General features: G+C 44.7%; 1 protein-coding gene and 1 long non-coding RNA gene across 2 annotated transcripts; one reads left to right on the top strand and one right to left on the bottom strand.

The window, feature by feature from the left end:
* Positions 1–21,705: 21,705 nt before the first annotated feature.
* Positions 21,706–24,553, bottom strand: LOC140591863 (uncharacterized). The gene is made up of 3 exons (XR_011992160.1): positions 24,429–24,553; positions 23,324–24,011; positions 21,706–21,951 (listed from the first exon to the last, which is right to left on the bottom strand). It is a non-coding gene; the product is annotated as an uncharacterized lncRNA (long non-coding RNA).
* A 45,306-nt stretch (positions 24,554–69,859) lies between these two features.
* On the top strand, positions 69,860–121,852 carry cdh2 (cadherin 2, type 1, N-cadherin (neuronal)). Its single transcript, XM_023826758.2, has 16 exons — positions 69,860–70,127; positions 72,760–72,868; positions 101,309–101,529; positions 105,554–105,715; positions 106,501–106,656; positions 107,044–107,188; positions 107,439–107,611; positions 109,255–109,392; positions 110,087–110,272; positions 110,444–110,697; positions 110,907–111,049; positions 111,898–112,131; positions 112,444–112,677; positions 112,916–113,055; positions 114,342–114,506; positions 120,312–121,852. The coding sequence occupies exons 1-16, from the start codon at positions 70,080–70,082 to the stop codon at positions 120,516–120,518; spliced, it is 2,715 nt and encodes a 904-aa protein (XP_023682526.1). The 5' UTR covers positions 69,860–70,079; the 3' UTR covers positions 120,519–121,852.
* Positions 121,853–126,961: the final 5,109 nt, after the last annotated feature.

The following is a 126,961-nucleotide window of genomic DNA, read 5'->3' as shown; positions in this document are numbered from 1 at the left end:
TTTGGGGACAGTAACAACAAGCCAAACAAGCCTGCTGTGGAAGCTCACATTCTGTTGTGTCTGAGAGCCTCAGAAGATTTGTATCTTACAGAAAATAAATTGAAATGAATGCTTCTGATTCAGTCAGAATCTATCCGGTGTCACTGTATAATATGGCTGCGAATTATATTTGATTTATATGGTAGCTTGAAATAGGTATTTATAGAATACTTTGATGTGTACAAATGACACAGTTTGGGGTGTCTCAGCACATTTGAGAGCTTCTGGGCCATTCCTGGGAACTCACACCCGAGCCATGTCATGGTGACGTGATCACCAGTGGCTTGATGACCACCAGCTGGGAGTTTGCTGCAGATGAATGGATTAGAAGATTGGATGGAGCTGAGATGTCAGATCTCTGAGTACTGCTGTGGCCCATGTGCACGCCTGTGCACGCCTGTGTCCCGTGTCTCGTGACTCGAGACCAGGTGACCAGATGGCCCCTAGCAGGAGGCATGGGGAGAGTGCAAATAGCATGACGATATCTTTTAATTTATACATTGGTTGGATGACACGAGAAGCAGAGGTAGCTAGGTGAAATAGAGAATAACAAGAGAAGAGTAATTCTTTAGAATGTGAGTCTTGAGACAGTCAAAACCACACCACAGCAAACAGGAGTGGTCATGCAGTGACAGCTCTGACTGATTACCCTGAAAAAAGTCCAGAATAGATCTTCCACAGCATGAACAGTTAGGTTATGATTTTAGATTTAAGAGATGAACCACAAACAAAGTCAGGTCAACCGCAATATACAAATGCTCTTCTGGTCTGTCTTCCTAAATGTTCCTCATAGTATGAAGCGGGCAGTGCTGAGGACCACACTGAGCATTTAAGAGTCTGATAAGATGGTGTCATCTTAGCCAAGGAGAAAGCTCATTTTTGTTCTGGAAGAATGTGTTTTTTGACATCATAGATGTTGAATCCGTTGATGGATGGAGGCAGTCAAATTCGCAGGCGCTCGGATGAATAAACTGATCGATTCATTTCGTTCACTTCTGTGTCAACTTTGTGCAGCCGCATCATTGGTGCCTTGGAAGAGCTTCTCAGTCTTCATAAGCAGAGAGACGTTCGATTGTCATACGCTAGTTGATTGGATGGATAATTGGGAGCAGCGAAGCATCCTCCTCCTCCTCCTCCTCTCACCTTGAGTGACACTCAGGTGATGACTCCAAGTTCCTTTTTAATGTACTTCGACTGCATATAAAACTATTATTTTTTTGTGTTTGCTGGTCTCCTGGCGACTGCCCAGGGCCGGTTCCCGCCTGCGCCCATTGTTCCCAGGATAGGCTCCGGTCCCCCCCGCTACCCCAGTTGGGATTCAGCTGTTTCAGAAAATGGATGGATGGTCTGCTGGGACAAAAATACCCATTCGAAAATCCACAGAGTGTGTTAATCTTTATCGTTTATTGTTCAACTCTTCATCATTCCGGCTGCCTGGTGATTTGCTGAAACACGATTTTGTTTTTTGAAATGACAATAAAATGATTTGACATGACTAATCTTTACTTTTAGTTGCAGACATTCAGCTACTGCTCGACTACTTTGAGTTACCCTGAAGTGTTGATTTCCCTGATGCAGCACCCTGAGTAATGCAGCGTAAGAGCCCAGGATCAGCAGTCATCTCTGGGGACATTCTGAGAGGCTGCCTGGGTTGCCCGACCTCCTTAGCCAGTGACCTCAGCTGTGGCAGCATGTAGCCAAGGAGACAAGATACTTAGCAATGGCCACTTACCGCCCCCCCCCCATGACAGCAGACGTCAATCTGCTGCTCAAAAACTTTTGGAACCCGAATCGATAATCAATATCGAGGGGAGAGGAAGTAACTTTATAAATCAGTGTCCCCGTGTCCATCTCTCCGATATTTGAAATTCGGAACGGCATTCGAGGCACATTTAAATTTATTGCCGCTTCAAATCACAGTTGACCGCTTGACAAGGGCTATTGAAGATCCGCCGGTGTGTTCAGAACGCCGTCCGACGCACAATCTGTCATTGCCAAGCTGAGGAAGCATCTACCATACGTCAAGTGTTACTTAGCTGTACCTCTTACATTGATATATTTCATTATTAGAATATTTACTATCAACCGCATTGTATCATAAATTGAGAATGGCCGATGGCGTAAGGACAGAATATTAAGCAGATTCCTTTTTCCTAACCTTGGGATCTGTAATGCAAAAACAAAGAATAAAGCATATTAAGTTATGGAAGCAAATCGGTTGTTGATCTCCACGACAAAATGAAACAAATCGAAATTTGTTTTCGGCACCGATATGGAATCGTACATTCATCCCTCATGACATAGGCTGAGACGCTGAGAAAATGGCATGTTGGCGCCAAACCTCTTTCTGATTCAATAATCTAATGTGATGCACTGAACCAGTAATTCTTTGTGTCAGGGACCAGGAGAGTCGCCCCCCACTAACTTCCGTGTCACTCGACGTGTCCAAAGGTTACGTTGGTGACGGCTGATGGTTGAAGCTATTTCAGTCACTGTTTACCTTAATTGCACCATTTATGAAAACCCTATTTAAAAAGGGTCATTTGAATGACTGAGGTGTGAGCCTGTTAGCGTTTTAACAAGGTGCAGAAAACGCAACCGACTGTCGAGTTATTATTAATCATAACAATTAAGAGCTAGAAGTGAAATCAATCAAGCTAACACTGGACAGTGTCATTAAACAACTAAATCAATAACCTTATTTACTTTGGCATACGGTAAAGAAAGCAATTTTTCAAGGCCACAGTCAATCTTCATTAAAATATAATTGTGTTTTTAACATTTATTTTCAACCCAGTTTAAACAGGTTGTGTGGGTTAGGGTTCTGTGCCCATTTCTGGAAGGTTAAGGGTTCAAATCATGTGGCTGGTGCACCATCGGGTGCTTGAGCAAGGCCCTTAACCTTGACTGCTCCAGGGGTGCTGGATGATGGCTAACCCTACGATCTGAACCCAACCTTTACTCTAGATGTGTGTCTGCAGGGCTGGCTCTACCACTTCAGGGCTCCTAGGCAACTGTCTGTCTGACTAACTAGAGCTGGCCTTATGTTTCTGTGTCTCTCTCATGGAGAGCAAGAGGTGGTACCCAGATGTCCTGGCTAAAATTTCCCACTCTGTCCCTTCCAAATCTGACCTCCTAATCATCGCCTATATCTAATTTTTGAATGTTGTATGGTTTATTTGTTATATTGAATAGTCCCTTATTTCTCTTTTATTGCTCCTCTGTTCATCTGCTGCTGTAATGATGCAAATTTCCCAACTGAGGGATTAATAAAGGTTATCGCCTAATGTACAACTAATTTATTCTATTGCATTTTGTTTTGTGGCTCCTCAACAAACACACACACATGACTAGCACACAAAGACAAGAACTCTGTGGGGGAAAAGCAGATGAATGGGCAAGCAGATGTTCTTAGCTTCGACTGACGAATTTAAGCCTGCCTGATTTTTTTTCATTGTGTATCCAACAGGAAAATTCAGGAGAAAAGACACAAGAAAATTTTTCACTGGTAATATTAACGACTTAAACCTACTGGCAGAATAATAGGCCTATTACTTAGAACCTGAAAGGGAATGGGTCGTAGAAACTAAGTTTCTAGGCTACAAAACAAAGGAAAAATGCCATGGAAATAGTAAAAGGATCAAATTAATGTTTTGTGCCAGTGTTTAGTGAAGAGGACATAGGCAAAATGTCAGCGTTTATTGTGGATTTCTCATGTGCACCGCCGAATGTTAGCATAGAGTGCTAATGGGTTCAGTTAATCTGAAAACAAAACAAAGCCCAGGGCCCCAGTGTCATTTAAACCAGGTGCTTTGAAAGAGATGAGAATTATTCATGTGCTGCTTCTGTTTTATTTCAGAAATCATTACTGATGGAAAAAGGGTCTCGGGGGTCGGGAAACTGGCAACATCACGCTACCATCGAAAAGGCAGAATAGAACAAATTAGGACAATTTTATAAGTTACAGAACCTTTAAATCTGAGAAGCACCTATCACATTATAACATTTTAGAATATAGTCAACATGGACCTAAAAACTTTACTCCATCTTTGAAGCTACTTGTTGTATGATGCTGTGATTAATTGAGGATAACAGAGAACATTTAGAAATATTTTGGCAGTTAAAAGGAGGTGAGATCGCAGATTGACATGGATGCAAGAAAGAATCATTTGAATTTGTAAAATGAGTGAAGCACCACAATGTTTTGAATTAACACCATCACTATAAAATCGTCCATCCATTCAGCCAGCCAGTCAGTTTTATCCACTGAGCCAGATCAGGGTCCCGTAAAAAATCTTTATAAATGTCCTAGATTTGCAGTTGCTAAGAGTTGGAAAATGTTTTCATCTTAAAGTCAGGCCAGGGAGCCGAGAGGATACCAGAAGGATAACTTCAGAAAAACCTGAGAAATAAAGAAGAAAAAGAACAAGAAGCAGTGAATCACTTCAGTCAACAGAAGCCAAGAAGAGGGGGAAATTGAGGGGAACAGGCGAGGTCAGCTATGATGGCTTGCTTATTGTTAGCGCTGATTCAATAACACAGGGTCACGAGTGGAAGTCTGGGCATCAGGGCCTTGGAAGAGAGGGCTCCTCCTTACAGAGAACCCTGCAGCTTCTCTGGGGCGTGGTGCAGGTGTCACATCAAGTAAAGTTATTGTAAGAGAGTCTTACCATGTCTCAGATATCAAATATATAAATGAGTAGGACAGCTACCACTCGTTTATGACATCAAATATACATTTATCCATGAAATATAATATTTAAAACAGTCATTATCAGGTACTGAATCTGTTTTCCTGTCTCAATTCGCCTTGACTTTTGTAAGATACAGTTTTGCGATCTCTCCGATATCAAATATCCAAATGAATATGGCTGTCAATCATTTATAATATCAAATTTATATTTAGGAATAAAATGCTGAAAAATAATATATGAAACAGTCACTATCAGGTTGAGAATCTGTTGTCCTGTCTCAGATTTACTTGATTTTTATTCTGTTACTGTAACATACAGTCTTGCCGTTTCTCAGATATCAAATATCCAAAAGAATATGACGGCTGCCACTCATTCACGATATCGAATCTCCATTTAGCCATAAAATACTGAAAGATAATATCACAAATAGTCACTATCAGGCTGAGAATCTGTTGCCCTGTCTCAGATTGACTTGACTTTTATGTAAATTGCTCTTTAAAAAGTCACATGGTTGCGTGTGCAGTTAGGAAAATGTGTGTCTGAATTACTGAAATGAGTTTTTTTAAGACTTAGGGAAAGTGAATGATTGTGACTGTTTTTTGGGAAGAACCTCCACAGTCGTTAACCCAGAACGGCAGACCTCCCAGCCCAGTAATGTTTCGCATCACAGAGGTAATCCCGAGTTATCTCTGTGTATTTCATCAGCTTCAATAGGGAACATGGTTATTGTTTTAGCAAATGGATACATGCTCTGAATTAATTTTTTTCCATGTCAGCTCATAGGTATTTCATTGGGGTAACCTTCCCAGAATGATATCTCAAAACGTTTAAGCGAACATTTAACAGCTGCTTAAGTAATTAATGCTAACCAGGGAATGCCTTTATGAGCTGTGGGCACCGATGGTTTGAGTTCTGATAAACTGTTTGGGGACGCAGTGGCAAATTTGCAATTGACAGATTCTGAGCTCGGATCCAGTAACCCGACCGTGTCCCTGCTCTACTTACACAAATAGCACAGAAGATCAGGCCTCAAATCGAGCCATAAGTTAGAGGCGCTTTTTAAAAGATTTATGTGAGTCATAGAAATAATGATCCAGACCAGAAGCAGGACCTGCTGTTTATTCTGTGCCACATGTGAACCTGCACTAACCCGTATTTAACGTGACACATAACATTTACCAGATGCTTCTGTTCCAAGTGACGTACTGGTGAGGAAAGCTTGGGGTCAGAGTGCAGTCTGAGAAGTTGGAGTAGAAGGCCCAACGGTGATATGATCACTCTGCAGGCTGTGGGATTCGAACAAGCCATGCTCCGCGATGCCAGATTTTTGCTCAGTTGTGCATGTGGAGTGTAATAACACACAATACCCTTTCTCTCCTACACATGGATACCAGTGGCTTTGAGAAAATAAGATACCTCAAAAAAAAAGTGTGTTTGTGTGTATGTGGATTAGGTTAATATTACTTTGTGGGGACCAAATGTCCCCCACAATGTAATAAAAAGTTTTTTTTTTTGACGTTGTGCGGACCATTCGTCAGGTCCCCACAAAGATCTGTGAACACAATCAAAAAAGTAAACATTTTGTTTGGTTACTTATGGTTAAGGTTAGGGCTGGGTAGGGGTTAAGGTCGTCATGTTGGGACTGGAGTTTTCCCCATAGAAATGAATGAAAATGTCACGATAAGGCAGGACACCAGAGTCGGGACCCAGAATGCGGGAAACACCCGGTTTATTCGGACACCGATAGACAAGAAATCCAAAGGGCAGCACTGGAGACGTAGTTGGGGACGGAGCAGAAGGGTCGTAAGCCAAGGGGATCAGTCCTACACGATCACACCGGACACGGGCAGGGCAGGACAGGAGGCAGGAACAGGCAGGAGGCAGGATGACAGGAGGTCCGGGACAGGCAGGCGGGACAGGCGAGGAGGACAGGACGGGCAGGCGGGACAGGCGAGGAGGACAGGACGGGCAGGATACGCGGGGCAGGAGAGAGAAACAAAAGACGATCAAACGCTCAGCAAGGCACATCTAAACAATGGCAACAATACTGTGCTAGTGGTTGAGTCAAAAAAATACCTGGGTGTGTTGTGTGGTCACTGGAAATAATGGGGTGATTTTAGCAGAAGTTTTGAAATGGCTAAGCTAACACACTTTGACAGGCATAATAGCATAGCTTTACACCAATATAAAGATCATTTAAACATCATTTTGTGGCTGCCTAAGACTTTTACACAGTACTGTATATATGGACAGTATATATAGACACACACACATACACACACACATATATATATATGACTTTTACTACCCTCCATTTACTGTCTGGAAATGATCTTATAACACGAACCACAAGGACATAAGCAGAGTAACCTGTCTGAGAATGTCTTCACCAAGCACCTACAAGATGACAGCGCTCCACTTCATCCTCGAAGACGATGTTCCACTTCCATGGAGAAGAGCTTTAGTATAGTTTCAGAGTTCCCCTAGACCGTGGTATGAAAAGTAATGTGATTTAAAATACAGTCTGCCCTTCTCCATCAGATTCAAACTTGAAATTCCTGCATAATCGCACAGATTTACATAGTATTTATATGATCATGTTATTGTATGCTGAAGTCCAAAGAATTCCGATTTTACTTCTAATGCAGTACAGGAACTATGTAGTTGTTCTACACACACACGGAACCGCCCCAATAAATAAACATGTTAAAGTCCCTATATGGGGCCTCCTGGTGGGATTCTTAAGTTATTTATTTATCACTTGCTTTACAGTGATGCACACTTCTAGAACTCTTCATAAGAATCCAAAGGAGAATGCGGACTTCTTGGATAAAAGCTCTGTGGCCTTGGCAGTTGCTCGTCCAGTGGCAGCTGGCAGGACACCATCCCTGGCCTTGTTAAAGGCTCACCTCTGGCGTGCCATCAAAGGCCACTGGAAATCAAGGCCCCCTCACAGTTCAGGCCCACCATGTCCTCCTCTCCCAACTGCTGCTGGCTCCCTGAGGCCTATGGGAATGAAGCGTGTTCTTCAGCTCCATCTAAAGCCTTTCATTACATTCATATCATTTCCATTGTGTCCCTTTTCACATTTTGTTGGGCTCTTTCTTTCTGTTATCTAAAGTTCATCACTTCAAATTTCATTCTTTCCTTTGAATACTACAAACAACACATATTAATAATTAATTCTGACATTATTGTTAACTTATAATATTACACACAAAAATGTACTATGAGTGCTGTCGTTATTATTAAATGTCCACATTTAGCGCTTGAGTCATTGTATTCTTGGAACCGTGTAAATGATTGTATGTGACTTTTAACAAAAGATATATGACTGAAACATAGACACCAATAGCAGGACATAACTGAACAACAGCATCATCTGATAGAGCTGTCTGGATCAGGTTTTCAATGTTTGTGATTTGAGGAGCATTATCAAATCTTTGAGGAAATGAACGCAGGATGTGAAGACTAAGACTAGGACCGGATTGGGTGGACTTACCAAACAAAGCCAAATGTCCTCTGTGTTGTGAGGCTTCCCTCCGTGTTTCCTCCTCATACACTCATAAACACAAACATGCGCATGTGACCAAGCAAATGGAAAAATGCTTAGGATGCATCCGAAATCACATACTTACACAGTACGTACTGAATTTTGATAGAAGCCTACTACTCCACCGTTAATGTAGTGCATACTGTACAGTATGTATGCAAGAGAACAGGATGCATTTGAACACACCGCAGTTGCCACCTAGCATATTACCTGACCAAGGCTTGGCCCCTGTGAGAGTTAACAGCTGCTAAAAACTATTAACAAAAAACCATCATTTCCGACTACCAGTAAATGTCTACGTGTTTTCTACTTGAATTTCTATAGAGACTGCACTTCCCCTGCTACCTTGACAAAAAATTCTGAACATCTGACGTTCTTTGTCTCTGGGTGCAGCTCCAGGGGAATTGTGGGACAGTGTAGCATTCATTGTTTGCGCACTTGGGAATTTCTGAGAATGTAGTATATCATCCGGGTACTGTTTTCCTGCTGTCTCATCTGTACTGAGGATTCAGACATCGCCTACTATATTTCTCTTACCAAATAGCAAACAAATATGCTATTTTGGATGCACCCTTAGTCTCCAGTTTCGATCTCAGTATGTGTTTTCCAATGGTGCTTTCTGGGTAATACAGTATTTGCGACATTTTTCCAGTTATAAGTTAACGCTCAAAGTCTGCCAACAGCCTTTAGCAGAAGTGCTAGATGTAAGTCCATTGTAGGCCTTCACTTCGAATTACTCTGAAGAACATGTCTTTCTTGAGAAAGTGCTCATTTAAAGGTGCTTTTAACATTTGTCTTAAGATTTACGTAACTGCGTTCAATTGAGGCATTCTGGGTACATCGCCCCGGTAACAATGCAGGGGAAGAATGAGAACCGGAGATATAGCCATACATCTTAGTTGATGGATAACCCAGTGCAAATCGATGCCATTAAATGTAATCTTCACTTTACAATGCTTGTGTCTTTGATGGTGGAAATGCACATCGACGTTTATTGAAATGTGTAGCATGTGAGGCCATTTTCATTGAATCTTTCAGGAATAATGAATATAAATATAAATATAAATTAAAACCTGCTGATATTTTAGTTTTTTTTGTTTTGTTTTGTTTTCGTACAGAATCAGAAGCATGTAGCACAGTCCATGGCCCCAAAGCATCATGGTACACAAACATAAACTCTCAGCAAAACAACACCTCTCAGATTGCACCACAAGAGGACCTGGAGTATGGTTTTCCAAGTATTAAAAATTAAAGCATGTTAAATGGGATTATGAGCAGAACAAACAGAGAACAATCCCTCTAGGAGAGCAATCGGAAAAAGAATCAGAATTAGTTTTATTATCACCAGTACTTATGTGCATATGAGGAATTTGTCATGGAATGTCACAAGAATTTAAAAAATACAAATAAGAACATGAAACGTGTCACGATCCGGAATCACGCTGGACACTGAACTCAATGTGCATGAGACCAGGAGTTTTTTCACATGCCAGGAGCAGACAAAACCAATACGTTGGGCAAAGTGCAAGGTCATGGACGGTCCTTTAGTTTTGGCAGCCGGGAGAGTCAGTCTTACGTAGACTCACCAGATGGGAGCGGGAGACACAGGAGGCAAAGCAGGGCAGGAAAGGCAGGCAGGGCAGGTGGAACGGGCGAGGCAGGCAGGAAAAGAGGGCAGAAAAGAAAAGAGAAACACTCAGTACGGCTCATAAGAATGGCAACAATACTTTGCGAGGTTCAAGCAGTCACGTTCGCCTTTTTTCGCAGGGCAGACAGGTGTGGATTAGTTTCAGCTTGTGTGCTCCGCCCAGGTGAGCATGACAAAATGGGCATATGATAATGAGGCTGGATACTATACACAACAATATCACCCAGAACAGGGGGTTATAAATTGATTTATTACTAAGATGCTCTAAGGTGCACACATCCTGCATTTGATTATCTCTCTCCGAGTCGGAATTCGGATAAAAATGTCATGAAAAACTTCCTGTCGGAAACTCACTCTAAATCTGCCAAAATATAAAGCAACAACACACAACAACGTGTTCGTGGAGGCAGCCATGTTTGTTCCGAGATGTGTAGCTTGAACGGGAGATTGGTCAGACGTGACATCACGAACCTTGTAATTTACAAATTCGGAGGGATAATCGAACGCACCATAAGGTGCTCAACTCTTGCGTATTGCATCCAGTAAGAGTGAAGGTCAAATCCAGAATGAGAATCTGGCCTGAGATTCTGGTCTGTCAAGGGCCTAGTTTCACATGGAGGTCTGTGGCATACAGCCACTTTTGTCACTTCAGATGAACCCTGTCTCTCCTGCACTTTGTACTCCATAAATGGTAGATAGATGGAAAAATAAAAAAGAAGACAGCAAGGAGAAGCTACACGGGAAGTGAACTGGAATGGCTCAGGGCGACTGGCTTCTGCTTTTTTAAACATCACAGTGGGACCTTATGGTCAAATGAGCACAAGCAATGGATTTGGCAACAGAAAAGGGTCAAAAATATGGAGGGGAGGCTGGGCTGTACGTGGCAGAAATCGCCCATCCATTTTCCACAACCGTTATCTAATGCAGGGTTACAGTGCGCCTGAAGCCCGCCTGAAATGAGGCAGGGAATGCCCTGGATGTGATGCCAGGCCATCACAGGGCATGAAGTCACTGATACACACACACACATACACACACAAGAGGAAATTTAAAGGCCATGCGTCTTTGCACTGAGCAAGAAAACCAGAGTATGCAGGAAAAAACCCAATGGAACTTGGGAGACCATGCAAAATTCAGGAAGCAGCAATCAAATCCACGTCCCAGGAGGTGAGAGAGCACAGGGCCACCCCAACAAACGATCACAGCAGCGTAGCAGAAATGATATGGAGCTTTAAGTGCACACAACGTTACCTGAGAGATTAGCATGTACAATATCTCTTACCCCAGTGAAATGACTAAAATTTCCCCAGTTGGACCATTGCTGACAGTGTAACAGTTATTCCTTGCTGTCATAAATAAGGTTATTCTTAATACGATACACAGCAGCTGAGTCATCATCAATAAACACAGATCTATCCAACTGTAATGCCATATTAAATCATATTAACATAATCACAAGTTCTTTTTTCTTGCTAATGTTCACACAACATCGAAAGACCACTTGCCAAACACGTGGCTGCTGCTGGCACCTAGTATCGAAGGTCATTGAAATGAGCTTTTTCCTCCGTTTTCAGCCACAGTTAGCGTCAGCAAAATTGCATTTCGATGTGCTACACTCTCACAATTTTGAGAAACAGCACTTTAATTACGATGTTCAATGGTGTTTGTAATTACAGATGATGTTCACCGATGTTCATAATCGTAGATAATGTTCAGTGATGTTTATTTCACTAAATGGAAAGCAATAGGGAAAAGATGGGGTCTGCCAGCAGAGAGCAGAAGATCTTTACTACTCAGAAAAGGTACACAAAATGAAGATAGGGAAAAGAAAATCAGAGTTTGAAGAATCTCCCCAAACATTAAGATGGAAATCTCATTAAGCCAGCATATGATCCCCCCATCCTCTCCTCAGTGACCAGACCTCTAACACCCGCCGCCCTCAGAAAAACCACCAGCTGACCCTATTTAAGCTGTAATGAGGTGATTATTCATAACAGGGTCAGCTAGGGTGGGGGGGGCGGTGGTCAATTGCCATGGAGACACAACTGATAGGTTTAACCCAGTGCTGTGCTATGGCTCTGTGGTGCACCAACTCATGAAGTACAGATTAGATTTTATGGGCCATATCCTTTTAAACTTTGCCTCTTCGCCATCTCCTGCCCTCTTCCTAAGCTCTTTTCTTCATCATGTGTCATTGTAACATGAATGGACCTGTATCCCTTCTCTCTGACTTCTAACGCCTGTTTCAAAGGTAGCCACAGGCTTTCCCTCTAATCTCCCAGCTGCAGGGATTTTTCCCGAGTTCCACGTGACGTTCTTTGTTTTGTGGAAGTGCCACGGGAATCGTTTGGCTGGCAGCAACGCACCGAAACTGCCTGCATAGCACGCGTCGGCGAAGACGCTCCTATTTATTTTGCCCGACTATAGCAAACGTTCTTATTTTCCGGCAGAGCTGATCAAAGGCTTACCTTCTGCCCGGGAGGAAATGTTGGCTTTGGAGAAACGGCTGATGATTCAGCCCTCTGCTTCACCAAGATGGTCTTTTTGAGCGTGCTTTGCTTTTTTTTTTTTTTTAAGAATTTTCCATCCATTTCTAGGTTAAAGAAAAAGAACGCAAGAATCTTTTATGGAAAAATTAACCTTTTGGTAGAATGTACATTTTTTAACTTTTGTGCATTTAGGACCTATGTTGCCAATGAGTTTGTGGCCTTGAACTCTGCACTACATATCTGCATTGTCATGGTAAAATCAGGGGGTGGTTGATTGGTGAGTCTAAATTGGCTCTGTAGTTGTGTGAGTGTGTGCGCCCTGCAGTGTGTTGGCGACTGCCCTGGGTTGGTTCCCGCCTGCGCCCATTGTTCCCAGGATAGGCTCTGGTTCCCCCCGCGACCCCAGTTGGGATTGAGCGGTTTCAGAAAATGGATGGATGGATGGAAGTCAGGGGGTTAGGCCTCTGTGTCTGTGATCAGAAGATGACCGATTTGGATCTCATGCCAGGCAGAGTAGCCACATCTCTGTTGGACCCTTAACTGCCCCCAAAAAATGCTTCAGAGGCACTGGATGGTTGGTTGACCCTGTGCTCAGACCCCAAGCTTCACTCTTACCTCTGTATGTGTGTGTGTGTGTGTGTGTGTGTGTGTGTGCGTGTGTGTGTGTGCACATCTTCACAAGGAGAGCAAGAAGATATGTAAAACACATTTAATGTGCATGTTCTGTACTGCAAATGGCAAATTAAGTTTCATTTTAAGTTAAGTAGCGAAAGGTGAAGATGAATTGTATAGTTATGGTGGCATGACCTTATCCTTTATAAGGAACTAGTTACATAACCATATATCGTACTTTATTGAAAACAAATTACGTATATATTTTCTCCTAAGGGGTTTATACTGTAGTTTATTTGGTACCTGTTCTGTCTTTTATATTTCAGATTTTATTTAATTCTCTTCAGCTTCTGTTTGTGATAATACTTCTCCTTGCTGCTATATAGTGTTCATTGTGTCTAATGATATCTATCTGTCTGTGCCGTTGTAGCATAAGCAATACACAATATCAATAAAGTTTTTTCTGATTCTGATCTTGCACTGTTAGTCATCCAATAGAAACCAACCAAACCAAGTAGGCAATGGGAAGTGGGCTGGAGTCCCATTTAATCTGTCACCAACGAGGAGGGCAGGGAATTTCTCTGCCTGCTTCAGCACTGGCAAAAAAAAAAGGCGATTTACCTACATTTTACAGTAAATGAGCTCTGACCTTTTGTTTGTAAATGAGTTACCAAGGCCTACGTCCTGATTGTCTTATTTTGCCGAAGGCTCACAATCACGTGACCACATGACACCCATGTCCCATTTAACGGAAATGACTATTTAAATTGGATTTGCAAACGTGCATCCGTGCTTCCTTTGGCTTCTGGGCAGTTATCATGTCTCAGCTACTCTTTTGCATGTGAAGTCTTTTAACATTGTTATTTAACTTACTGTACATTTCATTTGCCTCCATACAGTATTCTGTTGTTCATGGTATTTACTTGTAGCATAGGAAATAAACTTAACGGGGAGAACCATTTGAATGAAATGAAACAGAGGAGTTTTATGTACGTAAATATGTACATGCATATTTTTGCCTGCATTGGCTGTGAGACCCTTTCATGTTTTTATGCATAAAGCGAAGCTGCAGGTAAAATACAAGGAGAAGCATCAGCAGAATGACGTCCTTTCATCGTAAATAACAGTTTTCACATGTACAAGGACAGTTTCCATGATAAGAAGCGTAAATGATCAAGTAGTGCGATTTCAGTTATTCTGGGAGCGTCCGGGTATCGACACCTAACCATTACCTTCATTCCAGGTCAATGAATGTCTTTCTGTGTCTTTAATTCCATTTTAAAGCATATTATATATCTGCATATCAGGCCGCTTGACGAATCTGTTTGTGTTTTCCTCTGCCGAGGGGCTCTTGCCATTCCCCGGCTGAGCCTTAGTCTCCCATGCGGTTTGATTTATTTTCTTTGTGAGGGTATTTCCATGATCATTTGCTCTAAGACGCTCAGCGCCGTTCGTACTCTAATTCACTAACGTGCCGCGCAGAATAATGGCTTTTTAACAACAATGCATGGTCTCTCACGCGTAGATAGGGACTGTGCGCTAATAAATAGCGTATGACTAACGAGGCCTGGATATAAATCACTGAAAAGCTCCCGTTTCCTCGTGTCCAAACCACTAGCTCGGCTAGCAGATGTGAGCGTGGTGGGCATTGTGCCGCTCCACTCCCTCTTTTGCCGAAGGCTGCTGAGATTTTCTCCGCCAATATCGTTTGCCCGTCATTATTCATCAAGTACCACCCGTCAAGCTCTTTTTTTCCCAGGGTTGACGAGGGTCTTGTGTTGCTGTAGGAGCTCCTGAGTTGAGCTCTTCCATTTTAGCAATCGTTATAGAGTATGCCGCTCGCAATGGCATCGTCCTGTTTTGGAAGTAATGGCCACCCTGTTAGTATAGAGTTGCATCTTCTGCTAGACCTTCTTTGATTGCATGTTTCCTCTCTTGTGGCCACCAGTTGGCTTTTTGCCTCTTGACTTTCATGATGCTACCTCAGGTCACCCCCATATCCCCTCAACGCCTCCCATGTCCAGAAGCTGCCAATGCCTTAAAAACAGCTCACATACCTACATTCCCCCACGGCTTTGATTATCTAATAGGACTGTTTACTGTTATTCATTGCGCTGCTAGTGTTACTGTTGACCAAGTTAACCTTTATAGCTGTTTGTGCTCATGTATTTTTAATTTAATGAGTTTACCATGAATATACTTTGTTAGGTCAAAAAAGGTTACTCAGATCTCCTCTCCAGACACATGTATGCAAATGTTCTAGCCCAGAGCAAGAGACCCCTCTTGTTATTGTTGTGAATCGACATGATGTTATGGCTCTTCTCTGCTCTCTCGCACAAACACTCGGCCCACCATGGTTTGACACTACATGGCCCCTACTAGTTGCTGCAGTAAGAATATTCTAATATTGTTAATGCCTGGCAGAAGAGACTCTCAGAAGGTTGCGCTGGGGTTCCCGAAGCTTATAGTTTTCATACAGCTTCAATAAATTTTCCTGTATAAAATGTTCCCCATTGAAATTGCAGTTCAACAAAATTAAGAAGGAGGACAGGTCTGGTCAATCAGTGCTGCTCCTAATTACTAATGGATGCTAGTGTGTTCAACATGCACTCAGTGACATGAATGGGGGTTCATTTTTTTTGTGCTTGAAAGGCCACCAGTTTAAATCTCATCCTTGGCAGAATTGTCGCATCTCTGTTGGGTTCTTGAGCAAGGCCCTTAACCCCCCTCAAAATGCTCCAGGGGTGTCGGATACATGGCTGACCCTGTGTTCAGACCCTAATCTTCACTCTCAACTGTGTATTTGTGTAAATGTGTAAAAAAGGAGAGTAAGATGGGATATGTAAAAACTCACACATTGCAATATACTGTACCTGTACTCAAACTGCGAATGGCAAATAAAGCATCATTTCATTTAATTTCATTTTTGAATGAAAACTAAAACAAATAAACAATAAAGAAGGCTCCCCAGGGGGCTGAATTAGCTGCCCCCTGCTATGTCACAACGTCACATATGGGTTAAATGCAGAGGACACATTTAGTTGTTGTGCACTGTGTGCTGTGGTGTGTCAACAATGGCCACTGATCACTAAATTCTAAATCTATGAGTGGAGAACTTTAGGATGATCAATGACTGAGCCCCACCATCTCTAACTGGTGGCTAAGGCAGGAAATCAGCCCATCTGCCAAACCTGCCCATCTAGTACTGGGTCACGTGTGTCTGGAGCCTATCCCAGGGGAAGCCCAAGGCAGGAGAATCCATGGACAGGATGTCAGTCAACAGGCTCACATTCAATGAGCAAGGTGGAGCTGCCAATTCACCTAACCACACGCTTTTCAGACTGCTGGAGGAGATATGCAATCCTACCTTAAATTAGCTAAATAGCTGCAAATATAATGGTTGTAAATGTAAATTTTAAACACCGTCTTGCAGTGCCACAGTGTCAGAGGCTTACATAATTACTTTTCGTAGAGGTGTCTTTGGTGTGAATACCATATTCACATTCTTAAATATTTATTATATTCCTCCGTTTCCATCATTCAAAAAAGATATTTAGTCATTTGTTACAACGGGTTTCTGTCTGGAAAACCTAATTTGTGGGTTTTTATGATACAATAGATCTGATTAGTCAATGGTCATTCACATGTCAATTCATCGCTGCCACTAGCACGGCTCGATTTGCCACTTGACAAGCGACCAAAGAAACTAAAGTTTTCTTGTGAATCTTCTTCTAAATCTTCCTTTGGTTCTGCCAAATGCAGTGAGCCTGAATTTTGCAAAGAAATGAAATATTTCTGCTCTCTCCGGCATTTGAAGCCTGACAATAAAAAATGACATTGTCAAAGGAAGATGGACGAGATAAAAGCGGCCTACATACTTTATTGAATTTATGCAAATGAGGTTTATCATTTTCAGACACCTGTTTACTAATGCTGTGATGTTTACTGTTGGAAATGTCAGCGGCAACCAGCGTTCCGATAAAGGTGTAATTTGTCAGAAAAATTATCTGATGGCAAATTGATGTCTCTTAAAGGGTAATGTGCTCACTCGCCTATATACCTTAGAAAAGTACAGAATGATCATTAAGACCTGTTAAGCACATGCTACTGTACACCCTATTATTATATTACCTGGATGCACATGAAATTTGCAGCTTCAACAAAAAACTTTTATGAGAACCAATGGTCCCATCTTCATCTCCTAAGTTGTCTTCACAGAGGTCACCAAACAGCTATCAAATGGCTTGATAATTATGTCCCTAGTAAAGTAAAGGGGTTGGTTCATTTGCTATATCAATTGTACATTTATTTGTTGGTGATTTTGGTAACTGAGCAATGCAGCACCTCAGACAGCTTTGGAAAGCTGGTTCACATGACACCGCTCACTAAAGTGACAAACATCACTATGGGTTCCTCACGAGGATTGTTGTAAATAATGTGCATGTTGTGTGCTTGTAGTGGGGGACAGCAGTAATACAGAAAAGCCTAAATTATACTCTCTGAGGGTGGGGGCTTGGGGGTTTATAAGGTGGGGGGGCATAATTCATACAGAGGGGGCAACCTTATCATTTTACTGCAAGTGTGCGCTGCTCCTCGCTGCTACGGCTCCACGTGTATCTAATGCATTTCCATTAAGCAAAGTCATAATTTGTCAAATTTTTTTTCCTCTCTCTTTTTTTTGGAAACCATTTTAAAGCACTTATCCAAATAAAAGCAGCATTTTTAAAAACTATTGTGGCTTCATTAGTGACACCAAAGTCTGAGTTTTAAACTTGTTGTTAGGAATCAAGGACTTTTTTTGTTCCTCAGAAATATAGGCTTCATTAATGGATGAAAGAAAGAGATTTAAAAGAAAATACCAAAATACTGTAGATTTCTAATGCTTCTAGACTAAAGTTGTCACTTCACCTGTATTTGTGCAAATCCAGTATGCAAAATATTGCATATAATTAGTTTTTATGGCTCATATTTCTTATTTGTAGCGACAGAGGGAGTTTAATTAATTCAACTAGCAATTTTCCCAGCATGCATTACTGGTATGCTTAAAATGTGTTGTGGTGGAATTTATTTGAGAGCTATTTGGCACAAAAACAGTGTCACTCATTTTTTTCACAGTCGTTCGAGAAGCTACTTTACTCCTATGAAGTTTACACTGATTTTTTGGTTTGTTTTTGGTACAGCTGTATGTTCCGGGACAAATTAAGAGCAAATGTTTTGCTTAAGGGCAACTCACGGGATTTGAGCAGGCCGCCATGAGGGTTACGCACCTGCCTCCCAGCCACCCGGCCGCCCCAGCTGCGGCTGGGCATTGAGCTTACTTTGTGTCTGACAGCCCACTTTGCCGCTTCATGTGGCAACATTGTCACACCTTGCATTTGTCAATAATCGTTACTGGAAGTGGGGGCAATTTTTGCAGGTGTCTTGCAGCCTCGCTGTCCCGGCTGACACAGGTGTGCGCCACAGACCGGCCGTTTGGGATTAAAGACGTGGTAAACAGATTAGGACTGAGGGAGAAGACGACTGAGAGTAACACCTTTCATTTCAAAATAGAAGTATGTACCCAAGGCCTGCCACTAAGTGAATTCGACCACCATAAGAGGAGGAGGGGAATTATGTTTGCAGTCTCCAGGGGGGGGGGTGTTCCCCTGGGATCTGTAAATCCAGTTGAAATCCATGTTGCACTGCAGGCAGTGTGCAATTGAAATCGGCTTGCTAAGTCGGCACCCCCTCACAAGATAGCGCCATAGGTGGCTGCCTATGTCACCTAATGGGTTGACTGGTCCTGCTGTAAACTAAAGTACTTTCAACACCCCCACAAGCCAGACATTTGTTATGGACGATGAGACTGCGGCACAGTCTAACAGAACCTCGCAGAAGAGCATGTCCCATGGAAAGGATGGGATATGCGGCCACCCCTCACCCAGAACACTGCCCCCTACAGGCCATTCGGTGGTGACGGCTCCCTGTCCCCGAGGCGATGCCCTGTTTTGCTCCAGTGAAGGCTGCCTCTTGGCCGCCAAGTCTTCCCCTTGGCCATGTCTGTTTCTGTGCCAGTGCCAGGTCCTACACATCGCAGAGGTCCTCCCCCAGAGTCCAGACATCTGTCAGAACACTAGCTTTTAACTCTCCCCATGCCAGACTGCTCCACCTTACAGCAGACAGAGGCTTCGTATAGGGGCCACTGATGTGGATAATCTTACATCAATGCTGTCAGTATCAGAATGAAGAGAACATGAAGAGTTAGGAATAAGAAAGATATACGTATCATAAAATATACATATGTATATAATAATAATAATAATAATGATAATGGTACTTTATTGATCCCCATGGGGAAATTCTCTTTTCCCTTAGCGCTGTCCATGACACACATGTAGGTGAGCCAGCCACAAAGCTGAGGGTTAAGGACCTTGCTCAAGGGCCCACAGGAATTTCCTCCCTGCTAGATATTCCATGGTCAACTGTAAATGGGAGTGTTTAGGAGAAACTCCACAAAGTGCCAGACCACGTACAGTAACAGGGCAGAGTCACTGAGGCGCATTGTATAGAGAATTTGCCAACACTCTGTTGACTCAATGATTGCAGACTTCCAAACTTCCTCTGGCATTAACCCAAACTGCGTGTCAGGAGCTTCATGGAATGGGCTTCCATGGCCGAGCAGCCGCATTCCAGTCTCACGTCACCAAGTCTATCTATCTATCTATCTATCTATCTATCTATCTATCTATCTATCTATCTATCTATCTATCTATCTATCTGCCCATCTGCCCACTGGCCTACCTGTCCATCCACATGCCCACCTGTCTATCTAAGCACAAAATGACCAGCCCATATTTTTATGGCCAGCTGCGGGTATACAGTACATGCCACATTCTTCCTCTGGCAGGTAAACCGAAGCTGCAGAAACCACCAATCGGAGTGCCCCCCATAAGCGGCGTCGGCTGAATGGCATATAATGGCTTTACGCATAATCCTTGGTCACATTGCTGCAGTATTATTTCAATGGGAGCAGTGTGCTGTTTTGGTGATACAATGTCCGTTTGTTTGTTAGCCTTTGCTGAGTAATGGGCCCTGCTAATCGCTTTATTCCACTTAACCTTGGCTTCATAGCTCGGTGAAACTCACAAGGACAAACAGAAAAATCAGCTGCTACAAACTCCCAGTGGGTTGAAACTTTTAATTAGGACAAACCCCTTTAAACATGCAATGCAAAAAACGCATAGGACACTAATTAGCAAGTGGCCATAAAATCATGCCAATTTTACCAAAAAAAACCCGAATTACCCCTGGGCTGACAGATGGTACAGGGTTGAGTAATTTCATTAAAAACCAGATTCTGTTCTGATGGCACCATTAAAGAAGCTATGGATTGATCTGGGCCACCCCGGATCCAGTGATTGGTGATAGGAGCTGAAATGTCTCCCTCCTGACTCAGTGGTCAGGATCTACAGTGTAAGGGGTCATCCTGGCCTGGCAGACCAAACAGCACAAAATGCAGGCAAAAGGTCACTTTTTTTATTCACAGCAGCTTATTTCACAGGCTGTGTGTGACCGGCGTCCATTTTAATAGGGTGAGTCAGCTGCTGGATTGAGGGTGATATTTCAGTTCTCCCGCCCTGGTCCCTGATCTAAATATAACCTTGTGTGTTCCATTTTTCTTTAAGTACTTTTTAATGTCTAGCGAGCTGAACGTATAGCAGCTTGCCATAAGCGGTTGGTCACAAACACTGGAGTTACTTTCCAAAATTGGCCGATCTTACTGATTAAGAGAACAGGCATGAATAATCTTTCAGGGCAGCAATGGGGGTGCACTGTACCCCCCCAGGCTGAAAGCTTCCAAATCGATTAGACAATCATGCATTTCATTTAATCTCTGCCTCCAGCGTTTTCCCGGTGCAATTAGATACCCTGTCATGTTTGAATGATTCTGAAATGGGAAAACACTTTGGACTGAGTGGGCTTCAAAATAAAAGTTTTAATGCATTTCATGTGCACAAAGATGTTGTCTTATTGTTAATGTTTATCAAATACTGATGCAGCTTCTACCTGCTTCTCCTGGTCAGGGCCCCTGGGTTACTTGGAGGCTGGGTACTACTCCGGGAGGGATGCCAGTCCATCACTAGACACATACATGAATACTCATGCTCTATGGACTATTTGGAGACACCAAGAGACATGTCGGTGGTGTGAGCCATCCGGTCACCCTATGTTTATTGAACAGTGAAATATAATATCATCCGTTTTCCATACCTGCTTGTTTTATGCAGGGCCATGGAGGTCCGGAGCCAATCCTGGGAGCTACGGATTTCCTAGTTTTAGCTTATTTTCCTCATTTCCACTTAAGTTTTGAGGTTTTCAATAATCATTGAAAAGTGCCACTTAATTCTCAGTCTAGCTTAACCAGTTATTTTAATTTGCCAAATGCCATAGAGCAGAATTAGCGAGATGTAGGTGCCAAAAAGACTTGCAAGATAATAGCAAAACAAAAGGCACCCATCTGCTATTCGAGTTCAAGCAGCATTTATCTGGTTATTCAGCATTGAATGCAAGGCTTTTTGGTAAGAAACTGGGGTAAATAGTGTCATTGTTTTGTTAGCTTCAGTCTAAGCAATCTCAGACAAATCCAGGAAATCCCACTGTTGACTCCATGTCCTGTTTTAGCTTGTGTCACCTTTCCTCTAGTAGGGCAACACAGGGCCTTGATTCCTCTTCTTTACCTCTTCTTTTGAATGTTCATTCCTCCCTCAGAGATAACACCCGAAACCTCCAGGGGACACGCTTCTTATCGTTTATTAATTTGGCCGACGTTCTTATCGAGGATAATCTAAGGAGGATCAGCATTCAGTAGCCTGGACCGGAGCCTGGCGTTTAAAAATATGCGTTGATTAATCGGCGGTGTGAGGTGTGAACAGAGGGCTGCCAGAAGCCAGAACACAGGACCAGTCAATCAAATGTGCATGTAGTCATTGTGTGTTTGCATGGTACAATAGCAGGTGAATTTGGAACAGATCGTACATTGCAAAACACAAAGGAATATAGTCTATAAACCCATACAGAATGTGACATGGATCATGTAGTCTGGTGAATCATGCATCTGATTTTGTACCCAAATGCTGAGGACCTATGTTACGGTGGGGCATGACGAAGGAGGGACGATACAAATAGCAGCTCTCAATAAATAGGGTTTATTAAACAGAACAGAACACAAAGGGAGAACCAGAAAACAAAGGGACCACAAGCGGTCAAAACAAGTAGGTGGGAACAAAGAACTAAACTATAACTAACCAAAAGTAAACTAACACAAAAAATACAACCAAGAAGGAACAGGCAATAAGATATGTGGGGACCAAGCAAATAGCAAAACACTAAAAACAGAGGAGCGAACACACAGTAATAACCATAATGACCGACTGAGGGCAAGGATGGGCACCTTTAAACACATGGATAACGAGGGCTAGCAAGGGGCAGGTGTGGGCTGTGACAAATAGACCAGGGGTAACGAGGAGCAGGTGGGGTCAATCAACAGATACGGAGAGGTCCAAATACCAAAGAAGACTAAAATAAGGAAAAGTGAGCATGCCACAAACAGGGAATAGGGAGCAAAAACAAGGGACTGTAACTGAAATACAGTAAAATCCATTTATAACGGACTTCAAAGGACCTGGTAAAACAGTCTGTTATATCCAGATGCGTGACTATTAATAATCCCGACTCTGTATCTGCGCTGGATATCACCGGCACGCCATGCACCTTGTAGGCGGAGCCTGCATGTCCGTTATAGCCAAACAAAACTAGAGCTAAAAGCGGCCCTGGGGACCAAACTGTTTGTCGGTTATAAGCGAAATTCCGTTATATGTGAGTCCGCTATATCCGCTGCTTTTTCTGCATGTTCTTAAAGGCACAGGGCCAGGACCAACGGACCTTGTCCGTTATAGACGATATTCTGTTATAAGCGAATCCACTATAATGGGATTTTACTGTACACAAAAACATGATAATCCAAGAAAAACACAAAATAAATGTTAAATAATAACTAAAAACCCACAACAAAAGGGGAGTGTGGACAACAACCAACCACTTAGCCTACTAGGCCATGTGGTGGGCAGGGGAACAAGTAAACACTAAAAGTGAAGAACACGAGATGGCCAGCGACACCTGCTGGCCAAAGAAGGAACAGATGAAGGGGAAGGAGAGGGACCAATTCTGACAGGCTTGAGCAATTGTTTCATTCTTAATTTGCTCACTGAAATGCCTCTGTATTCCAGACTATATAACTAAATATAAAAACCTGTAAAAGAATGGCTGAAGATACAGGCCTGCAGGATGCTGGACATCTGTGGCTCCTGTTGCCCCCTGGACAAGGTGCTTTGCCAGCTACAGAAGTGGGTGAAACCAAAAGATACTTTTTCAAAATTATGTGATTAATCAAATGGACATGCATTTTTCAGATTTTCGAATTTATTGACTGTTGAAGCCATGGTGACAGAAGTTGGACCTTGGGTTAAGGCACCATGGTGATTCACTTCAACTGTGCTTGGTTAACTAAGAAGCTGAAGTACAGTGCAAAATAAACCGATAAAAATCTACAATGTAAGTGGCTTATTGAAGCGTGATGTCAGCGTGATGTTTATAATAATAAACCAATACCTTCATGAGCTTCTCTTTCTTATATTGGTATTTCCCTTAATTACGCACTTTCAGGATTTAGTCTATAGGCACATGCACTCACAGATGTACACCATTCGGCTCATGATGAAGAACTATTTTTTGCTCTTGATAAAAAGTCTTTGATATGAACTGAACTAGTGCAAATAACATATGCTGTCCTAATATACCCTGAACTCATTACAGTAGAGCAACCAAAGGTGGGTCACGTTCTGCTCTGCTGGCTTCTCCGCCGGGCTGGACACTCTTTCATGATTCACTCACACCATCCTACTCGGAGACCAGCGAATGTGTCCTCCTGCGAAAACATCCTTGACATTTATCAGTCAAAAGGAAAAAAATAATCAAAATAGCATTTAAAGACATGATTTATATTATTGCATATTTGCTAACATAAATAAAAGTATAATGATTAAAATATCTTTATTTTCAGTGTACATGTACAATGGAACTCATATTATATTGATTTACTTCTGTCTGTATTAGTTTTAAAAAGGCTTAATTGGAATTCTCTGTTTTTAGTCATTAATTTAAGATTTCTTTGCTATGTGTTAATTCCCATTTAATGATGTTTGAAGTGAGAGAATTTTACACCAGTCATGCTCCACTGTGGAATTACAGCTATTGACCTCAGAGCGACTGATTTTATATAACTAATTTTTTAATATATATATCTAATTTCCGGAAACACGTTTCAGCGTAATAATCGTGTGTTTGCTTTGTCTTACCATGGCATGTGAAAGTTGTGCCTTGGTCTCCTGGTCTAAAGGTTTAAGTCCGGCACCATATCGGGGGGCTGGCATCACCATGGGGTGGGGGGGGGGGACACCTCCCTCCGGAACAACAGTCCAATCTGTCAGTTTGTCCCAATTCCACACTTTATTTTAGTTGCCCCGCTCTCCTAACAGAAGCCTTCATTCAGCATAACATAAACATGAAGGGCCTTTTAAAAGACCTGCTCAGACAGTCAAGTCTTTATTCCATCCAATAAGGTGAAGTGTCATAGCCACCTGACGTCCCCAATGCTGGCTTCCCGTGAATGCTGGATTGTGGGTAAAAAGTTTCCTTCCACAGTATGTGATTAAAGCACCCTGATGGAAAGCAGGTTGTGAGTTGTGAGTATCAACATTTAAACACAGCTCAGAGTTTTAAAGTTTGACTGAAATGAAATAGATACAAGCTGAGGAAAAAATGTTTGTATGTATCAATCCTTATATGCGTGTTTTTGTGTATATAACATTACACAAGAATTTGCTGAGATGTGGTTTAACTGTTTAAATATTGATCCTCTCACCTGGGCCGGTTTGCTGAGTGCGAACGTATTCAGTTTAATTAAATAATTAATTGGTCTTCCCCGATCTTCAGAGCTTAGGTCGGGGATTCCAAGAAACGTGAGAGCAGGAGAATTAGAACTTCATTAATTTCAGACTTAAGGGGTCAGAGCTATCTAAACTGCACGAGGGAAGCTAGCCCAGTTCCTGAACAGACTTCTAGGAAACAGGCCGAAGAGTAAAAACTCGCAAATCAGTACTAAGGCTTCTCCAAACAAACCTTAATGAGTCAAAAAGGGAATTCTACCTTTTGATACCATATGCCACTATATTTCAAATGGTGTTTTCTTCCAGCCCGATGTCGTTCTGCTGAAGCCATCGACCGCAAATGGCCAATCTGGAGTCTCTGGAGTCGCTTATCTGTGGAGCTTCAAGCAGCCGTTGTCTGAAGTTAATATTCTCTGCTCTTCCCCCAAAATCAGGCTTGTCAGTCTTCATCATTCTTTTGATCTGGACCGATGCACAGTGCCTCCAGCTTTTCAATCTTTCCATGGCATTTCATCCATGTGTATTACACATCACGACTCCCCCCTCCCACCTCACCTGCGTCTACGTCAACCCCCAAAAGTCCTTGATTCTGCCAGACTTTGTCCTACTGAAATTCAATGGGGGGGGAGGGGGGTGTATTTCAGGCTCGAAGATCAGGTATGGAACCGGCCTGGAACGAGGAAATGATCTGTGGTGTGCATAATGTAGAAGCCGTCAATCACAATTTAAATACCGCCTCACCAAGTAATTGTAGACTATTCTGGAAAAAAGTGTCAACGAATAATAAGTGAAATAGTAAGTAGTACTGTAAGTCTCTTTGGTGTTTCAAAAATATTTTTGATATACAGTATATAATTTCTCACAGCGTAAGGATTTTTATGTGCTAGGTAATGCTTTACAAAAACGAGGGGAAAAGACAGCAGACCCAATTATTAAAAGGCAGAGGGTGGAACGGTTCAGAAAGGCTGCCTATTGGTCCTCTCCGGGTGCCCCTCTCTGGGTAAGTAGATTTTTGTTCCAGCTGAGATTCTGATTACTGAGTTTTACAGCATTCAGCAGACCAAGCCGCAAGCAATGATAATTATTGCCCCAATTGATATTTACATAACTGACTGGAAAAATGGCACTTGGCTACTTAATGTGATCCTGTGCCGTTAGCGCGGCTGGTGACAGGCGGCACAAAGCGTATCACAGCAACCCAGTCCTGGGATGACCAGCAGGTTCCTCCTTCAGTCTGAAATTAGCTTAACTTCTGTGCCAAAACAGGGTATGAGTGAAGTGGATCCTTCACAAATTGTCTCAGGTTTTTTGCAAAACAGGCCCATGTTCCTTTCCTGAAATGCAGTGACCAGTGCGACGGGCTTCCGGCACCTTTCACTGCTTCTCCCTCATACACGTGACATTTGCTTACATCACTCTCGATCTGTGGTTTTCATTGAAGTGATGCTTTGGGAAAAAAATAAAAAATCAGGGAACCTGGCCGACTGTTTTTTCATGATTAGAATGGCATTTGAATAGCAGTAGCAGCTAACGTAATCTCCAGTCATTCCACAGACATGTAGCTTACGCTTGGATAGTCACTTTATTTAAAAATGTTTATGGGGTAGAATTCTCATATTAAAAGAAAAAAAATGATGGGTCTCAAAATGAGTTTTTTTCCCCTTTGATTAGAGCCTATCCATCTTATCATATAAATAATTCATACTTTGTTTTCGTATCACACATTAACATCTCGCAGAGAAACTAGTTCTCATAAAAGGCCCTCAATGCTACGGATTCATTGTTGTCAGAGAATGGTTTTTAATAATAATAAAAAAAACTCTCCACTGACAGCATATGGTTTCAGTCAAATAATCAATTCATCTTGGAAATTTCTCTCATTCCTTTAGCCACATTATCATCAGAAATATTCAGTATGGTCATATAACCAATAAAGTACTGTTTCACATACAGCTGGAAGTGCTGAAATGGAATATAAAATTCACAGTAGTGACTGGGGTATAATGACGGCTTGTGTTAGAGACGGCTAATGTCATGTTCCAATGACCCTTGATTAGCACAATGCTAGAAACTGTTCTCATGTTTGACAGATTCCAACGCTAGTTTTCTGGACTAAAAAATGTAGTTGAAACCAAGGTCCATCTGATGCATGTCAGTGTGCCACATGAACCATCTGTGATTGGACCAAAGAAAAAGAAGCTGGATCTTCTCTCATGGCTTTAGAGAGAAGCCTCCTGTCAGCTGGACAACTACGGCGCTGTAGGTGGATCTGAACAGGAAGCATTGGCTTCAAAGTTATGTCTTGTTGCTTGATAAAGACCGCAGCACAAAGAGGGAAAGGGAGGAGGTGTCAGACAGCGTGCTTACTGGAGATGCGTGCTAGTCCTCAGCCCTGGCATGCTGCAGTTTGTGTAGTACATTAAAGGGGAGGCAAGTGAAGAATGGGCTAACTGGCCGTTCCAGATTCCAGTTCAGTTGGAGGAACTTTAAAGAAATTCATTTAGAATATAAGCTTCTTAGCCAGCAAAAAAACATCCAAAACAAAGAGGGAAGCATAATAAAGTCAAATGTAAACCATTTCCTATAAGCTCAGACACAATGTGCCATGCAGAGGAACTGGTCACGATGATGGACCATCTGCAGCTTGCCTGGCATTTACTGTTACTGCAGACCAGCTGGGCTTACGGTCACCTATGTGTCTGGATTTGGCTGCCTGTGGATTGTTTCCTGCCATTGTGCCCGACTCTGGCCCTGCAAACATTAATAAATCAGGCAAACTGTGTTTTCATGAATCGTGTCTAAAGAAAGGAGTTCATTGCATTGGAGTGTATTGTAATCTGCTGCAGTGGCCCATCGGTCTCGACAGCAGGTGACTTAGCAGTTAATAACGTGCATCTATAAGCAATAAGCTTTCTAGTCCCAGGCCTGATCTAGCACCTGAGAGGTCTTGGATTGGTCCAATGTAAAATATTTTTTTTAATAAATGGCGAACAACCTGTGCATTAGTTCAAATAAAAGCACTGACTAATCTCTTAAATACACATACGTTTTCATAAATGAGCAAACACTTGTTCAATCAAGTGTTTTAACTCTTAAATCTCTTAAATCCACAGTGCGGCTGTTTGACAAGAAGCAAGAGCTTCCAATGGTTTGGACTTTGTTTTATTTTGTTCTTTTTAAAACTATTCCTGTTCTGTTCAAAGCGATTTTTTTTTTGGCTTTGAGGTCAAACAACATCAGGCTTGTGCCTTAATCGACACAAAACCAAAAATGAGTAAAAAAAAAACAAAAAAAAAACATCAAACACAACAGAGCAGAACCAGCCCGTGCGCCCGAAGGCCTTGCTGCAGGTCCAGGGAGACATCAAAGGGCTCCAAGCAGGGCCGGAGAGAAAACAGAGTGGCGCCAAAGCCCCTGTTACAGGAGTCTCGCCCACATGGCCGTCCCGCGTCACATGGGAGGAGTCGAAGCCCGCCTTGGGGGGACGCGGGCGGCACCGGCTGCCAGGGCCGGCCGGCAGATGAGCGTAGCGAGGCGTTGTCCGGCCCGCTCATGCCCTGTCGCTTTACATTATGGACTGGACGTTAAGGACTCCATGAGAGGCAGTAATGAAGCCCCAGAAGGGGTCAAAGGTCACATGCATGCTGGAATGAAGACTAAATCAGGAAACCACGCCATGTGTGACATTCATGTTATTTCCGATCCAGTCATTCACTAACTGCTGTGAACCACATTAACATACTGTCTAAATCGTCACTGTCTGATAAAAACCACGCATGTCCACTGTTTGACAACTGTTACTTTTTACTATAGATGGAATGCGCCCTGTCTCCTGTCTACTAATAGAATTTGACTGACCAATGAAAAAATGTATTTTGAAGTCGTTTATTTCACTACCATTTATGTTTGTACTAGTTAACATTTGTATGCATTTTGGTCATTTGAATGGATTACCTTATATTGCTGATTTTAACAACAATGTTAATAGCTAGACAGCTAATTAACTAACATTGTCCATTGTGAATATAAAGTGAGATTAGTCTTGTTGACACCAACATGTCACATTTCCCTCACTGACAACAATCCACAAAAGTCCATTTAAAACCAAGCACATACGGCTGTGTAGAGGTTTCTGTTTGCGGCACTGGGGGTGTCTCACTGCATCGTTCTAGGTTTTTTTTGTAAAGTAGTCTTTGGGGAAAAGTGATTTCTTCATGCTCATGAAATAATGGTTCTTTGCATATGTGTGTTTTTCATCAGACAGAGAAGATATGTAATATGTTGGTGTATGTAGTTTCCACAGCATAACCCAAACCTATCTTATAAAGCAGTGGATCTCAGCTGCGGGATCGAGAAGGCACTGTCATTGACTGCGTGGTTAAAAACATTATTTTGAAAATTATTTAAAATGTCAGGTGGGTCGCAAATGATATGCAGTGTCATCTTGGAAATAATTTTTTGTTCTACTACCCCTCCCTCCCATGGTTAAACAAACAAACAAAGAAACAAATAAATACAAAAAAACATAGGATTGTGACTTAATGACTGAGGGATAATGTGGGTCCTGAGGTTAAGCCACTTGTGATCCACTGCCATAAAATATATAAGTCCAATCCAGTCCCACAGGGTACTTACACCATTCTGTCGTTGATTATGCATGATAACCCCATGGGTTCCAATCTAACGGGCTGTTTAAGCCTAATCTTCCTCAAAACCAATTAACACAAGGCATCGAGAAGGTATCATGTATGTTATCAGCAGTGGAACCTGTTCTAGCAACACTGATGACAGGCGAGTCACCAGCAGAATCAAATAAGATTCTCTGTAGACCAAAATCATTATTTCTGACTCAGATTACAGACAAAAATGGAGGGGAAATTGTTTTGATTTGCTCCCCACAAAATGTTTCGTTGTGATTTCCTGTTCAGTCTCGGGGACTGAAAGCCGTAGAGGCAGTCAGTCACCCTGCCCGGTGTGGGAGGCCACTGGCTGAGGTTGTGTTAGGTAACACAGTCTAAGCTTGACTGGTTCCCTTTGGTCTGTCCATACGGCTTCATAGAGTGTGAATTATCCCTCCATAATTGGGGGGTACTGCCTTCATAACACTTCTGTGACCATTACGGTCCGCTAACGCGTCAATATGAATAGTCACCAGGATCAATGTTAAGAGTGCAAGATGCGCCAGGGGTGTTTACTAACATGTATGTAACACACGGTCATGGTCTGGACATGCGACACAATGAGAATCAATACAGAAGATCTCATTATCTTTATCCCTATCCAAAAGAACTTAGTTTTGATAACTCCCAGGAATTATCCTAGGAGAAGTATACTAGTAAAAGTAATAAGCCTATACATTTACAAACAGCCTGGTCTGGTCCAGCAGTCTGGTGTTATTCCTGCCCTCTCAGTCCCCCGCAGCTCCAACAGCCTTCAGAAATACATATTTACCTATTAGGCTAATATCTGCCTTGATGATACAGTAGATCTTAAAGTACAGCCTAATTTCTAACTCACCTCTTGGTCCTGCACTCTATCCTCATCCTGCCATCTTCCTGCTGCCTGCTCACTGTCCTGCACACTGTCCTCATCCTGCCATCTTCCTGCTGCCTGCACACTGTCCTCATCCTGCCATCTCCCTGCTGCCTGCTCACTGTCCTCATCCTGCCATCTTCCTGCTGCCTGCTCACTGTCCTCATCCTGCCATCTTCCTGCTGCCTGCTCACTATCCTGCACACTGTCCTCATCCTGCCATCTCCCTGCTGCCTGCTGACTGTCCTCATCCTGCCATCTCCCTGCTGCCTGCTCACTGTCCTCATCCTGCCATCTTCCTGCTGCCTGCTCACTGTCCTCATCCTGCCATCTTCCTGCTGCCTGCGTGCTGTCCTCATCCTCCCATCTTCCTGCTGCCTGCTCACTTTCCTCATCCTGCCATCTCCATGCTGCCTGCACACTGTCCTCATCCTGCCATCTTCCTGCTGCCTGCACACTGTCCTCATCCTGCCATCTCCCTGCTGCCTGCGTGCTGTCCTCATCCTGCCATCTTCCTGCTGCCTGCTCACTGTCCTCATCCTGCCATCTTCCTGCTGCCTGCTCACTGTCCTCATCCTCCCATCTTCCTGCTGCCTGCTCACTTTCCTCATCCTGCCATCTCCCTGCTGCCTGCACACTCTCCTCATCCTGCCATCTTCCTGCTGCCTGCTGACTGTCCTCATCCTGCCATCTTCCTGCTGCCTGCTCACTGTCCTCATCCTGCCATCTTCCTGCTGCCTGTCCTCATCCTGCCATCTTCCTGCTGCCTGCTCACTGTCCTCATCCTCCCATCTTCCTGCTGCCTGCTCACATTCCTCATCCTGCCATCTCCCTGCTGCCTGCACACTGTCCTCATCCTGCCATCTTCCTGCTGCCTGCTCACTGTCCTCATCCTGCCATCTTCCTGCTGCCTGCTCACTGTCCTCATCCTGCCGTCTTCCTGCTGCCTGCACACTGTCCTCATCCTGCCATCTCCCTGCTGCCTGCGCGCTGTCCTCATCCTGCCATCTCCCTGCTGCCTGCTCACTGTCCTCATCCTGCCATCTCCCTGCTTCCTGCACACTGTCCTCATCCTGCCATCTTCCTGCTGCCTGCTCACTGTCCTGCACACTGTCCTGATCCTGCCATCTACCTGCTGCCTGCTCACTGTCCTGGACACTGTCCTGATCCTGCCATCTCCCTGCTGCCTGCTCACTGTCCTCATCCTGCCATCTCCCTGCTGCCTGCTTACTGTCCTGCACACTGTCCTGGACACTGTCCTGATCCTGCCATCTCCCTGCTGCCTGCTCATTGTCCTCATCCTGCCATCTCCCTGCTGCCTGCACACTGTCCTGCACACTGTCCTCATCCTGCCATCTCCCTGATGCCTGCTCACTGTCCTGCACACTGTCCTCATCCTGCCATCTCCCTGCTGCCTGCTCACTGTCCTGCACACTGTCCTCATCCTGCCATCTCCCTGCTGCCTGCACGCTGTCCTGGACACTGTCCTCATCCTGCCATCTCCCTGCTGCCTGCACACTGTCCTCATCCTGCCATCTCCCTGCTGCCTGCACACTGTCCTCATCCTGCCATCTCCCTGCTGCCTGCTCACTGTCCTGCACACTGTCCTCATCCTGCCATCTCCCTGCTGCCTGCACACTGTCCTCATCCTGCCATCTCCCTGCTGCCTGCACACTGTCCTCATCCTGCCATCTCCCTGCTGCCTGCTCACTGTCCTGCACACTGTCCTCATCCTGCCATCTCCCTGCTGCCTGCACACTGTCCTCATCCTGCCATCTCCCTGCTGCCTGCACACTGTCCTCATCCTGCCATCTCCCTGCTGCATGCTCACTGTCCTCATCCTGCCATCTCCCTGCTGCCTGCTCACTGTCCTGCTCACTGTCCTCATCCTGCCATCTCCCTGCTGCCTGCTCACTGTCCTGCTCACTGTCCTCATCCTGCCATCTCCCTGCTGCCTGCTCACTGTCCTCATCCTGCCATCTCCCTGCTGCCTGCACACTGTCCTGATCCTGCCATCTCCCTGCTGCCTGCACACTGTCCTGATCCTGCCATCTCCCTGCTTCCTGCACACTGTCCTCATCCTGCCATCTTCCTGCTGCCTGCTCACTGTCCTGCACACTGTCCTGATCCTGCCATCTACCTGCTGCCTACTCACTGTCCTGGACACTGTCCTGATCCTGCCATCTCCCTGCTGCCTGCTCACTGTCCTCATCCTGCCATCTCCCTGCTGCCTGCTTACTGTCCTGCACACTGTCCTCATCCTGCCATCTCCCTGCTGCCTGCTCACTGTCCTGGACACTGTCCTGATCCTGCCATCTCCCTGCTGCCTGCTCACAGTCCTCATCCTGCCATCTCCCTGCTGCCTGCACACTGTCCTGCACACTGTCCTCATCCTGCCATCTCCCTGCTGTCTGCACACTGTCCTCATCCTGCCATCTTCCTGCTGTCTGCTCACTGTCCTGCACACTGTCCTCATCCTGCCATCTTCCTGCTGCCTGCACACTGTCCTCATCCTGCCATCTTCCTGCTGCCTGCACACTGTCCTCATCCTGCCATCTTCCTGCTGTCTGCTCACTGTCCTGCACACTGTCCTCATCCTGCCATCTTCCTGCTGCCTGCACACTGTCCTCATCCTGCCATCGTCCTGCTGTCTGCTCACTGTCCTGCACACTGTCCTCATCCTGCCATCTCCCTGCTGCCTGCTCACTGTCCTCATCCTGCCGTCTTCCTGCTGCCTGCTCACTGTCCTCATCCTGCCGTCTTTCTGCTGCCTGCTCACTGTCCTCATCCTGCCGTCTTCCTGCTGCCTGCACACTGTCCTCATCCTGCCGTCTCCCTGCTGCCTGCTCAATGTCCTGGACACTGTCCTGGTCCTGCCATCTCCCTGCTGCCTGCTCACTGTCCTGCACACTGTCCTCATCCTGCCATCTCCCTGCTGCCTGCACACTGTCCTCATCCTGCCATCTCCCTGCTGCCTGCACACTGTCCTGATCCTGCCATCTCCCTGCTGCCTGCTCACTGTCCTGGACACTGTCCTGGTCCTGCCATCTCCCTGCTGCCTGCTCACTGTCCTGCACACTGTCCTCATCCTGCCATCTCCCTGCTGCCTGCACACTGTCCTCATCCTGCCATCTCCCTGCTGCCTGCACACTGTCCTCATCCTGCCATCTCCCTGCTGCCTGCTCACTGTCCTGCACACTGTCCTCATCCTGCCATCTCCCTGCTGCCTGCACACTGTCCTCATCCTGCCATCTCCCTGCTGCCTGCACACTGTCCTCATCCTGCCATCTCCCTGCTGCCTGCTCACTGTCCTGCACACTGTCCTCATCCTGCCATCTCCCTGCTGCCTGCACACTGTCCTCATCCTGCCATCTCCCTGCTGCCTGCACACTGTCCTCATCCTGCCATCTCCCTGCTGCATGCTCACTGTCCTCATCCTGCCATCTCCCTGCTGCCTGCTCACTGTCCTGCTCACTGTCCTCATCCTGCCATCTCCCTGCTGCCTGCTCACTGTCCTCATCCTGCCATCTCCCTGCTGCCTGCTCACTGTCCTCATCCTGCCATCTCCCTGCTGCCTGCACACTGTCCTGATCCTGCCATCTCCCTGCTGCCTGCACACTGTCCTGATCCTGCCATCTCCCTGCTTCCTGCACACTGTCCTCATCCTGCCATCTTCCTGCTGCCTGCTCACTGTCCTGCACACTGTCCTGATCCTGCCATCTACCTGCTGCCTACTCACTGTCCTGGACACTGTCCTGATCCTGCCATCTCCCTGCTGCCTGCTCACTGTCCTCATCCTGCCATCTCCCTGCTGCCTGCTTACTGTCCTGCACACTGTCCTGATCTTGCCATCTCCCTGCTGCCTGCTCACTGTCCTGGACACTGTCCTGATCCTGCCATCTCCCTGCTGCCTGCTCACAGTCCTCATCCTGCCATCTCCCTGCTGCCTGCACACTGTCCTGCACACTGTCCTCATCCTGCCATCTCCCTGCTGTCTGCACACTGTCCTCATCCTGCCATCTTCCTGCTGTCTGCTCACTGTCCTGCACACTGTCCTTATCCTGCCATCTTCCTGCTGCCTGCACACTGTCCTCATCCTGCCATCTTCCTGCTGCCTGCACACTGTCCTCATCCTGCCATCTTCCTGCTGTCTGCTCACTGTCCTGCACACTGTCCTCATCCTGCCATCTTCCTGCTGCCTGCACACTGTCCTCATCCTGCCATCGTCCTGCTGTCTGCTCACTGTCCTGCACACTGTCCTCATCCTGCCATCTCCCTGCTGCCTGCTCACTGTCCTCATCCTGCCGTCTTCCTGCTGCCTGCTCACTGTCCTCATCCTGCCGTCTTCCTGCTGCCTGCACACTGTCCTCATCCTGCCGTCTCCCTGCTGCCTGCTCACTGTCCTGGACACTGTCCTGGTCCTGCCATCTCCCTGCTGCCTGCACACTGTCCTGCACACTGTCCTCATCCTGCCATCTCCCTGCTGCCTGCACGCTGTCCTGGACACTGTCCTGATCCTGCCATCTCCCTGCTGCCTGCTCACTGTCCTGATCCTGCCATCTCCCTGCTGCCTGCACACTGTCCTGCTCACTGTCCTCATCCTGCCATCTCCCTGCTGCCTGCTCACTGTCCTGCTCACTGTCCTCATCCTGCCATCTCCTTCTGCCTGCTCACTGTCCTCATCCTGCCATCTCCCTGCTGCCTGCTCACTGTCCTGCACACTGTCCTCATCCTGCCATCTCCCTGCTGCCTGCACACTGTCCTGATCCTGCCATCTCCCTGCTGCCTGCTCACTGTCCTGGACACTGTCCTGTTCCTGCCATCTCCCTGCTGCCTGCTCACTGTCCTGCACACTGTCCTCATCCTGCCATCTCCCTGCTGCCTGCACACTGTCCTCATCCTGCCATCTCCCTGCTGCCTGCTCACTGTCCTGCTCACTGTCCTCATCCTGCCATCTCCCTGCTGCCTGCTCACTGTCCTGCACACTGTCCTCATCCTGCCATCTCCCTGCTGCCTGCACACTGTCCTGCTCACTGTCCTCATCCTGCCATCTCCCTGCTGCCTGCACACTGTCCTGCTCACTGTCCTCATCCTGCCATCTCCCTGCTGCCTGCTCACTGTCCTCATCCTGCCATCTCCCTGCTGCCTGCTCACTGTCCTCATCCTGCCATCTCCCTGCTGCCTGCTCACTGTCCTGCACACTGTCCTCATCCTGCCATCTCCCTGCTGCCTGCACACTGTCCTGCTCACTGTCCTCATCCTGCCATCTCCCTGCTGCCTGCACACTGTCCTGCTCACTGTCCTCATCCTGCCATCTCCCTGCTGCCTGCTCACTGTCCTCATCCTGCCATCTCCCTGCTGCCTGCACACTGTCCTCATCCTCCCATCTTCCTGCTGCCTGCTCACTTTCCTCATCCTGCCATCTCCCTGCTGCCTGCACACTGTCCTCATCCTGCCATCTCCCTGCTGCCTGCTCACTGTCCTCATCCTGCCATCTCCCTGCTGCCTGCTCACTGTCCTCATCCTGCCGTCTTCCTGCTGCCTGCTCACTGTCCTGCACACTGTCCTCATCCTGCCATCTCCCTGCTGCCTGCACACTGTCCTCATCCTGCCATCTCCCTGCTGCCTGCACACTGTCCTCATCCTGCCATCTCCCTGCTGCCTGCTCACTGTCCTCATCCTGCCATCTTCCTGCTGCCTGCACACTGTCCTCATCCTGCCATCTTCCTGCTGCCTGCACACTGTCCTCATCCTGCCATCTCCCTGCTGCCTGCTCACTGTCCTCATCCTGCCGTCTTCCTGCTGCCTGCTCACTGTCCTGCACACTGTCCTCATCCTGCCATCTCCCTGCTGCCTGCTCACTGTCCTCATCCTGCCGTCTTCCTGCTGCCTGCTCACTGTCCTGCACACTGTCCTCATCCTGCCATCTCCCTGCTGCCTGCTCACTGTCCTCATCCTGCCGTCTTCCTGCTGCCTGCACACTGTCCTCATCCTGCCATCTCCCTGCTGCCTGCACACTGTCCTCATCCTGCCATCTCCCTGCTGCCTGCACACTGTCCTCATCCTGCCATCTCCCTGCTGCCTGCACACTGTCCTCATCCTGCCATCTCCCTGCTGCCTGCACACTGTCCTCATCCTGCCATCTCCCTGCTGCCTGCTCACTGTCCTGCTCACTGTCCTCATCCTGCCATCTCCCTGCTGCCTGCTCACTGTCCTCATCCTGCCGTCTTCCTGCTGCCTGCACACTGTCCTCATCCTGCCGTCTCCCTGCTGCCTGCTCACTGTCCTCATCCTGCCATCTCCCTGCTGCCTGCTCACTGTCCTGCACGCTGTCCTCATCCTGCCATCTCCCTGCTGCCTGCTCACTGTCCTCATCCTGCCATCTTCCTGCTGCCTGCTCACTGTCCTCATCCTGCCATCTTCCTGCTGCCTGCTCACTGTCCTCATCCTGCCATCTTCCTGCTGCCTGCTCACTGTCCTCATCCTGCCATCTCCCTGCTGTCTGCACACTGTCCTCATCCTGCCATCTCCCTGCTGCCTGCTCACTGTCCTGCTCACTGTCCTCATCCTGCCATCTTCCTGCTGCCTGCTCACTGTCCTGCACACTGTCCTCATCCTACCATCTCCCTGCTGCCTGCACACTGTCCTCATCCTGCCATCTTCCTGCTGCCTGCTCACTGTCCTCATCCTGCCATCTCCCTGCTGCCTGCTCACTGTCCTCATCCTGCCATCTCCCTGCTGCCTGCACACTGTCGTCATGCTGCCATCTCCCTGCTGCCTGCTCACTGTCCTCATCCTGCCATCTCCCTGCAGCCTGCTCACTGTCCTCATCCTGCCATCTTCCTGCTGCCTGCTCACTGTCCTCATCCTGCCATCTTCCTGCTGCCTGCTCACTGTCCTCATCCTGCCATCTTCCTGCTGCCTGCTCACTGTCCTCATCCTGCCATCTCCCTGCTGCCTGCACACTGTCCTCATCCTGCCATCTCCCTGCTGCCTGCTCACTGTCCTCATCCTGCCATCTCCCTGCTGCCTGCACACTGTCCTCATCCTGCCATCTCCCTGCTGCCTGCTCACTGTCCTCATCCTGCCATCTTCCTGCTGCCTGCACACTGTCCTCATCCTGCCATCTCCCTGCTGCCTGCTCACTGTCCTCATCCTGCCATCTCCCTGCTGCCTGCACACTGTCCTCATCCTGCCATCTCCCTGCTGCCTGCTCACTGTCCTCATCCTGCCATCTCCCTGCTGCCTGCACACTGTCGTCATGCTGCCATCTCCCTGCTCCTGTGCCTCTCCTGCCTACTGTTGACCAACACTTTCCTTCAAACACATTAACAGTTTGCAAAACTGCACCTATACTTTTAGTGTAATGTTCTGTAGCTCTTACCACTAATATTTCCTACTTAATCTTCTTTTCCTCATAGAGTGTCTGTGAATAAAATCTTATCTATATTTAACAAAACAGTACCTGGGCTATTAGATGAAGCTTCTAAAAATGTTTATAAATATGAAATTGTGGAATGCAGAATCAATACCACTAAAATTCAAATAATAGGGCTTATTACACTGCCCGGCCAAAAAAAAAAAGTTGCCATTTGAATTTTTCGTTGGACGGCCTTTAGCTTTGATTATGGTGCACATTTGTCATGGCATTGTTTCCACAAGCTTATGCAACATCTCACCCTTTATTTTCATCCAGATTTGCATTAATTTCTCACCAAGATCCTGTATTGACAAGTGAGTTGAACCACTCCATAAAGCCTCCTTCTTCACATCCCAGAGACCTTCAATGAGGTTAAGGTCACAACTCTGTGGTGACTAAGTCATACGTGAAAGTTATTCCTCATGCTCCCTGAACCACTCTTCGACAATTCAAACCCAATGAATCTTGGCATTCTTGTCCTGGAATATGCCCATGCCAACAGGGAGGAAAAAAATCCGTTGATGATGGATGGAGGTGTAACCTGGTCAATCAGTAGATTCAGGTACTCAGCTGACTTCACTTTATTGCTGCATAACGTTGCTGAGCTGTAATAATCATCCAATTATTGGCTCTTAAGTATTTGCTGATATAAATTCAAATCGCGACCTTTTTTTTGGCCAGGCAGTGTATTTGCTAGCTATTTTTTTTTTACATTGCCCCTATAGGTTTCACTTATAGTAATGTTTTTTCAGAGCATAATGTTAGACATTATGCATTTATGCATTAACAATAGCCTAATAACAAACCACACAGGCTAAGTGGCGAATTAATTTCAGAAAGGCACAATTTAAATGAGAATGAAAACGTAGGGAGTTCATCTCCTTGGAAAATGACCATGATCGATTTTCCCTCACCAAATAAGCCTGGTTTAAATAGAGAACTTAGCTTATCTTGCTAGTTAACGTAACTAACGTTGACTGTACCGGTGTTCTGTCGAGTTGAGCTACTTTGTCGAGGTAAGCTATGGTTAGGGCTATCGATTAGCACTACGGTAGCTCACCTCGACAAAGTAGCTCAACTCGACAGAACAACCGGCCTCAGAAGGACAATGGTAAGTAATTCAACTTATTAAGACGTCAGCTTGCATTAGTCGATGAAACACTTAAATAAATGAAGGTTGTAAAATAACACATTTTCAACAGGCTAGACTTCTGCTGCCTACTTACATTTACCAACGCACGACAAACAGTACCATGACAGACGAACACAATGAACAGGTCACTCAATGTGGATGAATGATGCAACCAACTGGCTGTTTCTAGCGCTGAGTTGGTTAAAATGGTACGGTCCACATTAGGGGTGTGTGAAATCATTTAACATAAAATTTTCCTACAAGGTGAGATTATCGATTTTTTTTTTTTACAACAAACGAAAAATGTTAAGAACCCCCCCCCCCCCCCCAAACTGCTATTTTTGTCTCGTTGGGGGCGTGTCGGTCTTGATCGGGGGGTACAGTACCCCCCATAATTCGAACCATGCAGCTTCATGCCCCCGGTAGAGTACACTGTCCGTTTCCTTTGAGGTGTGATACACTTCCTGTTCTTTCAGATGCACTATTCCCACACAGCATTAGCAATGGTATGTTGCACTTTTTAAAAATGATACTCGCAGCTACCTCCCTGATGGAGGGAGCTTGAATTACCATCACTTCAAAGATGATATGTGGCTATTTTTGCAGTCTGCTTATTATACCTGCTACGGAAAGTCTACCAGGGTGACTCTTATTGCGAGACTCAAACCCCAGCATCCCTCAGCAAAGTAAGTGACCCTTACCACATTCCCAGGACACCAAAGCCTTTCACGCACACCTTTTAGGACCACCACATTACTGTTATCCATACCAATTTAACAGTCCCCACCAGTGCAAAGCCTGGCGTATGGATCACATGCTACTTCTGTAAGGTGTTTTATCATTTATTTTAACAAACGTCTTATTGCTGTTTAGCTATACAAGCATTGAAATCCACGCATATCCATCCATATCTGATAACATCTCATTAGCAAGGCCAGAGTTATGCACAGGCTAACATGGGACCATGTTACAGCAGCATGGCTTCACTGATGAATTTGGCCCGAGGGGCCTATTTATTAGGGTTAGGCCTGTGGTGATTCAGAGCGTATCCTGTGAAGCACACACTGTAAGGTAGAGTACATGAGATACTATGGCACCACGTAGCATTGTGTGCCACCCAGTGAAGCTCTTTAATCACAGACTTTTGTTATCCCACTCGCATGTTTTTGTATATGGTGCAGGCTTGAACCGATGACTTTCCAATCTCAGGCACAGAGGCTTAGCCCATGGAGCCAAATACTGTTCCATCCATCCATCCATCCATTTTCTGACACCACCTATCCTATTCAGGGTCACGGGAGGTCCGGAGCCCATGCTGGAGGCTACGGGCACAAGGCAGAGAACAACCCAGGATGGGGCCCCAATCCATCGCAGGGCACACTCACACACCAGTCACTCACACATGCACACCTATGGGCAATTTGGTACAGGAGTACCTTGGAACACAAACTTAATTTGTTCCAGAAGGCTGGTCGAGTTGCAATTTGGTCAAGCTCCAAGTCATATTTCCCCATAAGATGTAATGTAAATGAATTTAATTCATTTCAGACCCAAATGACTGCCTATTTGAACCTTTCTACCTACCTAATGATAAAATGCATTTACAATCAATCTAAAACTAATACACACATGAAAAAACACAGATACACAAGCAATAAATTGGAAATAAATGACAATCCCATATTCCAAAGCGAGAGTAGACATGTGCACCACCTTCAGGTCTCGCTATAATTTCCTTTTCAAGTTCTACATTTACTCTCACCGCTTTCCTCTTTGGTTTGCTGCTATCACTGCTCATTTTCTTAGGGGCCATTATTACTGAAATGTACTGTAGATAAAGCACAAAAAAATCACACTGAACACAGGAACACAGCTGTTGCACGTCGAACTCGGTTGAGAGGCACCGCGAGGCTGAGAGCGATTCATAGGCATCAGCATCCCTGTAGGTCCGTTCACCTTTGTTTCAGCTCATCAGAGACCCGTCTGGATCCATACAAGTTATAGCAGGTCTATTTTGTTTCGTCATATTCAGAGTTTTCAGGCGAGTTGCGGCTAGACTTTTCTCAGTCGACTCATTTGAGGTCCAAATTGGTAGAGCTGAACATGTCTTGACCCATACAAGTTTTAGCAGGAATGGTTGAGTTCCAAGATTTCGGTCCAGGTACAAGTAAAAAAAAAAATCAACAGACCTGTTTGATGTCCAAGTTGGTCAAGTTAAAAGGCATTTGAGTTCCATAGTTCTACTATAATTCCAATTACCCCCAACATGTTTTTGGGATGTGGGGGGAAACCAAAGTACCTGGAGGAAACCCCATGATGACAGAGGCAGAACATGCAAGCTCCACACACGTGTAACCCAGGTGGAAACTCGAACTCAGGTCCTAGAGGTGTCAGTGTTAACCACTGCACCACCATCCCACCCCAACACTGTTCCCCATTTGTGTGTGTGTGTGTGTGCGTGTTTGTGTATGTGTGTGTGTCAGATTGTTTTTCAGCCCCGTATCTTACTGCTTCAACATATCAGAACATTTTGGACAATTCTATGCTTTCAACTTTGTGGGAACAGTTTGGGGAAGGTCCTTTGCAGAAAACAATGTCCATAAAGACATGGTTGGGTAAATTGGGCGTGGAAGAACGTTACTGGTCTGCATAGAGTCCTGACCTCAACCCCATGGAACACCTTTCGGATCAACCAGAATGGAGATTGTGAGCCAGGCTTTCACGTCCATCATTAGTGCTTGACATCACAAATGCTCTTCTGGATGAATCAGCAAAAATTCCCACAGACACAATCCAAACAATTATGCAAAGCCTTCCCAGAAGGGTAGCAGAGGGGGGACAACTCCATATTGAAGCCTATGGATTTAGAATGGGACGTCATTCCTGTAGATATAATGGCCAGGTGTTCCAATACCTTTGTCCATATAGTCTATATTATATATTGCATGTACATTGTATATTTCGTGCATATTCTATATTTACTGCATAAATTATAAGTACAGTATTGTTCTCACTGTTCTCTTATTTCTATTTATTGTTATTTATCATTATATGTTGTTTAACTTTGCAGGGAGGTACGCAAGCATTTCATTGTATTTGTGCAAATAACAACAAAGCTTTTTGAGTCCTTGAATCCTTTGAACTATGCTATCAGAATTCAGACACTCTGCAGGATAATGACTTCAGTCTAACCCTAACCCAGCATGATTTCTCCTCTCATAGAGAAAGGTTATTCCAAAATGTATATTATATACTTGGTTCTTAACTGATGAAAAGCGGATGATTGTGAATAGCTTGCACACAGGACTACCATTATGAATAATTCACTTTTATAAAGGTAAGTTGTGGCTTGTCTGATCTGAAATGACATTGACAATGTGTTCCAAATGTGTCCCAAAACCCCAATACTCTCAGCTATGAGGCCCCAGGATATTATTGCATAATAATTTCAACACAGAATACTAAAATAATCAGACCAAATGAAAAACACAAACTTTAGGCCGGTCGGCCAGTAGTTCAACTGAACATTAGTAATCAGTGGCAGTCCATTTCGCTTCGGTTTGCCGTGTAGAACATGACACTCATTCTGCTTCAGCATTTTCACTGGGATGACTGGCGTGTCCATTCTCACGTCTTCAGGACTCAAGACTGACATGAGCTGGCAGCTTAATTAAACAAGAGGCAATTTCACTGGACAGAGCTTGAAATTAATCTGACTGAAGATTTATTTATATGGAAGACCGCAAATGGGGTACATCCAGTGGAAATACAAACAGCTGCAGTGCCCTGCGATGGATCAGTTCCCCGTCCTGGGATATTCCCTACCTTGTGCCTGTTGCTTCTGGGATAGGCTCTGCACCCCTGTGACCCAGCATAGGACAAGTATGGAAAATGGATGGATGGATGGAAGAACAGCTCCCTGGTAACTATAGATCTCAACCCATACAGATTTGCATGTAAACAAATAAGCAATCTACTGCTGCTACTGTATGCCCAGACTTTGATGAGGCAAACATTGCAACTCTACAGGGATCAGATGAGTCACTAGTGTCCCAAATCACGATGTTTCTATCCGTGTCCTTAAACAATGAGCAGCCAGACTTCGAAGAAGCAGAACAGGAAACCATGTGTCCAGGAAAATGAGAAAACAGCCATCATTTGAGAGTTCAGCTTTGGTTGAACAGACTACCAGAGATTCATTTCAAGTTTGTCAGTGCTTTGGCATAATGGTTTGAATATACTGGGTTTTAATGTTATATTATCAAAAAGGGAACTTAGGAAAAAAAAAAAAACACTGTGCCAAAGCTAAAGTTGATATGTACCTATGTGCCACCATTTTGTGTTCTGTACTCATTATATAACTGGGGAATTATGGCGCAGATTGATTTCAGTCTTCCGCGTGAAATTTAATTAGAATGTGTTCCACTGATTTGCTCCTTTAATTTATTTTTCATTCCAAAAACAGCCCTAGAATTACGTTTAATCCCACCATATCAAGATAATTGCAATTCTGTGCCTAATTCGACGATTAACCCAGGAAAATGTGCGCAGTGCCTCATTATACATCAACTCTCCTGCTGCGTATGGTGTGAAAAAGTTCATAAAATATATATTTACCAACGGGTGCCCAGAAAAGCTTTTTTTTAAAAAACCAGGACACTGCGGCACACGGGAAAGGAAAAAAAAATAAAACGCCCAATTAAATGGGATGGTTCTGACGCACGTTCCCTTTGTTTGAGCTGATTGTCATAATCCAGGACCAGCTTCTTGGCAATCAAACCAAATTATGATCTTTATGTAAACACAGCGGGCTTAAGCTACGTTTCCAAGAAAATAAAATCGCTCGCAGCAACACACGGCAAGACCCCGTGTCCAAAACTGGCTTCTGGGGTGAAGATAAGGCACAGCTCACCGGGTGAACGTGACGATGTCATCTAAGTAGTTTAAAGTCAAACACCTCAAAGCACAGTTGTTATATAAAGCCATTGCAGATGTACAAACTTTAATATTAAACAAGCAATGAAATGCATACTTTTCAAATGGCAGTAAGATAATATGCAAGGAGGGAGATTCCTTTGTAATTAATGAGTTTAATTAGTGATGCACGGGGAGTTCAATCAGTAGCTACACATACCCAGCCCCCCAGTTAAACCTACTGGGGGTGTCACAGATGATTCAGGAGGGGAATGGTACCCATGATGCAGCCATTAAGGCTTCGAAAAGTAAACAAGACTGAAGAAACTGAGACCACCCTCACCTCCCTGCAGGCCAGTGTGCAATCCAGCCATGCATCAGTGTGAACGTCCAGGAAAGTCCCAATACTTAAAACAATACTAATCATTTTTAGTGAAAGAAATAAATATGTTCATGATGTGTTAGAAATGGAACATGGGAATGATGCCACCACAGGCCAAGGATAAACCCAACACAAACAGCCACACCTGTCACTGAGAAAACGTGACATGAATTTAGCCACATTTGATTTATGGCTTTTTAGCGTGCTAATGCACATACAGGTCCTAACTGGGAGGGCGTACGACTCCAAAATACGAGTGTTTGTTCAATAAGAACAAGCTGCACAACAGTGGCAGCCCCCCCCGTACGCTGACCAATCTCACAGAAAACTAATCAAGATCTTGAATGAGTAGATAAGCAAATAACAGAAAATTACGCAGATAAGTAGATAGATAAATAAAGTAAATAAGTAGATAAGCAGAGAACTAATAAGGATAGATAGGCAGGTAACCAAGTAAATACAGAAGCTGATAGCTAAATAAATGGATAGATAAAGTAAAGCTGGGCCAAGCAGCACATCACAGTCCCACAACTGGCTAAATAATGAACCAGAAATGTCCCACCAGAGCCCCTCCCACACCTGTACTTAACTTTAATTAAGGCTCCTTACTAATTGTTAGCCAGTCCAGGCAAGCTATCAACTACACAATTATACAATTACCCACCTGAAACTGATGGTATTGTTAATGATGTTCGGTTATTAAATTTGAACCGAATGATAGAATTGGATGTAAAATAAACTAAAACTAAAATGTCAACACATTTAAGCCCAGCAGCTGTCCCTCACAGAATTTATGAAGGCACTTAGGAAAAAGCCCAGTTTTTGGGGGTTAAATGCTGTGAAATGTTGAAAATAGAACATAAACAGACAATTAAATCCAGGGAGCATGAAACAGAGAAAAGGGTGGATGCTGTGATCTAGCTGTCAGTCACCAAATGTCACTTCCTGTGAACGATTTAATGTTGTTAGGAGTGGCTAATGTTATATATATGAGCATATTACTGCTATGTTGGTATCTGTTTATGATGTGTTGCTTCACTGTATAACCAGGATGTTATATAACCATAAATTATAACTATTATGCTTCTGGGATTTTATTGCCTCAGACACACACATACAGGTCCTTCTCAAAAAATTAGCATATTGTGATAAAGTTCATTATTTTCTGTAATGGACTGATAAACATTAGACTTTCATATATGTTAGATTCATTACACACAACAGAAGTAGTTCAAGCCTTTTATTGTTTTAATATTGATGATTTTGGCATACAGCTCATGAAAACCCAAAATTCCTATCTCAAAAAATTAGCATATTTCATCCGACCAATAAAAGGAAAGTGTTTTTAATACAAAAAAAGTCAACCTTCAAATAATTATGTTCAGTTATGCACTCAATACTTGGTCGGGAATGCTTTTGCAGAAATGACTGCTTTAATGCGGCGTGGCATGGAGGCAATCAGCCTGTGGCACTGCTGAGGTGTTATGGAGGCCCAGGATGCTTCGATAGCGGCCTTAAGCTCATCCAGAGTGTTGGGTCTTGCGTCTCTCAACTTTCTCTTCACAATATCCCACAGATTCTCTATGGGGTTCAGGTCAGGAGAGTTGGCAGGCCAATTGAGCACAGTAATACCATGGTCAGTAAACCATTTACCAGTGGTTTTGGCACTGTGAGCAGATGCCAGGTCGTGCTGAAAAATGAAATCTTCATCTCCATAAAGCTTTTCAGCAGATGGAAGCATGAAGTGCTCCAAAATCTCCTGATAGCTAGCTGCATTGACCCTGCCCTTGATAAAACACAGTGGACCAACACCAGCAGCTGACATGGCACCCCAGACCATCACTGACTGTGGGTACTTGACACTGGACTTCAGGCATTTTGGTATTTCCCTCTCCCCAGTCTTCCTCCAGACTCTGGCACCTTGATTTCCGAATGACATGCAAAATTTGCTTTCATCCGAAAAAAGTACTTTGGACCACTGAGCAACAGTCCAGTGCTGCTTCTGCCGCTGTTTCTGGTTCAAAAGTGGCTTGACCTGGGGAATGCGGCACCTGTAGCCCATTTCCTGCACACGCTGGCTCTGGATGTTTCTATTCCAGACTCAGTCCACTGCTTCCGCAGGTCCCCCAAGGTCTGGAATCGGTCCTTCTCCACAAGCTTCCTCAGGGTCCGGTCACCTCTTCTCGTTGTGCAGTGTTTTCTGCCACACTTTTCCCTTCCCACAGACTTCCCACTGAGGTGCCTTGATACAGCACTCTGGGAACAGCCTATTCGTTCAGAAATTTCTTTGTGTCTTACCCTCTTGCTTGACGGTGTCAATGATGGCCTTCTGGACAGCAGTCAGGTCAGCAGTCTTACCCATGATTGTGGTTTTGAGTAATGAACCAGGCTGGGAGTTTTTAAAAGCCTCAGGAATCTTTTGCAGGTGTTTAGAGTTAATTAGTTGATTCAGATGATTAGGTTAATAACTCGTTTAGAGAACCTTTTCATGATATGCTAATTTTTTGAGATAGGAATTTTGGGTTTTCATGAGCTGTATGCCAAAATCATCAATATTAAAACAATAAAAGGCTTGAACTACTTCAGTTGTGTGTAATGAATCTAACATATATGAAGGTCTAATGTTTATCAGTCCATTACAGAAAATAATGAACTTTATCACAATATGCTAATTTTTTGAGAAGGACCTGTACAGTGCCTCCTCCAGTCTGAATTAAATGATGCTTGAATCTCATCCGATGTTAGCGGATTTTTATGTCGGTACCAGGTCGTGTGAAAATGAGCTTGTCCCCTGAAATGCCTCCCTCTAATGGCATCTTTCTGTCAGCCTCTGCTGTTTCACACCATGGGCTTTGGCAGATTGCTTGCATGCTTCAGAGGTCCAGACTTAACTACATGATGAGCCCAACAATCGAATCCCACCTGGCTGATCAACCAAGACTACCGAGACCCCAAAGTACTAAAAAACAAAGCAAGCAATGCTATATATTTTCATAGCTTGATAAAAAAAATACAGACAAAAGAAATTCCTCACCTTCCCATGAATCATTTCTTCTCAGTTTTACTGAAAAATAACAACCACGATTCCTCTGTGTGGATGTCAGCGGGAAACAGATCCTTCTTCTGGGGGCTGTTGGATGGGGGATTGTGTTTCTTAATGCTTCTCTTTCCGCTGCACTCAGGCCCGTTTGCGAGACGCTCTGAGACAAAACAGGGCAGTTAACGTCAAACTTACAAGCTCCAATCCTCAGGAAAAACAACACTCATGACGGGTTGGGAGGCTTAGGAAACAACTGACTCATATTACTCTCCATAAATATGTGATATCTGTAGTAGCTAAATATAGAAGCCTTACCAAATATGCTACATACAGACAGCTAAAGTAAGTACAATTATACGCCAGTAAGTAAATCCAAGACAATTACCTGTAAGTAAATATACCCTTAATCTTTTCATTTATTTAGTATGCATTCTATAGTATGTATTACTAGTATATACTTGACCTATGTGTTTTTCTCTGTAATGTGTCTTGAATAATAGGGGAATGTAAATCTGACTTACGTAAAAGTCAACTTGCATACTTGCTTGACATATACTATTGCTTAACATAAGCCAGCATACAACAGGAATAATAGTGCATTTTTGCACCTGGACAGCCCCCCACAAAACCTTTCCCAAACAGCTCAGTTCCCACTAAGTGAACTGCTACAGCTGCAGTCTGGATCTGCGAAACGCTATCCCAGGATCTCTGTGACGTGTGGATCACAGAGGGGCCCTAAGGAGGGCCTTGTACCCAGGGTGTTCAAATTCCACATGGTGCGTTGTGTGTCCCATCAATGGCAGGTGGGCGGTGGGGGGCGACTTATTTTCATAGAGTGGAAATGAGATTTGCAGGAGAACAGGTGCCTAATTGTCCTACTGAGACTAGGCACAAAAGTATTCCCACACACGCACCTCCATCTCTCCTTCCAAGATATCAGTGTGAGCATGTTCCCCCCCCAGATGCAAAAAGAAAAGGGACACCCCCACAGCCTAAAGACAAAACAGGATGGAAAAAAAAAAAGAAAATTATTTTGCAGAAGCTTGTTGGGGGAGTTTGTGTCTCCTGAAGAATTTTGGGGTTGACTACATGCACGTGCAATATATACATTCAGGGGTAAATTAAGAATATTCCCCTATAACAACACAAGAACTTTAAAAGCGAAACAATAGATTATTCAGGTTGAAATTTCAAACTGCATCCGAGGTCAGAAACCACTTGTCAAGACTATTCAGGCCTGATATCTACCTCCTGTATCTTCCAGGAAAAAAGCAAAACCAGAGAACAAAGACAGTGAGTAACCTTAGAAAGCATGACTTAGGCGTGGCACTGAAGTTTCAGTAACATAGCAAAAGGTGCAGTTATGTTTTAAAAACCCGCAGAACCTCACTGTATAGAAATAGACACAAAGTGTCATGAGTTTACATGGTTATGAGGTATCATCTCCACAGCCAGCATTGGTCCATCTTCTCCTTAAGGCTGAGATACAGAGTAAATGTACTACTTCAACAATGACAAAGGGTCTATTTTACAATAGAAATGAGGGGGAGGGACAGAGGAAGTTATGGACAGTGACTTCCTGTTGGCTGGTTTCAGCTCCCTTTCTGAAACTGCTTTGGTGGCATTAAAAATAGTCTGTGCTCTGTCATTTGTACATTTAGCGCATTTGGACTCCATAAACCATTCGGCCTCGGATGCACACAGCTGCACTGCCAGGTTTCCGCCTCTTGGCGGAGTCGGCGGGTCACGCATCTCCGCCCAGCATTTGCCGGTCCGTGTGAGTGGGCCCCCGGCCCACTCCTGTGGCTGCAGCCCGCTCCGCCAGGACGGCCCACTTCAGGGACGGCATGCGAGCGGTGGTGACGTCAGTGACAACAGATGGAGTTCTTCTCGAGTCTCCCAGCATGCTGTGCGGCGGCTCCTGGAACACGCGTCACACGGCATGCCGGATCCCACCGCAGGCGGGCGCGTGTCGCGTGCCGCATCATCAGCGCGGCACATGGCGAGCCTCGGACGGAAGGAAGGAGCGCGGGGAGCATCTCCGCAGCAGAGTGAGGGGTGAGAGTGAGGGTCACGCATGTGGGTGGCCTTTGTCACGGTTCAGGGGACAAACATGTCTGCCAGTTCCAGAGACAGATCGTGACAAAGACCTGTGAAATTAAACTGCAAGGGACAGAACAGGCAGGTTTTTTACAGGGGTTGCAATCACATGGTGGTTATTTATGTTATATATGTAAATATTTACGACAAAACTGTACGGATCATTGTTAGGATCAAGATTAAGTTAATTAGAATTAAGAGTAAGATTAATGATTAACAGATTAATGCATCACATCCCAGCATGGGGGTGGGGCATCATAAGTCTTTCCATGCTGAAATGAGACCCCCCCCCCCATGCTGGGATGGCATTGCTCTCACACCCTCAGCACCCGGATCCCCAGGTATATGCACCGGGGAAGGACTGTTATCAAGGTCCTTATGAAAGCAGCCCGGCTTAGAGCAAAAAATGGCCTCTCATGTCAACAGCTCTTATATGTCTCTGTGAGCAGCGGCTGCGGTGTTACACGGAGCCTCTCTCAGCTCGGGGGGGCTGATCTGTTAAAATCCTGATGGTTTGGCCACACACCCCTGGTCAGGTTTCTGTGGGGTGTTGGAGGACTCAGAGGAGGTCCTCCCACCCCACCCCCCGACACACACAGACACACACACACCCACACACACATACACACACACATACACAGACAGACACACACAAACAGACACGCAGAGACAGACACACACACACACACATACACAGACAGACACACACACACACACACACACACACAGACACACACACACACACACATACACAGACAGACAGACACACACATACACTGACAGACAGACACAGACAGACACACACACACACACACAGACAGACAGACACACAGAGACAGACACACACACACAGACAGACACACACACACACATACACAGACAGACAGACACACACATACACTCACAGACAGACACAGACAGACAGACACACAGAGACAGACACACACACACACACAGACAGACACACACAGACAGACACACACATACACTGACAGACAGACACAGACAGACAGACAGACACACACACACACACACAGACAGACACACACAGAAAGACACACACATACACTGACAGACAGACACAGACAGACACACACACAGACAGACACACACATACACTGACAGACAGACACTGACAGACACACACAGACACACACACACACACAGACAGACACACACAGAAAGACACACACATACACTGACAGACAGACACTGACAGACACACACAGACAGACACACACACACCCACACATATATTCATATCTTCATTTCAATGTGCAGAACCCTAATCCCAACATGACACCCGTAACCCCTACCCAGCCCTAACCTTAACCATAAATAACCAAACAAAATACAAGACTTTTGGATTTTCAGTTTTTTGATTGCACACACACACACACACACACACACACACACACACACACACACACACAGAAGCTCCCTCTCACATTTGGGCCCCCTCCCCCCACCAAGCCACCGTCACACTCCCCTGTGCAGGAAATAGTGTGATGAAATGGTACAGAGAGACAGAGATTTGGTCTAATTCAATTTTTTCCACGACAGAACTGAAAATGGGCAAAAACATATATTTTCTCCAGATAGACGCATTTTCCAAGAACATTTTAAAATAAAATAAAAATATTTGGTGCTGCAAAAAAATACATGTTAATAACTATAATTCTCACAGTGGTGTTTGCAGCGATATGCGGAATAAGCTTCTGTGTCCGACCACATACTCCAAATGCACCTGGGAGTCACGCTCTGTGATGGTAAATGAACCACAAATGGCGTGGAGAGTCTTGCCAGAGACCAGCCACGTTCGGCCACATCGGGACGGCTGTACGTTGGCAGCACGAGGCAGCGCCTCACCATCAGATGCTCTCACCGTCATCCACGTGCCCCCGCTTAATCAGGCTGCTCGAAGCCCAGGCCCATGCCCCCCCCCCTTTCCGTCCGGCTCGGTGCACCATGAGGAAAACAAGATTAATGCACTCAGCAGGAACGGCGAGGACCTCCAGCCCTACCAGGGATTCCGGAGGCTCGGGAAATCAATTCCTCGGAAACTGTATCCGTCGATTCGCCTGACGCGTGCTGATGCGGGCCGTCGCCGGCTGCGGCACGTGCATGCTGCGGAGATGCTGCAGCAGCAGACAGCAGGAGCTGTTTCTTCTGGTGACAGACCTTCTGGAGAGCCTCCTGACCCGCAGCACCGACACAGAATTCCGATATGCCGTTCCCGGCGACAGAACCGGACAACTAATGGGATAAAGGTGGAAAATTGATTTAATCAGCAGCGGAGATGATAAACATGCAAAGAGGATCTCTTTGTGACAGCGAGCATTAATAATGAAATATTTGTTCCCAAGCATTGGAGAGAAAAGAGTGAAGCATGGTTTATCTGTGGTTTAATCACTCATTAAGAAACAGAAAACCCAATTGGATAAATGGATAATGAAATGCTTAAGTTATTTACTGCCGCTAAGTCCCTTAGCCAGTACTACTGGGCTGGTTATTACGTTATTTTACAAATTAAAATCCCTGTCTGTGTTGTTGCCTTATGGTTGCATTCTAATTTTATCACATTTCATTCTCAGTTGCCTCGAAAGCAATTTTTCATTGACTACACCGATGATTCAGCAGTGTCAGGATACATCGCTGCTGAAGTTTCAAAAGCCACGCTTCACAGTAAAACATTGTGTCATTGTGGCTTTTCTGTTGTGTGGTTTTTTTGTTTGTTTACAGTTTGGTATGTATAGAAAAGAAGCATTTCACAGTCATTTTTAGAATTTTAAATGCTGCCAATGTACCCAGAAATGATTTTAAAAAGAAATCACAGACATTGTTGCAGTTTGCAGGTTTTTGGGGAATGTAATTTTTTTTGTTGTTTTTTTCCCACATTGGTTCTTTCATATTGCAGCGTTCATATCTCAGTTCATATGACGGCAGACTTCCATTGCTATCTTCCATTGCTTGTCTAACCCTCTCCCGTAAAGTCTAAATAAAGCCCAGCGCTTTGCATCCCCACAAAGTTTCTTCCTTTGCCTTCATCACTCGCTGGCCGAAGCCGATTGGTTGGGTGACAAAAAGGGAAAATCTTCCAGCCTTAGCCTTGGGGAGCGCAGATGTGTTATAAATGACTTTTGCTTACGTTTCGGTCACGTTTATCGGACCTCCCACTAATCTGCCCGGAATATGAGGCGCCCGCACTTATTCCAAACGGCGAAGTGCCAAACAGGCTTTCCTGTGCCACGCTGATAACACAGCAGCAGCCGAAGGAATGCCGTTTAGGTGCCTTTGAATGGATAAGCGACATACACTTATATATGTAATACCTCATTGTGCGTTTCCATTTCATCTTACTGCTGCATAAACCACAGTGCGGAACTTTATAAGCAAAAGAGTTTCTCTCTGTGCAGGACGAAGGGTGGGGATGACTGATCACCTGATTAAAAAAATATCGAGGGGGGTTATTACCAACAATTGGGGTTATTTCTGAAGGGACAGTTACCCCCCATTTAGACTGATTAGCACCAACCAAGAGCACCCCTAAGGGAGGACAAAGGGTAGGGTAGGCCCAGACACTGGGGGGGAGGGCATGAGTGTGGGTCCAGCCATGAGTTTGCGTGGCTCTGGCTCTCGCGACTGTGTATAAACCACACGTGGCGTGTTTTTAAGGGATTATGAGGACAGAAAGGTGCCAGGGTGATTCTGGGATTTTTTTAAGTAGTGGTATAAGACAGGCCATAATTCAAACAGAGGAACCAAGCTTATCATTCACCAGTGATGTGTTTTGAAATGGTGAGTGATGAAGAGGGGGCCCTCCAGGGCCCAATCAGCTTTCAGCTGGGGCCAGTGTCCCTGTGGCTCTGCCCCTGGTCAGGGGCTGCTCTGGTGTAGCTGAGCTCCAGCTTGCTCCTCTGCTTTGGTGTGTTAGGAGCCTTCCTCCCAGCCATCAATAAGATTCACCCATCACAAAAACTCCCTGTACTGTTTCTCAACCCAGTACTTGAGAACCATCTGATAGTCCACATTTTTGCTCCCTCCCATCTCCCAATGCACATGTACCATGAATTCAGTGTTCTTCATTGGCTGAGAGCTGGGAGGGAGCAAAAACGTGGACTCTCTGGGGGACCCCGAGGACTGGGATGAGCAACACCGCTGTGGAACAATACCAGTGAAAAATTACTGGCCATATATTAGGATGTAAACAGAATCTGTGATAGGTATTGATTGACATTTTAACACACTTTCTATTTCAAAGCCTGGTTCACACAGCAGCTACGTCCATATTGCAGATAAACAAGCAATGTTGAAGAGGTAAGGATTTTATTTCCATTCTTTTGAGGTTTAAAAGGAAGGTAGCAATTATTGGTAGTAATGATCGGATTTATACTTGGCAAAGTTAAACATACTTATGTTGGTATTTGAAATATAGAAAATGGATGGATGGATGATGAAGTGAAGCATTATTTGCCATTTGCACAAGTATAGCAAGAGGTATGCCCGAATGTGTTTTTTTCACATATCCCTCGCTCTCCTTTTTTAAACAAACACAGATAAAATAGTCACATAGATAAATGTAAAGGCTGCAATGTAAAGACTGGTATATAGAGGTGAGAGTGAAGTAAAAGGGTGACATTTATGAAGAGCTGATGTTTGAATGATGAGGTCTGCTGGTGATATTAGGCAAGCCTGGTCCCCAGAGTGCAGCTGGCAAACTGTTTTTGTAAACTTCCAGCTTGGGAAACGAGGCTGTCGTAAGCGTGAATGTTTTGCCTTATCACACCCTGCTCTCGACTTTTCATCTCCTTGACATATGAAGACACACTCTGTTTTTCTTCGTTTGAAATCTGGACCAGATAGAACCTGTCAGTTTGCAATGTTTCCTCCTGATCATAGGATTGTCCACACAGAACCATAAATTACAGCACTAAAAAGAATCTGTTTATTATGCAGTTTAACAAGTTTTTATTTCAACACTTTTTAAATTATTTGAATAGAACTAACAGGAGGCCAACTTCAATTACATTTTGTATAAAATGACATCTTTATTAAGATCTCCTTCCCAGATTACATAATAGTGTTTTGACTGCACATGACAAATTAAAGAATTATTTTACGCAAAAATCAATTTTGTAAGATTCAAATCTAACTGCTTGGTGTTCCCCATTAATTGAAATGATTTCTTAACTGTTAGAAACCTGTTAGCGTTCATTTTTGATTTATTTATTTGACTGAATCTAAGCTTTAATGAACATGGCCGTTGGGAGCGGATTCCGGTAAAATCTTTATAAAGAAAAACACTTTCACTGCACATGTAGATATGATATATCTAGTGCTGGGTAAATGGAAACATCTTAAAATCTCTTCAGTAATGCTGTCTATCTTTGACTGTTAGATTTGAGCTTTTCATGCTAATGAATCTTAAGCTCCCATTTCCGTTTCTTCAGAATGCGAGGAGAAGCGCTTTGGTCCTGATAAGCATGAAATCGGTCTTTATTTTAAGACGCGGCGGAAAGTCATGGTGGAAAGTTAGTGAGAAATGCACTTTCCACACAGGGAGTCATAAGTGACAGAGGACTTAGAATAGCATCATCATCAGAGTGCAGATGTGCTTTGTTAGACTCGTCAGAAACGACCCCTAAAAGCTGATTACATACAAAAAAAAAGAAGAATTAGTTTTTGGAGACGGTGCTGGAAAGCATAGAGTAGCATTGCAGTGCTTGTGGAATGTTAACATGCTGTCACATATACCCACGACCACACAGATGCATACAAACACACGTACATCTCCTTCTTCAGACCCTGAGACCCTTTACCAAAGCTGCCCACCCTCTGCACATCTACAAGAGCCCCCTTTACCATTCCTGACTCCTATTAATCTCTTTCATCCGCACCCCTTACCACTTCTGTAACCCCCAAGAGTTTCTTTCTTTTAATCTTTGGAAAAATTAAACCCTAATTACAAGCTTTCATCTCATCTAAAGACAACAGATTTCTGTTTCTCTTTTTTTGAATCGTTCGGTCCACCAAACAACTCTTGACCTCCTCTCCTATTGACAGCCATCTCTCCCTCTCCATTCTCGCTGAACTAGTGTCCCAGATGCCACTTTGAATAATATGTACTTCCTGCTTCCAGGAGGTCTATCACAGACTGTCTAGATGACAACCAGACACGTTGAGTATTACGACCTGCAGAGTGATAACCTTGGCTGATTCACATCTTGCAACACCACTGAGAACACTAATCCTTACCTCGGTGTGCACTTACATTTGCATGTTTTCATTTAGTACCCATTTAGCAGATGTTTCTAGCCCCTCCTTGGCTCTATTAAAACCTCCTCACCTCTACCCTCAGCTGCAAGAAAACGGCCGTCTATCTCCATCCATGTGAATTTGTCCCCTCCATCCTCATGAACATTCATGTCGCCAACCTCTCTGATTCCCTGTTTGAAACAATGCCTCAGACATCGTTCTCCAGCCTCTCCGAGGATGCTTCTGTCCTCATACCATTTTATTGACATGCCTTTCTTGTTTTTTGTTTATGTTTTATTGTCATTATACTGTATGTAGCACTTTTAAGTTAAATTCAGGAAAATACTCTCATGAAAATCTGCTTTAGCTAAAATACAAGGTATTTTATGGGCCGAGCACAGTTCATATTTAATTACACGTAATATACTCTCCTCAGATGTCCTCATGCCCATAATTAGCCAAAGGTGCTAACAGCTAGACAACCCCCGGTACAGGTGCTCCCCCTCTTGCCCTGCCAACAAAACCCCCCTCTTGTGCAATCAGAACCCTTCATCTCTTCACGAGTCTCCCGGTTTACATTTCTCACACATGTTGTGTCATGAGTAAGGCGCCAATTCTCTCATTTCCACCAGAAAACAGATGTCAGTTTGCTACATCACATCACCAGTGATAAAACAGGCTTGAATTTACCCTTTCTGTAATCACAGGAAGGAAAGCTGTTTACTTCTGGACATAATATTTATGTTTATTCAGAAATACAAGTCTTTTTTCCTTTTGTAATGAGTCTGCATTGCTAGAAAGTGCTTTGTATCTTCATTAAACTAGCAGAATATCCCTCCCACTGCAGCTTTAACTGAATACCTCTTGTATGTTTCAGTCTCCCCACAGAAGAGTTTATGCTCCATACTGAAAACAGGGACATTTATCTCGCCAAATTCCAATGCTTTACTAGTCAGTCAGGAGTGACGTGTGTGTTTTGGGTGAAATGATCCACAAGCGTAGAGCTCAGCCTCTGTCATGCAAGCAGAACTTCTCTCAGACATTCTTTAAGTGTGCTTTTGATAACAGTGTTTTCAGAGTTCACTGGATCTCCTCCCAGTTGTATCTCATGGTCCAAATGCAAGCAATTTAGGCTAATTGGCATCCATAAATAGTACCCCCATGTGTCACTGTGTGGGCATGACCTGTGATGGCCTGGCATCCCGTCCAGTGTGTCCCCTGTCTTGTCCCATGTCCTTACTGGGATAGGCGCCTAGCTCAGTGTGACCCGACGTTGGATAACCGCTTATGGAAAATGTCTTGGATAGATTATAACTACATCAAGTTCATAATGACGAGTGATCCATCACGCAAACTGCTCCAGGAACCGATGTGCTTATCCGTATGCATCTCAGAGCCTAAAAATAGAAGCTACTCCCCTGGATCCTGCAGCTCTTCATTCTGCTTAAACGTGGCATGAGGATGGCAGTGTAGCAAGGTGGGGGGTTATTGAATATAAATTTAATTCCACCTGGCTGTGCGAAGGAACCATAAAAAGTGACCTTACTTTCTGCCATGTGTGTCATTTGGTGGGAGACACAGCATTAAGCAACATTGTAGATCAAAAATTAAGCAATAATTCTTCCACTCAAGAGGAAGGCTCGACCGTCACTGTGCTCTCCTGCTGACACCTATGCTCACCCGTAGCTGTCTAATGGAAGCTGACACCGGTTCAAAGCCGTTTATTGTCAGCACTGGTGTTAAAAACCCAAGGTTATGGCACTTCCAAGCAGCTTTCTGTCACTGTGGATTTTCCCGCTTTCTTCTGCTGCCATGGAAGATCACTATTGACTATTGATATGTTCTCGTATCAAGTCAAGGCATCTGATGCTCTGATCACACCTCCATAATGTGGTACAGACGGTTCATCGACTTACGATGTGGGGGTAGTATATGGCTCAGCGAGTAAAGATGCTGCGATTGGAAAGTCGGCACTTCAAAGCCCAGAGTTGGCAGAGTGATGTCATCTTTGGGCCCCTGAGAAAGGCCCTTAACTGTCCCTTTAACTAAAAAAGATCTGCCAAATAAAGAAATATAATGTGAATATAAATATAATATAAACAAATATAATGTGAATATCGAAAAGCTAGTCATATTCTATACAAAAAAATTATCAAAATCGATAAACAAAGGACTAACCTCCTTTCGATTACATTGCATTGACTCTTCATAATCTTATGAAATGCCTGTGTTAAATAATATGATGGCAGGCTGATTGAAAGGTGTGAGGTCTAGAGTAAAAATAACAATATGAAAAAGGTTTAATCGGATTAACTGACATTTGAAAGTCTGCTTTGTGACATAGACTTCACACTTAAAAAACGCCGTGTGTATACGACTTGTGAAGCTATATTCGGCTGTCTATTTTATGCATGTTTTGAGTTGGATGCCACGGAAAACTCTGGATTCAGCTATTATTTTATAAACAGAAAATGTATGTAGCCATACTGCTAACAACAGCAGTCCAGCATCCTCATTTATATAACCGAATGCGTAGTAAAATATAGAAACATAGCTACACAAAGGTAATTTAAATACACAGCTTCAGATTGTACGCCCTGCTGATCTTGTGCACGTCTTGACATATTTTTGTCGCCTTTTTCCAGGCAGGATCCCAGGGCTATCCTGGGAGGCTCAGCAGGTCAGGCAGGGAACACACAGGATGGGATGTCAGTCTATCTCAGGTTGCGGATGGAGCCAGTCGTCCACTAATGGCGAATTCAAGCCACTAATTCCCCCGAACTGCGTGCATTTTGGCTCCATGACAAAACTCACAGCTAAGCACGGTGGGCAGGGGAGGAACGAACTCCGCCCACACAGGGCTGGATTGGATTGGTAACGCTGGGGGTGCAAGCTAACACCACTACCCACCAGGCCGCCCAAACCAACCCCGACCGCCGTGAATTGACACCTGAGACAGGTGATTATGTATAAATTCCCTAATTTGTTGCAGTCGCAGTGTGAGGAGCTTGGCTCTCAGAGTCTTGGGACAGAGGCCCCGACGGCGTTTGAGGTGCTGAAGGACAAGGCCAGACGTCAGGTGTGATGCCTCCTCGGCATCATTAAGAAGCCAATGACAAGCTGAACAGCTCTGCTCTGCGGCTTCTGCTCTGTCACTGCGTCCTGCTGATGTAGCACCTGTGATTGAGTGCCGGGGGCCCAGAAGGGCCCCTGGGACAGCTGCGTCCCCACGTCACCCCCAGAGGAGCTGTTGTAAGATATGTCATTTACGTCTGTTAAAGTGTCACTAAATTTCACAACATAAAAGTCATAACTTCCAGTGTCTGTGCTGCCTGTTTGAGCAAAGCGGTCACGTGATTCCTTTCTAGCATCTCTTCCATGTGGTAGACTGAGCATCCAATAAGAAACAGGCAATGCCTTAGCTCCGCCCCCTGCTTAATACTCGGATGTGTTGACATCCATACCCCCCCAGTGGGCAGCAATGTGCAGTAAAGGCCTGGCTGCGAAAGGGTGTGTGTTGACTGGGAGGGGGGAATGGTTTGCGCCGAATGGACTGATCGTGTCTTTAATCGGCCAGTCTGCCGTCTCCTGTTTTCCGAAATCCAGTCCTCGGGGGGAGGGGAGGGAAGCTGAGGGCGGCAAGAGTCTCAGACTGACCTATGCAGTGGCTTGGCCAGTGTTCTGCGGGGGAGGGCAGGGCTGTCCGTTATCCCCAGGCCTGCCCTTCCGCTGGGTAAGCGGCTCCCTGCTCATGCCAGAGCAGATAAATCAAGTGAAAGAAAGCCAAAGAAAAGAGAAGTGTTGTGGGGGGGTGAGGAGAACAGGCAGGAAGAAAGTTCCAGACCCAGGGAAGATGACTGACATGTACTGGGAGGGGAGGGCTGTCAAAGGGCAGCTTGTTGAACGAGAAGCAGAGCAGCTGTGGGTCTGTCGGGGGTGGGGTGGGGGGGGGAGGGGGGTAATGTGATGCGCAGGCAGTCTCTTAATGCATGTAGTTCATGGAAATGCCATTTGGTCATCGGGAACCATGGGGTTAACTTTCCCAAAATGTAATGGTCTAATGGGTGGTGTTGGGGGGGGGGGGGTTTGCACTCTGGGTTTCACATAAACCGCAGGAACAGTTGATTTCCTAAAGCATTTATAGGTTCCTAGAACAAGCCTAGACTCTGCATTCTTCTGAAGATCTTGGCCGCCTTTCTGATCACTTTATGCTGTTATACATCCAGGATCTGTGTTATGTATGCATCCCACCCGTAGCACTTCGGCTTTAATACCTTTTCACTGGGTAACCTCTCCAGTACTTCTTTAAAACTGAATATTACTTTGTACTGTCTTAATTTACATGTGAAGGACTCGAAAAGAGCATAATTACAAATCTACCATGTTCTCTATTCTTGTATTCTTGTCCTGTGCATTGTGCTGGATTCATTTTTTTATTGTGTTAAAAAAATAAATACAAATTATACTATATCATCTGTGAAAAAAATCCCTATGAAAGTATTGTGCTTTAAGTGTGTTTGTTTAAACAGGACAATAATGAAATGTGATTTTTTTTTTTTTTGCAACATTGTAACTTTTTATGCTGCTTATGATAAAAATTTCAGGGTGGTACGTGTCATCTATACCTATATATAAGGGGTATTTAACAATAGAAGACAAGGAGCACTATTCTGAAATTAAGACATTTTAATCCACAGTGAAAATTCAGTACTTCAAAATAAGTGCAATTATGCTATAAAGGCACCCAGAAATCCTAGTCAGAGAGTCAATCTGTCACTCAGTGCTGTTCTGAATTCTCTTCATTTATGAGTTACTTTTCATGTTTGTTGAGCAAGAGGAATCAGAAAATTACGTGTGAATAATCTGTATCCAGCAGTCTGTGGATTCATAGGTTAAATTCATACCAGAGGAGCGCTTCTCCTGCAGAACTGAGGTTTCTGGAAGACAGGTTCGGAAAAGGACGTGAGCCATCGACTTGCTTTTAAACCTCAAGCGGTCCGACAACAATGGGCCACTGACATAAAAATCACCATGTACTCCGGTACGTAAATAATTGCACCAAATTGCTACACGTCCTGTTTACTATTCACACAATCATGTTGAAAACATGGATTTGCATCAAATTAGACACCCTTAAAGCACATCTGATCGCCTGTTTGCGTGAAATACTCAAAATATTTGACAATAGTGAAATGACAACAGTGAAAAGCAGGAGGAAATCAACCAAGGTTATCTTAACTCTTAGGTTTCAGGGCCTACAAGACGCACTGCTGTTGTGGATTTGAGTCAAGTACCTGAATAACCTAACGTTAAGCTATAGCTATCTAAATTAACTACACTTTATCTTTCTGGATAAAGGTGTCACCCATGCATGTACATTATTCAAAAGATATTATAATTCTTGCCAAAAAAGTCATTATCCATGGGATTTTGGAGTAACAACGTGTCTTGTTAATTAGCAGCTCTCATCAAACCTGCCCTATGATTTTTCCATCACAATTTGCTGCTGTTTATGAACATAATTTGTCGCACAGTTATTATGTACAGGCACTTGTATATGCATGTACAGAACAATTTGAGTCACCCGGCAAACACCGCCAGGGGCTAACGAAGACAATGCTGTCAAATAACAATTTTTACACAAGGCTGGCATTCACAATTAAGCAATCTGAATACGCAATTACAAAGCTATAAAGTACCCTAAGTAATTATTTACAAATGCAGACTGTAATCCATATTTGGGGCAGAATGGCAGCTGGCCACGTTTTAGCTGACAGACTCTGAAACTAATGGGGAAGATTTTGCATCTCGGAGATGCTTTTAGGCTAACTCCAGCTAATAGAGCCCCTGTGATGTTGTCCTGAATACTGTTGGCTTTACTGCCACAAAAACCTACAACTCCTTACTGAAGTGTTTTATTCCCTAAAATGCTCATCATTGCATGTCCCCTCCAGTTAAAATCACATTTTTAGCTTTTCTGAAGCCCAAATGTATTTGGCTGAGGATATGACTCTGAAAATGTATTAAAATGTTATTTCAACTCTGTCAAAGATAATATTCGCCCCCATATTTTAAGCCGGCGCTTTTAAGCAGGTGACAATACGCTCCCTCGTCCTGGCAGAAGCTGTCAGAGGACTGGGGGGCTGATCGTTGAATGACGGAGTGTCCCGGACGGCAGCGACGCAGTCGCCGCATGCAGCTGCGCCACCTTCAGACCCGTGCTGGCGATTTAGCTTCTCCTTGAGTTTTATCGCGCTAAAATATTCAAAAAGAGGAGTAGTCTCTAGGAGGCATAGTCCGTGAGGTGGGTATGAGGTGAGGTGCCATGCTTTTGCTGTGCATGGATCTTTTTAACTGTCTTTCTGGGTGACAGAATTACACAGCTAAGCAATTCAGGCCTTGGCGCCAAAAAACATTACAAATCAAGACATTTTAGTCAGAAAATGACTATTGAGAAATCAATATATTATCCATATTTGACTACCAAAATAATGAAGCGCTAACCTGGGGCGACTCACTCACAAAGTCAATTCCACTCCATCTCACAAGTCAACTAAATAAATAGCTAGCGAGTAAAATCTGAAGATCATAGCTAGCTGGCTGGATAGCAGAACATGCTGCTTCAGCATCGTCAAAATAACGAAAGTATTTATTTAATATTTAGTGTAGCATCCCTAAACTAAATATTAATCTCAGAGGCCACGAGCAAATGTGAGGTTTGAGTGGCCGTAAACACAGCCACTGGCATAATTAACCCCGTAAGAACGCAACAGAAGGAGGTGCGGCCATGTTATTAATGTTTATTCCTGCATGTCAGCACCTTCAAGGACCCAGTGGGTACCACTGCAGGGCTAAGGTGTCCTTGCTTCCGCTGTGTTTACACCATGGAGCTGCGGAAAACGTGGAAGGTCACCGAGGGCCAGTAACACGGGCCCCACATCCAGCCTCTGCAATAACAGCTCCACAGGGATGCCTGGATTACCCTGGGTGGGAGGAAATTGCTTCTCTGGTCACCTAGACGAGCGCTCGGTCACATTACCCCACCCTGTGAGGCTCCAGTCTCTTTTTATAACCAGGAAATAAAAGCGCCTTTTATCATGGAAACAAAACAAGCCTCTAATTCACAGTTAAATCTTCCTCACCATTAAAAGCTCTCCTGTGAAAGCTGATAGACATAAATCCTCATCGATTAAGGAGACGGCTCCAGCATACCTGGTTAGGTCTCCCAGCGACGCTGCGTCAGCATTCTGGCTTGGCTTGAGGTTTCCTCTTTACGGGAGTTTGCCCAGGACACACTGATGCTAGGAGCAATACTGAAACTTTGTGAGCACTGATTCCTTTAGCTGCACACTGGCACTGTTGTGCACATCTTTATTAAGCAGAAAATGAGCATGAAATAGGCATTCAGCAAACTATACACATAAAAAAGAAACATTAATCAAACATTAATTTCTTTTTACCTGCTTCTTCTCATTTACAATTTCATGACTAACAGCAAGGCTGGTTTGGTCCAAGCCAGCAGACTCTGTTCGTAATTACACCGGCTATGCTATCAGTCTCAAGCGGTATTCTGAACTGTGATGGTCACCAGCTTTGGGTTCAGGTGCCTTACAGGATTCAGAGCTGCACTAACAATATCTAAGAGACATGAGAGCGAATGTGGCCTTCAGTAAAGACAGCTGACCCACAGCTGAAGGGAAGCAACCATTGTGCAGCTCACTGCACTTCAGGCTAATTTTTATCAACATGTCATACAAACAGTTATGTAACCGGATCTAACTTCATTAAATCAGTTCCAAATTTGCCTCACTTTGTTTGAGGGTCCAGATGAACCAGCTCAACTGAGGAGGACATATCTGTTCAGTTTGCTGGCTTGTTTGTAGGAGCAAAAATTCACATGTAGTGAGCGCTGTAAGCAGCCTGTAGCCGTCTGAGAGACGCTGCACCTAACTCGCTGTTGTGTGACAATCCAGTCGGGCCTAATTAAGTGAGATGCTTGTCGCGATGAACACCGGCATGCACAAGCTGTCCACAAGACCGCTGCTGAACATGCAGCCCTGCTGGGAAACTTTGAGGATGTGATGCAGCCGTGCCAAATTCATCGTGAGAAGTCCCATGTGGAACAGACGAGGGTTTCAACTCTCTACTATGCTAACCTGATGACCCGAGTCTCTAACAGTAGCCAGACCCACTCATTCCATACGTGCAGGACGTCCAGTACAAATAAACCACACTATAACTGTATCTGTTTGCATAATCCCACCCACCACGGATTCTGAATTCTTTGACTCCCCCCCCCCCCCCCACACTACACACAGCCATCTTTAAAAAACATAATCAAAGCATCCATAGTAAGTAACAGAAATAAAAATACCCCCCCATTAGGCATATTTTATTTCAGGAATAAGGATGGAATTTGCAAGTTCTTAAAACCGCTGTAACACTGAAGCGATTTTTAATGTAGGGGTAATGTCTAATATAAGCAGAAATATGTATCTGCATTCAATGACTCATAAAATGAATGGAGTATTACAGGTTCATTAGAAACATGTAAAATAATAATAGAATAATGAAGACATCTCGTACAAAGGAAGTTAAATGTCTGCAGAACAGCACAATGTTTGCAATATTTTAGTTTTAACAGAAAGGCCTTAGTTAAGTGCTTGCTTTCATTAAAGCTTATTTTGGGAGAAGAAACCATCAGACTGTATTAAATGTATCACTGGACAAAGTGTTGAGAATTAATGCCAGGTGTGTCTGCTTCAGTATTATTTCCTGCTATAACTATTATAATACTGAACACTGCGATAGAATATGAGTTTATAATCTTTCAGCAGAACATGTCACTTACATTGCCAATGTTTATTTAAATCAAATGGAGCTTGTTTTTTTGCTAATACAGGTGGTACACCGGATTTTCTTTTATTTATTCAGTTGTCACTTTTGCCCAAAACGACAAAGTGAAACAGATGATACCATCACAAATGGTTCAGTGGCGTGGGGGTTTAAATCATTTCCGAGGTCCTGACATTTGTTGCTAATTTAGACTCCAATCCAAGGGGTCTCTTGGGATGGAAAAATAATGACCTGTGAAAATTTGCATTCCTGTAAAGAATTTCAGTTGTCATTGATATGAACATGGTCATTAAACAGTATAAAGTTTTTGCCTAATTTCCTTCAAGGGACTTATTTAACTCCAGGGAAGCGATTTGTCCAAGCTGTCATCTTGACATTGAGGTGTTTTGGAGGATCGAGGGACAGACTATGTAAGACAGACGACCCACCCGGGGTGTGAGGTAGCTACCAAACTGTAGGTCACCTAAGAAAACAGCCCCCACCCCATCACAGCTTTTCCCAAAACCATTGTGCAGCTTTTCCCTCATTGCAGTCACATATTACCATTTTCACCCACATAAGTTACTCTTGCATTAAATGAACTGAAAGAATGAACATCTGACCACAAGCACATTAAATAAATGCTGAAATGGCTCCGTCATCTAATTACCCATTTCGAGCAAAGAAGATGCACAAGTGTCGCTTGCTAAAATTTTACAGTGATGCAGGGCAGTGAGTAAGCGAGGGTCTATGGTCGCAATGCAGCAGAAATAACTTTTCTAACTTTTCTAAACCAAAACGTTCTATCACTGATGGCCATTATCAAAGGTAAATGTAGAAATTCAATGTAGAAAGATAGGGTCTGCAGTAGTTGCACTGCAGCAACAATATAGGTGGTGTGGACAAACTGGGGGAATCATGCCGCAACGCTTTTGTGTCGCAGCCGTGAGGCACACACCACACCTCCAGTGTGTCCCGGGCCCTACTCTTCCAGTTAAAAGGCCCTACATGAGTAATACTTTGAACTCTGTCAGTCCACTCAGTGGCAGCTAAGAAAGTCAGCCAGTCTAAAGTCTAGAGGCTTTTAGTTTGAAATGCAAAGAAGACAGACGCCCTTCTGCCTCAGCGTGATCCCCGCGAGACCTTCTGCTTTCCAATTGTAATTTCCCTCTGATACGGAGCGCTCTGGTTACAATAATGCATGGGAGTTTGAAAGCTATATTCTGGCGACGTCCTGATTGAATGAGACAAACGAAAGTCAACAAACAGGCAAATGAAAACAAGTGCATAGCTGGTCACAAAGGAGAATCAATCATAAAAAGTCTCCAGAAGAAATAAAAACAGGCAATGGATGTATGTTTAGGAGTAAGAAAAAATTGCCAAAAAACAGTTTTGTCAGCAATGAGTCACTGGAATGAGCTCAATCATCAAAGTGTTTTAGCACTGAATCACGTGTCCCACTGAACCACATCTCTGCCTAAAGCCTGGATTATGGCTCAATGTTTTAAATCCAGTTCATTTATTTTAAAGCTATAGCAGTGTGCAATTATGGGCTAAAGAGAACATAACAATGCTAATATAATAAATTAATAAAACTGAACAACAAAATCAACATTTAACATAATTCCAGCACAATGTCCACTTTTATATCAGAATAGATACACGGAAGCTACTGCCTCACTATTTACCCACGATAAACCAGCACTTAATTGGCCTCTTTCTATACAGCTCACGCACAACCCACATACCTCCTCTATAAGGAAGACTTTCATGATTTAAAATTCTAAAGCTGTAATTATACAAACGGCCTGAAACAGCATCATTTTAGCGTAACCACTGTAAGTATAAAAATGCAAGAATGGGATGAATATAGCATGTCATACTCATTAGCTAAAAAATTATAATTGGTGGCTTTCTCTGTATGGTAGTTATGACCATATTGGCCAGTGTTTTATTACTCCCTGTAAATCCGCCAGGACAACCGCGAATCAGATTCTGGGAGGAGGGGCTCCCGTTCTTAGCATAGCCAAACTCTTCTACTCAGTTTGTTTCTTTAGCCTATTTAAAATCTAGCTTTTTAAACACTGGCAGTTACAAGATTCATACTTTCAGTATGTGTTTGCATTTTACAATTTCAGTTCTATTTTGGTTTTACTTAATTGCATTTTCATTATTTTGACTGACAAATTAATATTTGTTAGCTGGCATTCAGTTCTTAAAATTGTCTTTATGCGATAGTGACTCAAAAGCAATGTATGGAAAGCAGTGAGGAAATAAAGCTTATTTTTATGTGATTATTGCTCATTGTCCCTAAAATACGAAGAAAACACAGCATGTTATGACATTACGATTAGTTACTGTAAGTGCCATGAGATAAGGCCATTAATTCATAACACAGACAACCCTGATGTTTCACATGACAACGTTAATTATTTTGAACATCACACTAAATAATAAGGTTTTCAGGACCTGATGATCGCATCCTTAACAAAGTAAATCATTCAGTGTTGTTCTTCAGGACCCAAAGCTGATCCACATTTTTGCTCCCTTCAAGCTCCCGGTCAGACAGTCCACATTTTTGCTCCCTCCAAGCTCCCAGGCTTCCAAAAGACCGTATTGGGAAAAATAGTTTAAAGGTTCAAAATCAAGCCCAAAGTCCTATACACTCCTTACTGAACCAGGAAGGTTTTAATCCCTTTCCACATAACACTTGCCCCCCTCAACAGCAGGCCTAACTTGAGGAATTACTAAATCAGTATGGCCTTGAAATGTTTCAAAATTATCTGAAAAAGTTTGTTATCCCCTATCCAAGTTTAAGTTTACAATGACGGCAGAAGAATTCTTGCAGCAAATTGTGCACCTATATATACACATAAAAATGTGAACTTGCTTTCGATAATAAAACATTATGCTAAGCAGCTGTATAAATGTAATGTAATAGCTCAGGCTGATCTGCAAATATGCAAATTAAGGAGAACTGAGCGTGTGAAAATGAATACAGTGAGATGGCAGTGCGGCCTCCTTGTGAAAGGAGGATCTCTGGGTAGCGCATTTACACCCGTTAAAATAAAGATATTGGGAAAATGTAAAGGAGCCACATATGGCGCCTTTTACACCTACGGCTGTGACGTTCTTCAGATATTTTGTTTTTAACAGAATTCGCCGTTTTCTAATTTATGGCGCTTTTCCACTGCCACTAAGAACTGGGTGGAACTTGAGCCATACCGCGAATTAGCGGCTTTCCGTCGCAAAGTGAGCCAGCCGTAGCTGAGTCGTAAGCACGCTGCCAGGGCCCTATTAGCAGGACCGAAAGCATGACCAAACCGAGCTGGTTGCGTCACCACCATCCGATTCATTGAAATTGTAGAGATACAGGTGTTTTGTGCATGGAATGACTGAAGGAAAAGTGGTATATTCTATATGTATCATTCATTACTAATAGCATCGCACATCGCGGTGTATTGGCAATACCTCGGATCTTGGAAAAGTATTATAAAACAGGTGAAATTAATGGATTCGTAATGCAAATTTACGCAAGCAAATGCTAATTCCTCTAGCGTGCGATGTTAACATAACACTGCGATTGTCACAGATGTGCTTGCGGAAATTAACATATAGTAAATAATCATGTACAATGTATGAACAATAAATAAGTGTCTCTTCGGGTTTACGTCACTGTCGCTCTGCAAACCCGGCAACGCCTTTACCTTTCTGCAATGGAAAACTGAAACGAACTGGAACCGCATGGCAACTAGGGTCCTGTGTGCCAGTGAAATAGCACGATTACTTTAACTTCTTTACATTTAGCTGCATAATGCGTAGGCTATGTTCATACTAGGCCGATTCACTTTTATTTTTTGATATGTGATGGAATATGCTCACCTTGTTATTCACTCCTGGCGCCAGCCTGCAAGAAACATTTCTGATACTCTGAAGAAAAAACACGACGGCCCACTTCAAACACTGGGAATGTACAACAAAAGCATTATTTTAAACACTGTGGCCTCTAAAGTGGATGGAACGTGAAATTAAATTAATTTATAAATTCACAGCAGTAGGCCTATTTATAATAACTATTAGACGTACATTGTGCGGCACAATTATAGGGCTACAGTTGGTCCTTAATTGCCACTGTGTCTGCCATAGAGATACACAGCTGAAAACCAGGTATACCGATCTGTCAGAGCTAGTCCGATAGCTGGGAGCCTGCGAATAGTCTCACAGCTTATGTTCTCCGTATATGTGATGGCTTGGCAAGTCGGCCTTGCTATACCCAGAAAGACGCGGCGCCGGCTGCACATCAAGCATTGGACAGGCAGTCGAGTGTAGCATCCCGGTTACGTGCAGGCTTCAACAGTAAGAACAGATGGATACAGCCTGCCACCCTGCCCTCCATCCACTCTCTCAAACAGCCACAGACAACAGTTACATTACCTATTCTATCACTCTCCTCATCCCGGATCACGCTAGCAGACATTCCTGCAGGATGTTCAAATGACTCCAAATTGGTTTCTTACACCGTTAAACTTGTCTGCAACAAACTCCGGTACATTGGTATGGGTGAGACACAGTAGCCGTACTGTAGCGGCAGAAATGCTAGCGAACGATCCGGACTGCTCCAGATGTCCGAGAAAGCTTTTGAAATCGCTTGATAAAAGTCTACTTCTTCCAGCTAGATCTCTGTTAAGATTCCCCAGGGTAATTCATTCTGCATCTGGCAAGAGTTTGGGGCGTTTTGATGGAAAACGCAATTTATTCTTTTCCAATAGTGTAAATTCTGTGTCTGGTGAATTAATGATAGTGATATAATCATTTTTCGCATTATTATACGGTGGTCAAGCAGATAATTTTAGTTTAACTTGATATTTCAGAAAACGTAAAAAGCGGAGCGGACAGAGTTTACCTAACATTTCAAAACACGCGTTGTTTTCTACCGTCTTCTTTATTCACTTTAAAACTAGTCTACTTGCAACTGATTAACCAAACAATACCTCCATATAATAGACCCTAAAACAGCAGAGCTAATACGTGCTTTGAAATGCAGAAGTCTCTATACCCCTCTTTTAAATGAACCGTGGGATTGCGTGGGGCTGGATAGGTTATAATAAAGGAAGGAGAAATTCTTTTTTGTTGTTAAGGAGGAGGGGTTACTAATGTAAGCCAGGGGAGATTTAAGAGGGGGGGGGGAATCCATCAATCTGAATGATGTGAAAATGGGCGATGCGACCAGCAGGGAGAGACAGTGAGGTGTCTGGGAGGGTTTTTTGTACTGGTGAGCCTGGGAAGGGATTTGCAGCCTCAGTACCATACAGCGATCTCAGTACGGTGCGGACAGCGTTGGGTGGAGGCTGCTTCATGGTGCTCCCAGTCCTACCTTTGTTCCAGGGATCTCTGTAACGAGAAGGGAAGGAGCATTTTGTCCCCGACTGCAGAAAGTGGATACTAAAACCATGTACCTTACAGGAAGCACCCTGCTGATGCTCCTGGCAGCTTTGCAGGTAATGTTTGTTTAACGGCGATTTTGTACAATGTTGGGGAGTTATGCTGGCTTCTTTGGCGAGTCTCCGACGATGCGATACAGTGAAGATTCAGCGTTTCTCCGTCTTTAGCATTCCCGATAGAGTTTTCTTCTGAATATATATATATAATATTAGTGGGATGAGTTTATTGTAATATAGCGAATAATAGGTTTGGGACATCGTGCGTTGCTTTCATGCCAGACACAAAAACGCAGAAACCGGCTGTTTGTGCCGGTTGCAAACACGATTCCGTTGTTGGTTGATTTTAGCGTTTCAAATGCACCAAATGTTTTCCTTATTGCTAAATGTTACTCGGAAAATTAAAAATGCATTTTTCTTCTGGAGCACATGGCAAATTCCGGCATGTAGGACAGTATTAGAGGTCCGTAGCCTCATCTGCTATGCCGTTTAGAGTTACTGTCCATGGTAGCGACATACTATATTCTTTTTTTTTTCCAAATGTCCCATGTTCGCGGGATAGGAAGCGAGTGCTTACTTTTTAATTAGAGCTTTTTCAGTGGCCTGCAATTCTAAATTTATGTTTATTTCTTCCTTGGGGAGGGGGTCTTGATTGTGAAGCTTGTCACACGACTCTTTTGGGAAGAATTACTAACATAAACGAGCCTCCCATTCGCCCAGCCTTTTGTGAGGTCCGGCGGATCCACTTACAGTCACAGATGTGTAAAGGGCGCTTGTTTGCGACCTGCGGGCACGCAGGATGGGCTAATGGGGAATATACACGTAGCGACGGATTTAAAAGGCTGCAATCAACATCGGCTAATGAAAGCGCTTTCATGGCCGGAGAGCAGCCTCTGTGTCGCCTGCGAACCACTTTCCCGTAAGACACTCGGTAGTTTTCAGAAGATAGAAAATTACAGAAAAAAAATATAGTTTTTTCGCCCTACACAGGGCGAATAAATGAGTAAATTTCATTTGATCTTAGACAAGGGTATATCATTAAACTGAAAAGTAATTGAATTCATTTATATAATTTCCTATTACGACAAATCGTGATTAATAACCTTTTGTCTGATCATTTTTGCTACGATTTTACAATATTTCCATCCTGTAATGACTTGGGTTTGCAAAAAAGTAATGTTAGACGACATTTATATGGAGTAAGTGGTATGCACAGAAGAGCCTGCATTGTCCCTTGTGTGCAGTATGTGGCTGTGCAATCCGTTTAGTAATAAACACGATTTAACCCAGTTTAAATTCGAGTGATTGAAAATGGCAAGTGGCACGAATACCCACAAAGCAGCATCGCCCTGGAGCTCGGACCACATTGTCTAAGGGTCCCAGGTCGAAGTGGGGTCGGCGGTGTCAGTAGCTGCTGTATGGAGCCCGTGTCTATGGCTGCTGCGCTAAAAAGTTCGGTTCGCCCGGGTCAAACGTGTCTGTGATTTCACCCTCAAACCCCTCCCTGCAACCCCCGCATGTCAATTACCATAATAGATGGGAGTTTTTTTCTGGTACTGATATTCTTCACTTCTCTCCAACCCTTATCATTCCATGCTCCTTTATCCCACGTATTTCACAATAACGTTGGTTTGACAATTCCATTCATTTTTGATACATTCTAGTTTAAATGAGTGATTTATAGATATTTTATACCACTGGTTAATTGGAAATCATGAATATTTGATATCACTGACCAAGTCAGTTGTCTCTTTTATTTAACTTACATAATACAAAAAAAAGCTTAATATGAATGGTTTTCAATATCACTTGCTATAAAAGAGCATGACGGCCAAAAGACTCCTTGCCCATAACTGGGTGTGGCTTACCTCGCTTAAAAAGGGACACAAAGACCCATGACAATGTCAGTGTTGAAGACAACCAATAAATTGTTTATGGAGGAAATGTTTCTTGTTAAGTCCAGCAATTTCAGATTGGGTTTTAAAGGGGTGGGGTATGTGTAGGTCTATTGTGTGCCGTGCGAGGGCCGGAGTACAACGGCTCTTTTGAATAGCGTGGATTCGGGGGCGAGGGAGCAAGGGCTGCCTGCTATGGATAATGGTGCCCTGGGCTGCGGCAGAGTGGTTCCTAGAATGTGAGGAGCACACTCAGATTTATCAAGACTAACAAAACAATAAAAATAGCGACAAAAGAACGACAAAAAAAAAAATAAATCCAGAGGTCAGCCAACAGCGAGATGTGTTTGACTCTGAGGAGAAGCTCTTGTGAAAGAGAGCCAGAGAGCAGTGGGTTTAAAATTTCCGACGAGACGCGGTAATTATGCCGGATTTACACAGTGAACGATTGCTGCTGTTGCTTGCTTGTTCATTCTCTTTCCGTGTCAGTCTTTAAAACGATGGCCTACGGAGAAATGCCCAGTGATCAGGAGCCCCAAGCCCGCGTTACAGTCTGTTCCCAATGAACAAATGGGGTTTGTTCTTGCATAGCCAGTCTCCCTAGCAAATGCTTAACCCTTTGGCCTCATTACGCTAATTGCGGCTCACTTAAAAACAACAGATGCTGCTGTGTGACCAACGGCGAGTTCGGAAGTGACCTGGAGACGGCGAGGGTGGCCATTAAGAGCATCATAGTCAAATAATAATAATAATAATAATCAAAGGAATAACAAAAGCCATGTGTGACTTCTTCACAGATCTCTGCAGAGGGTGAAGACCCCTCGCCCTGCAAAGCTGGGTTTACGAAGGACGTGTACCATGCCGTGGTCGCAGAGAGGGTGTCTGAAGGCCAGCCAATTATAAGCGGTAAATCTCTTCCTGTTTCCTGTTTTTTTTTGTTTGTTGGTCACTTGCCACACCCTGCTGTTCTGCAGTATGCATGGGACAGTCCAGCGAGCGCATGCCTTCACACGTGTGTCTGTCTTTGCGTCGGACTGTTATAAGTGAAGGATTCTCAGGTCGTGGTGTTTTAAATTCCAGATGAGCCCGTGGCAGGTCAGCTGGATCGGTCCGGACAGCATGCACCTTTGTTTCATTTTTGGGCCGGTCTGTGTCACAGGAAGCTGAGACGATCATTATAACACAGTGAGCAGGCTAATATTTGGTGTCGTTGTGCTTCTGTGGAAATATCATGGAATAACTGACTTTGGGGACAGAGTTTGTCATCTTCATTGCTGGCAAGTGTTTCAGTCACGCTAAAGCGACCCGTATAGAAGGTATTTCTTCATGTAAAAGGACTGCCTTCAACTTAGCATGATAAGATGTCCATGCCATGGTGGTTTATTTTGTTTTGTTTGTTTCCCAGAATGCACCCTTCATTTACTGCAGCCCTTTATTTAGTTTGTCTGAAACATGTGTGAGTGCTGAATACAGCGCAGAAGATCCTGCCAGCTCACCGGTAGTGGGGGGGGGGGGGGGGGGGATTTCCGATTAGATCTAACTGGAGCTTTAGTCTTAAATTATGTCTTTCGCAAGCAAAGAACAGGGGTGCGGAACCAGACACGGGTCAAGCACTGGCTCTGCTATCCCACTTGTGAAGGGGAGCCGGAAAAAACAAAGGGGATATCAACACATCATGCTCCCTGCACTTAACACGGCTTTGGGCTGCGGTGCGGCTTATTCTCACGCACCAATAATTAATGAAGCGAAGAAGAAAGACTCCAGCGTTGCCCTAGGTGCCGGGGGCATTAATTGGCTGGATGTAATTATGCAGAATAATAAGAGCGTCACGCGGCACAACATGTTATCTTGGGCTTCGCGAGCCACAGGAGTTGATAAAAAGGAACCGCAGACGGCCAGGCGTTTATGCGGCGGAAAGGTGAGACTAGGGGCCCCAGCGGCGTGGATGCATTTGGGGCTGGGAGGTGAGATTACCGTATTCCACGTGGCTGCAGCTCCCTGCGGATTCACAGGCAACTGGCAAAAACACCCACCCCCAAACACGCACACCCGTCACTCCTCCACCGAGGCAACAGCTTGGTGATAAAAGTGTTCTTCGTGATGAGCCCACTTAGCCGAAGCCGAAATAACGCTACTGGCAACCTGGAGGAATTGAAGGGGGCCGGGCCGAGGCCTTCATCCTCGGAGACAAAAGGAGAGCTCAGCCTCTGGCTTTCACACCAGGCTCCTATATTTTACAGCTTGACTGGGGCTCTTAGTCACAGATGGTGGTACGGGAGCTTGGCGTGGGGGTTGGTCGCCTGACTAGCCACTCAGTTGGCCGGTTACCTGCATGCGTCAGCGTTTGATCTTCTGTTATCTCTTTTCTTTTGACTGCTGGGTGAGCTATCACCACTGGCGGGCCTGGGGCTTCCTTTGTTTTTTCGGTTTTGTTACTTTCCTCCGCAGCTCTCTGTTGGGGCAACATTCTTTGTCCTTTCTGAAGGACCCTATTAGATGGGGCTTTCTGCCACACTCAGTGTGGGGAAGGACTAACAAAACTTTATCTGCTAATGAATGCTGCCTTTGTCTTAGAAGACACTCCTTTCACTACATGACTGGTGGACCTTCCTCCTCAGTGGTAAATTTTTTTTTTTATGTTGTCCTCCAACGGGTTTTGAAAAGCGAACAGATTTCATCGGGCCGGGTCATTGTCATTCCGTGTTTGTTCAGACAGGAGATGGGAAAAAAGCGTCGCATTCGCATCGGCCGGAAAGAAAAATCATTTCGAACCATATGGTTGAGAGAAGCTTTCCACCCCCCACCTGTAGTGCCTCAGTTTCAAAAATTTCTTAGTCGTGTTCTCTACACAGAGTGTGGGAACTCAACACGGGTCTGGAAAAATGAAAAAGAAAAAAAAAGAAAGAAAAACTATTTCTTCTGTATAAGACAGTGCATTTACCCCTTAGCTCATGTCACAGTAATAAGAAGTGGTGATCTTATTTTTGTACATTTCAGCAGAATGGTATTTGTATTCCCGACTGATGTAAGATGAATTTAGCAGCTGGAATTACCGCAGTGCTTCTTCTATATGTTTCCAAAATTGGGATTCTCTTTGAGACGTACAGCCGGCTGAATCAGAGCTCAGGTAGTAGAGGCAATTACATGCACAACTGGTTTGTGTGGACAGTTTTAGGCTTTATAGTAATACTCAAATTAGCTACTTGTGTGAACCCAGAACCAATTAACAAACAAAGAAACAACATGTCATCCTCTAAACAAAACTGACCTTCCTGACAGGTTTTTGCCTATGAAACACTTATTGGGAGATCTAGCTAATTATCCTGAATGCAACCAGATTGTTTGTGTTTTTCTTCCTGCAGTACTTCTTGTTGAAGTTCAGCCTTTCGGCAAACTGTGAGCTCGTTATTTATTGATACTTCTGGCAAAAAGAGGAGTTTATTTTAGCCTGGAGGATGAGATCTGGATGCCTGCTTGTTCAGTCAATGCCTTTTCTTGACTTTTTCAAAAAGTGATTGTGCTCGTTGTACATAAATAGAAACCCCCCCCCCCTTTCAGAGAACTCATCTTAGATCACTTTTGCTGCCTAACACACACTTATATACAAAGTGATTGCTGTCAGATTATTTACACACTTGTAGGTTTTTTTTTTTTTTGTCAAGTGCTTGAGTTTTAGGGTACAACAGCAAGAACCAAGGTCATTAGCCATTGTGCCTCTTGCTGGTTGTTCCCACACTATTGTGCAGATACACTGACCTGTTTGCCCTTCTTTGGTGCGAGCACTGCCAAAGGGTAACACGTGACACCCTTAACGGGATCTGGGAGACAATGTCCTGCTGAACAGGTTGGCCGGGAGAGGGGTAACCAGATCTGCATCCTCTCTTTGAGGAGGAAAATACGCCGGGGCTATGAAACTCTGGCAGATTTCTTCTCAGAAACTCAGTTTAACTCCCCAGTGCTGCCCCACGACAGCTGTGAGATTAAGAAGCAATTACAGGATATTCTGTTTGCATGCATCGCTGCTCACACTGCAGAGAAGTGCCAGGTTTCTGCCTGCGTGTCGACGTCCTGACGTCGGGCAAGAACAGAGTTCCTGCACCCCTCACATGCTGGGGTTTAAGTGCCCGTATACAGAGCTTTGGAGTTTCACAGCCTGCCAGGCATCCACCTGTAGCTATAAATGTGAGGACGCTCTTCCTCGCTAGTAGCTTAATGACCGTGTCCAGAGGCCAGGCCGAGCCAGAGCTCGTGCTACCCCATCCCTGGCTGTCTGTCTCCATTAAACAATTCTCTCCCCTCTACCACATTCCTCACTTCAGAGTGCGCTCATTAAGCATTCACGGTTGGTTAGAAAAAAGGCTGATCCTCTATTTCAAGGGTGGCCAGTCTTATCCAGAAAGGGCCGTTGTGTATGCAGGTTTTTGCTGCAACTCCCTAATTAGATTATTAATTAAAAGACTGATTGGCTGAAGAGTCCTCACACCTGGGTTTAAACAGCTGACCTAATGGTTGTCCCAAAAACCTCCACAGACACTGGCCCTTTGCGGATAAAATTGTCCGCCCCAGCTCTACTTTAGCCACAATAACTGAGGCATTTGATTAGCATTTATGTTTAGCCAGATTACAGTTCAGACTGAGCCAACCCGGGCCGAAATTCACCCGCACAGGGTGCTGTGTGCCTGGCTAGATGTGGAGCGGCTGTGGCACCAGGAATGCACACACGCATACACACACACACACGCACACACACACACATAGCTGCAGCTGAAATGCAGCTCTCTCACTGATGAACTGAAACTTCTTTCCTATGCTTGTATGACAAAATGAACTATAAGCACATCTGTGTGAAAAGGATGTACAGTAGTTTTGAGTAGCACCTCTCCAACCAACCACTACAATATTTTTTCATGTCCCAATGTTATTTGTATGTTGGTCAATGCAGCTTGACTGCCTGTTCTGAGAAATGCCAGCACTAACGATGATCCAGCTGCCACAACGGAGAACATGAAAAGGCGATTAGATTGACTGTGGCCCTTGATAAGAGCTGAAAACAATCAAAGGCTCTAATTTCTGCTACACACTGAAATGAAATCCCTTTAAACTTCCACTGGGTTAGTAATTCTTCAGAAGTTAACTCGTCTTTAATATAAAATTGATATTTTTGTTGTGCAGATTTCATGCCTGTGACTTATCTATAAAAAAGGGGGACATGGGTTCTTAATTATTTAATTGAAGCAGCAGGAACGATTTGAATAATTAATGGCTTGGTAGAAATAAGGTCCATAATTAAAAATTGGCTGAACCAGCCCTCATTTTAAGGATTGAGTCAAGAATCAAAAAATACTTTGTCAAGTTCTACCATGTCTAATGAGACTGATGAGTAACAATTCTGCATTTAATGACAGTTTGTGTCCACAGTAGTTAGAAATTCAACATATGGCATATTTTTGCTGAATCAGCATACTGGTATTTACTGACCCATTTTTTCTCATTTTTAGATGATCAATAAATTCTGGGTCTTTCTTTGGTCTGATCAATACACAATACAGTGTAATGGAGTCTGTGCCCCAGTTCCCAGATAAGCGGCCTGATAGTGGCTGACGGATTCAGTTGCTTTTATTGTTATGAATCCTGGGATATTTTGCTGTGGGGGCCCAGAAGAGGGGCCTGGAGAATCCCAAGTTTGATCTGCTGTGAACTGGGCAGCACAAGGGAGATGCTCCAAGTCATACAGTTGGTCCCTTTAAATGTTAAAATTCCCAGTGGTGGGGGTAGTTTGCATGTGTGGTAGCTGACAGAGTGGGAGTCAATAATGAGACGTCAGCCTCCTACAGAGTGTCTTGGTCAGGAGATGATTTCCAGAACGTGTGTTACACTGGAGAAATAATGACACCTCAGCAAGGTGCGGTCATGTGAACATCGAGATGGACATGTGTGTTACAAGGGCACAGGCATGAGCACAGGGTCTCTACAGTTTACAAAGAAAGATGTTCACTCTAACCCCTAAATCTGACACCTCAAGCAGTATTAAACTCAGTAGCTTTTGGACAGGTAGGCTCAGCTGTGGACTGTGCCTATCTGCGTGTCTGTGTTTGTGTATGTATACATGTTGATGTTTTGGCGCTGTTGCGCTTTTTTTGTTTCATAAGGTCGTGGTTAACCATGAAGCCTTACCACAGAGTACAATACATGTTTGTTTGAGTATGTTGTCCCATGTTTCTGTAGTAAAGACACATACATATACCCATGTAGTAAAATTACGGGTTTGATTCCTCCTCCTGTTTGCTACTGATCAGACAAGCAGCCAGACACGAAAATGAGTTTTGAATCACCATCAAAATTTGCTTACCCCCAGTTTGTGAAATCTACCGAGGGGGACATCCCCACCTGCTCCCCCAGGGTTGGTGAGTTGGCAGAATCACCCAGGGCGGGGACCCCACCGGAATTTATTTCTGGCTACGGGCCTGACCCATACCATAGTCTCAGGTTTTCACAGCTGTAGTGCCCCCTGTGTAAGCACTGTGTTCGAACCTAAACTGGCATCCGGGTACAGAGATGAACTTGTATCCAGTTTTATAAGGATAAATGAAGTTACTATCTGTGCGCTTCACTCTGGATGCAGCCAAATAAACCGGGTAATATTAATAATCCTCCATTAGAGACGCTGGCCTTTGAGGAGGACGGCGGGGACGTGTGCAGCCGCTCCATTCCTCCTGAGACCGGCATCATCATTTGCCAGCAGTTTCCATGGTTCCTTGTCTCATTTCCGCGTCTGCAGGCCCATCCTCGGCATATAATTAGCCCATTACGTGGAGAAGATGGCTGCAGTGCCCGCAGGCCAAACCGGGCGACTGGCAGCGGAGCCGGGAGCCAGTGCCAGGGGGGCGATACCGCTCCCCGAATCACGGCAACGGCTCATCCAGACCCCCCTTTATTTTGATCCTTGTTGCCTTCAAGATTTTTATTGACATTTACTGGAATCAGGCAGAGCCGCCCAGCAGGCCGCTAGAAGGCCACCGTTCGCCCTGTGTACAGTAGGAGGTGGCTGTTCCTGTCATCTTTCATGTCAATCTGTTTGGCAGCTTAAAATACACTGGGGCCCGCGAGTCTACAGGAGCGGGGCGTCGGAAACAGAGCGTGAGCTTCACTTTCGTGTTTTTATGCAAGGAAGAAAAGGAGATTCTGGGAAGAAGGACAGATAAGAGTGCTGTCACAGCCAGTAGCGTCAGCGCCTTAGTGTCCGGGAGCGTGACGCCGGGGTTCCCCACATGCATCCGCGTCGGCCATTGACAGGCCATCTGACCCTGGACATCGCCAAGATGACACGTGCGTCCAGCACCATGGCATGGACTGTTTGTTTTAGTGGGGGGGGGGGGGGGGGGCATTTGTGGGATTCCACCCTGATAGTAAAGTGCCGGTGTGGGGGCGGCTTGGTTGACATGGAAAATAACACCATTCCCCTTCTGCTCTCGTCCTCCACAAAGGGCACCGTATCCCTGCCACCGCTGGGAGCCGATCCACATTCAAGCCCGTTATTGCTCCCCCCAACCCCCCTCCCATACCCTTCGCAATATTGTTTTCAGGTTGTGTGCCCCCCACCCCCCATTTCTGTCTGCTTCTTCACTTCAGCTAAAATCGTTTTGTGCTGGAATTCTGCGTTTTATTTTGGAAGTAAAAAGCCAGCGGGAATCCTCAGCGGAGGAGCGCTGGGATGGGGCTGGGATGGGGCTCGTCGGAGCGCTCCGGCCCTCGGCTTAGCTCCGAGTCATCTCGCGGTGCTCAAGATAAAATCTGAGCGCGCCCACTTAAATCTGACAGCTCTTTATAGCAAGTATTATGAAGTGTTAGAGCTATAGCAACAAATTGCGCTGCATTACGGACTTTCTTGCGGGCGGCTGCGCCGGTGTAATGAGATAGGTCTGCTGGAGCCCAAAGAAAATGAGAAAGCCAAAACGGGTAATGATAAGTCGTGTGGAGGTAGGGGACGAAACCCACCCCCCTCGCTATATTCCTTGGTGGAGTAAATGTGGGATTAACCCGTCAGCGCACCTCAAGAGAGTGTGGGCCAGCCGATGTAATTGAAGCGAGGAGGTTAGGCTGAGGGGGCGTCCTGTCAAAAACAGCAACTCCTCAAGAACGTGGCCCGCTGTGTGCTCCTCACGGTGTTATTACATCACCCAGGCACCCCCCACCTGCAGACGAGCTGTCGCCGCCGGTTCTATAACCCCCCCTCAGTCTCTCAGCACAAGCACCCTTGAGTGCGGCCAGATGAACGGGACTTCCCCGCAGCCGCCTGGTCCACCTGCGGACATTTTAATATCACTGCCGGCCAGGGAGAGCCGCATGACTGCGGCCCAAACTCCCATGCTTGACCCAGCGTGACACGCCCCCTTTGATGGGAAAATGAGTTTGTAGACAATGTCAGAATATTCAAAGGCAGGTAAATGGCCTCTTTATAATGCCGAAATTCATGTCCTTCAGTTTGCAGGAAGCGTAATTCATAATTAAGCTGTAATTAACGAAAGGCATAGGAAGGTTCCTATTAACCGGGTTCCTCATATTTCACTCTACATAATGTAGGCTGCGTCTCTTAAAAAGACAAATTATTTGTTCATGGCCAGTGTGGAAGGGATGTTTTATTCAGTTGGGGATTAGTTCCTTTTAGGTCCATAATCATTTTTAGCAGAGAACTAAGACACTAAGGCCAACGGTAAATAATTAATTCATATTGCCTTTCATTTGTGGCAAGAGCAATGTCATGAACACGGAAATTGCTGTGGGGTGGGGGTTGTTTTTGGGTTCTCACTCTGGAAGGCTGTGACATTAGTTTGGGCTTGTGGTCGACCACAGACCGAAGGCGAGCGAAGTTCACGGCAGGCGCTAGCGGATTTTTCAGGGCAGGAATCCGACTCCGGCTTACTTTGCTGTGATGGACTGAACAGACCTTTTTACTCAGCCTGGCTCTAATTATGATCAGAATTAAAAACAGGGGGGGAGAGAGAGAGAGAAAGAGAGAGAGCCAGTCAATATCAACAGCTATTCAGAGAATGTCAGTAGGGGGTGAAAACTGCTGAGGAATCTGTTTGGTCTGACCTCAAGCGTTGCTGCCTAGTTACAAGTTTCAGACATGAATGGCTTTTTCGCCGGGTAGGAAGCACCTTTATATTTGTGCCGAGACTTATCTCGCTTAAAAAATAGTTTCCAGTTTCTTTTTTCTTTCGTATAAGTTCTTAAACTTATATTTCACTTTTCAGACAGAAGCACTCTGCACAGGAACCCAGAAACCTCTATAACAACAGTTGATTCTGTCCACACTATTTTAAAAGCAAGATGCCTCTTTTAGCTTTGTGCTAAAAAAGGGGTTATTAACCTGATGAATGGGACAAAACAAGGACCAAAGCTGTACCAGAGCTCGATTTGTTTTATGAAGCGCTTTAGTGGAAAAAAACGTCCATTCAGTCGTGAATATCGCTGACACGGAAAATGCAGGAACCCCCGTCTCTGGAGCAGACGGTAGCCTTTGGTTAGTTATCCAGCACAGGACGCTCACCATGATGCGAAAGTCCGTAAGAATTCCACCCGTATGTCGCACGCCCCTGCGGAATGGTGGCCCAACCCCTGACGCCAACCCGCTGCGCCTCGACGCCGGCGCGCTGAATTTCACAGCCACTAGCTGGGCGAAGCTAGGGTGCATTCACGGGTTATTTTGGGCTCCTTTCTGAATTCGCACTACGGGGATCATGATAATAAACAGACCCTCTCAGCCCATGGGGGTGAAGAGGGGGGTGTGGATGGACGTAATAACGCCAGATAAGATAGGTCCAGCTACATCATGTGACCTCTGTCTGCTTCATTTGCTTGGTTTTTCATAGTGAATAGCTACGTGATTATTGCCTTCAACATACACTGTCCTGAGATTTGATAGCTGCAAGTGTAGGTGCGAAAAATGCAACGCAGACAGTTTGTGAGACCTAATGTGGATTTTGGCAGCCGACATATTTGCAGTGGATATGGGAACAGGGCGGTAGAAACAGTTGGCCGGAGAATATAAAACGACATGCAGTTTATTTACCACTACGAATTCTTCTCGCTCAGCCTTAGCTAAGGTTATTTGTTTTCTACGATTTGCATATCACTTCCATCTGGGGCAAACGATTCTGGGAATATGGGACAAAGTAGGAACGCCCTGCATCCAGCCTTGGATCCGTCCCACTAATGTGCAAATTAATGGCCAACTAACACTTTTTTATGGAACTCTCCACACTCGGAGGTGTCGATTCGCGATGTGGGGCCTGGGCTCACAAAATCCCACGAACGCCTCTGCCGGTTTGGGATGAAAACTGCTCCATAACTGTTCTTTATCTTCCTCTTTTTCCTCTTCCTCCCTTCCAAAATGGCTGCTGAGAAAAAGGTCGGGGAATTTCGGTAATCCCCAGCAGCTGGCTTTCCAGTCTGTTGCAAACCAAATTGAAGGACGGCGTGGCCATGTGATCCGTCACAGCCCAGCACGTTCGCCATTGAGCGTCAGAGAGATTCATGCCAACGGAAGAAACATCCCACTTGGGACCCTCCTGGGAGAGGCCGTAATCCTGCCATGACCACTGGTGGCATTTATGAGGTAGCCAGCAATGTTGTGATGTTCTCCGCCATGAAGGAGGCAGTGGGAGGGCACTCAGACACCATTTGTCTCTTTTTTCATCGCAAACGCATATGCTCGCTGACTGGGTTAAGCTTCTCCGTGTCACCTAAGACACATGCTGTTTTTCTTTTTTAATATCATTCCTGGGTTTCTTCTCTAGAATGCCCGTCTCCGTGGTGGGTTTTTTCTCATGGAACCGGAGCCCAAAACCTGTCCCATGACAGCTGTGTGACAGAACCGTAGGCGAAGCTGCGCCGGAATGATGCTGACATGTGCTCGGCCTGCTCTGGAACGTTCGCTCTGTTACCGAGCACAACTGCTGGGCCCAGCTCCTTGGCCCCTGCCAGAACCCTTTTCTGTAAGCTGTTCTTCAGGGTGGGGAGAAAGAATGAGCAGTAATAACAACGAAAAAAAAAAAGAAAGGAAACGTGGAATGTTCTGTTCACATTTCACGCAAAACTAATGAGGGCATGTGTTAGGAATTAGCTTTAGCATAACCTTAAAGCAGCGTAATGTTCTGCAGATGTGTTCAGCTACTGTTGCTTTGATCGTTTCTCATGTAAAAGGGAGCACTGTAAAAACAGAGCGGGACCTTGTGCGAGCGCACGCTTATCTCCAGGCCTTGTCTACCCTACTGTGAAAGCCGCCCTGACCGTGAGCCACTGACCCACTGCTTCGAGATCCCCGCACTCCCTAATGCATGGCCTTGGCTGTATCCCATCACCATGAGGGCCATCTGACATCCGTCATCACAAACAAAAATCAATGTTTAGAAGCCCCTGTGTTAACTGATTTTCATTTTGTGCAGATGAATATGCATATCAAAGGCGTGTGTGTGTGTGTGTGTGCATAGTATATTTGAATGAACCCTCTCCTTTGTGTTTCTACATCTTCTTGCTGTGAGGTGTTATTCTTCTTTTCGGGCGGAGATTCTGGAAGCGCTGACCATCACAGACTGTTCCAAACAGTCAGCCAGTTAAAAATGTTTGACAGGGAAGTGAAAGCTGTTGTTAGATCTGCAGGTGTCTTCTGACGTAGTTGGAAGCACCAGCCGCCTCTCGGTAAACTTTGAAGTTGCCTTTGTGTGTTTTTTCACGTCATTGTGCAGGTTTGTTATTGTAAAGGGTCCCCCCCCCCGACCCTGCCCCCCCCTCACCCCTCAATCTCCCGGTACTGCAATTCAGCGCTCTCAGGTCCTAAAACACTTCAAGACATGGTGTGCTCTGCTGTGTTTATACACATTCCTCTTTTCAGGGGGTGAAGGGTTTTTACCCAAGACGACTCAGAACCATTTCATGGTCTCTCACTTTGCACTTTGAGGGTTTGTTTTTGCTGAGCCTCCTCTCAACACCCACACGTCAAGTAGCGAAAACATTTTGCCCACCTTTCAGTTTGAGCCAGGGATAATCGATTGGTCACTCTCCAATGGCAGAAACATTGTCTCAAAGATGCAGCTTTTCTTTTTCCGGTTTCGGCTTGGACGCTGAAGGCTTAGGTTCATGTCCGGCCTCCAAAGTTATTATCAGAATGCCTCCGTCACAAAGGGAGCCGTTTGAACAATGAGGTGGAGTGTGCTTTTTATGGTAACAACCTCTGTTATAGAAACATTTCTGCAGCATTCTTTCTGCTTTCCTGGCCCCGTGAGTTTTGGAATCTGGGGATTCTGCTGGCTTCCACATTGGCTTCCCCCCAGCGTCTCTGATGGATTCGACACAGCTGACATCATGGTGTCACGGTAGGGGGAAGGGGCTCACCTAAGCACCGACCAATGGGGAGCATGTGTGTGTGTTGTCGGGTTGCCAAGAGCGACCAAAATTGGTCTCTGCCACCCCTTTCATTTTCTCCCAATGGGCACATCGCTCCATTCGGCCGCATCAGAGTTAAAGGTCACTGTTGATTTTTTAATAATTTAATTGTTACATTGTTTACAAGCGATAAAAATTTTATTGCCTTTTTGCCCTTTGCAGACAAAACTTCCTTGCTTTAGGCTGGGTAGTTGATGATTAACAAGATTAATTTGCTTTGAGAAAAAAAATGCTTCACTTTAAAGTTGGGTTTTGAAGCTGTGTAGCTGCACATTTATAATTTTCCGTATAACGCGTCAGGCGCTGCCAAACGAGCTCCATGGCCCTGAGCGATTAAAGAACAACAAAAAAAACAGTGAAGTTATTGCCGATGATGCGCACAGGCGTCTGTGCCCAGCACAGGAAAGCGGCACCGGTTGCAAACAGGCGCCAAACCGGAGACTCTGGGGGTTTTGTCTGTCTGAATGCCGTGGGGGGGGGCGGAGCTAATAAAACGTGGGTGGGACCTGGCCGCCACTGATGACCAGTAATAAACGTCTTCAATGTTCCTAACAGACCCACACTTAGAGTCAGGGGGCTGGACGCTTAATCAGATGAGAACTCTGGAAGGCTCATCACGAGACCCGCAGGTCGTTGACGACCCAACGCCTCTTTTCAGCTTCCAGTCTCGGCTATATTTGTGGGAGATGGAAAATAAATGCGGGGTTTTGTTTCTTAGGTAGTCTTTTCATCCAATTGAATGTTAAAGGGAAAATATTTAAAGAAAGCATTATGCACCATTTGCGGAAACATTATTTTACATGGAACGGTCGTCCAATTGTGGTGTTACTCTCTGCTTGGAAGGAAAATCGATGCTTCCCCAAAGATTTGGCAAATTTCAGTTTTGGACTGTTGCGGTTATTCCTTTTGCCAGACGCTCTATATGGAGCCCCAATTCCAACCGACCTACTGTCCTCCTGATTCCATTATCCTTGCGTGTCTGTCACTGAGCTTCAGGACTGTGACCCAACTGTGTCCTGCTGTCCTGGGGCTGCCGCAGGTGTCATATCCTGTTCCTCCCAGTGCACCCACCTTGTAACATGTCAGCATGGGCTATGCTATTAATCAGTAAGCCCTAGTGCACAGGGGGGCTTTGTGAGGCAGAGGATTAGGCGAGAGCATGCACACATGCACACACACAAGCAGCGCAACAACTGCGAAGATTTAGCAAAACAGCAGCAGACTTCCTAAACACTGCATGTGTTGTGGGCATAAAAGCATATTCTGAATTAACAAAAGCCAGAGGTCTTTGGGTGTCTGCTCATATGCCTGCTTAGATGGCAGCTCAAATGCCTGCTCAGAAAGCTCCTGTCAGGGTCATTTCTGCTTTGCGGTCCCTTTTATTTGGGTCAGGCACAGTGCTAAGGCAGATCTTATTATAACCAGGGCTGTAGCAGAGGAAGGCTGGTTGAGTTTCAATGCCTTTCCCAGGCTATGCAGGATTATTCAAAATTATTTTTAAATTTGGAGTCATTTGCAGAAGAGAAAAAAACTATTATTTTATTTAAATATCTCCAACCCCCCCCCCCCCCCCCCAAGAAGCTTCTTGTGATAAGCCTTTATCATGCGCTCTTGGGTAGTATTCACCCACAGGACTCTGGGTAATTTCTCCTTTCACTGGCCAAGGAGAGGCCCTCTTTGTGTTCGTAACGGCATCTCCGCCTCCGTCGGGTTGGATTTCTGCACTGGGGCCGAGGATACCTTTCAGGTACAGTGGGAACAGTGTGGCCACGGTGTAGTGGGGGGGGGGGGGGGTGATGGGGGCCGAGTGCAGGCCCTGGGGACCCCCCAGCGTGGCTGTCGGCGGTGCCCAGGGAGCCCTATTCTCTGGCAAGGCTCAAAGGGATTGCATGATGTGCACGACCTTTGGCCCCCACTGTGGCGGTATGCAAATGAGCACTCTGGGGGGTGGGCCTCATTTTCTTTAAGCCTGCTCTTTTTTTTTTTTTTTCTCAGCGCTGTAACTTAAGCGAGGAAACCCATGTGCTTGTTGTCCCTTTTCTTGTGTAAAGGTAACCGGAGATGCCAGCCTTAGTACTCCAAAGGCTGTCATTGTCTGATGGGAGGCGGGCACTTGGAAGGCCAATCAGATGTAATCGGCAGAGCGGGGAGCGGCATGGCGGTTTGCGGGCGCTGCCTTTTCCCAGAACATGTATCACTGTGTCCAGTGCTGCTGTCTACTTTTCATTTGGGAAACCTGATATCTCTGCAGGGCTTGTAGGGAGGGCAGGTTAACTCCCTGCGTTAAGGACCGCGTGGCTCTTTAAAGTGCTTTTTGTGTGGCTACCTCTCAGGAAAGGGGGTGGGGGTGGGGTGGGGTGGGGGGGGTGACACCGTCCAGGCTTTTGTATATCAACCTAAAGCTTTTGTGAGAGAAGCTCCACACTGGAAGAAAATATGTCCTTTATTCAGCCTCCCATTCTCACCCACCCCCTCATGTCTGCTCCGCCCCCTCATGGTGTTCCTGCATAGTACCCAGGATGCATTGCTTCATCATTCCTTTCATTGTTGCAGTGTTGTGATCCCACATCAAACCTGGCTTCAAAATGTGACCAAATACATAGAATTTATATATTTATTCATTAGTTGTAAAATTCTGCTTCATTAAAAATGCACTGCTAATGGCATTTTCCGCTTACACCCTGGGTAGGGCAATGATTTTCCTCAGATCCACTTGGCCGATGTTGCGACGTCCAGCCTGATGTGTTTGCAGAGCCGATCTCTGTCCATGCGTTTCACTATTTGCTGAAAAGGGCAGTAGGCACTGCCGTTTCCAGGGCGACTCGCTAAAAGCCAGCTCCTAGATCGTCGCCAGAAACCACATTTGTGAGCAGAGCTGGAGGAAGGAGTGAGCCATCTCCTAACTTGCTACTCGGCTGGAGTAATGGAATAAACGCCATTCCGATGCGTGGTTCCCCTGTTGATTTTGTCTTAGTGCCCAGACAGAAATTACTTTTCAAACTCCCATGTTTTCAGACACAAAACCACCCAGCAAAGTTGAATGAAATTTTGCATCAGGTAGTGAACTGAGCAAAATTCAAGAGAAAACTGGAAAGCTGTCTGTATGACACAGTGACCAAACCTGACTGACTATGGCAGTACTCACCCGGGTTAGGGGACACTGCCTGCACTCAAATTCCCGCTTAATTCCTCATTTACAGCCCGTCTAAATGTTAACCTAACGGTGTGGAGCCCTCTGGAAGAAAGAGAATTAGTGCAAAATGAGAAAGGGGCAGAATTGCATTAATTTGAGATTTGAGATTAGAGGTTTAATATCCAGCGAGTGTAATGCACCACTGCGGATAAAATGTGGCTCTCTGTCATTTGGAGCCGAATCACACTGGGTCGTTAAAAAATTGATCAACTAACGTAAACTGAGCCGGCAGACCTAAGCTAATAAGACCCCTGCTGCCCCCCCTCCCCCACCATGAAAGGGGTCACTCTGCCCTCGCGTGCGTGAAAGAGCAACATCGACTCCTGGCACCAAATTACTCCCCATGTTTGCCTTCAGGCATGGGTTTGGGGGGAAGGGAGGTGGGGGGGGCTGAGGAATTAGGACACCAGCTGACGTCCATCTAATCCCCTTGTATATTTTCGCTCAGTCACCAGTACGTGGGCTGTTCTTGCTCCCCACCCCCACCCCCTCCCCCCTCCCACCCTCAGTGTCTGCTGGGAGAGAGAAACGGAGGAGCAGGTGGCTACTCTGTGTGTACCTGTGGCCAGTCAACCGATCGCTCATCAGGCCTCATCTTCAAAAGGCCCTTTGAATAGGTCCTCTGGTCTCAATGTCATCAAGTTGTCTTTTTCAGTGCCTGCTCAAAATTATAAACTTGAACACTTGAAAAGCTCCCCGATGATTACATAGATAGATAGATAGACTGGCGGGGGGGGGGCATTCATTTCCTTGTATATATTTTTTTCATTCGCAGGGAATTTTAAATATTTAGGTGGCAGATGAGGGTGCCTTGACCCCTGAATCCACATTGCTGTTGCTTGTCAGACCAAAAGCGTTGCAGCTGTCCCAATCGATCAGTCTTATCCTCACCTTGTGAAACGGCCACTTGCTACACCGCACAACAGCGGTGGAAAACATTCCAAAATATCATTTTTAGCATGAAGATTAGCCATATAGGTTTTCCATATATTTAGCATTAAGAATACCCATATCAGTTTTTCATATATTTCACTGCCCATGGCTGCTTTTATAAAGGGGGGGGGGGGTGATGCTGTGTTAATTTTTTTACCTTTTAAAGCAGCTCTACTTCACCCTTTCTCATGTTTCATCTCACTTCAGGGAGCTGATTCCTATATTTTCCCGTCCACGCAGATTATTGTATAGGGAGACAGTCCATAGGCGGCTCTCTTCATTCTTTCACGTTGCCCCTGATGGTAAATCAGCATCCTGGGAATAAACGGCGCCGCTGTTGTCCTTTATATTCGCTCAGAGCTGGAAACCGTCCAGTCTGTTCTTCTCTTTGGTGTGTCAGGTTGCTCCAGTTCCTACGTCTAATGGCCAGATCGGGCCGGCGGCCTAGCTGCGATTCACAGCCTGCCCGGCTCCAGGCCCGGCCCGCAAGCAGACAGGGAACAGCGCCACACAAGCAGGATTGATTTCCTTCCCAGAAGTCTGCGCTTCCAGAGCAGGGCGTTCCCCAGTACAGCCGGGACCCGATCGGCTTGTTTGGAAGTGGCTCTGGGTGGGCCCGTCATCGCCCGCGCCATGCGCGTCTGCTTGGCTGATCTCGGGCCCCGGTTCTGGAGCCATCGGCTTGGAAAAGAACCCTCCCCATTCCCACAACAGCGAACTGGCCAGCATGTCATTTAACACAGTCATGTGACCCTTGATGTATACAGGTAGACACATGAGGCAAACGTTTCGCGTTACCTACATTCTCCACACTGCCACCTGTAGGTTGCCTGCCATGTCATTACACGCTACATCCTTTGTGGCCCAAAATGTGATTTCCTGCCAGACTTAAATTACTCCATGCAATCTGATAGCATATGAAAGGATTTGTGTTTTTTATTTTTTTTTACTAATTATGTTTCAAGCTGGTACTTGATTTGTATTGATTTAAAGGGGTGGCGATTCCTGAGCAGGGCAGTAATCAGCTGGCAGTTTAAGGCCTCTTAGGAATGATTGCTTTAATGATTACTTTTGTTCGGAGTCCTTGTGTCAGCGACTCAGATGGTTAATCAGACCTCAGAAGATCCTTTTTTTGCCCCTGTTTTGTTTTGCTCACTGTCATCTGGCTGTGGGTGGGGGGGATCGTATTCCATATCCTTTTGTGTACAGTGGGATGAAGGTCGGTGATGTCAGCACCACCACCTCCCCCCGCCTCGCCCATCCATGCTTCAGACCGAGGGACCGACAGCATCCATCCTCAGTGCGCCTGACAGTTTATGGGCTGCCGTCGAATGACATGAAGGATTTTGCCGCGTGGGTGGACGCAGGGGCACATTTATCCCGCCATCTTGGCGCAGGCCCACTATGAGAGTAGTGCCAGTTTGCTGGTTAAATGTAATATAACTTTGCTTGTGTGCTGAAAACAACCAATTAAAATACAGTCCCAGCTTTGCACCCCCCCTGTTGCCGTTCTGTTCAGAGTCAGTCAGGTGCATCTCCTCTTTATCCTTCAGTCCTCATGCACACACCCCCCCCCCCCCCCCACTTTTTTAATCAAATCCTTTTCTTTCTGCCTTTTATGTGAAACCGAGGCCCATTTCCTGAACCGCACACCCACCCAATCTGCATTAGGTTCATGCGCCGTGGTGATGTAGTAAAACACGTTCGCATGTACGCTGTGAAATATGTTCCGTCTGTTTTGTTTCTCCGGGGTAGTATTAACTGTGTCACCCCCCCGATATCTTTGCCTAAGAAACATTGCTATAAATCTGGTGCAGGGTGCCCTGGTGCTCTGTGGGTATTCAAAACTGCTGTGGTCAAAAGGTTAAAACATGTCTGGTGGCTTGAAAAGACAAAAAAAAAAAAGACATGCATGCAGACAGCTGGGGCTCCTCGACTGCACCGCGCTCATGTTTGTAAAGGGATATGACCGTCACGATCAATCACGTATGAGGGAACACTGACCAAATTCATAAGTGCTGTAAAAACAGAGAACATTCAGCGTAACCCGACCGCAGAGCCTCCTTTTATGAAACGCATTTCATAAACATTTTCTATAATTATTAGCAGTCGCTTTTAATTTAGTGTATGTTAACATGACAGTTTCATTACTCTTTTGAAGAGTATTTCCTTGTTAACTGTCCAGATAACTTTATAAAGTTTATAAAGTTAATCAAGGCTTATTTGACTGCATTTTTTTGTGGTACAACTAAATTATTCTCACACCGCCAGAGACTTTTGTTAACTGACCTTGTGTGTGTGTTTTGATTTCACCCACTGAGTTTTCATTTTGCTTATAGATTCTCCATTCTCACTTGATTGTGTGATTCAGCCACTTGTTATTGTGAAACTGAATGTCAACACAATATTAGTGTGGCTTAAGTGGCCAGTCTGTGCGGGGGACACTGACTAAGCCTGATGTTATGTAGTATAGCTGGACGCATTATGACCAAGGAACAATTCAACTGGAAAATCCAGATTTTTCCCAATAAAAGAAGATGCAGACGGAGGCTCGTTTTGTTGTTAACGTCGCATCTAGTCGCAGTGGACATAAAGAGGTAGGACCAAAATGGTGCAATTTGTGTTAGCCAAAAGCGACAGCGTGAATTTTACATCGATGGATGAAACGTCAGCTGTGTGCTGGGATAATTATTTCCAGGGGGTGAAATGAGCTATGAACCACGACAGAATGAACCGCGGATAGGTAGCTTATGTGCTATAATGGGACAGCCTGACAGTTTGCCGGGATTTTAATAGCACCTGTTGTACAGTGTGTTATGCTTAATCTAAATTAAAATCTGACAAATGGAGGGCAGTTCTCAGTGGGGGAAGCCTTTTGTCCTCACCTGGTCAATCTATTAATGACTCCACATTCCCCCCTTAATTCTTTGAGAGTCGTCAGGATGGGCACTGATGACAAGTTAGTCTCTATATTGAACAGTGTTAACGCGATTAGACTGAGCATTCCCTGCAGCCCGGCAATCGACTCGCTCAGGATTTTCCCTTGGCGACCGTTTCCGTCGCCGTCATGCCTCCCGCATTATGCCGAGGTTATGAAAGTCTGTCTGCCTCCATCCTGCGGTTGGCTGTACTTTGTAAAGAAGAAGAGGTTGGAGTGTTTTAGTTTGATCCATTTAGCGTTCAGATAATTAGGTACCATCTGCATATGACAGCATCATCCAACATAGTTTAAGTAACTAAATGATGATTTGTAAACTGTTCAACATTCGTGCATGTGTAGCTTAATGTTGCTTTGATAAGTAGTTCCAGTTCAGTTTGCTTTTAGAAAATAGTTTTGGCGATGAGTGGCCTTTGATTCGGTGAAGAACAGATTGCTTTAGTTTGGCTTTTGAGGGAACAAATCAGTCCCTAATCTGATGGAATGGAAACCCAAGTTGTCTTCCAGGTATCTTGGTTGTTCACAGATAACTTTGCAATCTGACTTTGGTGGGGGTGGGTGGGGGTGGGTGCTCAAGCCAGACGAGTTCCAGAGCTCCAGCCAAGATGATAAACGTCTCACATGGCTGTTCAGCCAAAGTTCACAATTAAAGTGACTCAGATTTACGTTAAAAATAGCTGGCATGTTTGCCTGCTCTGGTTTCCTTATCACTTTGAGAAATGTCCTCAGTAGAGATAGTAACCCTCAAAGTGCCGACATAAATGAGACGGTGAACCTCGTGTGCTCAGACACTTTGTGTGATATTAGTTTCAGGCTGTTCTCCTTTTTGGTTGGGCTTGAGATGTGAACCATTAATTACAAGCAAATGAGAGTCAGCTGGAAACCCCACAATGACAGGAATGCAAGTGTGTGTACGTTTGTGTGCTGTCACACAAGTGACAGAAATCACAAGGCAGCTGGAGCAGCCACAGGCCACTTGCCAGTATTAACACGGGAGTCACCTTACAGGCACTACATGCAGGGATCAATCAAAAACAAACGAATCAAAAAGCCCCACATATCTGAAACTAAAATTGAGCTATTATTTTCAATGTCTCATGTCATCTAGTTTTCATAGACATCATCAAAACTGAAGCAGATTAACAGAAATATCCAGTAAATGTGTCACATCTTATAGGTGATTTATCAGCTTACTTTTCAACAAATTTATACCTACTTAGTGTTGCTCTGACAACTGTTGGAAAACATCTTATGCGTTATTGGACATTTTTACAAAAGGCAGGAGGCTTTTGGCCAAGCATTCATGTGTCTGCTGGCCACTTGGTTCTGTCTGCTTAATCTACACTCTGCTGTCTTCTGTTATGTGTCTTTTGTAGTCAATGATTGGAAATCCACCCCGGTGTTAGAGGGGGCGACCCATGCGGTGACAGCAGAGGTGATCGTTCTGCAACACCCGCTCCCAGTGACATGGACGCCTCCTCAGAGAATCATCCGACTTCTCCCCTTGTTTCCCTCAATTGTACTTAACATAAATTACCAGGAGCTTTGAAAAATGAGGCCCCATCAAGCAGCATTTCAGATCAAAGCTCTCATTGGTCCTGGTTTTAGATGTTGAATAATTAACGGGCTGGTGTTGGCAAAGTGTCATTTTTAATGGCACATTGTAATAGCTGTGAATTTCAGTTGTAGCTTAACAGACCAAAGTGGGGAAAGGGTTTGTTAACTCATTTAATGGTGATGAATTTCGCCTGAGGTAATCAATCACTCAATATACAGCAGTGTCAGATAATGCCTGGCTTCACTCTGACTGTTAGTAAAACCCACAGAAGAAATGGCCAGTTCACTGTTGCTCTTCTAAGAAAAGTTCTATCCATTTACCTTCCAACTTCTTATCCAGTAAAGGACTGCAGGACAGCAGAGGACACAAGGCGGGGCTGTACCCTGATGGGATACCAGTCCTTCACAGGACCCACACATACACAGCGAGAAATTTATTGACACCATCTACCCAAACTGCATGAGCTCCAGACTCTCAGGGTGGTGGCAGGATTCAAACCCTGAAAACCTGAAGGTTTGCAGCAAAAAGTGCTACCTGAAGGGGGCACCCATCACAAAGGCCCTTTGTAAAGCAGCCTGCAGGAGTTCCTGTCCAGATGCAAATCACATGGCTGTAATCAGGGATCTCTTCACTTTGAAGGTCAGGATCTTTGGTGCTCCTTAAAAGCATGACTAAACTAGTGATTGGCCCACATTCCCTACAAACCCAGGTCACTGTGCCCAGTACGCTGTTGTGGTTTGTCATGACTCTTCTACTCTGTTTCCGCAGTGGGTCCCAGGTGGGTCCTGTTTATTGTCAGCATCTCCAGTCATACGATGCTACACATGCTTCATGATCCAAATAACCTTTCATGCAGCACAGGTGTACATGGGCCAGGAGACTGGAATAAACCATTATTCCCCATGACAAACCCAAGCTGTACATCAAATTCTTACATACCCATGTCCTACATGAGACCTTTCGTCTTCTGTGGCAGCCTAGCTTGCTCCAGCTAGGTGTCTCCAGAGTTGCAAAATGACTTTTCTTTTTCTGGATCATAATGGCACCCCGTGGCTAGAGGGCCTAATCACAGTGGTCCATGGGTAACCATGCCAACGTTCAGATGGATCTGATCCTCCCCCCACAACCAGGGAAAGACAAACAGATCATCGGGTTTTTGAGGTGTGTTGAGATTTTCCATTTTCCAAACACATATCTAGTACAGGGGGTGCAGGTGGCCTGAAGGCTACCTGAGGCAGCATAGGGTATAAGGCAGCTGTTGACCCTGGACACATTAAGGGGATTTTAGAGGCACCACCTAACTGCATGCCCATGTCCCATTGTGTTACCATGCTGCAAAAAGCACAAACTACATATAAAATATATCCAGGATCCTAATGTGGTTGTGTATTATATCACATATGTGAAACAATCATTAGAAGATTCAAGAAGGTGGACCATTAAAGAAGTGAATTGTGGGGGGCAATTAATTGTGGATGACCTTTACAGACGAGATGAAGGTTTCCAGTTAAAAGGCACAGTGTGAAGAGTCTGTAGTATGCAGAGTTGAGCCTGAAAGGTCAAAGGGTCATGACATTTGACAGATGTTTACGTAATATTTTGTATGTAAAATGCTACCTCTGGCCATGATTTGCCTTCCACTTTTGGAAATGAACGCTTTGATTTGAATGGAAGAAATTGTCAGAAATTTAAAAAATCCATCAATGAAGATGGGTGTTTTCAAGATGACTGACATCCATTTCTAAGATGTGCTGAGGATTTGACAGACTCCTTTTTGGCCGTAATGCACAGAGAACAGAATCGCCAGATAGCCTCCATGAGGTTTGGTCCCCCTCCGCCTCTTGGGCTGATTTGTCAGTGCAGCATGGAATGCAGGATCCTGGGACTTTGGGTTGGAAACAGTAGCATGCAGTGGCTTAACTTTCATCAGCCCCTGGCCCTCTGGACCTTATCGAGCTATAATGTCATCCACTGGGCAAAAGAGAAGCCAGTGCGTTAGCTTTCACGACCCCAAGGCACCACAGACTATTCATTTTGTTGCTGTTTTTTTCTTTTCTTGGAACTCTGCTTGCATATTTTGCTGTTTGGTGGTTTTGTAATTTGTGTTTTCTAGTATGAAACGGGGTTTTCCTGGCTCAAGTGACTAAGCGGTTCTCATTGTATTTGAATGGGAGTGCGACTCTAAAAACCAAGTCTCTTAATACGACCTCTGCTTCCCCATCCCAAACTCATCTCGTTTTGCCGATGGCACTTGGTGGTGTGACACGTCTAATCGGTGTTGCTCCATTTTGCCGTTGAGGGGAAAATCGGGGCCTTTTCTCATTAGGGGCCCCTTCCATGCAACATGTGTCTGTAACAGGCCTTCCTACTCGTTAAGCAATTTTTATATATTTTACTATAACGAGGCTGGAGAATTCTCATTTTCACAGGAGGGTGGCAATAGGCCAGGCAGGAGGTCCACGCTGGCCAGCTGAAAAAAGTAATCAGACAATCAAAGAAAAGGAGACGAGGGAAGGCAGCAATAATGAGAGGCCGTCTCTGGAAGGCCCTCGATTGATCCTTGACACGTTGATTTGGAGGAATGGGACACTTACTCACTCAGAGAGGAGCCATCGGCTCCGCGCTTATATCTGGCAGAGCAGTTGATCTCCTTACCTCGCTATTGACTTCTGCTGCGTGAAAGCCGTTCAGGGAGAAGCACACTCTCAGGATAGCGATTAAAACCGGCAGAATGGGAAACGGCAGAGTCTGTTCGGGGCGATAAAAGGAGCCCACGCAGCCAATGACGTCCCTTATGCCGCATAGGGAGGGACTGCTGGGGCCAGGCAGTGGGAGGGTGCTGAGAAATCTTAGGTAGACATATTAGTTAGTGCAGATTTAGGGGTTCAGATCTGGTTTTCACTAACTGCAGATCACTGCATTTAGGTCCGTGTGTGTGTGTGTGGGAGTGTTTACAGAAGCATTAAGGCAAAAAAGCGACATGTGCGTGTAAGTAAATTTACAGCAAAAATAAAGTATTTAAACATCATATTTCCATTTTACTTTGTGTTTTTTAGAATGTTTTACAAATATATTTTTGGCTTATGTGTTTTGCTGTATGGTTTCTTGAATGGCTTGGGGGATAAATCCGACGTAAAAATTTGACTTACGTAACACTTTGTGGAACCAATTACTTACGTTGGTCGAGAACTGCCTGTACTTTTTCTTTTTTTTTACCAAACCGAAAAACGAGCGATTTAAAGAAAGCAGCACTTGATTCACGGTCTTGCAGTAAAAGGCACATTTACGTCGTGCAGTTGCCCAAGGTCTCCACCCATTTGTGTGAGCCCCCCTTTTATCCGCCTTTGGCTGGCGTGTATCCGGGGAAACCGGTGCGGTGAGTTAAGGATCCCAGTTGCTGAGGTCTTTCTCTGGAGCGTGTGAGGCGCCCGTAGCCAAGGTGAATGCAGAGCACCGACGAGCCCCGTTTGTCGTGAAAAGCACCAGCGGTCGCCTTCAATGGCCCAGTCCTCTCAAAGGAAGCCAAACAGGGGCTGCATTTCCCTGCTAACCATCTGTAGAATTTGCAGCACTATGACCCTCCTGCTTCCACTGCTGGGAACGACACTGAAGAAAGTCCATTACTTTTAAGCTCATAAAGTAATTTTCATGTGGGTTTTTAAAAAATATATGTATCAGGCACAATATTGAGTACAATGTCTAGACAGAGAATGTGAAAGTGGGAAGGAAAGTTGACTGTGATTTATTTTTCTCTGTGCTGTGTTTGAATGAAAAATTAATACTCAATATAAATATAAATAGTGAATTAATAATAAACTCATAAATATTTATACTCCACTTAGAAATGAAAGGACTGTCATCAGGGAGAGGAAATTAGGCCTATGCCGTAGTTACTGTCTGCTTTTTGTGCATGTGGAAAATTTTTGGCATAATAAGCTGCATTTTCAATGGAAAATTGCATGATGTTTTCAGTGGGCATTTCTCAACCTGCCCTTTGAGGTTCCTAATTTGACATATCCAGAGCTTCCATCAGTCCCTCTACCCAAAAATAAACGGACTGTCAGTTTAGCTGGGAAACGGCACGTGTGGCGGCCCGGCATCAGATAACGGCCAACGTGACGAGTTCCAGTCGCCGGGTGGATGCCGTGCCAAGCGTTACCTGGTGACGGTGAAAGGGCCATGTTTAATGTTGGGAAAGGATTTCAAAAGTAAACAAACAAAACAGGCCGTCATTTGCCACATGCTGTGGACCCCCCCGAATGTTAAAAAAAGAACAGTAATAGGACATTTTTATCCCTTTTAGCTCCTTCGCTGCATGACAGAGAGTAATAGCAGGACAGAACGGAAGACAGGAGATTTTATACGGAGTGATTTGGTGTGCGGGGGGGGATCCCTCTTCCGCTGGGGGATCCAGCAGGATGTGAGATCCACAGCACAGTTGTGGTGGTGAAGCGGCTGTTAGCAGACATCAGAGAGCATGTAGATTAGTACAATAATCTAACAGAAGCACAATGCTTATATAGACCTAAAACCTGGTAGGGCTTTATAGTAGATGGAATGATAATTTTTACAATTGTTAAACATTTAGGCAGCGGCTTAATTTAAAGATATAATTGTATTTTACTCCTCAGCTTTTGGAGCGGCTGCCCAGCCAGGGAGCCAAAAGCAAATATTTTTTGAGCTTGAGGAAAGCATCCCTCTTCGTTTTATGGGCAGCGCCCGCACAATCTGTTTGAATAATTCATTTGCCCGGGCATATTCCTGAATCCAGACATATTTGCCAAAACAAACAGCTGTTTTCTTTGAGCATTTAGGGGACCCCGCACACAATTGATACGAGATGCCTACTGAGGATTTTGCACCCGCTAGTCAGTGGTGTAGCTTTAATGCTGCACTTTGCTTCCGAACAAAATAATAATAAATGCTTTGTAGCCTCTACTTTCATCCACTTTACGCCAGTTGTGTGGATAGGCTTCCTTTTCTGGCAGTTAAAACGTGGCACCCGCAGTTTCAAAGGCACACTCTGTGTGGGTCCGAACCCCCTTCCTCCCTCACTCTAAATGTGTGAGCTACCTTTATTTCCCTGTTCTTACTTCAGCCAACTAAACAAAATCGGCATCATCGCTTTTCACGTTCGAAACAAGAGGATGCTCCGGCGGGGTCCAAGGCAGTCATGGGGTAAGTGGATGCCTCCACCCCCCTAGCCCCCCCTCCCACCGGCACTCCACTCAGGTCACGTGACGCCACAGCACAAAGGTCGCCAGAGAGGTTGGCGGGGTTTTGTGTTTGCGTGCAGACGATGGTTAGCTGTGAATGCGGTCACTGAGTCGAAGGTAATTTGGGACCCAGCTCAGGGTGGTTAATCTGCCTTTTCTGCTGACGGCCGCGTTCCTGACCTCCCCCCCCCGCCGGCCCCGAGGCACTGCACTGGCACCTCTGTCCCGGCTAAAAAGGCCTTTATCTCCAGGTTTATTACGCCAAGGCGACTGCTTGACTACATCTAGCACAGTTAATATTGAGGGGGGGGGGCGGTCCTGGAATCACACTTTCTGAAAAAAGGAAAAAAAGATGTCCTACGGTTTTGGCCTTCACTCAGTGCTGACATCAGAAAGGCGTGGAAGGAGCGATCGCCGGAGAAAGGCGTTGCGGAAGTATCACGAGTGTAGACCATGCTAGGCTAGGGGTCGAGGGCCAAGGCGCACTGACCCAGCAGGACCACTAAACCACAAATGGGAGGGGGCGGGGGGGGGATCACGCCACGAAGGAAATGATGCCCCTTTATGGCATGACAAATGCTCCACAAGATTGACGTATGGCAGGACACATAAACTGTGTGCTCTGCAATTTCCCCTGCAGAAGTATTAAAGGGCTTCATGCACAGTTGGGGTGGGGGGGGGGTCAAGACTTAGGGACAAAAATGAACCTCTGGGGATCCTGTGTCTTATTAAGTCTCACCTTGAAGTGGGGATGTGTGAAACAATAACGGCGGTGTTGGGTCGTGTACGCGTAAACGGTCATTACCAGGCTTGGGGCTAATAGGCTACATTAATAACCATCATAAAAGACGTTATTGAACGTTGTTGGTTGGAGTTTATAGTGGTGGGAACAGCGGTAGGTTTTGTTTGAACTGTGTGAACCGGGGGGGTGGGGGGCCTTGTATTTAAAGCTCATTAGACCGGAGTGTGTGTGTGTGTGTGCAGCAGAATGTTATAAGACTTTAGGGGCCCCCAGACCAACTCTCCCCCTGCTTTTAAGGGCTGCTCCCCTTATATAGATACTTATGTTGCACGTAAGGAGACCGCAGGACAAATGTGCAGTTATAGCAGCTGAGGGCTGTACTCCGGTTCACACCAGCACAGCGTCTTTTTAGGACTCATTTCCATTAGCTGTATGTGTAGATGGTTCCTCACAGCACACACAGTGGTTTATTATATGTTTAGCACAGCAATGTGCGCAAAATGTCATTAGGCTCTGTGGTGTTAACGTGAATGATGCAGCACCATGGAGCCAATCCGCAGTGTCTTATGCATGATTTTAAAATGCATGAAATGTATTACCCCCCTCCCTTGTGATTGCATACACCTGAACTAGTTTTACCGCGACATGCCATGTTAATTATGCTGTTGTCTTCGCCGTGTGACGAAAACGCGTGTCGCTGTGCTGCGTGGTGACGTTACCATTGCTGACAAATTAGGCCTTTTAGAATGAATTGACTTAGACAAAAAAACAAACTGCAGTCACAGACTTGAGACAGCATCCAGTCATGCAGCAGGCTTAGCAATCACAGGGCGTTATTTAAAACGGCGAATTCGGTGCCGAACGGGTCACCTCAGTCTGCACCATTCCATTAAAAGTTCTCAGAATAATTATAAATGAGTATTCCAATGCTCTCTGGCATTTGGCTTCTGGGTAATCCCAGCCGGAACTGTAATGAGGTCTAATTTTTATGCCAATGTTTCATTTGAGTGGAAAAAAATTATGTTTCTTATTCAAAAATCAATTATTTTCCCCCTCAAAAAGGAAACAAAGGGCAAACAAATGCCAAGATTACAGAGGCGGCTTACGACAATGGGTCGTTTGATGCTAACAGCACTTTAGTTTAGATTGAACTAGAACTGTTGACCTTTGTGTTATGAGTCTTCAGCCATCATGCTGTCTATGCCTGTTGTCATCAATACAGATACATCAGTGCTTTTTAACCTACTCAGAATAATCAGCCATGGAGTGCGGAAGAAGCACAGCGGTCTCCTATGTACCTCCTAAATCAGGCCGAGTCTGAGGCGCACTGACTTCTGGGTAAATGAAGGGGGGTCTTATGACCTTTTGCCTCCTCCTGTTTATAGATGCAGTGTCTATAAACCTGTTATCAAACATCCAGCTTTTTTTCACTGCATGGTATTTGTTCTGAACTTCTTCTAGTTTTGGTAAACAGTGTAAAAAAAAGCTGTCATTTGTGTCTGTTCATCTCTAGCGCCGTTGATTAAGACAGACAAAGGCCTGGGCCTCTTGTATGCGGCGGCCACACTTGTGAGATCATTTCTGGGCACAAAGGGACTTTGTTCTCCAGCTCTCCCATTGGCGCTTGTTGGAGCTCTGAGGTCCATGGCTGATGACTGAGGTGTCACGCCATATGTAAGGGGCCGGGGGGGAGGGGGGCTGTCGGGCTGTCTCACATGAAACATCATAAAATGTAGGGGGGAAGCTGTCTCACATGAAACATGCTGGCACATTCGCTTTTCTTAAATATGCTGGATTTGACACATAAATGTGTATGTTTACATCTTCATTGCCAAAGTAGTCTATATGGGAGGATTTAAAGGCCATAGAAGTGTCAGAGAACTCAGGGAGAACATGCAACTTCCACACGCGTAGAGCCAAGGTAGAAACTTGAACCCTAGTCCCAGAGGAGGGAAGCCACACTGCTAACCACTGCGCCACCATGCCACCCCAGATGAGAAATAAATGGGAAACATGCCCACACGAGCCCAGCTTCACCCAAGCCCACAGCGAGCCGGCCCAATGCACCCGTGCTTCTTTTAAACCCGAGCTGCTTCTCGGGTGTTATTTTGTCATATTTTTCAAACCACACCTGTTTTAATATCCCCAGGGGTCGTGTCGAAATAAATTATGCATGAGGCGCCAGGGACGCAGTGCCACAGTGCGCTTAGAGCTGCGGTTTCAGTGGCTCGCGATGTGCCTTTCCTCCTTCTGCGCTTTCTATTTCACGCTCCTGTCGTTCACACAGTATCAATCTGCTTTACCCCTTCCCACCCCCCCCAGTGAGATTTGTAGACTGCGGCAGAGGCGAACGCCTGCGGTATGACAGCAACGACCCGGCCGACTTCCGAATAGGGGAAGATGGAGTGGTCTATGCCACAAGGAATTTGCGTGTGTCTGGCACATGGGCGAAGGTCCTGGTCATTACGGCGCGGGACTCAGAGACGCAGGACTCCTGGAAGACACGGGTGAAGCTGACCCCCAGGATGGATGGAGCACTGCAGGTAGGGCGCCTACCGTTTCTCGCTTTGGAAATGAAGATGTTCCTCGCAGTTTTACTTACCCTGTTATGTGTTACTGCCTAATGTTTTTTCCCAAATCAAACCGGCTCTCCCCTGATATTAACACGGTCTAATTAAGACTTGATGTATCAGTGAGAAACCGTTGTGGCCTGTAGCCATGCCAACATCATGGCCACCTCCTGTCCAAATGACCCAAACTAAGCAGCTTTAGCTGGGTAAGTACTTGGATGGGAAACCTCATGGTAAAATCCAGATTTACTGGAAGGGGGTATGATTCTTCCTGGTTCCAGACAAAACAGTAAATCCCCAGTCCAGTGTGGGGCCCTCATCCTGACTCAGTGGCTGCTCAGTGACTCTCGTTGCTATAGGAACAATGGGGCTTGTTAGTCCTGGGTCTAAGTCCAAATTCCAAATATGACCTCCTACCCATTTGGCCATTCAGTGGTCTAGCGATTCAGCAGTGGCTGGCTGTACCACCCTCAGTCTGTACCTGGCACACCAAGTGGACCGGACATTCCTGAGTCTGCGGGGGGGGTTGCAATTTACCCCCTCTCCGTAAAATGCTTGAGCTGCTTGGTGAAGTGTGTTATAAACGCAAACCAGACGCGCCAGCACGATCCGTCTGGAGACGACAGATGGGCAGCTGTTTTCGTCACAGACAAGATGTTTGTTGAATTCCTTAGACCCGGCAGGGTGATTACAACCCCCCCCCCCCAAGGTTGACCCCTGTAACACAGTGCAGCTTGCGAGTGTAAACTCCGGTCAGTTGTTCAGGGAGGAGGGTCATGATGTTCCTGTATTGAGGATGAATAACATTGTCATTGTGATGTGCAAGTCGGCGGCTGCTGCTGCCTTTTCCTAAGCAGGAATAGCTGAAGCTCTTGCTAATCACATACATTTTCATTATGAATGGAAGCCCTGGGACTTTAACTACTGAGGGGGCTGAGACTCTAGAGTTAAAAGGATGATACAACACAGCAACAGAGTTACAGCACCCATTTATCTTAGCAGCACAGCTGCAGCATCCATACCGGGATCCAGTCGTTTTTGGATGTCAGGGTACTGACTGCTGCACATCAATCGTGAATTAGCGGCCACACAGAAGGCGGTCTGTGAACTGCGGTGATCAGCATCGAGTAACAGAAGCATTTCAGAGAACAGGACGAGTATCATTCTTCTGTCGGATATCGGCCTTCTTCCTAAGCCAGCTGCTGAAATCTGGCCAAACACAGCAACTGGCGGAGCGAGACGGCCATCAGGACACATTAGAACAAAGATCCCATCCAAACATTGCGCTGGAGCCAGGGAGGAGGCTAAAAATGGTGCTTCCCTGGCTCCCTCTGCTAATTTGCTCGCAGGTGCCCAGCAGATATGTATGTGTGGTTTTAATGAGATCATTCATCACCTTCAAAATATTTTAAAAAAGGCAAAAGGTTTCACACTCACCAAGGCAGCAGGCACATTTGCAAACAGTCAGAACGATTGTTATTGCCGATGTTTGGAGTCTGAGAGACTGCACACCATAACTTCCCTGTTCATTTTTATGCCTGCATGGCACTGGTCCTCAAATTGTGGGTTTGGTAAACAATTGGGAGGAGTTGCAAGGCAATTTTCTGAATGAATATGTCAGAAAAAGGTACCATCGGCAATTTGTGATCAAATATTATTGCAAGCGGATCCCCCCACCGCCCTAATCGGTGACCAGTATTTTTGGGGAAGTAAGTTTGTATGGTGGTGTGGCAAAGTACAAGGTTTTTAATAGTGGGTGGGATTTTACCCTGCACCGATTGCTTCATTTATCAGTGTCATTTTACAGAGTAACCAATGAGAAGTGGTTACATTTGCTGGCGAATGACAATGCAGGATAACCCCGCCCACAGCATGCGTGTCAAAGGCTTGCTCTTCAGAGGAAGGTAGCAACCTACATGGCTTGCTGGTTAAAGCCAAAGTAATATCTGTTTCTGATAATGAGGTGTCACCTCTTATCTTCCTATGAGATAGGATAACCCTTTCTAAATGTCTGAATACTTCTTGCGTGAGCTATGGGTATTTTGGGAAACCTTTTCAGCAAACTATTTAAAGCAGAGGACTGGAAATGGGCTACTTTTAACACACATGCATTTAATAGCTAAGTGAAGTTCAAGAGCTATATGTGGGTTCGTAGGTCCGATTGGTTGAGCGGGTGTTGAGAATGAGCAGATGAATGGGTGGGTAGACAGATAACATACAGGGAATGAATCACTTGTCTGGCTTGGCATTTATGGTTTGCGTGAGTGGATTCCTCTTTTATGTGTTTCTACAGGCACAACAAATATGCAGTACTCTCTGTTGTCGAAACACAGCAGTAGGGGTCTAATCGCAACATTGCAATTTAGCGTTCAGGATATATGTAACTAGGAGCGGAATATTTTTGGCTTTGGTCCACGTTCAGAAAGCAAGATGGTCACTATGCTAGACAGCTCAGCTGGAGCTATGATCTAGCCAGACACTGTTAGCTAGCTCGTCAAATACTTTGAAACACCATAAATAAATATTATTTTGTGTTCTTGCCATCTGAAAAGAAGGTTTATTCTCCTATGATGTGGTCCCCCTTTTGTATGAGGTTCAAAGGAAATGGCGAGAGATCGATCTGTCATTGGTCCAAATGGCAGGGAAAAACCTCAGAATAAAAATGTTATTACCATCACGGGGAAGTGCTGGAAATGAAGTCGTTTAGACCATGAACATGGGCAGAGGACAAGATTGCTGTAATATTAAATGTACATGCTCAATTTATTTAGAGGATGGGGGGGGGGAAACAGCGCAATGGAAAATAATCAGAGTCAGACGGTGCAGCACAGCCGTGGTCTCTGACAGGAGGTGGCAGAGAGTCTCGACTCATACCGCCACCCCTGGAGATGAATGTCCGTCCCGCCAAAGCAACCCGTCCGTGGCATTCATCATTCATGACACAGGTCCCAAATAATTACTACATTAATTCTGCCCCATTTTAATAGGGTAATAAATATTTCTGAGTCATGTTTCTAGTCTCTCTTGGACCCGACCTCTTTGAATTTCAATGCGTTGAGTGTAATCTCAGACATTGTTAGCGTTAGCTGTGCGACATTCCAGGAGTCCTGGGCGGAGGGCTTGGTGTGTTTGGACAGGTTTTGGATATTTGCCTCTTTAATTTCTTACCACTCTTTTCTGGCTGCCGTTACAGCTTTGAGAAATCAGAATTCAGAGGAGTAAAAAACCTCAAACAATCACTAAACTCAATCACTAAGCTCAAATAGCACTTGTCAGGCATGACTCTGGTATACCAATTGTCACCCCCAGGACACTACCTGTACCTCTACTCTCCATCGCGCTACTTTGATACACCTGTTGGTGCACTAAACTGTTGCTGTTATTTGCACTGTTATTTCTTATAAAGTGTTCATGGTGTATTGTAATTTGCAGTGTATTATATTGTATTTTTTGCATATGTATAGTGAATATTGTTATACAGTTTCACAGTTTGTATTTATTTAGTGTATTGCACTGTGAATGGGGAACTTTCACTCGATTATTCAATTTGATTTGATTCTTTTAGCTAAAATATGACTCAGCCACTAGACACCGAAGGCATTTCCAAAATGGCATGTAGTGTAATGCTTAAGACCACAGGCTGGTAAACCCATAGGTCATGCAAGGAGCGGGTTCTGCTGTTGAAGCAGATGCTCAACCTGAACGGTTCTTGTAAGGTACCCTGCTGTGTGAATGGGTCAAACCAGGATAATCAGCGCAGCAGATCAAATTATGTGCTGCTGATGCAAAGGAGCTCGAAGTGCATCTCACCACATTCATAACTTCACAACCGTTTCTCTTGAGCTTTTTCTATTGTGATTTTTAAATAATTTGCTGTTTGTCCTTATTTGCTATTTTATTTTATGACCTTTGCATTTTAATATGGTTTCCAAGCGAAACTATAAGACGGGTAAAATAGTGGAGGAGCACTGGGTCTGAGCAGCTTTGGATGTTTCAGCCTGGGACGCACGGAGGTGCAGTGGAAGCTCCCCAGCGACTCCGCGAGATCGTGCTCCCCCCTCTGAGCGGCGCTCTGAAGCGAATGAAGAGGGACTGGGTCATCCCCCCCATCAACGTGCCTGAGAACTCGCGGGGCCCATTTCCCCAGGAGCTCGTCAGAGTAAGTCTGAGAGGGCGACCCACCTTCTACGAACCTGCCCGTGCTAACTTAGTCAGAAACAATCCCTAATGTTAAATCAGCCCCCACCCCCACCGCCCCAAAAGACCCGTCCTCAGAATGAATGAAATATTATCTTCACTTTATCACACCGCAAGGACACATGGCCGCTTGGCAAATGCTCGCCTTCTCTGCTCCACTTTCATCTTTTCACAACGTAGATGCTGAACAGTGTCCTTCCAGGTGACATTTCAGGCGCTCCTTCTGTGGTCTGCACAGCAGATAATATTCATTGAAAGTTCCCCCCCCCCCCCCCTCTTTTTAATATCCTCTGCTATTGCACATCAGCGTCCTAGTCATTTTTAATACCATCTGTACATGTAGTATTCAATCCGGTGAATTATGAAGATGATAGTGGTTTAATTGCCAACTTCGAAGGAAGATAATGATGGACTGAACTGAGGTGTAAGGATAGCAAGTCCAGATTAACACAGAAAAGAAGAGACTAAAAAAACACAATTAACCTCTTTGAGGGAAAGGTCCCTCTATTATATGAAAGCAGTACTGCCTGCAGAGCCAGAGACAGCCTCTAGCCGAGTCCTGGGGATTTCTTTTATTAATAGAGCACTACGACAAATGTAATTAATAGATTGATAGACGATTTTCCCCATTTCAAATTTTTATATCAGCCCACCTAACTTTGAAAAATTAATTATGACATCATGTCTGGCATCGATGGGCGACGCACGGCAAATGTTCACATCTCCCTATGCGCTACCTCTTATCAGATCCGGTCCGACCACGATAAGAGCCGTCTGCTGCGGTACAGTGTCACGGGACCCGGAGCCGACCAGCCCCCGACCGGAATATTCATCATTAATCCCATTTCAGGACAGCTGTCCGTGACTAAGCCCCTGGACCGTGAGCAGATATCAAACTTCCACGTAAGTGCTGCACGGGCCAACATGCAAGCTTGCTCTGCATGAGCAGGCAGGTGGCAGGTTTCACGGGCCGTCGAACCTGCGGGGGGGAGGGGGGCTTTTTGCTGGAGGGGATACCCGGTTCACCTATACTGGCATTTTCTCAGTGTCCTTTGTCTTCTCGAGGCATGCACCCGTAAACACTGAGCCATTTTTGGTGTTTTGTTGATTTTTTTATTGTATTATATGTGAAAATGTGCCTTTTCACAATCCTGCAAAGAGGAAAAGGTCACATATTCTTAGTAAATGCACCCGCAAAATTTCCCTCAATTAAATGTAGCCCACTGTCTCTGACTTCACTCTCAACACAATGCAAGGCCTAACGGATTTCTCTGCTGACCCCCCCCCCAGCTGAGGGCCCACGCAGTGGACCTGAATGGGAACCAGGTGGAGAATCCCATCGACATTGTCATCAATGTGATTGACATGAACGACAACCGGCCCGAGTTTGTCCACCAGATCTGGAATGGGACAGTCCCCGAGGGTTCCAAACCAGGTTACCGTCACCTCATTCTATTCTGAGCTAACAATGGGCTTTTTAATGAATAGTCTACCTACCTTTTCCAGTCAGCATTTAAGATTTGTTTCAGCCTGCATATTTGATAATTAGATTATTCAACATAAAACAGATGCCAACATTAAGGCTTTATCTTGTGTAAAATCAGACTATGGCAGATTAGTATGACACTAAGTGGCTGAGGCTGTATTAAACAGATTTTTTTTAACCATTCTTATTCTCCCCTAAGGCACCTTTGTGATGACAGTAACGTCAGTTGACAAGGACGATCCCAACACATCCAACGGGATTTTACGGTACAAGATCCTCTCCCAGAACCCAGAAACTCCCAGCCTCAACATGTTTACCATCAACAACAAGACGGGAGGAATCATCACAATGGCAGCTGGACTCGACAGAGAGGTAAAATTGGTGTTAATTCATGCAAGAAGAGAAGCGGCTGGGGAGAAGCAGGATTAACGTATCATTATCGTGCAACTCTTGGTGTGAATCCGGCGTTCTATTACACTAATGAGTCATAATTGGAGCAGTTGGCGGTAATGAATCTGGGGAAAACGATCATTTTTATTATGGATGTATTTGTGTTTGGATATCATTTTTTCTTTACTTGCGGTTTTGTGGTTATGTTACATAAAGAAGAATTTAACATTCAGCTTATATAAGGGCAGTGTGTTTTGGATTATGTGATTAATGGCTAATAATTTTTAAGGACTCAGGCTAGAGGCATTCCTTTCTCTCCTGACTATAAACACTATTAATAGGATCCCTTTGGTAGACATCAGACTGTCCCTACTTCCTGTGCAGTCATGGTTTTAGGTTTCTGTTTTAGTGCAGTCAGATCTCCTTGCACCAGCAATAAAAGCAGCTGAAGCTCAGGCCAGTAGGGTCAGAGATGACAGAGGATAAGCATCTCCGTGGAATAGGTTCCCGTGATCCGAAAATAATCCGGTGTGTCCTTCATACAATGAGCTTGTCCCACTCCACCTTGCTTTCCAAGGTTCACCTTTCATATGGTTTTGCTTGAGAAGTGCCCTTACCGAGACCCACGGGGCGGAAATAGAGCCCCTGTATGTGTTTGTTGGTTTTCTAAGGTTTCTGGTTATTAGCAAAGTTAGACTGGGGAATCCTGCTGTAAAAATACCAGTTCCAGATTTAGAAGGGGAATTACACATCATGCAAGTTTCACTTTTATGTTGTGAAAGTCAACTTGTGAAATTCATGAAAATTGTGTTTATTTGAACAGAACCTGATTTAGGTATATTTATGGTAAAGTTTCTACAACACAGCTGTTTTTTTAATGATAAAATATTTCATTTTTCATACTTCCCATTTGGTCTGTTCCTGAAACAATGAGCGGCTTTAACTCAGGTGCAGATCATTTCACCTCAAGATCGCCTTTATTTTTACTTTGGGGAAACCACACGACTGATTAAATAATTGAACGTTGTTAGTTTTTGTTTCCTTTAAATTGCGGCAGTTTCTGCTCTAATTCGTTAGCCTCGCTGATGGGGGTTCTTCTGAAACATAGACGCGGTCGGTGGCTGTAATTTGGGCAACCTCTGTGACTATGTCCTGTTCTGGTAATTACGCCCCAAGGCTCTGCCACACTTGCATGGGCTGGGGGGCGCCTGTCCCCGGGAACATAATCTTGCTCCTTCCTCATTACCTAGCAACCGGCAACCAGAATGACTCGTAGTGGAAAGGGAGTCATCTCAAAGAATGATACCCTTCCCTGTATTCCTCTGGGATATTAGACACACAAGAAACAACAGTCTCTCCAGGATGCTGCCAGTGCTATTGACCGCTCATAAAGTTTTCATCTGCTGGTCAGAGCAGCTGTTCAGAGCTAAACTCTGCAGCCTGGCAGAAGGAGGAAAAGCATTTCATTTAATACAGAAATACAAAATATGACTGGAATGCTGTTTCTTTTAAGACCTTCTCTGTGTGAAAGTGTTCCTGCTGTTTTTGTTGTAAAATAATGCTCAGCTAAATCTCACCCACTCTCATAATGTGGATTTGACTGCTTTATTTATTTATTTTTCCAGAAAGTTCCGCAGTACACACTGATAATTCAGGCAACCGACATGGAAGGAAACCCAACATATGGCCTTTCTAACACCGCGACTGCTGTTATCAGAGTCACAGACGTCAACGACAACCCTCCGGAGTTCACTGCAGAGACTGTAAGTAAACGTTTGAGAACGTGTTTTTTTGGGCATACTTGAGAAACAGAGTCACGTAGACTTGAAGAGCATTTCACATAAATGCAGTTTGCGAGCCGCCCGGCTCTTAGAACGGTGCCGCCGATGAAAGCTGTCGACTTCAGAGGACAAACGGCGGCTTTCTTGGAAAGAAACGCACGTTGATCTTTAACACCTGCCATGAAATGTGCCGTTTCTATGCTAAAGATAGACTTTCATGAAAAGCGAAGGTGATGCATAGTGTATTCTTGATTTGTGGAGTCTGCATTAAATTTTGATATTGTAGCTCAGATAATTTGGTAGTAAAGGATGTCATTATGAGGTATTACCGTTATTATCGATAATCACAGTACCACTTTCATAGCTTGTATATCTTGCATTATACATTCAACTCTGACTTCGATGGCTATAAGTGAGTGTCTGCCAAGACCTTACAGTGCATGCAGTACAGCATGTACTCTGTTTCCAGGCATGACAAGTCCCTGCATTGTGATTCAAACCTGGGGAAATGCCATAATGACTCACCACACTTACCTGTGGTTCGGAAGGCTGTTCCGGAAACGTTACACATATGCTTGTCACGTTTTTGCACTGCTGGGCTCTGCTGAAGCTGCCACGATTGCTAATTACATGCATGTTTTTATTTATGATTTTTTTTTTTGTCTTATTCGAGCAGTTTTACGGGGAAGTGCCTGAGAATCGAGTCAACATCATTGTTGCCAACCTGACAGTCACCGACAAAGACCAGCCCAGCTCGGCCGCCTGGAACGCAGTGTATAAGATCACTGGAGGCGACGCCACGGGCAGGTTCTCCGTCCCCACAGACCCCACCACTAATGAGGGCTTGGTTACTGTAGTCAAGGTGAGGCTCAGCGAAGTTTCCAGTCCTGACGTTGCAGGATTTTTCGTTTATTGTTGGCCGATGTGACACAGCACCGGAATTTGCTTTTAGAGTTATTTGTAAGCGAGAGGCATCGACCAACTGGTTCCCCCTCTCAAGCATGATATTGTTCTTATTCATTTGTTTCTGCAGCCTATTGACTATGAGACGAGCAGGACGTTTGTGCTAACTGTGGTGGCGGAAAATGAGGTGCCTCTGGCCAGAGGCATCCATCTCCCTCGTCAGTCAACTGCGACTGTCTCCATTAAAGTTATTGATGTGAATGAGAGTCCTTATTTCGAGCCGAATCCCAAACTCATGAGAATGGAAGAAGGCTTGCCAGCAGAATCGATGTTAACAACCTTTACGGCCCAAGACCCTGACCGTTTTATGCTGCAGACGATCCGGTAAGCTGCAATCCAAAGACGTGTCCCCTGCAATAATGCTGGGAGATGGGAATGGAAGGAGCGTAGACTTTCTTTAGTATTAAAACAGAATCTGCCCTTGTTTTTATTCAGAGCCAAAGAACATTTTATTAGGACACACATGTAACTTGTGCTGCTGGCCCAGCTGTTCAGATGTTGAGTCTTGTCCTGTTTCCTGTCTGTATTTTTAGCTACTCCAAGCTGTCAGACCCCGCTGGTTGGTTGAAAATCGACCCCAACAGCGGCCATATCTCTACAATCGCCATCCTCGATAGAGAGTCGCCTTACGTGAAAAATAATTTGTATAATGCGACATTCCTGGCTTCTGACAACGGTATGCTGTGCCTCATTCCCAACAAGTCCAAGCTGTTAGAATCTGTCAGTCACAAACCTGGACTTCTATTAAAAACAATAAAGTAACCAAATGAACATGGGTGATTCACAGTGCAAAACCACACTATTCTGCAGAATATATTATATATGTGAAGAGAAGGTACAGAAGGTGCTCATGTGCTGAGTCATGGGGCGACACAACAGGACTCTCAATCAGTGCAGACCTGCTCATTTTTAAAATGTGCATGTAAATTTTTTGCTCATTTGTGGGAATTTTTGTGCGAGTGATCAGTTAAATTTCGAAAACGTTGAAATGGTCAGAGTTGGATGACTGCTTCTATTCAGCTGAAAAGCTGCTTACTCAGTGAATGCACGTCACTGTGCTTCACCCAAAACTATTTTAGTATTCTCAGTGCGCAGCCTGGCAGTGGCAATGCAACCACTTAGGCTAAGAGTGTGCCCATTGCATGGTGGATACACCCCCTGGCATGAGCGGAACATCGGTGCCCTGTTTGTCCATGAGACATGTTTTATCTAAGGTTAATGTCCGGTGTGGGTGTGTTAAGGCCGTTCTTTACACAGAGCATTCCTCCGATGTTACAGTAAACATAATTGCAGCATCTTGACAGCTAATTATGGTCAATTCTGAGTGGTCCGTTTTTAGAAAGCTGCTCTAAGTGATACGGCTGATTCGAAAATACATAACAGTAATGGCCCACTTACGCTGCAGGCGTCAGAGATGCAGTGCCGCTGGCGGGCCAGGAAAAGCGGACTAGGTGATGTCGTGTCTGTGAACCACACACGTCAACGCGTCCACTTAACATCCCCATGCCCTCCCGCTCTTTGCAGGAATCCCGCCAGCCAGTGGTACCGGCACACTCCAGATCCAGCTGCTGGACATCAACGACAACGCGCCTAGCGTGTTCCCCCAGGAGGCCGAAATGTGCGAGAGGCCTGAACACACGGGCATCAATATCACGGCTGTGGACGGCGACCTCAACCCCAACGCTGGGCCTTTCGCCTTTGAGCTCCCCAACAAGCCACCAGATGTGAAAAGGAACTGGACCATCACTCGCCTGAGCGGTACGTCCCAAGCCCAAGCGGCAGGGACTTCTCAGGCCAGCTTCATCCCCGGGTCATGGGGAATAAAATTATCTTCTTATTATGAATCATAACTATATCTTTTGACTTTATTGACCAAGGGTTACCTATAACATATTTAAAAGGATCAATAATCACATCTTAGGCTAAGAAATGGCATTTAAGGTTCTGAATTTATGAAGGAATTCATTTGAGAGCCATTAATTTATGTCTTTAGCATGGGTCTGTAAGTTCTAACATGATGTCAGCCATATATGGTAACATGACTGTAATGTTATGACATGATTCTGACAGGCGACTACGCTCAACTAAGCCTGAAGATCGGCTTCCTGGAGAGTGGGATCTACGAGGTACCTATCACCATCACAGACTCGGGGAACCTGCCCATGTCCAACACGACCTTCCTACGTGTCAAAGTGTGCCAGTGTGACCACAACGGCGATTGCGTGGATATTGAGCGCATCGTGGCTGCCGGACTGGGCACCGGCGCCATCATTGCCATCCTGCTCTGCATCATCATCCTGCTAAGTAAGCCTCGCCCCCATTTTAGTCCCCATCCTAAAGTGGCTCCACACGGCAAACACTTATCCACTAAAAGAAATCCACACAGATTGTATGACACAGCAATCAATTCACTGATAAAGCTCATATCAAGCTATAAACTGGGGGCCAGCTTTAAAAAATAATTTAAGTAGAAAGAGTGTGTCTTCCCATTTAACTGTTTCTCATTCTTCTGTCACTCTCTCTCCGTCTTGGATGGCTTCAGTCTTGGTGCTGCTGTTCGTCGTGTGGATGAAACGCCGTGACAAGGAGAGGCAGGCCAAGCAGCTTCTCATCGACCCAGAGGACGACGTGAGGGACAACATCCTCAAGTACGACGAAGAGGGAGGCGGAGAGGAGGATCAGGTACGTGCACCCCCTGCCAGACACGCACTTACTTTTTCTAATCCTCCACAGAATTTTATATCATAATCATGTTGTGAAGCAAGACAAAAGAGATATTGTAAATTGACCTTTCCCAGCGTCAGTCAAGTGTTTGTGTGTGGGACAGCTTGTCTTTACAGTCTTAAATTAGCCCTTATTGTCGTCAATTGCATGGCTAATGCAATCCAAATGTCGTCATTTAGCAATTACTTTTTGATTTAGAAAGACGTTTTCTCAAGCATGATGGCTTCAGGTCCAATGGTCATGGTAAGATAATAGTGTGATAATAGCCCCTGGTGGGGGTTGGAGGGGGGGTGGTGGTGGCACAAGTTTGCACACTAGGCATTGATTTAAATCAATGACGCTAGAGCCTGTGTTAAGTGTTTATTACCAATAGCCAAGAAGGCTGAGAAGATTCATAACAAAAAGCGGCATTTAATTTTGGATGGATTATGTTCACACTGTGCAAGGAAATTGCTGAGAAATTATGTCGCCGGTCTCCATGATAACTAACAGAACAATGCACCTGTACAGTGAACAGGGCTATTAATGTCTTGGTTAACAAATTATATTATATTCCTAACTGCCTGATTCAAGTAATTTTTTGGGGGTATGACCTCAGTGAACCATCAACAAATTAGGGCCATAAATGGCTGTACTGCACGCATTACGCATACAGAAAAAAAGTTTATTACCTGAATGGTAATAATCAGACTGTACTTGCTCCAGACAACCCCTGGATGTGTTTTTGTTTCATTAGAAATATTGAAACAAAAGTTGCTACCACTATTTAAAATATCTGATTACTAACAGTCTGTATGTCTGTGTACATTGGAAACCTTTTTTGACATAACTGGATGCCGTATTTTTGGGGTGGATCTGGCTGTGATAGATGCCCTAATCACAGATGGCAGAAAAACGAGAAGGAATCTGCTACGTTTTGGAGCACTATGTTAACTGGGCCGTCCTTGCTGGCACCTTAATCAAAACCTGGTTTCAGAACACAATCGTCTGAATCATTTACAGTCACGAAGAACAATTGATAACTCATGTGTTTTTACTGCCTCCATTGAGGAAATTCCACTTGCCAAAGTGTCGCAATCGCTTCTCCGTTACAGTCATCCAAGGAGTTATGGCGATTTTATTCCAGTACTTTGTCCACGCTCCCTTTTCTGTGTAGCTTGCTTCCCCCTCCCCCAACCCTTGGCGGCATCGCCACGGCGCCGTGGTGTCCAGGTGGCCGACGCTGACGCCCATCTGTTCCGCAGGATTACGACCTGAGCCAGCTCCAGCAGCCGGACACAGTGGAGCCAGACACCATCAAGCCCGTCGGAATCAGGCGGCTGGACGAGAGGCCGCTGCACCCTGAGCCACAGTACCCAGTGAGATCCGCAGCGCCGCACCCTGGAGACATCGGTGACTTCATTAATGAGGTGAGGGGGTGGGCACTGTATGGGCCACACCCAACAGAACTGCTCCAATCATTTTCGACGAATGTTATGCAATCAATTGCACGGTGTGTAAAGCAGAGCTTGTAGAGCAACCTTCAACTCCACATAGCCCTTACTGTGACTTGGATCAGGCATGGCTTATACCATAGCACTTGAGCTCAAAATGTGGGATAGCAGTGAATGCTGCAAATGTGGATAGGATCGATTAGGGGACAGGAGAAAATTACTAAGAAAAATTACGTTGCACACACACACATTTTATTTCTCGAATTTCATGTTTAATTTGTTATCGTATATGCATTCCACAATGGATTGTTTCCGCTCATCATTTATTCTCTCTCTCTACCGTAGATGGAAGAATTTAATATCTTGTATAGGGCCACAGTGAACTTTGCGCAAATGAGATTAGCGAAGAACACAGTTAAATTAAATTGGTAATGAATTAAACACTAGCCCTGTCAGGAAAACTTAAAGTAATTATGTTTGATTTAAACTGTGCATTATCTCAAATTCAAGCCTCCATGTGCGATTATACCTCCCCTGATTTATTTGGTTTGTTTACCAGAAGCTGATTCCCAGGCATGATATTTTTTTGCATTTTACTCAGACCACATGAGTACCCCAATGATTTATAGCATGCCTCAGTCAATTCTGGTTATTAAAAAAAACACATCATTTTATTTATTTGCTTTGTTGTTGTGTAATACTATGTCAGACCTTTTGTTTGTTTTTTTTTGGCTGGCATTGAACAGTTCTGTTAAAGATTTCACGGCTGCCTCTGGCTACCATCCGCCCAAACCATCATTTATTAATGTTTCAAAAAAGAACCAACATGTATTTTTCATGAGTTTCAACAGACATGAACGACACTTGCCCCACCCCCCCACCCTAAATTCTTAGTCTTTGAATTTTCTGAATCTTTATCTAACTTGGTCACTGGTTTGTAATGAGGTCCCACTTAGTTTGTGTTCCTATTGGCCGCTCCAGGTGAATCTGGGATAGTGTGCGAACTTTTCACAGTCTTGTTTTCAGCTTTGAAAACCTGACGAGTAGGTGAGGCGTTCATTCTGAAGAACGTCTGCAGTGCAAAGCCATACTATTTGCAGATGATACGTGATTTATTTTTAAAAATACACTTTCAAGAAGTGTTGTCAAATGTTTTTCACTATTCAGACTCCCCTAACCCCCACCGACAGCCAAGACGAGCTATTTTCTCAGGTCCCACATCGGAATAACAAACCACACCACTGAATTGACCAGGCCTGCTCTCATTCTGGGTCAGCGACTAAACAAGCAATCTGTAACTAAGACATTATTAATTTGTTTCATCTCATTAAGAAAGAGGGCCCCTCATATGGCAAGCAGGGCCAGGCTCACACTGTTTTTTCTGTCCATATTATCCTTTAATGTGTTATATGACTCTCTTCCTTCATCTCTCATTGGAAAGTGTGAACTGGAACATAGAATTCAGAAGACACCCTCGGATAACAACAGCTCCACTGCCTGAAAAGTCGTAGACTTGGCTGTTATATGTTATAGTTTTTCACTGGAGTTCACGAGCAGTGCCAATGAAGATGTAGACTTTACTTGTACTGCCATCTCACAGGAGTGTGGAAGAAAGTGTCACTTGTCAATTCATGGTAACTCTGAGCTGGCTGAAGCCACATGTGCTCTTAAGCACTCTCCACTGAAGCCAACCTTGACTTGTTTTTGTTTTTGTACTGAAGCAGCAGTGATCTCCAACCGCATTTCATAGTGGAATTATTTAAACCACATAAACAGCAGCGGCTGGAATTGCAATGAATGATCCGTCAATCATGCTCCAGATGAATATGTTATCACTGCTGCCTACAGCAAATATTTAAAGAGATGTAGCAAAGGGAAAATTATTTCAGACTGTGGAAGCTGCTTTTAAAAGAGTAGTTACATAACTGGCGTATCAAAATGAAGCATAGTTCCAATAAATTATGTTCATTCGGTTTGAAAAATCCGTGCATTAGAAGTGGGCTCCTGTTCTTCTGCCCACTGAGTTCCTCACGTTGAGTCTCTAGCGAAAAGCTGCAATCTAAGCAGGGGTATCAGACGTGAAATGGTTACCCACACTCATTATCACACAGATATCATGTCAAGCGATCTATCTAAGCAACCTCATATGCTGGCATCTGATGGCTTTGCCTTAATAAAAATAAACCATCCACAGCAATGCAGTCACAAATCCAGAAATACAGTTAAGGGCTAGATTTACTAACAGTTCGCGTCAGTGCAAACCCTGTTTTGGCATTAAAATAGTACTACTCAGGATTTATCAAAAATGCACAGGTGAAAGCAGTGGAAAGCATTGCCACAGTTAATTGCGATTGGCCATATTGCATATGCATTTGTAGGAGTTCCCTGTCAAAACAAAATTTGGGGGAGGAGAGTACTTGAATGAATCACGCAATGTGATTTACTAAGTTTTGCGGTAGGCAATTCACTGCAAATTGGACCCATTATTAACTTTTAAAAAAGCATATCTTATTTAGCGCTTGACATGGCTTCGATAGTTGCCACTAGGAAGAGATGCCATCAAGGGTACAAGAGCATAAATCTACAAATATACACTGGGTGGTATGACGAAAAATTTGTATCACAGTGTTTTTTTAAGATTCTGCCAATTTCACGGTATATCAATATATATTTTTTTCCAAGTTCACCCTTACTGTAGTAGCGAGCATTCACATTAATAAAATACGTTTACGAATGTTTTTAAAAAGGAGCATTTTATCAATTATAAAAAACATTTACATTTAGATTGACAGTATAACCAACATGTTTTATTAGATTATTAATGTATATTCAGCAAGACTGCAGTGTTTTATCGATTTATAACCGTGTACTTCGCTTGATAAAATTTGTTTCACTGACATGTTTTATTAGATTATAATATATATTTAGCTAGATGGCTAGATGTTTTTTTTAATTGTAACTATATAATTACCATATATATTTAGCTAGGTAACAACATGTTTGCTTAGCTGGCATGATTTTAATAATAATTTCTGTGATAAATTGATAATAATAAGAATTTTGCTTTACTGATATGCATTTATGCAGACGTAATTATGTTACACGTGCTATAAGGCATATATTGAAGCAGTAGCTATAAACACTGAACAGTTATAAATTGTTGTATCATGACGTTATAACTGTTAGTAAGAAGGGCACACACAGTTAACAGGGGTCCCCTCTCAATAAACTCTGTACAGCGATCCATAATGCTTGGAGAAGTGAACAGTATTATATCATGTGCCTATGGAAGCATTACAACTGTTTTTTCAGCTATGCCAGTATATGAAAAATTCATACCGTATGGGAAATTAAACCGCTATACTAGATGAAATGGTATACCGCCCAGCACTACTTACACTTATATTATGTTTGTCAGATTGCAACATGCTGCAACTGGGTTGGTCATTATTGAAATGAACTGACTGAGTCTATATTCATAAATTTGCACACTTTTAATAGATTGACCGCAGAATTGGTCACTTCTGTTGATGCCTTTTTTTTTTTTGATTGTGTCCTCATGCTAAGATGCCCTGCTTAATAAATCTGGCCCTAAGAGTTCAAACCAGTAGGCACAATGGTAATGGGCTCTTTTATCATATTAAATGATACATTTACATTAAAAGTTGCTCCCATCCCTGATCCAGTTAAAGTTCACTGGTGAGCCTGGCATGGAGGATTCTCCACTGACCGTCTGTGGCCTCAGTAAAGGAGGGTCACTAGGGGAGTCGAACAGTGTGGCCTCTTTAGTATGCAGCCCTGGCGGAGGCCACACGTGCAGCGGTTCACCGCACATCGCAGGCTGACCGGCTCACTTTAGGTCAGCGGAACAGTTTGCTCCATCTCCCCAGGGCCATGGCGCATGGCTTGGGGCAGAAGAGCACACAGGAAGAGAGAAGGAAAAAACTAGAAGAAAGTCACCCCGCTCCTCTTGTCCTTTAAGTACCTGGTCTTTTTTATGTCCTGGATCTAATCCTTCTTTTAGGCTGGAATGTTTATTAGCATGTGTGTAATTTGGCTACAGACGACTTGGGGCTTTAAATTGATGTGTCTGATTAAGAAAAGGACATAAAAAATTGCACCGCACTTTTAAAAATCAGTCACAACAGAGCAAAGTTTGGGGTACTGCAATTACATTTAGGGCCCTTGGTGTACGCTGCAGTGTATCCTGGAATTGTGGGCCTTGTTAGCTATACCCAGTTGTTTTTTACCTCGTTTCCACCAACACTGAGCTGGTGCTGGTGTTGGTGCCAGTGCAGCGCTGACTCTCGCTTGGTGCCTTTTGAGAACCAGCCTGTGTTTCCACCGGTTTCAAAAAAGAACAGAACAGAAATGTTATACAGGCGGAAGTGAAAGTAAAGGTTAATCTGTATTTAATTTTCTTGGATTTATTTTGCCGAACTGAAAAAAAAACTTTCTCTAGTATGACTCGTTGCGCTCTGTCTCTATTGCCTGTATCCACTTTTTTTCTCCATAGCGGCTCCCCATCTGTGTGTGACTTTATTCTCGTTCATTGTTTTACTGCTGTCCTTTTAAGGATCACGCAATAGAAGAGTCTGCTAAACTTTGCAGTCTGCCTCATGATCTCTTCTCCACTCGAACACCACAATATTTTATTTATTCAACCTGTGACATAATTATACTTTATTATTAAATCTGGCCAGCAGATCAATCTTTCGTTTTTCACAGAATAAAAAAACACGATGTAACGTTTTTGTGAATTATAAGTGTTTTAGGGCAAGTTAATATTTTATTTAAAATATCTCCCATCCATCCATCCACCCATCCATCCATTTTCCAAAACCGTTATTAGACTAAGTATATCGGTTATGGATTGAAATTTCTGAGTATATGGCTGGTGTAACGAGACAGGCGGAGAGAAGCGAGGACCCAGAAATGCAAGAAATGCCGAAGTTTAATAGGACAAGCGATAACAAACAGGCGAAGCTTCCGTGCTCTTCGTTATGGGAAGCGCTGCCGTTCCCCGGCAGGGGAGCGGAGCCGCGCAGCCCGAGAGCTTCCCTTGGGGCAAGCCGAAGCAAACAAAACCAGAGGGCGTTGAGCAGGGAGCGTAGTCGGTGGGCAGGCAGGAAGGTCAGAAGCCAGGGAGTCAATCCGACGAAGATGCACAGGACGGCGAAACACACGGAGGGCAGGACACAGGGAGTCGGACTGGATGAAACAGGTAAGTCAGGAGCGGGTGCGGGGCTACGGAAGGAAGACACAGAAACAGGTAACTGGAACAGGTACGGGAGATCGGGGAGACGGAAGACTAGTAAACGCTCGGTATAGCTTCTTTTCATCGGCTTAATACTTCGCACTGGCAATGCGTGAGTTCTCCCCTTTTAACTAAGCCGTCATCCATGGATGAAAGAGCTACACCTGTCCCGTCACGCCCCCAGGAGGCGTGACAGCTGGTTGACGCCGTAGCCCGTCCCACTTTTGCTGACATTATGGTGCCAAATTCTGAGGCCAGCTTTTCTGTGGTGCAGTGCTAGAGCGTTTTTTTCTGGCCCAGAGTGATATTTTTCCAGTGGAAACGCGTGGAACCAGTGCCAGATTGGGAAAAAGTTCGGCACAAGCACCGGCACCATGTTGGTGGAAACGTGGCTTTTGAAAGCACATTAATTCTGATAAAACATGAAGTAAAACAAACAAAGGATATGTTCAGAATCAGTCCACAGGATAGACAGTATCTGTCAATGGCATTAATCTTCCTTTTTCTTAATTATTTTGTTATAGGGACTTAAGGCTGCAGACACCGACCCAACAGCTCCACCCTACGACTCCCTGTTGGTGTTTGACTATGAGGGCAGTGGATCTACAGCAGGCTCCTTGAGCTCCCTCAACTCCTCCAGCAGCGGGGGCGATCAGGACTATGATTACCTCAATGACTGGGGTCCAAGGTTCAGGAAACTGGCAGACATGTACGGTGGATGTGACGACTAATGGGTGGCTGGAAGGGTGAGAGTGGGGGTTGTGGTGGGCAGGGGTGAGCAAGCAAAATGGAAGTCGCACTTTTTTTTATGGGACAAGTACAGCCTCTAAAGAAAAGATATTTCACGAAGAGTGAACAAAAAGAAACAACGATAATGAACAACCACAAAAGCAGCAACAATGACTACAGCAAAAACTCTGGCTTAATGATTTAGTCTCCTTGCAGATGTGCTTGTCGAGGGCTTCAGTATAGACCAGTCTCAGCCGAAAAGGATCACTGGCAAAACCAACACCGACTGAGTCATTGAGGTTAAGAGCGCTAAGTTACACTTGAATTTCACAGTACAGAAGCACTGGGATTTTATGTGCCTTTTTGTACATTTTTGGATCCGAATAATTAGTTTTATGTTAAAGGCTTTAATGGTACTGACTTTTGGAGTGATTTCGATAATTACGAAAGTATGTCAAACTATGGTATGCTCCTACATGCTTTTTTGATTTCACCATCCTGTCTTCTGTCAGATACAGTTACTTAAGTGAATAATAGAGACAAAATAAATGAAAGTATCTTTGTTAGTTTGGATGGGCAGAAACAAATGGGAACAGAAGTGTACAGTGCCCTAGTCTTTTAGATAGAATTTTTCACTAAAAACATTAAACTTATGCAGCTGGTTGCAGATAAAGGGAGTCATGAATCATTCTGTAGTGGAAATAAATTTTTGTTTCTTTGAAGTGATAGTACATTTCAGAAACGTTAAATTCGTCCTAATCCATGTACACTTTATTTGCCTTAGTCATACTCTGATTTAATTTTTACGCCACTGTAAAAATAATGTGTGTATATATTTTTTTCCTTCAGTTTTTTTTGGCTTAGTCTACAATGAATGAAAAAGTTCCAAACTTGTATATGTATAATTTGAACTAAAGTTGAGGTTTTTTTTTTTGCATGTTTTTTTTCATTATGAAAAGGTATTTCCAAAATTTATTTACAAAATGAAATGACATTTACAGAACTGGGTGAAATGTATTGAGTTGCAGCTATGAGAGAGAGCGAGAGAGACCGTTTTGTAAAAAAAATTAAAATAATAATAAAATAAAAAAAAATAAAAATAAAATAAAAAATAGAAAAAAATCTTATCAGCACAACTGTTTCAATTCATACCAAAAAAAAGAAAAAAAAAAGAGAACTGGGGAATAGGTATGTTGTGACACATGAAGCACTAACACCAGAAACAGCTTTAAGACTTTAAGATGGTTTTTGTCAGTAGCTTTGTGGAAACTATGTACCAGGCCTCAAATGATACTCTGACCCCAAGAATCTGAATAAAATGCTAATTTTGGAGCTAGTGGTTGGTTTCCTGGATTTCTTATTAATTATTTTTTTATGATTTGTTTGACCATGACAGAATGATCTGTTTAAATGAGAGCCATATCTATTTCATGGTCCTCTTTGATAATGGATGTATTTTGAAATGATTCCTTTTTATCCCCATTAATGTGTTTAGTTTGCTGCTGGTTTGTAGGTAAAAATTATAAAAACAATTAAAAGTATATATACATATACACTATATTACCAGAAGTATTGGGACACCCCTTCAAATCATTGAATTTGGGTGTTCCAATCACTTCCGTAGCTACAGGTGTATAAAATCAAGCGCCTAGGCATGCAGACTGCTTCTACAAACATTTGTGAAAGAATGGGTCGCTCTCAGGAGCTCAGTGAATTCAAGCGTGGTACCATGATAGGATGCCACCTGTGCGATAAGTCCATTCGTGAAATATTCCATGGTCAACTGTTAGTGGTATATTAACAAAATGGAAGCAATTGGAAACAACAGCAACTCAGCCACAAAGTGGTAGGATGTGTAAAATCCCAGAGCGGGGACAACGCATGCTGAGGCACAGAGTGTGCAGAAGTCACCAACTGTCTGCAGAGTCAACAGCTACAGACCTCCAAATTTTGTGTGGCCTTCAGATTGGTTCAAGAGCAGTACGTTGAGAACTTCATGGAATGGGATTCCATGGCCAAGCAGCTGCAACAAAGCCTTACATCGCCAAGTGCAATCCAAAGCATCGGAAGCAGTGAAGACATGTTCTCTGGAGTGATGAATCATGCTTCTCTGGCTGGAAATCCAATGGACAAGTCTGGGTTTGGTGGTTGACAAGAGAACAGTACTTGCCTGACTGCATTGTGCCAAGTGTAAAGTTTGGTGGAGGGGCGACTATGGTGTGGGGTTGTTTTTCAAGGGGTTGGGCTTGGCCGCTTAGTTCCAGTGAAAGGAACTCTTAATGCTGCAGCATTCTATGCCATTTTGGACAATTTCATGCTCCCAAAATTGTAGGAACAGTTTGGGGATGGCCCCTTTCTATTCCAACATGACTCCGCACCAGTGCACAAAGCAAGGTCCATAAGGACATGGATGAGCAAGTCTGGTGTGGAGGAACTTGACTGGCCTGCACAGAGCCCTGACCTCAACCCAATAGAACACCTTTGGGATGAATTAGAGCAGAGACTGCGAGCCAGGCCTTCTCATCCAACATCAGTGCCTGACCTCACAAATGCTCTCCTGGAAGAATGGTCAAAAATTCCCATAAACACACTCCTACACCTTGTGGACAGCCTTCCCAGAAGAGGTGAAGCTGTTATAGCTGCAAAGGGTGGGCCAACTTCATATTAAAGCCTATGTATTAAGAATGGGATGTCATTAAAGTTCATGTGTGTGTAAAGGCAGGTGTTCCAATACGTTTGACAATATAGTGTATGTAAAAAGGAGAGAGAGAATGTATGCAGTTAATTTGTTAACAGATAGACCTCATGATTTGTGATTCAGAAGGATAACAACTGATTGCAGAATGGTGGCAGTGGATTTAAAACAATCTTTTGTTACATCACTAGGTCTCATTATGAGAAAGAGTCTGGAAGCTTTCTTAGCTTTGGTTTGCGTCTTTTCATTCTTGGAGTCCCTGTAAAACCAGGCCAAGACTGTTGAACTGTGAAAATCTGCAGCTCCTGTCAGATTTAAAAAAGAAACAACAACAAAACCCACAGAGTAAATATGTATCCTTAAACTGGAAATGCAAAGTAAGTAAATGAGGACTTCCTGACCTTGATGTCGACAGACGGCCACAGTAGGTTATCCAAGATAGCATGGCGTTGAGTTGGCTTCCTCAATTAATAATTCTTCAATCCCCGGCGCTCCCAGGCCTGTATAGTAATTGGGGGGACTTAATTTGTTTTGTGCAGGGGTTCATGGTAATTTCATTAGTTGTCTGCCATCAAGAGTTGCGATCCACACTGTAATCTCGCATCTCATCTCTCTCCTGGGGGCTCCTTTTATAACTGGAAGCTTTTAGCTTTGCCAGTCCTACATCACTACCCACAGGGAGAACAGGTCTATTATGCTGTGCACGTGTGTGTGTGTGTGTGTGTGTCTGTCTGTCTGTCTCTGTCTGTCTGTCTCCGTCTGTCTATCTATCTGTCTGTCTGTCTCTGTCTGTCTTTCTGACTGGTCATTTGTCATTTGCCAGACCAGAGGGGAAGCAAAACTTTCTGCTAAATCTATATCTAACAAAGAACTGAACCAATGATAACCCCTCACTTGCACTCCCAGAGAACATTCTTAAAGTCAGTTACTTTCTTTCTGCCCCTTTTTGAAATCCTGGGGGTAGGTCTGCGCTCCAGTCTGGGGCCATCAGCACTGCCACGGCTCATTGTATTAATTTAGCTGCTTAATGTATCATTTCTCATAGCTTCAAATTGTGTTTTATGACTGGACTATTTACTGAAATGGTCAATAGGTTAATGTACCTTGCACAACCATGTGTATAAATCAGCAGAACACACCCACATTGCCAAAGGTCCTGTATCCTTTTCCTCCCACACAGAACCCGAAAATGTCTTTCTCTGTGATCCCCACCGTGTAGATAATGATTCTAATCATCACTGACCCTGGTTCTTTTCACCATCTCTGCCTCCATCCCAAGGTTACCACAAACGCATCTTAACTGGCCTGGTGTTTGTTCATGCTCCATGTGACTGAACAGCTGTGGATGTTCCTCTAAACAAAAAGTCTCAGTGAAGGATGGGGCAGGCCGTGAGGGGATGGAGGGTTATGCCACAGTTGGCCCCAAGAGGACACGTAAGAATCAGGAATGCAATTTATCCCCATGTGTGGGCGATTCAGGTAATCACACCTGGAACAAGTTAAGAAGTGTAGAGACTCTTCTGCATTCTTCCATCAGTGGCCAGTACCATATTCATTCCATTTTTTATTTGTACATCATTCTGTTCTCCCAGGACTTACAAGAACACAGATTGTGCCTCACTCAGAGATCACAGGAGCTCATACCAGAGTCCTGTTATGCTCTTGAATGGAGGTCTTCTGCTTGCCTGATCCTGGAAGACCAGACACTGGAAAATGCAGATAAGAACAACAGTGACATAAATTATAGGACCTCCAAAAACTTATTTTAGGGTGAGATTGATTTGGAGAAAAAAAAAATTATTGTACTGACATTGCGTGGTGTGACTGGGGTGTTACTGGAAATACTGTTTTTAGTTATTTGCGCATTTGTGAATTTTGTTTTTTTTGGCAAAGCGACTACTGTCGGTGTAACTATGTGTGTCTTGATGGGGAGCTGCAATTCTCACTGCATTTCATCATGAAAACACACGGCTCTGCTTCTGCGGCACAAAATGCTATCCTGAGGGATTGGCCATATGGAGTAAACAGTACACAGCACTATACAAAAAGGATGTAGAGCAGGTACAGGCAAATGACTGCTAACAAACCGTTCAAAGTCAATTTACATATCGTAGTTGGAAGGAAGGGTCAGTCAGCCTCCGGAGATGGGTATGATGACCAGCAGGGAGTTAGTGGGTCTGGCCAGGGGCACATCCATCGGATCCAGTTTGTACCCTCAGATATGGTTTCCAGAACCTTAGCTGAGGAACAGGTCAAGCTCCAAAGAGAAAAAAAAAATCATTCTTCAGGAAAAATTATTAATGCGTAACACTGGTAGGTCTCGCTTGAAGTGTTTTTTTCTTTTCTTGCTGGGCTGGGTCTGGATTGTAGCCCATTATTTTCCCCTCCTTTTTTAATCCTTTTAGGCTACAAGTATTGCAGCACGGCTGCTAAATATAGGTCCAGCCACAGCTCAAGGGAAGACAAAAATCACAATCGATCAAACCATACAGGGCTGGTGAAGTGCTTCTCACTAAAGGCCTGCCAACCCCACGCCCCTCCCCCACCCACACTGTTTTAATTTAAAATGCCCAGTCCAAAATGTGAGCAGTCAGCACAGTGCCCGCACTTACTGCAGCCTGTCCCCATTGTTGTTGTGCGCACTGGCAGTTTTCCACCACCCCCCACCCAATGAGGACCACTGGAAATGGCCGTAAGCCACTGAGCAGGACTCTGTAGGTCTAATTAATTCCCTCCTCTGTGGCCCTCTCCATGCAGCTCCAGTTCAATAGCTGCTAGTCCAGTTCATTGCTTTTGCCATCGTAATATTTGCCTGCTGGCTGATGGAAGGAAGCGCGCCGCTAATGTGCTACCTAATCAAACATGTTGTCTCTTTTTAAGTGATCTTCTCTTTGGGGGCTTCTCCCTCTAATGATTCATCTTCCCTCTGTGCTGAAATCAAGGAGACAATTACAGTCCTTCTGCAACTGTCCGGCGTTATCAGCTTACCCCCCCATCCCCGCTTTCCTGTTCCCCGCTTGGAGCCGATTACACTCCAGATACCAAACTGCTTATCGCCTGGTCTCATCAAAGGAGATTGTACCATGAGTGGGGGAAAAAAACACCAAGGTAATTATTAGATCACCCCAAAGCCAAGCAGATGAATAATATATGATTATGCCCAAATCAAGGCACCCTGGACATCGCAGTGTATCTGAAAGAGTCTCCAGTCCCTGGGCTGTTTATTGTACACAATAAGATTCGCCTGGTAAAGGCGATTAAGGAACTTGGCACCGTGGCAATTAGAGTAAATCAATGGCAGCTTGTAGTCAGTGTGTTTTGTGTCACGGTCATACATCAGGTGGGAGAAGAGATGGTAAAAATACCATTTTGCACAATTTTCTGAAGTCTGCTGACACTCTTTACATTGCTGAACGATTTCAAGAAACCAAGCATTACCAGGACCAGCTGGGAATAGTTGAAATATATTATTGGTGTTTGATATTTGGGCTTCCAATATAATTTTACAAGTGAACTGATTTTATTTTAATATATTAAACTCCAATGAGTTTATAAAAATAAGACGGCACTAACATTCTGAATATCCCAACAAACGCAGTATATACTTTCTAGCTAGTTAGCACTATACAAAGAAAACTGCCTTTTAGGGTGCACAGTAAGGGGACATCAGTGTTAAACTAGCATGCCCAAGCACTTTGGATGAACACTCTCCCTAGGCTTGCAGTTCTGATTGCTTTCATGTGCCCCAGT

This window comes from Paramormyrops kingsleyae, chromosome 1, assembly GCF_048594095.1.
Source record: "Paramormyrops kingsleyae isolate MSU_618 chromosome 1, PKINGS_0.4, whole genome shotgun sequence".
NCBI classification, from domain to species: Eukaryota; Metazoa; Chordata; class Actinopteri; order Osteoglossiformes; family Mormyridae; genus Paramormyrops; species Paramormyrops kingsleyae.
The sequence above is the reverse complement of the archived record's forward strand: the minus strand, read 5'-3'. Positions and strand labels throughout refer to the sequence as shown.

What these genes read in the sequence shown, in the direction of transcription:
- cdh2 (XM_023826758.2), top strand. Translation starts at nt 70,080, where the DNA reads ATGTACCTTACAGGAAGCACCCTGCTGATGCTCCTGGCAGCTTTGCAG. An exon ending in CGGAGTTCACTGCAGAGACT is followed by an intron (nt 109,393 to 110,086) that starts GTAAGTAAACGT and finishes TTATTCGAGCAG; the next exon opens with TTTTACGGGGAAGTGCCTGA. An exon ending in GCTTGGTTACTGTAGTCAAG is followed by an intron (nt 110,273 to 110,443) that starts GTGAGGCTCAGC and finishes TTGTTTCTGCAG; the next exon opens with CCTATTGACTATGAGACGAG.